This window comes from Pinus tabuliformis, chromosome 2_2 (genome assembly GCF_031772625.1).
Source record: "Pinus tabuliformis cultivar Carrire ecotype Pingquan chromosome 2_2, CPIR1, whole genome shotgun sequence".
NCBI classification, from domain to species: Eukaryota; Viridiplantae; Streptophyta; class Pinopsida; order Pinales; family Pinaceae; genus Pinus; species Pinus tabuliformis.
This window is the reverse complement of record NC_142300.1, coordinates 1,278,222,547-1,278,366,725: the sequence shown is the minus strand read 5'-3', so window position 1 is coordinate 1,278,366,725 and position 144,179 is coordinate 1,278,222,547. Positions and strand designations below refer to the sequence as shown.

Genomic DNA, 144,179 nt, shown 5'->3' with positions numbered 1-144,179 from the left:
ATGTTAGTCATGGTTGGGGATGCTCGAGTCTATTCATAAGGTTTATTTTTTATTTATCAGCATTATTATCATGTCTTTTATGGATTCTGAAGGTTGTAGCAAGTTCTTGGTAGATTTCAAGATTCTAGGCTAGAAAAGTGGCTCAAATCGCAGGGTCGCTTGCATAGGTCTGCTGAGAAAATTCCGCAATCTCTGGCACAGGTTTGCTGAGAAAAGTCCACAATCGCTAGCACAAAGGCCTGTGAGAGAAACTTTGAGTTGTTGATAGTTGTCTTTCCTATAGCATGAGAGCAAATTTTGGTTAAGAAGCTTAAAACATCAGTGGGACTTAGGGATAGAATGTTTGAGTGGCTAACATGTCTCCTGGGGGTGTAATTGTTGATGTGGATGGGTTTGTTTCATGAGTTCTGTTGATTCCATTTCCTTAAGGTCACCAAGGAGATTGAATCCCTTATAGTAACTTCTCTCATCACATTTTTTCCCGGCTGGTTGGCTGCTTATAGATTGGTATCAAAGCGTGTTTTCACTCTCCTTGGGTGAAGGTGCTTGGTCATGCATGCATGTTAGTTGCATGTGTGTCTCTTACACTTTCATTCCATGTGCTTGTGGCATTGCATCATGTTGATCATGATTGTAGTAAGGTTGTCATGAGGATCTTGATGTGATTTTGTGGGATGCATTGTCGGAAGTTTAAGATTGGTTGCATATGGTTATATGTCGCTTAAATGTTGATTTTATGTCGCTTGACTGCATCCTTGTATGTCAAGTGCATTCTTGAATGTTTTGATTACATGTATCAGTCTTGTAGGTTGATTACAAGAATTGATCACTTATGCTTGACTACATGCATTCATACACATGTGTAGTTGATTAGGTATTGCTTATGCATGTTGATAATTGCATGTGAAAATGTGTGCAATGGAGTAATGGTTGTTGTCATGCATGAGGTCACAACATACATTGTTGATATGGCCTTGCATTGATGACTGGACCCTAGCTAGAATGGTGTTTATGCATTGATACACTTATTTGATATATGTCTATATGTTGTTATGATTATGTTATACATATATCATGTTGATTTTATGATCTTGCAGAAAAGGTATCCTCCCTGAATTGTGCTAACGTACATTGGTTTGTTGTGATTTGGTCTAGCTAACATAGTATGCCTTACAAGAAAGAGATCAGATGGCTAGCAAGGTGGTAGACTACATAGAATCTACCTATGCATTAGATGGGTAGCATGGTGTGGGGCACTCCTCTGACCTATCAGACAAATTGAGAAGCCTAAAGGAAGAAATAAGGAGTTACAGAGAAGACAATGACAAAATCATGCAGGCACAAGAGAAACAAGCAGAGGTGAATGCGATACTGCATCAGAGTTTGTCATATTTTAGCGATAGGGACCACTTCGGATCAGCCATGGACATGAGGACATAACTAATGGGGCATATGGCAGTCGGTATCCTATTAGACACATGTCGAATAGATCTGACATGACCAGAGATGGCACGCTATTGGACACTTCGGATAGGAGAGGTGATCAACATAGGTACTATTGCAGTTCTGGTTCTGATAGACATCATGATGAGCATCATCATCATCCTTGCAGGAGCAGTGATAGGGGATAATTTCTGGACGAGTTTAAGAAGGAAAAGCCACCTACCTTTGATGGAGAGATGAGGAAATCATAGGATGCGGAAGCATAGTTTCTTGGTATGAAGAAATTCTTCCGATTGCATGATTATTCAGAAAACATGAAAGTAAACATAGTCACTTTCAGTCTCAAAGGTAAAGCGGATATTTGGTGGGAAGACATGAAGAATGTAAAAGGTATACATGAGGAGGATTTGACTTGGCATGCATTTGAAAGGCTCTTCAAGAAGAAGTACTTGTTGGAGAGGTACTATGATGACAGAGCTAAGGAATTTTATGAGTTGCGGATGGGTTCTATTACAGATGATGAGTATACTAGTAGATTTTTGGAGTTGTTGAGATACGTGCCTTACCTCTAGGAGGAGAAAGCTAAGGTTCAGAGGTTCATCAATGGATTTCCAGTTTCATACAAAGACTGGATTGATTTCATTGAGCCTAGATCGTTGGAGGAGTCCATTTGAAAGTTGAAGCATTGTTATGAGAAGTCGAAGCGCAAAGTTGATCCTAAGAATGACTTGAAAAGAAATGAGAAATCTAAAGGAAAATGGACAACAAAGAGAGGAAGACCTCAAGATGGAAGAGAGAAAGAATGTGTAGTTCCTTACAAGTGATTCAATACAAATGACCAAGGACGTGGAGAGAAGCAAGCTAGAGGTGGTGGGAGGGAACCACTGATGTGTTGGATATGTGGTAAGGGTCATCGTAAGAGGGATTGTCTATAGTATCAAAGTGGTGGTAGACCCTAGATCTATAGTGCTCTGAAGTTGTGTACAATTGGTGATGTTGGTCATAACATTCCTCAGATTTATGCAGTCGTGGACAATAGGTAGGCAGATCATCAGGCATTGATCATTAAGATGGATGGTAAGTTTTCTGATCAAGTTATTTCTATTTTGATTGATCTTGGGTCTAAATATAGCTATATTAATCCTGACCTCATGGATAAGCATGGTTTGAGAAAACAAGTTCATGCAAAATCTTTCTTGGTATAGTTGGCTATAGGTACACAGAAGAGAGTTCACCATTGGGTAGAGCTTGTGCATTTGAATCAAATGGTATGCCTACAACAACACATTTGAATGTATTGTCATTGGGTTCATATAGTATGCTTTTGGGTATGGATTGGCTATACCTTCGCAAAACCAAAGTGGATTGCTTCGACAAGGCCATTGAGTGTGTGGATGATAGTAGGGAAAAGAGGACTTTGCAAGGAAATAAGAAGCCTACATCAGTGAGGATGGTTACCGCTATGAAGGCTAGGCATAGTTGCAGAAAAAAGTTGTATGATGTTTGCAGTACAAATTTCTAGGGACAAGATTAAGGAGGTTGAGGATGAAGATGTGTTAAGAATATACCTTGTTTTGCAGCAGTTTTAGGATGTATTTCCTGAGTAAATTACAGAGTTTCCACCTCACAAGGAGGTAGATGTTTCTATTTAGTTAAGGCTAGGGGAAGACCCAACATCAAAATCACCTTACAGGATGTGCACACCTAAGTTGGTTGAGTTAAAGTTACAACTGAAGGGAATGTTGGACAAGGGGTACATTAGGCCGAGTGTATCGCCTTGGGGTGCACTAGTGTTGTTCATGAAGGAGAAAGATGGTACTCTTAGATTGTGCATTGTTCATTATTCTCTCTCTCTCACTCACTCTTGGTCACTTAGAGTTTTCTTGGAGCACTCTAGCTTTGGATCAAGGAAGGAAAATCAAGCAAAGGGAAAGAAAATGGAAAGGAAGGAAAACAAGGATCAAGGAAGAAGGGCAGGATCAAGCAGCTTCAACAGGAATACTTGCATGTAACCTTTTGCATGTGTGATTTCCTAGCTAGTTTGGACATGCATGGCTTTGCATGTTGGTGTATGCTTCTCTTACTATCAGTGGCAGTTTTTCTGGGTTATGATAGTGGTTTTCAACCTAGCCTTTCCTTTTTCCGGATGCTATGGTATTTTTTTACAAGATGGATTTCAGAACCTGGGGCGAAGGCAGTCTCAAGGTTCATTCCCAAAGGCCTAAGAATCCCTTGACTAGGTTTGGCAGGATACACAGTAAAGCTCGAGGGAGAAGTATCGGTTTAGGGCCTAGTGATCTGGGTTTGGATTGCGGTAAATCTTGAGAGACTGGTCTCAGTTTAGGGCCTAGTGATATGGGACTAGATTGTAGTAAAGCCTAAGAGACAAGGAGACGGAAAATTCCTCAAGGGTAGTGATGGATTCTAGATGACATTCCAAATTCAGTTCGGTGGTGATCGGAGCACCAGTTTTGATGTGATCACAGTTTGATGAGGGTGGAGGTGGTTTAACCTTTGGATCCCCTTGGTTGTTCTTGGATTGGTTGTTCTATGAGGTCCCACGTTCATGCTTGGAATATGGCACAGGGGTGACTAGCTGAAAGAGAGATTTGGTTCAACCATGTCTATGGTCGGGTGGTACGTGGAAGTCCCGAACCTGCTCAGATTTTCCTATGATTATTAAAAGCTAAGCTCTATTACATTTGTACTTGTATATGTGTGGATTTGATGGGTGTCATATCTATGATATTTATATGGTTTAATGTTGGTTATAAGTATGGTTATGTGACTAGTTCATGTCATGGTTATTTCATGTATATACTTGTAATTGTTAAATGAATGGATGCAAGACCTAATTGATGATATAATAGTCCAATGGAGAAGGAGGTGATCCTTCTGGTTATGTTTCATAAGTTCTTTCATTCATTTATGCTTTGTCTTGTATCCTAGACCTGTAGGTCGCATTGACGCCAAGTGTTTGATAGAATGTCAGTCCCAATTGGGATGCTCAGGCCTAGTTCTGAGGTTGATTTTTTATTTATCAACAATGTTATCATGTCTTTGATGGATTCAGAAGGTTGTAGCAAGTTCTGGGCAGAGGTCGGGATTTTGGGCTAGAAAAGTGGCTCAAATCCCGTGGTTGTTGGCATAGGTATGCTGAGAAAATTCCACGGTCGCTAGCATAGAGACCTATGAGAGTGACTTTGAGTTGCTAGTCGTTGTCTTTCCTATAGCATGAGAGAAAATTTGGGTTAGTAGGATTAAAACATCAGTGGGATCCAAGGATAGGATGTCTGAGTGGCTGACATCTCTCCTTGGTTGTAATTATTGATGTGGATGGGTTTGTTTGATGAGTTCTATTGATTCCATTTCCTTAAGGTCACAAAGATGATTGAATCCCTTACAGTAACCTCTCTCATCACATGTTTTCTCGGGTCGTTGGCTACTTGGGTGGACTTGGGAGGAGGGGATGTTATAGCTCCGAAGATGCAAAGGGGCTTTTGAAGGATCTGTGGGTGAAGGGTTGAGGGTTTTTTATTCTTCAGCAGTGGAAGGTGGGTTTTAACCCATTCCTTGAGATACCTTGATGAAAATTTGATTTGGAAAAAAAATTCTAGGGCTGCCCTTAGAATTATAAAATGTGAGTGTCGTCTTTGAGATTGTAGATAGAATTGGGAAATTTTAGTTTTAGGATGAGAGGTGTTTTGGACAGTTAGCTAAGAGGATGGCATGGGTGTTGGTGGAGGTTGAAATGGGAGGGGATTGATTGTTAAGTTAGAAGTTAAATGGAGTAGTTTCTCGGTCACATTGTCCATCGATTATTGGGGGGTGCCATATAGATGCCTTCATTGTCATAAAACCAGACACCTAATAGCAATTTGTTTGGGGAGAGTGAAACAATATCAAGGATTCAACTACCAGGGGTCACTCAGTTTTCAGCATGACCATCCTCACGAACTCTCAGCTAAGGGCCTGAATCATATTGAGGACTTGGTTTGAGGATCAACACTAAATGCTGACTTGGTTTTAGGCTCGACACCAACTAGTTGTGAATTTCCAGGTAATTCGCTACCCTTTATGGATAACTCATATGAAAATGGTGATGATGCTTTTGTTCCATATATGGATAACTCTCAAATTTTTTTGCAATGATTTTTTGAAGATTTCTAATGAGAAGCCCTCTTTTTCTCGCCCCTCTACCACTACACCTATGTCGGGGTGTGAACCATACCCTCTTCCTCTCTATCCAATTGGGAATTTGGGTCCACCGGTTTCAGTCGGACCTTATTCTAACTCTAAACCTTTTTCTTCATCTCCTAGTCCTGTTGCTAGCCTTACATCATCATTCATTCCTCTCAGAAATGAACTTCCATCATCCTCACTCTCGCCTGAAGGGAGCTTGAAGCTCTGATTAGCACAATTTATTCCCTTAAGTCATTTCCCATTAATAGGTCTGCTTTCCAGTATCCAAACTCCCCCTCTAGTCTTTCCTCCTAACAAAATGTCACTCACCGCAAAAAGAGGGCTCCCAGATTCAAAAAGGTTGCAAACTGCAACCATATAGAGTCATCACCATCCTTGGAACAGTATTTTTGTTGTGATCTTTTTAGCATTGATGCTGCATACACTATAGGGAAGATCTCTATTTCATACTTTCACAGTAGATAGGTACTTAGAGGGAATGAACCTGAGTCTGGTGTGCCCCCATAACCATTATATCCATGAATACATGGGGATTGAGAGCGCCCCATAAGATCTGCTCTCTTAGGGGATTTGTTCGAACATATAATCCCTCCATAATTCTATTTCAAGAAACCATGACTGAGCGTGAACAAAAATGGGAGGCTATGCTCTCTGTTTGTCCTCAATGGCTCGTTTATGCTTCCAATGTTATTGGGATATCAGGGGGACTGGGGGTGATGTGGAACCCCAAAAGTTTTGAACTGAAGGCATACAATTCATGTGCATGCATTATTATGTCCTGCTACAAGGTGGGGTCTTGTCTTCAGATCTAGATTATCAACACATATGAACCTTATTTTGGGCCAAAAATATTTTTGGGATCAAGTGACAAGAGCCAAACTCTTGGGACCGAGTTCTCTTATTTTAGCTGGAGATTTTAATTTTTCGTTGGGGTCGTCAGAGATATGGACTTTCACAGTGCGGTAAGATGTATTGGTATCATATTTTAAATATATGATGGGGGCTCAGGTGCTGGTTGGCATTGAACCAAATCCCGTGGGCCCAACCTAGAGGAATGGGTTGTAGGAATTTACAGGGTAAGTTCCTCAGAAAGAACACCAAAAGGACACCACTCACAACCAGATCACAGATCAATACACCAGTATTTTTGACGTGGTTAAAACCCTCAAAGAGGGAAACAGTCCACGGCCTGCGCCAACGTGGCTACTACAGGCAATTTATTAATCAAAGAATGAAAATTTACATAAGCTTCTCTCATGCACGGATTACCCGAACAATGACCCTCCATGCGCTTTAAATAGAACTCATGGACCAATCGGGTGTCAAGCCACGGATCAAGTGTCGGTAATACCGAGGAGAGAGTGAACCGTCGGATCACTACATATCGTGACCGTCGGATTGTAAGTTACAAAATGTACAACGGTAAAGAAACACACTTTACCTAACTCTACACTAGACCAAGTTGAACTTAACTATATCCTATGTGTTGGAATATCCTAACATCCCCCCTTAAGAACAACTTGGGATAGGATTGAAGGATTTACAAATATGACACAATAGGAGAAGGAAGGAGGCACTAGAGCCTATCCCCCCTTAGTGACAACTTCCTGAACTCCAAGTATATATCGAAGTTTAGTGAACTTCGCCTCTGTGAGAGCCTTTGTGAAGATATCTGCAACCTGGTCATCTGTTGAACAATATTGCACTTCAAGAACATGGTCATGAATGAGCTTTCTGATGAAGTGCATGTGTAGTTCAATGTGTTTGCTGCGCTGATGCTGGATTGGATCTTTGCATAGCTGAATGGCACTTTGATTATCACACCAAAGTGTGGTTGGATGCTGCTGCTCAAAGCCAAACTCTAATAGGATCTGACGAAGCCACAAGGCTTCCTTACTAGCTTCCACGACACCACGATACTCTGCTTCTGCTGACGAAAGAGAAATGCAGCCTGTTTCTTACAAGCCCATGTAATAGGTCATGAACCAAGATTGAAGACATAACCGGCAGTAGACTTCTGATCATCAGGGTCACCAGCCCAATCAGAATCAGTGAAACCAACTAATAGAGGAGCTGCTTTGGCACTGTAATGAATCCCAAACTGTACTGTATCTCGAACATAACGAAGTATTCTTTTAGCTGCTTTCCAATGACTTTCACGGGGGTTTTGCATAAAACAAGCAACAAGGCCAACAACAAAGGAAAGGTCAGGACGAGTATGGGTTAAATACAAGAGTTTTCCTACAAGTTGACGGTATAAGGTAGCATCAACTTCAGGAGAAGTACAAGAGACTGAAAGTTTGACTCCAGACTGAAAGGGAGAAGGGGCTGGCTTACAGTCTTCCATGTGAAAATGACGAAGAATATCACAAGCATACTTGGACTGGGAAAGGAAAATACCCTCCTCGGATTGCAAGACTTGAAGACCGAGAAAATAGTGTAAGTGTCCTAAGTCTGTCATTTCAAATTTCTTTTTAAGGCTGGACTTCACATGGTTTATAAGGTTGAGATCACTACCAGTAAGAATAAGATCATCAACATAAAGAACAAGGATGATAAGAGAGTTGCCCACTTTCTTGGTGTAGACAGTATTGTCAGAATAACACCTAGAAAAGCCAGATTCTAAAAGAAAGCTATCCATCTTGGCATACCAAGCCTGAGGAGCTTGCTTGAGACCATAAAGGGATTTCTTAAGTCGACAAACAAGGCTGGAGTCTGTTTGTATGAAGCCAATGGGTTGTTCCATATAGATTTCTTCCTGCAAGTCCCCATGCAAGAAGGCAGATTTAACATCCATCTGATGGACTTCCCATTTTAAAGAGGCAGCAAGGGAAAGAACAAGGCGGATAGAGTTCATTTTGGCAACAGGGGAGAAGGTTTCAGTGTAGTCAATGCCTTCAACCTGTGAAAAGCCCTTAGCAACAAGACGAGCTTTATGTTTATCAACTTTCCCATCTGGTCCATACTTGGTTCTGTAAACCCATTTACATCTAACAAGTTTGCGTCCCTTTGGTAGAGGAACAAGATCCCATGTATCATTTGCCAACAATGAATGATATTCTTCATTCATAGCTGCTTCCCAATGTGGATGGCCCGAAGCTTCTGCAGAAGTGTCAGGATCATGATTTGCTGGAGCTTGAGCCAGTAAAGAAGAGGCTCTTTCAAACTGAGAACGTGTACGTCACTGATCTGTAGGATCACCGGCAAGATCACCTGCTGCATCCCGAGTAGCACGGACCCATCTTGGAAGTTGAGGATCCTGAGAAGGTGGGGGAGGATTATCATCCTCACTTTCATCATCTGAAGAAGAAATGTTTTCAAAAGTAGAAGAGATAGGAAGAGGTGGCACATCCACCGGACTAGGCTCGCAGGCCGATTTATTTTCATCAAATTTTACATCTCTTCTAATGATAACATTTTTGGACTTAAATGGAATAAGTCTATAACCTTTTACATCTTCAAAATATCCAACAAAAGTACATTTCTCACTCTTAGGTTCTAAAGCTTTATGCTTTTCATCTGGAATATGGGCCCATGCTTCACTTCCAAAAACACGAAAGTGACTTACATCTGGTTTAATGGAACTCCAAGCTTCTTCTGGAGTGATATTCTCTAGAACCTTAGTAGGAGTGCGATTGATTATATAATTTGCACAATTAATTGCTTCAGCCCAAAAACTAAGACTGAGTCCTTTAGATTGCAGCATACAATTAGCCATTTCCTTTAAGGTGCGATTTTTTCTTTCAGCTACACCATTTTGTTGTGGAGTGTATGCAACAGTATGTTGCATTTGAATTCCATTTTCGGTGCAAAAGTTGATGAATGTGTTTTTAACATATTCTCCACCATTATCAGTTCTTAGCTTAAGAATTTGATGTCCAGATTGTTTTTCAACAAAGGCTTTGAAGGCCAAAAAAGTGTTAAATACTTCGCTCTTGAGTTTTAAGAAGTATACCCAAGTGCGTCTGGAGAAATCATCAATGAAAGTTAAGAAATACTTGTAGCCAGAGAATGAAGCAACAGGAAGTGGACCACATAAATCACTGTGCACAAGCTGTAAAGGGGCTGAGGCGTGCCAAGAGGCACGTTTGTCAAAACTGTCCCGATGATGTTTTCCGAGTACACATCCGGAACAAACACCATCTCTGCAATATACCATAGGAAGACCTGTCACCATATTTTCTTTACATAGATGCTGAAGGGAGCGATAGTTTAAGTGACCAAATCGCTCATGCCAAAGTTTGCTCACTTCATCATTATGAGCAACAAATACTGAGGGAAGATTTGATGACCCAAAGTTGTGAAACTTATACAACCTTGTGGAATCATCAGCAATACCAGTAGCTAGAATCTGTTTAGGATCTCTTAGATCCTTGATTACAACATCATGAGGTGAAAATTCAACAATTTTACCTTCACCTGAATGAGTTATCTGATATACAGATAGAAGGTTGCAGGATAAGGTTGGAACACATAATACATCATTAAACTGACCATTGTCTAGATGAACAGTTCCAGTCCCGACAACATTAAGAGATCCATCATCACCAACATATATATTTTTGGTGTTACAATCATTTAAAGAAGAAAACATGGCTTGGTTTTTGGCCATGTGATAAGAGGCTCCAGAATCAATGAGCCACTCATGAGAAGGAGAGGAAGAAGATACATTTAATGCATAACTAGACTGAGATGATTGACAACGACATGCAGAAAGTGCCATTCCGGAAGTTGAAGTTGAAGTATGCTCCACATGGATGTTATGTTTCTTCATTGCGGCTTCCAAGGCTTCCATCTTCTTAAAGCATTTAGATTCTAAGTGGCCATCTCGATTACAAAAGTTACAATGTCTATCAGTCTTCTTCCATTTGTTTTTATTGGTCTTATCATTTTGCTGAAATGATATTTCATTTTGAGGCTGAGTTGGTTTAGGACCATTCTTTTGAGGATATGACTTCTTAGGATTCTTTGAATTTGGTTGCTGCTGGGCGGCTAACGCTTTCGTGGAAGAGTTTCCAAGATTAAGAAGACCAAGGTGTAAGAGTTTTTCTTGTTCTCTTATTAAAGAATCCCAAAAAGAGTCAAAGGAAGGGGCCTTGTAGTCTTTTCCTTGACAAATGAAAGCTTCCCTTGTAGAATGGAAGGTGGAAACAAATACAGAGTAGGCTGGTCCCAACTTAGTAAGGATGGAATAAATAAGGTTACTATCTTCTTTCTTAACCTTAACACCTTCCAAAAGATATCTAAGGGTCTTAAATTTGGACAAGAAATCTTCAATGCAAGAAAAATTATTAGGATCCAATGTAAGCAACTCATTTTCAAGTTGATGGGCTCTAATTTAATTTTTAATCCCAAAAACTTTAGTGAGTTTTTCCAATGCTTCATGAGGAGTCTCAAGTTCTGCAATATGGAATCTAAGATCAGGAGAAATAGACATCCCTATCAAACCACGTGCTTGATCTTGTCTATTTTCCCATTTTGCAGCCTTGTCTTCATCTCTTGGTTTCTTCTCTTGGTCTGTGGCTATTCTGTAGAGACCTTTACTTCTAAGTAAATCTTCCATGTAGGCTATCCATTGGAAATAGTTAGTGCTGTCAAGAATGACTTGGCATGGACTTTCCATTTTTTTTTAAAAACTGAAGCTGAAGATGCTGAAAGTAAGTGTTCCAATGGATAGATCTCGAAAAATTAGGCTGTTTTTAAAAAAACGGCTCTGAAAAAGGCTTCCGGATGAAGAAGTTATGGCTTTTTGAAAAAAATTTGTTGAAGTTGCTGACAAAGTGCGCGAATGTGCGGGAATGAAAAAATCCACCCCCACAAAATGGAGACTTGAACCCAAGACCTCTACTCTCTTAAAATATCTTTGAACCAATTGATCTATACAAAAAATTTGAGAGAGAGAGAGAGAGGGGGGGGGGGCCCTTGGTTTGCGTGCTTGCCTTGAGAAAGCTCTTTTTCCCTACAAAACAAAAAACACAAAACCCAACACGAATATGCAAAGAAAAACGAACCTTGTGGCTTGAAGTTAGCTTTAGCCAAAAAACTAGATATTTTTAAAAAAAATCTCAAAGTTAGCTTTAGCCGAAAAACTAAATATTTTTCTCAATGTTTCTGATTTTCCGAGATCACACTAAGGTGCAGGGAAAAGAGCATACGCATGAGAAAAATCCTTCATTTCTATTTTTGATTTGCCCAAATCGCACAGAGTCGCAGGGCAAAGAGCATATGCAGAGATGAAAGGTATAGATCCGGTTAAAAAAAAAGGGCTAAATAAACCGAAACCGAAATAAGCAGAGAGAAAATAACAGTAAACTGCAAAAACACTGTATACCTCCCGATCTGAAAAATGACGCAGCTAGGGCTACCGAAAACCTTTTCGCGTGAAACGAAAGGGGTTCCTCACTAGAACAGATGCTCCGAACGCAACAGAGCAATCCTCTCGGCCCGAAAGCAGTCAAAAACAGTAGATCTAGGAAACGACAGCCGCATGCAGTTCTACCGGCTTCAGATTTGGATCACCAACGGACGCGGCCCTCAAATAGCTCTGATACCATGTAGGAATTTACAGGGTAAGTTCCTCAGAAATAACACCAAAAGGACACCACTCACAACCAGATCATAGATCAATACACCAGTATTTTTGACGTGGTTAAAACCCTCAAAGAGGGAAACAGTCCACGGCCTGCGCCAACGTGGCTACTATAGGCAATTTATTAATCAAAGAATGAAAATTTACATAAGCTTCTCTCATGCACGGATTACCTGAACAATGACCCTCCATGCGCTTTAAATAGAACTCATGGACCAATCGGGTGTCAAGCCACGGATCAAGTGTCGGTAATACTGAGGAGAGAGTGAACCGTCGGATCACTACATATCGTGACCGTCGGATTGTAAGTTACAAAATGTACAACGGTAAAGAAACACACTTTACCTAACTCTATACCTAACTCTACACTAGACCAAGTTGAACTTAACTATATCCTATGTGTCGGAATATCCTAACATGGGTGCACTAGAGGGGAAGGCATTTCTAAGAGAATCAATATATTTTTTATGAGCCAATCATTGTACAATAATTTGGAGGACATTAAATCATTGATCATTCTAGCCTTCATCTCAGATCATATGCCAATCATGTTATCCTGGGGCAGCAAGGAATCACAACGATATTATCCATTTAAATTTAATCCTATATGGCTTCAAATTAAATATTTCTTGGCATTGGTTAATGTTGTTTGGAAAAGGCACTTGATTCCTCCTCCACTAGATGGTTTGACTTCTAGATGAAAAAATTATCTGCGTTGAAGAAGGAGGCTCGAACATGGATTTTAGAAACGAGGAGGGAGGAATTAAGAACTCTACCAGAGATTGAGCCTTCAATGCAGATTTTTAATGATCCTTCAAATCCTCAATATTTTGCGGTTTCTTACAGGGACAAGATTATTGAGTTGGAATATTTAAGGAACTCGATTCTGCTAAATCAGGATGTAGACAATACTAATGAAAATTCGGGCATTATGGATACAAGCGGGTGACAAAAACACTAAGTAATTTCAACGGAAATTCAATATTATAAAGCATTGCAACTCTATTAGGAAGATCCGTGACTCTGATGGAAATGTCATTTCCTCACAATTTTCTTTGGAACGAGATGTTATCTCTCATTTCAAGAGCCATTATAAGGATCGGGAACATGCTTTCCACTCACAATCAGAATTTATTTCTCACATCCCAAATATGTTTTCAGTGGAGGATAAAATAAATTTGGGTCATCCTATCACTAAAGAAGAGTTGATCAAGACTTTGAAAGATTGCGCGAAGGATAAGAGCCAGGGTCCGGATCGATGGGGTTGAAATTTTTACTCACTTCATGGATTTGATGATTCCAGACCTTTTGGAGGAAATTGATGAATCAAGGATTAAAGGGTTTATTCTAGGGGTTATCAATGCCACATTTATAACTCTCATTCCTAAGAAGGAAAATCCCCTCTCTTTTGTGGATTACAAGTTGATTTCCCTTTGCAACTATAGATATAAAATTATCTCTAAGCATATCACTAAAGAACAATTTGGGTTTATTTAGGGCGGGTAGATTTACGATGCCATAGGTATTGCACAGGAGATTCTTCACTCTATTAAAACTCAGAAGAAGAATTCATGCCTTCTCAAGGTGGATTTAACCAAGGCATATGATTGCATTGATTGGGAATTTCTTAAACTGATATTGATCAAAGTAGGTATGTCCTCACTGAATATTTTCTAGATTATGGCCTACATCAAGACCACAAATTTTTCTATCATCATTAATGGGCTTCCATCCTAATTATTCTCTACTCATAAAAGTCTGAGACAAGGATGCACACTGTCACCCATGCTTTTTCTCTTGGTCATTGACAATTTGAGGAGAAAAGTGCGAGATTCTAGGATCCAAGGTTGTATTTCTCGGCTAAGAGTATCTAGACAGATAGATATTACTTACTTAATGTTTGTCGATGATCTAATATTTGGAGGATAGGCTACCATATCTAAATGGACATTTATTTATAATATCATAAAGTCCTTTGGACAAGATTTTGGTTTATGAATGAATGGTGCTAAACCTATCCTTATATATAATAGAAATATGGGGTCAGAGATAAAGGACAACCATAAGCTATTTTGGGTAGGTTACAGTCACATTGATGAAGGTATCATATACCTACCATTCAAACAAAAGACCAATGGATATTGTAACAGGGATTGGGACTAACTAATTGAAAGGTTCCACAAGAAGCTAGACTATTGGAAGCATAGATGGTTGACTATGGGAGGTAGAATGATTATGTTAAAAGTGGTACTTCAAAATATTGTGATACACTGGATGCACCTATTTCTTATTCCCTAGGAAGTAATCAAAATGATTCAAACTATCATGCGTTGCTTTATTTAGGCAGGGCCACTTCTTTCATGGAAGATTCATTTGGTTTATTGGTCCCTTATGGCTAGGCCTATAGAAGAAGGTGGATGCAAGATCATCGATCCAACTAGTTTCAACATGGTATTGATCATTAAAATATGTGGAGGGTTGTGTTTGGCACTGGTATATGGTCTCATTTATAAAGGACAAGTATATGTTTGGACGAATTTTCACTTCATGGATAAGCGGTGGGGTGAAGAAGAAATCAAATGCATCGTACATATGGAAAAGTATGATAAAAAAAATACAATGGATCTTGGGGTTTGTATGATCAGTGGTTAGGGATGGATCCAAGATCAACATTAGTTTAGATGAAATCAAAGGTATGGTGGGAAACCATTCATTATCTGTTCATATCCTTAATTTCCTTCATGAAAAAGATATAATCTTCCTTAAACATATTTTCCAACGAAATATATATTGCATTGACCAACAAGCATGGACGAGAGCTGGGGATTTACAGATTCCATATGAATATGTTTGTGAATTGGAAAACAATACCTCTAATCTCTGAAATGCAGGTATCAACCTTAATGATCAGGAGAACAACATGACATGCGGGGGGATTCTAAAGAAGGGTCTCCAGATGGTCAAAAACATATAATGCAGTAGGCCTAGGAAAGATAAGGGAAATCTTTTTCCAAGCTGACTCAGGTCATATGGAAATGAAATATTGCTAGCAACCTTCAACGAGAAGGATTCTTGGGTCCGAGCATTTGTCTATTGTGCAAGAGAGGTACAGAAGACGATGCTCATATGCTTCTCCACTTCCCTTTTGTGAGGAATCTTTGGGATGGGATCATGGAATTTCTTAACATAGCACCACTTTGACATTTTCAACCTTTGATTTTTTGCCTGCGCTACTGGTTAAAAACCCATAAAAGCTACAAAGTTCTCCCTTTATACCCAATATGGTCCATCTAGCACAACCGCAACACACTCATTTTTGGCATAAAGAACAAGTGGTTTGGGAGGATGTCATTAAGACAGTTACTTATTTCAGCAAAATTGGAACCCCCAAGAAGAATAACAACTACAAGGATTTCAAAATTAGAGACATATGGCAAGTATTTCCAGTGGGTTTTTTTGATGGTGCATGCTCCAGGAGAAAGTGTGGGTGTGGTGCTTATATTGTCATTGAAACAGGTTATTTTTTCCAATTTTGGTGGGAAGAAGGACATGGCACAAACAATAAAGCAAAGATCATAGCCCTGTGGGGAGTTCTGATTGCGGAAAAATGGCTAGGTATGGAACACATTCAGGTATATGGAGATGAAAAAGGAATCACAGATTGGGTGAAAGGTTTCAATAGTTTCAATCCTCCCATTCTAAACAACTGGATGAAACACATCAGGATGTTGGTAAGTACTTTTCATCATATCAATTTCGATCATATTTATAGGGAGTAGAACTGGACAAAAAATTTACTATCCAAGAGAGGAATTGACAAGGATACAGGTAAGTTTTACTTTTTGTATATGAACAAGGAGTCATGAAAATGCCGACAACATTAATTATTCATAGAAGTTTCATGTATTGATTAATAGTGACACATTTTGGAGAAAAAGTAAGGAAAAATCTGAAGAATTGTCAATAAATCCGGTGAAGGAGAACTCTCCTATATTTTTGTTGAAAAGACAATTTTCTTCTTGTCTGTAGGTGTAAGAAACATATGATGAATATGTTGTAAGGATGTTTATCCAAGATATAATAGGATATTATAACAGAAAGACTCGAATACCATGCAAATGTACTATCTTTTTTATTAATATAAATAAGAAGCGCTTTTTTCCACTGAAGAAAAAAAAAAAAAAAAAAAAAAAACCATGGCAGAGGTCCTGTCGAGCTTAAATGGAAAACCATTGCTGATATGAGTCTACAACTTCTACATATTTAGAAGAATTCACCGTTGCTACAAGTATAGTCTTCAAATCACTTTGATCACCAATTGAGCTAATAATAGATCTACGATTATTTCATGGCAGAGGTCCTGTCGAGCTTAAATGGAAAACCATTGCCGATATGAGTCTACAACTTCTACATATTTATAAGAATTCACCGTTGCTACAACTATAGTCTTCAAATCACTTTGATCACCAATTGAGCTAATAATAGATCTACGATTATTTCAAATTTAAAGGAAAATTACAATGGATTTTTCATGCATTTAAATAGGCCACTTTACATTACAACAACATGGGAAAAATCATGATTTATCAAAAACTCAAGCCCAAAAATTGTTAAGAATAATTTGGCTCTATGAAAAAGTCAAGTTTACCTAAAATACCCTAACAATTCTTCCCATGGTCCTAATCACTCTATTGAAGTTCATATAAAAAAGCTACAATCGACTAAGATAAATATGTAACTAGTTATTGTATGCATCACTTTTCTACGCTACTATTTTTTGTACATGGTTCATCAAATAATCCATGTTTTAATATTTTACATTCCCCCCTCAAGCTAGTGTATAGTACACCTGCACCCTCGTACCCATTCAAGTGTTCCATTTGACAATTTGACCATCAATATGCCACCAAACTCCACATGCATGCCTGAATAATAGGCCTTACAACAAGCTAACCTCAATATAATATATGAGTACACCTACCACCCTCATACCTATCTGAGTAGTTCATTCCTCAACAGTGAGACATCATGTGCTACTATGCTACAGATATTCCTGAACAACAAGTCATACGACCACCTTGGAGATTACAACTAGCCTACACTAAGGATTTAAAACTTGGAACAAAAAACTTTATGGTGTTCATATACAACTTCGACTCTCCATAACATATTGGTCCCTTCACCAAACCTCAACAACATTGAATTCATATACATTCAACTATTTTGATCCATACATTAACCTAGCCTTCCAGCAAGAATTTTACTTGCCAAATCCATGTGATCTCTCATCTTCCCATCTCTTTACATAGACCCATACATCATCCATTAGCCTATTCAATTCCAATATGACCCAAAAAATCATGCCCAATAAGGGTGTATTCTCCATTCAATTATCTTCTTCTCTATTCCAAAACCTTAGCCATTGATCGTAAGGCTACTAATGATATCATGCACCAATGGGCATGGTCAACTATGTCAATAGTTTTGAATGTTCCCAACAACCCTTGAGTGATGCTCCATTGATCTCTAGGTTCTATTGTGATATGAACCTTGTGCCTTAAAAAAAAATCTCTTATGTTAACCATAAAACCCCTTATAATATTTAGATATTGAGTGATTAAAATTATATTGTTAAGTAGGCTACAACCCCTGATGGTCTCATATTATTGTAATTGTACCCTTTGTATCCTATATATATCCTAATGTGACTTAGTATTAGGATCATAAAATATTGTCTTATACGTTGTATTCATTGTAAAAGTAGGTTTCCACCTCAAAGAGGACTAATATTATTCGTTTCTCATCACTTTTATGGTGCAAAGTTAATAATTCATTGTAAATATTTCTCACAATCCCATTCATTATTTTATTTAATTCAGTAATAATATATATGGAACTCCCTCTCTTGATAAATATGCTTAGAAATTTCTTCTTGATGCTTAATTTATTCCTAAATGTGTGTATTCAAGGCATCTTTGCTAATGATGATACCCACTTTAGCTGCTAAAAAAAATTGTTTTTCTCGTGCCTCTCCAATGTTGCTCTCCAATGGTTATACCTTTAGATATATGCCATTAATATAGTGATCTTTTTCAAAAAGTAGATCACCTTGGTAACACCATTTATCACTGGGATCTCAAATAAATTGCCAGGGTTCACATGCCCATCTCTAAGATAATCTCACTACTACTACGAACTCCCCATTTTGTGGTTCAAGAACCTACTCCATTTTTCTCTCCACTATGATCTTCTTCTCACCATAGCCACAACCAATACAAAAATTGATCACTACACAATTCCATTATTTTATCCTCAACCTGGCTTGAATATGCTATGTTGATATTTCATCAACTTCCGTCTCTCATCCTTGGCCCACTGATGCATGAAAGAACCGATTGCAACATTTCCATCATAATTTCTTCTCTGTGGAAACTCTTTCCAAAATGGAGTCTACCCTCTTCAGGTTTACTAAATGTGACTGGAGTGTCTCATTCCTTCTTATATCAAAGATATTTATTTAATTCTTCCCCGAGTGATTATTGCATGACCAACCTAGTAATTATAAAACACACTACAAATTGACTTCCATATGCTTTGCACACACTATTACAAAACCCATCACAAGGGCTGGTTCTTAATATGTAGATTTTCTTAGTTTATCATAGCACCAGGATGTGTGGGTGGAATAACCATCATGGTGTTAATCTTATTTCTTGCATTCACCCACAATTCATCCATAGGTATGGGTGCTTATGAATATCATTGCTTGGGTTCATGCTACCTCAATTGTTCTTATAGCCCAATTAAATTTTATATCCTAATTTCAATATCATATGGTCACTTCACTTATATCAAGGATTGCAATAAAAGACCTACCATTGAAAACCCTTGATCACTTCCATTCAAATCCATCCTTTTCTCAAATGTATTATATTTCATTTCTAGTGTAGGTTTTAACCTCGTACAACTCAATTACTGCAAACAAATTCTTAATTAAAATATAATATATATAATGGGAAACATATTAGAGAAACATAGAGATGCACAAGAATGAAAACATTTCTCATTGATCAAACTGCTTGGACAACTAGTACATTATATAGGCACACATAGACAGACTCTTTTATCTAGATCCAAATAATTTGGATCACCAACTCACAACACAAACTACGAAGACACAACTCATGACAAATAGAATCAAACACTAACTATGAGAACACAGCTCAACAAATCTATGTGGATTCACCATTTTGACATTATTCCAACATCCCCCCTTATTGGAGAAATGGATTTTCAACAATGCCTAGCAGTTGTCTACATATTTCAAAGTTCATCTTTCCAAGAGGCTTGGTAAATATGTGAGCTACATTCTCACTTGTATTACAATATACTAAATGAATCTCATTTGATTGTATCTTTTATCTTACAAAATGATGTTGCACTTCAATATGTTTAGTTCTAGCATGATAAATTGGATTATTTGCCAACTTAATAGAACTATGGTTGTCACATTTGATGCTTGTTGGTCCTCTTTGTTTTTCTCCAACATCTTCAAGAACCCTCCTTAACCAAATAACTTCACAAGTTGCACTGGTCAAGGCTTTTTATTCTTCTTCTATGGATGACAAAGAAATAGTTGGTTGTTTCTTGCTGCTCCATGATACGATCCCTGATCCTAAATTGAATGCATATCTAGAGGTTGATCTTCTATCATCAGGATTTCCAGCCCAATCTAAATCATAAAAACTTGCCAACTCAACATCAAATTCATCAGTATACAAAATACCAAAATAAAGTGTTCCCTTCAGATATCAAAGGACTTTCTTTGCTTCTTTCCAATGGATTTCACAAGGGTTAGCCATGAATTGACTAAGGATGCTGAAAAAATATGCTATATCTGGCCTAGTAGTGGTGAGGTAGTTCAAACTTCCCACCAATTGATGAGAAATAGTTCCATTCACTTATTTAGATCCATCATCACTGTACAACTTGGGATTCTGTTCCAAAGGAGTAGACATTGGTTTTCATTCAAACATATTAAATCTTTCAAGGATTTTTTTTTGTATATTTTCTTTGTGTGATGATTATCTTACCATATTCCCTCCAAATTTCAAGACCCAAACAATAATGCAATTCGCCAAGATTCTTAATTGCAAATACCTGTGACAACTAAACTTTAATATCTTCAATCATCCTGAAGGAACTTCCTATTATGATAAGATCATGAGCATATAAAGATATCAATGCAATATTCCCATCTTCATCTTTCTTGATGTACAAGTTAGGATCAATTTTGATTCTCACAAAACATTTATCATAAAAGAATGAATCAATTTTCACATACCAAGATCTTGGTGATTATTTCAAACCATACAAATCTTTCTTTAACCTGCAAACAAGATGCTCATGTCCCTTTTTACAAACCCATCAGGCTAAACCAAATAAACTTCTTCTTTTAATTCACCATTCAAGAAAGAGGATTTGACATCTAACTGATGCGTTTTCCAATTTTGTTTTGTAGCTAATGCAATCATGATTAAAAAAGTATTCAGTTTAGCTACAGGTGCAAAAGTATCTTCATAATAAATTCCTTTCACAAAGCTCTTCTTTTATCATCATTTAGATTGGTCCTGATGATGGATCCTTGTTGGGATTTGAAACGTTGACAGAAAAATGGTTTCTACTATGGTTACTCCAAGACTAAGTCCAAAATAAATTCCTTCTTTATGTGAATATCCTTTTGCAACCAATCTAGCTTTATACTTATCAATACTACCATCAACATTAAAATTTGGTTTGAACAACCGTTTGCATCCTATGGGAACTTTATCTTTAGGAAATTCTGTTAATTCCCACGTGTCATTCTTCATTATAGAGTTTCATTCATCATCCACTGCATCTCTCCATTATTTATATATTTTTCTTCTTCATAACTTTAAGGTTCTACAACATTCACTACATGAGACATCAATGCATAATCTTTATACCTTATAGGTGGATGAATTTGACGTGATGTCCTCCTTAGAGTTTTACTTCTTTCATCCTTTTTTCTATTTTGTGGAGTGATCTAGGTGGATATTGGTGGCCACCCAGCAATTCCACTTGGACCCACACCATTTTTACTTTCAGTTTTTTAGTTTCCTTAATTGTAGCACAATTTACTATTTTTACCGGTTTTTCAGGTCCTGAACTTCTCGCGCAGTTTTGAGGCCCTAAATGACGTTTTTTGGGAAAATTGGGAGCAACATGGGTCCATGGATTGATGTTGATCTTCCGAAAGTTATATTCCTTAGATAGATCTTACTAACGGGGTTTTGTGCGAGTCAAACGAAGATCGTATGCCAAAGCTACGACCCCAGGAAGTTGATGTACAATTTACCCAAAACAGGGCCCATAGTTTGGTGCTTCATCTCCTAGAGTTAGGTTTTTGGATGTTTAGGGTTTTCCATTGTTTCTCAACAATAAATAGGCCTTTGAGCCTCATTATAAGATAGTTCAGAGGCATGTAGTTGCCACATCTCTTCTCAGAGATAAGCTACCATCACCCGAGCTAGTTTATATCTATTTCTGTTTATAAGCATATTTCCGTATTTTACATTAATGAAATGAAGTATTATTTCTGCTGCATCTTTGTATTTATAGTTATCTCTGTAATTTGTTGCATTCTAGTTTAAATATGGATTAGTGGTATTAGAGGGGTCTACTCTTTCTCTGTTTTTCTTTGCATGTCCTCAACGAGGTCATGATATAAGGAGTTAGGGCTTGAACTGGTCGAACATTTACAAGGCTTGCCTCGCAAATCCCGATGGCCTCCCATGGCAGATAAAAGGAAAGACAAGGGGGTAGGAGATCCTATCAAAAATATTGCTCAAAGAAGCCCTCGAGCGACAAAGGAACGCAATGATGGACAACTTTTCCCAGATCCTTCAGCAGCTACCTAGGTGTGACACATCTACTTCTAGCAGCTACTCTGGAAGCGCCACACCCTTTAAGGTACAAGTTAACTTTGACATTCCCATATTTGACGGTTAGATAGATGCAGACGTTGTAGATAAATGGTTAAATATGCTAGAAGGGTATTTTTCTGTTCATGATTTTCTGGCCGGGAAAAGATTACTTTTGCTCTTCTCAAAGCCGCCCCCCACATCAAGGACTGGTGGGAAACCTACTGCGAGCAGAAAGATGAAAGTACAGCCTCACTTTCTTCAGCCACACTCACTTGGAATTCATTCTGGAATGCCATTAAGGAGCAATACTACCCTTTCAAAAGCTATGAGGATAAATACATAAAATGGACCACGCTACGGCAGGGAAGGGACCAAGATGTGCCGGAGTTTACCAATATTTTTCATACCCTTCGAACAAAGTTGGGTGTCAAGGATTCCGAGCTGCATTTGGTACTCAAATACCGCAACTACCTACACAGGTACATCTAGGACGAGATGGAGTTTCTGGACATCTCCTCGCTCGGCACGACATACCGATATGCTATCAAGATCGAGCAGAAGTTTAAACAGAAGAAGCGAGACTTTGGATCTGCAAATCCAAAGCAAGGGAAAGGTGCCCCCAAATCGCTGAACAAAGGACAAAGCCAAGGCGGGATGGCCCGGGACAACCCGCCAAAGCTGCAAGAAAAGGAAAACACTGCGAAGCCGAAGAAGGACACAGGAAAGTGGTGTGAGTTCCATAAGAGCTCCACTCACAACACAAGTGAGTGTCGGGCCAAGCAGACACTTGTGGCTTTGCTAAAGTTTTCAGAATTAGATGCATGTTCAGACTCTAAGTCAGAACCCAATAAGGGGAATGATAAAGGGAAGAAAATTATCGATGCGGAGCCCAACGTCACCATTGCCACCACGAAGATCCAGAGGAGGAGGAGCGCCTCTTCCACTCCTGGATATGGGTAAAGGGATCCCTGCTATAGTTCATTGTTGATAACGGGAGTCAAAATAACCTCATTTTGGTAGAGGTTGTGAAGCGGCTGGGCTTACCGACCACAACACATCCACAACCATGCACCATCGAGTGGCTTCACCAAGGATAAGATCTTCGCGTGAGCCAGCAGTTTCGCCTTCCATACAACATCAAGCCCTTAGTGTTATGCTCTTAACCTGCAAAAATAATACCCAGATACAGAATATGCGAAGAAAAGATACCCAGAACATAGAATAGCAATGATTTTATTATTCAAAGAGCAATGTTCACATGCCTCTTCGAGGGGGCAACCTCCAATAGAGCAGAGCTCAATTACAAAATAAGACACGATGCTCCTCGCAGGGAGTCTCTATCCTTTATATATGACTCATACATGCAATACCACGGGCCAATACCGTGGGTTTTATTAATACCATCTATCTAATACTACGGCCCATTTGCAACTAACTGTGGTCCCGTCATTAATTGCGGGTTAACCACTTACAAATATTAATATGGGCTTTATTGACTCTTGACTATGACGTGATCCCATGACATAAATAAGGGGGTTAGGGTGGGACCCTAACACTTAACGATGAGGTATTGTGTGACGTTGCTCCCCTTGATGTTTGTGATGTATTATTCGGCAAACCACACTTGGGGAAGCGACATGTTGTATATGAGTCAAGGCCTCGTGATGTTATTGTTACTTTGGGAAATAAGTTGTATAGGATATCGAAGGTAGCACCACCTACTACCATCTCTTTGGTTACTGCAAAACAATGTAGTAAGCTCATTTCCAAAATCGGGAAATTCGTTTTCTTGATGATACGCCCTTAAGGAAAGAAGAAGACGGTGGCCACGACGTCCAGACATGGCCCCTCTGCATGACAACTACAGATGGGCAAGGTCGTGGAGGAGTACGAGGACATCTTCACCTCCCTCGCAGGGGTTCCTCTGCACTGTCAGGTCAAGCACTCCATCGATATGACTCTAGGTGCACCGCTGCCCAATGGAACAATCTATCGGCGCTCCGTTCTAGAGAACGATGAAATGAAGAGGCAGATTTAGGAGCTGTTACATAAAGGTCACATATGACAGGGTTCATCTCCCTGTAGAAGCTCAATTATGTTGGTACAAAAGAAGGATGGGACTTGGAGACTCTGTATTGACTATCGGGCGCTGAACAAGATCACTGTTAGGAATAGGTACCCGATCCTTCAGATTAATGACCTTCTGGACCAATTGAACGGGGGAAAATATTTCAGCAAGATCGATTTGAAGTCAGGATATCACCAGGTACCAATCGAACCCTCTAATATGTGGAAGACTGCCTTCAAAGCCAAGGAAGGCCTTTTTGAATGGTTGGTTATGCCTTTCGGGTTAATGGATGCTCCTGCAACCATCATGAGGCTAATGGATGACATCTTGCGGTCATTCACCAACACATTTGTAGTGGTATACTTGGATGACATTCTGATATTCAGCCAAAGTTGGGAAGAACACCTCCACCACATCTGACATGTTCTCCAAACACTGTGGCAACATAAGATATGTGCCAACTTGGAGAAATGCACTTTTGGCATGACCCAAGTTCAGTATCTGGGATACATTATTAATGAAAAAGGGGTACATGTGGATCCAACCAAGATTTAAGTCATTCGGGATTGGCCATATCCAACCACTCTGACAAAGCTCCACAACTTTCTAGGTCTTGCCAACTTCTACCACAGGTTCGTGTTGGGATTTTCTCACATCACTTGGCCCTTGAGTCAAGTCACCAAGGGAGGAGTGAAAGAAAAATTCTTTTGGTCTGAATCTCAACTAAAGGCATTGACAGAGTTCAAACATCGCCTCTGCTTGGCACTTGTGCTCGCATTATAAGACTTGCAACAACCATTTGAAATCAAGACAGATGCCTATGATTATGCTATTGAGGCAGTCCTTACTCCACATGAGCATCCCGTGGCATATCATAGTGAGACACTTTTAGACATAGTCCGAAAGTATCCCACTTATGACAAAGATATGTATTCCATTGTACAAGCCTACTGACAATGGAAGCATTACATTTTGGGGAAGGAAACAGTCATCCACACAGACCACCATTCCCTGCAGTTCATAAAAACACAAGGGAAGTTGCAGAATGATCGTCATCAGAAGTGGTCCACATACCTTCAACAGTTCCATTTGAATATCAAGTATAAGAAGGGAAGCACCAATAATGTTGCAGATTGCCTCGTCGACCATTGATCATGGCGTTAACCACTGTGCTCAACTCCTGTGGGCACGAGACTTCTGATTGGCCACTTCTCTACAAAAGAAACCCAGAATTCGGCCACACATACCAGACACTCTTGGATGGTCAGCATGTTCCATATTTTCACCTCCAGGATGCCCTGTTATGCCACCTGGGTCACCTTTGTGTTCCTTCAAGCGAACGTGCCAAGATGATCTGGGAAGCACACTACAGTCAAGCTGTTGGGAATTTCGAGGTTGAGAAAATGGTGGCAGTACTGCAGAAGTATTTCTATTGGACGAATCTTCGACAGGATGTCGGGAAGTACATTAGATCCTACACTGTCTGCACCATTGCCAAACCAACCATCAAGAAGCAAGGCCTCTATACTTTGCTACCTACCCCTAGTTGAACTTGGGAATCCATCTCCATGGATTACATGTCGGGCCTTTCTTTTACTAAGGATGGAAACAACTGTGTTTTTGTGGTCGTCGACAGGTTCTCAAAGACGGCCATTATGACGACCTGCAAGAAGAATATCACAACAGAAGCCACTGCTAAACTCTTCTTTGAATGAGTGTGGGTAAACTTTGGTATCCCACAATCTATCATCTCAGATTGGGACAGTAGGCTCCTTAGTACATTTTGGTCCAGTCTCTCGTTGATGTTGGACACCAAACTCACCGAGTCCACAACATTCCATCCCCAAACTGATGGCCAGACAAAGGTTGTCAACAGGATGATCGTACACATTCTGCGGATGTACAACTCAAAGCATCCATGCACATGGGATGACAACCTCCCCTATGTTCATCATAGCTATGACCAAGCTCTCCACAACTCGACCGGCCACAACCCTTTTTTGGTGGGCTTGGGATTCCAGCCACTATGTCCCATTTATGTGGCCATTCCATTTGGAGCTCTCAAGCAGATTCGACTTATGTCTTGTCTGAAATAGATAAGGCAAAAAAATTCATTGATCACATCCAACATATACACCAGCAGGTCCACGAAATTATGGAGAAATAAAATGCCAAGTACAAGTAGTGACATCATCAATATCATGTGCCACACAAGTTTTAGGTGGGTGATAAAGTCTGGTTGCATTTTCAAAAGGAACGCCTTACCGGAGCCTATCAGAAACTCAGACCACTCCGATACGGTCCTTACACCATTACCAAGGCTGTGGGAGACAATGCATTTGAGCTCAACATTCCCCCATTCCTTGTCCTACACCCAATGTTCAATGTGGACCGCCTTCGACCATACTTTCCACCATTACTAGACACATCCGACATTGCAAAACAGCTCACACCAACAGAGTTAAATCCAGATTGCATGGAACAAGCTACAACTGATCGGATCATGGACACACATATCAAGCACACTCGCCAGCAGAAGATCCAATTGTATCGAGTTGTCAAAGCAGGACAATTCCTTCACCAGGGCAAGTGGCTCACTAGGGACCAAGTTCAGCAGAAGTTTCCTCATCTCATGGAGGAACTCAATGCAATGGGGACCATTGCTTCCTAAGGGGGGAGGAATGATCTAGGTGGATATTGGTGGCCACCCTCCAATTCCACTTAGACCCACACCATTGTTTCTTTCAGTTTTTCAGTTTCCTTAATTATAGCACAATTTACTATTTTTAGCAGTTTTTTGGGTCCTGAACTTCTGGAGCCATTTTGAGGCCATAAACAACGTTTTTTGGGAAAATTGGAAGCAACATGATATAGATCTTTCTAACAAGGTATTTTGCGTGTCAAATAGAGATTGTATGCCAAAGTTACGACCCCAGGAAGTTGATGTACCAATTTACCCAAAACGGAGCCCATAGTTTGGCACTTCATCTCCTAGGGTTAGGTTTTTGGATATTTAGGGTTTTCCATTGTTTCTCAACAATAAATAGGCCTTCGAGCCTCATTGTAAGACAATTCAGAGGCATGTAGCTGCCACATCTCTCCTTAGAGATAAGCCACCATCGCCCAAGCTAGTTTATTTCTATTTATGTTTGTAAGCATATTTCAATATTTTACTTTAATGAAATGAGGTATTATTTCTATTGCATCACTGTATTTATGGTTATCTCTGTAATTTTTTGCGTTCCCATTCAAATCCGGATCTGTATTTTTCTTCTTCATAAATTTAAGGTTCTACAACATTCATTACATGAGACATCAATGCATAATCTTTATACCTTATAGGTGGATAAATTTGACGTGATGTCCTCCTTAGAGTTTTACTGGTTTCATCCTTCTTTCTGTTTTGTGGAGTCTATTGTTCTCTTCTTGGAGTGTCATGACTGTTGGATGATTCCTACTATTGAACCTGTACCTGTTCCTCTACCTGTTGTTGTACCTATTGTTGTTCATGTTCAAAACTTGCTTCTATTTTGCAATAATCATCAATATCATGCCATACACCTCTGTTATTCATTTTATCACCTTCATCTGCATTTTCACGAAACACCACATCCCTACTTGCAAGAAATCTATGTGAAGTAGGATAAAACAACTTGTATGCCTTTTGATCATCACAATAACCAATGAATGTGCACTTAATTGATTTTTCATCAAGTTTTCCTCTGACACCTTTTGGAATATGAGCAAATTCCTTGCATCCAAAAACTCTAAAATGATTCACTTTTGGTTTATATCCATAAAATGCTTCAGAAGGTGTTTTTAGATCTAAAATTTTGGTTGGACTCATATTTTTCAAATAAAAAACAATATTAATGGCTTCTGCCCAAAAACCATTAAAGATATTTTTACATTGAAGCATGCTTCATGCACATTCCACTAATGTTTTGTTTTTCCTCTCAACAACTCAATTTTGTTGAGGTGTATGAGGCACTATAAATTGTTGCAAAATCCCATGACTTTTACAATATTGATTGAATTCTCTTGATTTGTATTCTCCCCCTGATAATATCTGAGAATTTTGATGTATTTTCCAGTTTTTTTTCCACCATGTTTTTGAATTCCTTAAAGTACTAAAAAACATTGCTTTTCTTTCTTATGAAACAGACTCGAGTGTATCTATATCTATCATCAACACGAATAACAAATTACAATTCTCCTCCAAGAGATCTAGTTTTCATAGGTCCACAAACATCAGTATGAATTAATTCAAGTATTTCTCTTTGTCTGTTTGCTTCATGTACATGAAATTCCTCTCTATGTTGCTTTCCAAGTGTACATGCTTCACATTCAATAGGATTATTCTTCATAACAAGACGACCTTCAACCATTGTTTTCCTTTGAAGTAAAATTAAATCATTATGATTTAAATGCCCATACCTTTGATACCATAACTCTTTTGTTGACATTGTTGTAGATTCCAATGCTTGATGCCCTGTCATGGTCACATCCATCTTATACAAGCCTCCAACTCTGGTACCTGTGGAAATAACCTTGTAGCAATCATGGATATCTTTAACAACACACTGTGATTTGACAAATTCCATCTTTAGATCTTGATCAGTGATAGTAGAAACAAATATTAGATTCTTTTTTATGTTAGGAACATACATCACATCATGGATCTGTCTCTCTTGTCCATTAGGCAACATCACACCTATTCTTCCATAACTTTGAACTTTAAGGGATCTGCTATCTCCTAGATAAACACATGTTCCATCAATGTTCTCATGATATTCATCAAACCAATCCTCATTATAAGATATATGGTGTGATGCACCAGAATCAATGAACCTAGCATTCACATCATCAATCTCATCAGATAGTGCGGCATCAGAAACAAAAAATTTGAGATTTTTAAATCCATCATTGATTAAGGTTTCTTTGTCCACAAAATTCCCATTATGCCTTTCGTTTCTATGCTTAGAATCTTTAGCATGATGTCCAGGTTTTCCACAATAATAACAATCATCATTTCTCTTATCATGAATTGGAAAATTAGATCGTGTCAAACCTTTCTGCTTTGCTTGAAACTTTCCTCCTTTTCTTTTGTCCCATGGCTTGCCTTTGCATGGTTTCTTACCCTTGGATACCAATGCCAAATCTAAACAGTTTGATCCCAATTGAATTTCTTCATCCTCTCTTCCTCTTGTGGAAGAATACATGTCAATTCATCAAATGTAGGAGGTGTTAGCTACCTATATCAATAGGTTTCATATTTCATGATTGGCAAAGAAAGTTCCAAATATGCTCTGCTTTGGTGATACAAAGATCCCATATTTCCATGAGAAAACAATGTGTGTATATAGCTTTATGTTGACTCAATTTTGATGGATGGTCCAACAGCCTAATCTGGATCATGCCATGTTTCAATTTTCTGTTGTAGAATAGAGAAAGAAGTCTGTCCAAACTGTTTAATCTTGGCAGACCAGTAGCTTAGGTAGAGAATTAAGGTTCCCAACTGCTTAATCTGGGACCTTGGAAGCAATAAGGGTAGTGCTAGATAGACAATCAAAAGAAAAAGCCAATGGAAAAGAAAAGGCACATATGGGTCTGCAAGTCCAAGTGCACCCTCCAAGAAGAAACAAAAAATGCTAGGCAAGCAGATGGGTAGGTAGATGGGGTTGCAGAAATGTCATTCCTTTCCAACTGAATCTTGCTGGTCAAAACAAGGAAAGCATCAATGGATAGAAAAGCTCTTCTTCTCTATCACTTTGCTGTAACACAATGGAGCATGTCTAACTTCCTTTTTTCCTTTCTCATATTCATTACTAACATCCCTACACCAGTGGTGTTCATGAAAGAATTCAAGGTTTCATGTTAGTTCTAGTTCCCTTTAGAGCCACATTTCTTGTCTAAGAATTCTTTTCATTTTGATCTACTTCCTATACTAAGTTCATTTCATACAAAAGCTTAGTGTTTCACCCCTTCCCCCACTCTTACTAACCCCTAACTTCTTATTATCTAAATCCCCTATGTTCCCCTTTTCCCTACTATTATAAACACTATGGTGTATAAATCCCAAGCATTGTATAGATATCCTCCCTTTTTAGCACTATAGCTAAATAAGTTTGTCTTGGGGGAACTTTAGTCCACCAAGGACTATGGTCAACCCTGTCATGGGATTGCTCTAACCTCTGGTTGGAGTGATAACCTCCCCCTAAGCCCTCACCTTCCCTCTGTTCAAAAATTTCCATAAAAAACCCCTTTTCCTCTGCTAAAACCCACTTTAAACCTCTTTTTCCTAAAGAAAAACCCAAAAAGCCCAAAAAACCCACTTTTTCCGACTTATCCAAAGTATGGGCGCAATATACATTTTCATTGGAAAAATACAATGAAAACTATATAACTCCGCCGAAACCCAAAGTCCCGCCGGGCGCGTTTTTCAAAGAAAATAATATTTTATTACCCCACCCGCTGCCGTATCGTCCGCACATTTTAGCGATCCGTCAACCGTCGGATCGGGCACCTTTGATCGGACGGCCTGTATGCATATCGGGTTGGGCCCGACGTCCGTAAGATAGCACCCGAGAAACTGTCAGAGGGTGACGTCAGGCCTCTGCCACGCGTCGCCCTCACAATTTCTCGGGTCACCCTCTGACAAAACAGCGACCGTATCTAAGGCGGTCCGAGAAAAACCATTACCGCTTCTGGTTTACCGCCGGTCCTGCTATGCCTACGTCATCACCACGTCAGGCCCACGTCAGTGCTACCTCGCCGCCGCGTCAGCACCCTTGTCCGCCACTGCTCTGATCTGTCTGCCACCTCACCATCCCCGTGGACCACTCACAGCTTGCCACATCACCCGGTGACGTCATGCTGACGTCATCCGACCTTGACCCCACCTGATGACGTCATGCTGATGTCATCCAAAAAACGCGCCAATATTCCAAAAAATCCATATTTTAGCCAAAAAATTGTGTTTTTCCCACCTTTTTCGAAAACGACTATTGTTCTCCTTGCAAGCATTTCACGACCAAACCAGCGCCAACCTGTACAACTCGACTCAGAAACCGTGGGCGCATCCGTCATACCTGCATTTGCAACTGTTACCGGCAATTCACAAGGTATTTTTCAAAATCATTCCCCGCACCTGGTTTTATCCATATTTGTACAAGAAAACCGGCTTAAGAGAGTTTAAAGCACTAAATTCACCAGCAAACATCCAGTGACCTGTATCCATTTCCAACTGGCGGGGAAAAAAACCTTCTGCAGAGCTTGCATTTAGCAAATTCACCTAAATTCACACGTAGTTCGCGCAGTCGTGAACTAAAAACCTCAACTGCATAAATTCACCGTAGAAACACTCTTATCAGTCCTGGTACTGACTTCATTAGTCCTCTGAGCAGTATTTCAATTGCTGCTTTCACAATTTATCCTCTGTTCCTTACAACTCACCTCTCTATTGCAAAGAAACCCCTCTGTGTTGCTCTGCTCACTCAAACCATTTCACATACAAGTCAGAAGCCTTATTAGCCATGGAAACACCCATAGCCCTGAATATTCAGCCTCTGAATGCCCCTCAAAGGGAGTTAGAATGGAAAGCCCTGGGAGATTTAGATTATCAGATGATAGACTGGTTCCCATTGAATTCTAAGTTTAATATTCATATGCTAAATGAATTGAAAGCCCAACACCTTAGTGGAGCTGATATTTTAGGGATTTGGGACTCAAATTTGCCCATTTACAACCTCCCTCAAGTCAATGCCCTTCCAGACTTGATCCATAGATGCCAGGAGTGCTATGATCCATGCCAGAGAGCTATTCTCAGTCCTACAGGCTCAGTCTTGTTCCATATCACCCCAGAAACCATAAATGAGATGCTGCATTTTCACACTGCAAGACCATTGACCCCTCTCTCCATGTTGGACTTAGTAAAGAAGGGGAGTAATTTGTCAAGTGCCCAGATCATGAAAATCAATCAGTTATTCATACAGCCAAGCTCTGAAACTACGAGAACTCCTCCTATTGGATATCAGTACCTGAATGACTTGGGCAAAATGCTGGTGGATTTGATCAGCTACGTCCTGGGGTACAGGGGAGTTGAGGATGTTGATGACACCATAATGGCAATGCTGTCCATATTTTCTCCTGGAAAGCCTCCTGCTGTACACTATGACTATGCCACATATATTGCAGAAAAGATTCATGAACAGCTAATGAATCTACAAAGGGAAAGGGTGTTTAGATACACCTCATACATCTACCATCTGTTCTTATTTTATCAACCAGACAGTTTCTCCATTCCCCTCAAGAAACTTAATGCCCAGGGAACTCCAAGGTCAGTTGTGTTTTGGACTTCAGTTTTTCATTATACTTCTGAATCACCATACACATACTGTGAATTCATAGACCTGTTCATTCACCCGGCTATGACATTGCTGTATGGTGTTCCTCCTCCAAGGTTGACTGATGACATGCAAAGAGTTCTCCATCTCTCCAAGGCCTACAGCATTGGTGATTGGTACTTTTACCAACACCACACAGTAATCAGAATATATGGCTGTGAGTTGAACCCTTATAGGCTGCCAAGATATGTACCTATGATACTTTTTGCCTTAGAATACTTCAGGCAGTTTGGAAATGCCGACTGCTTCCATTTCCAAAGTAAGAACAAGAAGGTGCAGCTGAAGGTAAGGAACCAGCTAGGCCCTTTCCTATACAACAAAAGAGAGGAAGGATGGAAGGAGGCAGATATGATCCTAGAGGGCTTCAAATTGCAAAACAGTTTCAAATGGACACCTTATGACCCTAATCATTTTATTTCCCTCAGGAGGATAAAATACAAATTGGGTAACTATGCGCATGTAAGGCTGCCTCATGTTGAAAAGTATGCCAATTCTTTGAGCTGGAAAGAGGGCACTCTAGAAGAGCCAATTACTAGAGAGAAAATGCTAGAAAGAGAGGCTAGGAATATTCAAAAAGAGGCTGACTTGGAAACTTGTGGACAGGTTCCCTTCTCATATCAAAGGCAACTTGGAGCAGCTGCCTCATCTTCAACAGCACATCAGCAAGTTGCCATGGACACTAAATAGACATCCAACAAAGGCAAACAAAAAGAGGTGGAACAGCAAGAAGAAGTGCAGCAGCAGGAAGTGCATCAACAACAACAACACCAACAGCAAGAAGAAGTGCAGCAACAGGAAGTGCATCAACAACAACAACACCAACAACAAGAAGAACAAAGACAGGAGCAGCCTGTGCAGCAAAAGCAAACAGTGGAAGCCCCAAAATCCACTGAGCAACAACCCCAACAAATTGTGCCTCCTAGGCAAGAGACAACAGTGGAGGCCTCAGTCCTCCAAACCCCACAAAAAGAAGATATAAGCAGGAAGAGGGACAGAGAGACTCCCCTCACAACATCGACAACTCATGGGGAGAAAAGACATAGAATGAATCCCTTCTCAGAGGAAGAAGTGCCTATAGGGCAATCTTTGGGCATGGGCCCATCTAGCAGGGAGGCATCTGGGAGTTCCTTCCAGCAAGAACAAGAGAGAATAGTGGGAGGAGAAGTCAGCTCCTCAAGCCAGCAGATAGAAGGTGAACTGAGCATCAAACAACAGTTCATTGACATAAAGAGGAGGAATGAGTCAATAAAGATACAGCTATATAACCATTTGTTGAAAATGGATCCCACTAACCAGCAAAGACTTATGTCTGCATATGATGTTAGTGAAGGCAAAATGATCATGAGTCACTTCATGCCAACTACATTACAACCACAGTCCCCTTCAAACTACTTGAAGACCAACCTTGAGGTCCTTGCCAAGGACATCCACCCAATGGACAAAATCGAATTGCATAAGCAAACGGGTGAGATGGTGTATGCCTCCTTGGCAGACAAGACATTGAATAATTATAGGCTAGAAAATAGCCTAAATAATACAGCTGCCCAACTTGAGTTGGAGAGAGCATCCTCTCAAGCAAAGGACAACAGGATCAGGTCCTTGGAAGATATAATCATAGAGATTGGGCATGATCCCAAGGACATCAAGGGCATACAAGAAATATTGAAATTGAGGGATGCGGACATGGCAGCTTTGAGGAGAAAGATCAAAATCCCAGCAACAATTCACCCTCAAACAGATGAAGTTGCCCAGCTGAGACATGATCAAGATGCCACAGCTTTGCTGGTGTCTTTATATAAACAGCTAATCCAGACTCAAGAAAAGCTGGGTGAATCAGAGGCTGCACAGGCAGCATTGCAAGCATCATTACAACAAAAGGAAGGAGGTCAAACTTCTCAGCCTCCTCCAGAAATAATCAATCTGGAAGAGCCTCCTCAGACTACTGCTCCTCCTGCTGAACAAACAGCACCATCTACATCAGCACCAACACCAACAACAAAGTAGGCTCAAAGTCTTGATATGCAGAAACTCAAGAATGAAATTCAGGCCTTGGAAGCCCAAATGACAGAGCTGAATCAAGCCAAAGAGAATTTGGCTAAACTCAATGAAAGATATGATAAATCAAAACAGACTCTGGCAGAAAAGGGAAGGGAAATAAAAGCCCTCAAAGACAGGATAAAGGAGCTGGAGAAGGAGCTCAAACTGGATAAAGTAGTGGCTGAGCTCAAGACAGTACTATGGGCCAATATTGGCCAATCCATCATTGACCAATGGCAGTATATTGAGACAATTCATGAGCAGTTGGAGCTCATTGCAAAAGCATAGAAGGAAATTCAGAGATCAAGGGCCTCTCTAGGCAATATGCCTGAAGTTGCCAACAGGATGATCAATGTGCTCAATAATAGAACAAGTGCTCAGTTAGCAACTATGGGAATTTCCAACAGGACTAAGACTATTTTGTTAGTAAAGAGGGTCCTAACACTAAGAAACCTAGTGCAGACATTAGAGAGAAGGACCTAGGACATGCAGACAGAGGTCAACAGATTCATGGACAAATTTGTGGCATTGCAAAACAGAGGTCTCCCTGGCTTACTGAACAGCGCAGGAAGACTACTTACACATGAGCAGTATGCCAAGAGGGTCAATACATTCGCCACAAATCAGATCACTGAAAGGCCCAGCACCTCAGAGGAAACAGGGCCAGCTACAGGACAAAGTCTCTACAACAGGGTAGAGAATTTATTCTTTATAATGAATGAAATTAAACACCTGTTTGAAGTGCCTCCCAATTTCTATAAATACACGGAGGCAGATGAGACTTTGGATGCAATTCTTAGACATCAACTGCCCACACAAGAATGGTGGACTAGCATGATACAGAAGATACTGTAAATCTAAAGGCTTCCAGCACAGTTTTCAGCAAAAAAACATAAGTCATCACCTTCAGAAAAAGTGATGCATACACGGTGGATGAGAGAGGAATGGGCTGAGCCAACTTAGCAGATCATACTCGGCCAACAAAAGCAAGATTGACAGCTAACAGGTAGCAGGGCCGAAAAGCTACAGCACAACAGCCATAAAGGCACATTTCCAGCATTAAAGCAGAACCTTCAGACCGACTAAGTGGCCTCCAAGGGTCAAAGTATCTCCTGACAGATATAAAGGGCATTCATTTTGTATTAATAGCAGCAGTAACTGCTTTTCTGATATTTTGTAAAAGTTGGTAACATATTTAATTATCAGATAACTCAGCGGTTCAGATATTTTGGAACCGATTGTATAAATTCCCCCTCGCATAAGCTTGCAGGGGTTGTTGATTTCCTCTTGAAGAGATCCTACGCTGTAATTTATTCAGAATTTAATAAAAGAAGTGATGGAATCTCTCAAGTTCTGCTGTTTGAATGCGTTCATGGTGTTTGTTAAAAGTTGCAGGATCCCTGTGCATCTCACAATACAATAAGTCTTCTGTAACTCTCTTTGTTATGTGTTTCAGTCTTTTACAATCCATACATGTTTCTAAGTTCTAGTATTTAGCAGCAAAGAAAAAGAATAGCTTCAGGATTTATTCATGAAATACCCTGAGCTCAATCTATGTTGTTAATGAATGTTTTCTTCAGTTATAATCTTGATAAGTGTAATTCTTAATTGCTGCACTTTCAGAATATATCTTTCACAGTGACCCTTGTTTCAGGAATTCAAGTTTGCTCCTGTGCAATATACTTCACTTTCACACCACTAGCTTAGTGGAAAATTCTTAATTGCTTTCCATTGGCTAATCATATATCATCACCACAGTTTTAAGTTTGTTTGTTGGAATACCCAATAGGCTCTGCAGTCTGAACACTCCCACTTAAGCATTTCAAACAATTCACAGCTCTAGACTCCATTGCCCAATGAATTACAACTGTCTGAACACTACATCTTAGGTATAGAAAGGTATCAATCAACCAAAATTCAAACCAAACCCTCACTTCATAACTAGCCTAAAATCCTCACAAAACAGAGATAAATCTTAAAGAGAGAGCCCTCTCTAATTACAGTTTGGCTAGAGACTGTAATCCAAAGCTTGGTTAGTGGTTACCCCGGCCGTATTCCCTTGGGAGTCATAGGGAACAACCTGGGTGTTAACAGGAGGCTTCTCTCTAGCTAAAAGACTTGAAACACAAATTTGATAATCTTGCACTAAGCCATTTAATGTGATGGTGACGAAGTCCGTATTGGACACCTTTTCACCAATGTCTCCTAGCTTATCACTTAGCTCTTTGACACATGAAATGAAATTTCTTATAATTTCATTGACATCCATTTTAATTGACAAAAACTTGGTCTTCAGGAACAAAACCTAGTTGGTATTAGATGTTTCATACAAGATTTTGAGAACATCCCATGTTTATTTAGATGTTTTCCAGTCCCTAAGATGAGGAATGATGTTGTCCTTAACTAAAATTCATAGCAATAACTTTTCTTTGGTTTCCCTTTTTCCCCAATCTAGAATAGTTGCAACAACAGTGGGTTTGAGCACCGCCCCACTCACTATGGGCCACAAATTATTTCCTTCTAAAACTATTAGCATCTTGAATTTCCAATTTGCATAATTTCCCCCATCAAGCCTTGTGGACTTATTCAATAAGTTTCAGTGAAAAAAATTGACACAATGACAAAAAAAGGTTGTCCCCAATTAACAAAATGCACCCAAATCCACCAGATCTACACCCAAATTCACCAAATCCAAAACCAAATACACTAGATCTAAAGCCAAATGCACCAAATCCAAAACTTATAAAAACCTTTTCCACATTTTCCAATTAGTAATAACAAAACAAAATTTTTAATATATTCACCATAAATAAAGTTTCATTTATGGAATTTTATTCTCAAAACACGACAATAACCATAATAATTTTATATACTACCACGCCTCCCTTATATCTCCATATAATAACAAACTTAGAACAGGAGATACAAACTCACTTAAACCAAAGAGGTTTTGACTTTATGGATTGGATTGCTTTGAAAATAAAATCAAACTTTTCACCTTGGCATCATGGGGAGAATGTCGATGAATGAAATATTCACTTTCACGTGAATTATAATGCGCATGATCCAGCAAGATAAATTACATTGCGAATTTAGCTGATATACTTCCACGGGCTACGACGGTTACATACTTCCACAGACTGTGACTCTGACCAATACACACCCACAGGTTGCAGCGTTATATACTTCCAAACGCTTCTCTGCTCATGGAAACTGAAGCTACATATCGACACAACGATTGCAAACAATAACACAACGATTGCAGACAATACCGTTCAGCGATATTCCTCAACCAAATAACATAAAAAATTTGGGAGCAACACGATAACAACAAAGATATCACAACCCTTGATTTCACAACCCTCACATATATGGGCCCTCTTGTTCTCAGATCTAAAGGTTCACTAGATCCCCCTCTTTGGCTCTCATACCATATTAGAGAAACAAAGAGATGTACAAGAATGAAAACATTTGTCATTGATCAAACTTTTTGGACAATCAATACATTATATAGGCACACATAGATAGACTCTAAGACAATCTAGATCCAAATAATTAGGATTACCAACTCACAACACAAACTACGAAGATACAACTCATGACAGATAGACTCAAACACTAAGTACGAGAATAAATCTCAATAACTCTATAGGACTCACCATTTTGACATTATTCCAACAAACAGACACAGTAACATAGAGATTTTATCGAGGAAACCCAAAATCAAGAAAACCAACAAGCTTCTCAACATTTGTCAACAATTACATAGCTAGAATCAATTACCTTTTAAAAGAGAATTTCCTTATCGAGAAAAATGATGAAACATCACTTCTACCATCATATATGAAACCAAATGATGAATGAAGAAAATTGATTATAAAATTAAAATATTTTACAATGCAAATTTTCCAAAAACAATTCTTTGGGGATGCTTCCCTTGAAACCCCCTACTAGGCAAGAAGGTTCCATAAAAGTGTTGACTCGAGACCACTGACAATGATAGTGATACCAAAGGGAAACCCCCTGGTTAGAAACTAGGGTCCAAACATAGCTAATCATGAAAAAATATGACATACCCAACATCTAGAGACTATGAGAATGATCATATATTCATACTCTCAATAAAATTAGGGATATATTTTCCATGGTGGGCACACTACGACACGTGAAGGAGGATAAGAAGTTTTCATATCCTTTGTATTCAACGGGTGGGTTATCAATGTAAATTACAGTGATTGGATCATTATCTTTAAGAATTTGATTTGATATTCATCACACGTAAGATGGAATTAGCCCTAGCTGAATTTATGAATTTTCCAACGTGAAAATTAGACTCGTTGTTGAATGATGACGTTATCAATGATTACTTGTTACCTATATTGAGTGATGATATTTAATAGGATAATATTTCAATTTATTTGCAAACCTAGAAAAATTAGGTATTCATCTATCCATGTTGATCAACTATTTATTCATTAATTTGTTCATCATTATGCTCTAGTTATCTCGTCATTAGAGATTAAATTTATCATTGAAGGGTTCATATGTCGTTATATTGTTTTCCCATTGATAATCAGTTGGAGAAAAACTTAAACACCTACCAAAGATGTGCTTGCGGAGACCATCCCTCTAAGATGACCCCTACCCAAAAGGTTATTCATGTATGATATTTTTTCCTTGCACTTCTGAGTAACTAAGCATTGAATTAACTATCAACTTTATGCCCTTCGGGCATTATCCCTTCTAACTCCTTTACATCCTAGCTGCACTATAATTCCATTTTGCAAATGGGTAATTAATTTCATGCAGTGTAACCCTCGTTCTATAATTTGTCCTAAATATATTATTGTGTTTGTAGTTACTTCATGAAATGGGTTGAAGCCATCTTAACATCCAATAACACCATAGATATTGCAATTTACTTCTTTTTTAGTCAATATATTGCTCAATTTGGTGTTCTAAAGCAATTTTTCCCTAACCATGGCTGAGATTTTCAACTATATATTTCACACGGTCTAGCTTCACTATTAGGTTTTAAAAATCAATATCCATATTCTTAATTTCCATCGGGAAATATCCAAATTGAGGTTGTCAATAAAATTCTTAAAATAACAATCCAATAGACTGTGAATATGAAAAAAGTCAAACCACATCAAATTCACTTCCACTAAATTAGGTTTGCATCTCTACATGACGATCAACTATATATTCATCAATGTGTTCATCATTATACCTCTATTTATCTCATCATGTGAGATTAAATTTATCATTGAAGAATTGATACCTTGTTGCATCATTCTCCCACTCATAATGTGTTGGAACAAATATTAAACACCTACCATAATGTGTTTGTGGTGACAATCCCTCTAAGATGGCTGCTACCCAAAAGTTTATTCATGTATGATATTTTTTTCCTTAATATTCTGAGTAATTAAGGATTATATTAACTATCAACTCTATGCCCTTTGAGCATTATCCCTTCTAGCCCCTTTACATCATACCAATACTATAATTCCAATTTGCAAATGGGTCATTAATTGCAATAAATGTAACCCTCCTTTTGTCAATTGTCACTAAATACATTACTTTTCTCATTGATTCCTTCATAAAATGAGTTGAAGTCATATTGAAATTCAACAAAACCATAGCTATTACAATTTAATTCTTTTTCAATCAAGTTATTGCTTATTTCAGTGTCCCAAAACAATTTGTTCCTAATCATGGTTGAGATTTTCAAGATGATATTTGGAATGAGCTTCCTTTACTATTAGGTTTTGAGCATCAATGTTCATATTCTTCATTTCAATAGGAAAATAACCAAATTGAGGTTGTTAATAAAATTCTTAAAATGATGCTCCAATAGACCATGAATAAGAAAAAAAACAATTGACATCAAATGCACTTTCTAGCCTCATGGGTATTGGTAAAACTTCAATTTGGTTGATTTTCAAATCCCATCCTTTCATTTAGTTGTTGAAGCCCTGCCTAATACAACTCTCCAAAAGAAAACACAAGTAAATCCTTATCATTTCTCACTTAGGGTAATCCTTTTGCTTCCTTACTACCTTATGTCATTTAGGGGAACCCCTTTTCATCTTCTAAAAAGAAAAATGAGACATTGTTATTCATACAATTTACCTTGAGATTTGATATAGTATCTTGTATACTAAGATATTTTAAAATTTTAAATCAAAAATTGTAAATAACTATAATTTACTAAATTTTGACATAAATACAAAAGACAATGTACCTTCCAGTAAAAGAGGTGTTCCACCAAATAAATTTATTACTTACTAATCCACCTGTTGATTGTGTGAGAACCCAAAGCTTTATGCATACATAGGAAAACCATGTGAGGTTAAATCAATTAAAAGAGGAAGTTCATAAGAATGTTAAAAATAAATTGCACAAGAATGTTACAAAGAAATAATGTGTGTGAGACATAACATGCACATGTAAAAGAAATTTATAAAAACACATGATTTTTGGACCACAACGATAAAGCAGAATTTTGAAATGCTAAAAATGCACATGAAGCAAGTTAATGGGACAAATGAAAACAAAATGCATTTTTATGAGGATAAGTCGCAAAATTATGTAGAAACATTTAAAATAAAATAAAAAGTCTTATAAAATAAAATAAAATAACAACATGAGTATGATCACAAAAATTAGTGTAGAAAAAGACTACGTGGAAGGGAAGTGGACCAAAAATAAAAGATGGAAAGACAATAAAGAAGATAGAAGATGCAACTAATAATGTACATTTAAAATGTAATAAATAATGAAATAAATACCTAAAATAAGTAAGAGGGGAGTCAATCACTCAAAAAAATAGACTCAACCTAGAGGAGCATAAGACTTAGAAATCTAAATATTGTAATTTATAACTATGTACTTCATTATTTGATATAAACATTGTCCATCACATCACATATTGATTTCTAATCAACATATGTATATCATTAATTTACAAATCATCTTGCATAAAAATCGGTGAAATAAAAAACATTTCAGTCATATGCTAACTAAGCCGTCATTAAAAATCTTGTAACAAGAAACCAAATCAATTTTTATGATATTCTATATAAAAAAATACACAATGATTGTACCAATGATCATATGGTGAAGTGACCTTATACTTTTCAAGTGTCTTAGATAACAATATTGTTATTATAAATTTTGATTATCACATATTTCATTTCTATTATTTTCATAAAGGTAAACTAAAAATTTCATTTTGATGATATATTTATAAATTGGCAATAATCAAAGTTTAAATTTTGTATAAATCTTTATGTTTCACTTAATTAAAATTAATTAATATATGTTTACTGAGTTATCTAATTGATATGAATAAAGTTATATTTTCATTTTTTACTAAAGAAGTTGGTTTGTAGGGGCATTTTTATTGATGATCACTGTCATATGAAATTTTTGTAAAGTTTAAGGTTAGAAATTCAAATCTCTTATGTGAATTATTTTTATATAGAAGTGTGTATAGTTCATCTAGAAATTATATTCATAGTATTCAGAATCAATCTTGTATCACATAAATATGATCCCAACTGAGTTATCGATTTATCTAGATATAAAAAAATATAGTGGGTTGCAAATTCCTAGTGGCATACACTAATTTATGGAGCCTTCCATATCTTAAAAATGGATGCCATGTCTAGACAGGATGCCTATGCATGCTCTTGAAATGGAAATGTGAGGGGAGGCTCTATAATGTTTTCCATGTGATGTCGGATTCCCCGTACTAGGTAGAGTATTAATGATCTGAAATGAGATCTAAGATAATTAATAAGGTATTACAGACTTATGTGCAGGGATTAGTCTATGTCATTATATGAAAGGGATCGATAAGATTGCGAAATGCACATACAATGAAGCAGTAAACAAACATAATAGATAACACATGACACAATAAATTTAATAAGGAGTTCACCCAATACTCTTGGGCTACATCTCCTGGTCCAGTCTTCAGTGGTGGCCTCTCTATTATGTCTTCAAGCAGAGTTTTGTTTACAACAGTGAGCTCAATTTGAGCCTCACACACAAACATATTATAATAACAAGAGCTTCACTTGAATCCCTCAAGCTTCCTCTGAGTACACAGACTCCCACACAGCTCTCAATCTGCCCTAAACTCTGTCTCACATTTGCTCTTCAATACTGCCTCCCTAATGCTCTCTGTCTATGGATTTTTTTTTAAGCCAACGCTGCCTATTCGTTTCATCTCTTCGGCTCTTTAGTTTCCCGGGCCTCTGTCCGTTCGAATCCCTCTTCCAACATTTCCCCAAGTATGGCATAACGCCTAAAGGGGAGGTGGCCACTGATTTCGTAACGTAAGAATGCCTGGGTCCCCTTGAAATCCATCGGATTCCCAAATGCGGCCGTTTTTAGAAACACAGAGAAATATGCATAAAATAGGAAAATCCGCCAAAACTCATATATCGGACTTGAAAAGTCCTTAAATATGCTTCACTACCCTATCGGGTCCATTCACAAGTCGCAATCGCATCCCTGAAGGGCTCCATCTCTGTGTATTTCATTTAATACGAAAATACACTAAAAGCACTGTAAATCCCCGCGTTCCGGACTTCAAATTACATGCAGTGCTGCCTATTTTATGATCGGGTCCGCAATATCATTGCCTTTATGGTTATCGGCCATGCTCCACTGCATAGTTCCGATGCAATGCGGCGATGCGATATATCGCAATCACTCATCGCAATAACCCTTTCGCTGTGGTAAGCGCTTCTGCAATCCCCCAATAGCGATCCTGCGAGTTAATATGGGCCGTCGATCTGCGCACTTGATCGACAGTCCATATTAACTCTGCCAATCGCCGTCGCCATATATGTATACAAAGCATCGATATCGTTGTTCGCAATCGATACTCTTGAGTTTATCCCGCCGTTCTCTACCGAAGGTAACCACCGATTGCAATTGCCGATCCGATCTGGACTGTTGATCAGCCAAATCGGACAGCTACTGTGCATCACTGGTTCCGCCTCCAATTACTCTGTTTTTTCATTGATTTCACGGGTTTTGGGCTGCCCGATAGTGTTTTTCCGCTCTGTTAAGGGTGTCCCTCTTTCAATGTTTTCGATCCTTTAAAGGATTTTTGGCTTTGGCATGATTTTTAATAGTTTTAAGAAGACTTAGAGGGCATTCCTGGATCCATTTGGATCACGCCTTCCCACTGAAAAAGGCTTTTGGACCACCAAAAGTTGGGCTTCATGCATCAATCAAGTGAGGATATTGCTGCCTCACTTGTCCAATCTCTATCCATTTTGCACTGTTGGGTTTTGAACCTTTGAGTCCAATTCTTAGGTACTCCACATCTCCTTTTTGCATTGTCCTCACCTTCCTGTCCAGAATTGTATCTTCCTATAACTCATTGATGTATTTAGGCAATAGATCATAAATGGAAGGAAATGCACTTTGCTCTTTAGGATCTTCAATTAATGAAGGTTCAAACAGTCTTAAATTTTCTACATTTACTACTCAATAGATGTGCATGTATGCTGGCAGATCAAGGCAGAAAGCATTCTCACCAATTTTCTCAAGTACCTTAAAAGGCCTATACCTTATTGGCTTCAGTTTCTTTCCTTCACCTTGGATTCTGTCCTTGCTGATATACAGCCAGACTTGATCGCCAACTTGGACATCGTGCTCCACCAGGTGTTTATCATGCCTTGCCTTGTATTTGGCTTGGCTCTTTTCCAGCTGTTCCTGCACTGCCTGGTGAATCTCTTGGATCTGTTCAATGAATCTAATTGCTTTATCCACATCACTGTGTCCAGCAACTGCTATGTCTTTTTCAAAGACAAAATCTAAAGGAGACCTTGGTATAAAACCAAAAACAGGTCTCAAAAGGATATCTCTATGTAGAAGAATGTTTAGCATGCTTGTAAGCATGTTGCACATAACATAAATGTTCATCCCAAAGCTTGGGATGCTTGCTGCAATAACCCCTGAGCAACTAGATCACTGTCCTGTTGATTATCTCTGTTTGGCCATCTGTCTGTGCATGAAAGGTTGTGCTTTTCTTCAGTCTGGTATCAAACAGGAGTCTTGATCAGATACTATGGAAGTGGGTAACCCAAAATGCACCTAGACATGCTGAAAGAACAATTTCGTTGTTTGTTCAGCTATAATCTGCTTATTACAAGGTATTAAAATACACATTTTACTGAACCTATCCACACTAACATATAAATAGTCATGTCCCTTTCTAGATTTTAGCAATCCCCCAACAAAGTCCATGGAAATACTTTCCCAAGGATGGGAAGGGACTGGCACTGGAGTGTACAAACCTAGTTTTCTATTGCTGGGCTTGCTTTTTGCGCACATGGTACACCCTCTTACATATCTAGAAATTGTTTCATGCATTTTTGGCCAATAGCAGCGTCTTTGTAGTTGTGCAATTTTTTTTCTTACACCAAAATGACCTGATATTAAAGAAGTATGTGCCTCCCTAAATATGTTAATTCTCTCTATTTGTGGAATTTATAGCTTTCCCAAATGATACAAGAGTTGGTCCTTAATGTAGTAATCCAATTCTTCTACCTTTTTTCCATTACTTAAAGCTGCATATACATCTTTGAAGTCTATATCTTAGGCATATTGTTCAATGTAGCTTTCATGCATTACTGAGTTATGCTTAAGTATAGTAGATGCATTTATAATTGGTCTAGACAACATATCTGCAACTTTATTGTTTATGCCCTTTTTATATTTGATGACTAAATGAAACTGCTGCAGGAAACCCATCCACCTATAGTGTCTTGATTGTTGCAACTTAGTTTGTGAGTGCAAGTACTGAAGTGGCTGATGATCAGTATGTATAACTGTTTCTTTGCCCATTAAGTAATGTTTCCACTTTTTCACACTCTGGACTAATGCATACAATTCTTTATCATATGTAGGATAATTAACTACTGTAGAATTAAAAGTCTCAGAATGGTAGCATATGGGTTTACCATGTTGCATCAATACTACTCCCATGGCATCATCATTGGCATCTGTTTCGATCTCAAATGGTTGTTGAAGATTTGGCAATGCTAGTGCTGGTGTTGTACTAATTTTTTCTTTCAAGGCGTCGAAGGCTTTCTGTTGTTTTCCTCCCCACTAAAACACCTTGTTCAATCCTATCAAAGCATGTAAGGGAGCTGAAATTAAGGAAAAGTTAGCAATAAACTTTATCCAATATTGTGCTGCCCCTAGGAAGCTTCTAATTTCAGTAGCAGACTTGGGTTTTGGCCAGTTTACAATGACTACAACCTTAGAGGGATCTATCTTCAGTTCACCACCCCCTACTATATGACCCAAATAATTCAAAGATGTTTTTCCAAATTCACATTTTGATAATTTAACATAGAGATTTTCCTTTTTCAAAATATCTAAAGTCTTTTTCAGAGACCGGAGAATCCACAGTATGAACATTTTTATACCAACGTTTCAAATCCCAAGTGGGATCCATCATGAGGATTGAAGAATGATGATAAGAGAAGAGCAAATAAGGGAAATAAATACTAATGAGGAAGAATTTTTCAAGGAAGAACACACTGTCGGCTAGAATCTTTTAATTTTTAATTTTATATAATTTTATTTAATCTAATAAATTGCTTATATTTATTTTTCTTAATATTATTAAAAATTTTAAGAGAAAGAAACTTAGTTCATATCCTAATTATAAAACTAGGGACAATAGGAAATAAATTAATATATTAAACTAATTTAATATATTTAAATCATATTAATAATTATAAATAATTAATATTTATAATTAATTAATATAATAATTAATATATTAATTAATATAATATAACAATTAATATAATAAAATTAATTATTATAAAATAATTAAATAACTATTATTATAATAATAATTAATTATTGGGGCGATCAGGATGGCTAGGGCAAACGCTTTCCTCAGCGCCGCCGACACAAAGCACATCACCGAGGACGCAGCAAACGCAGGGAGTATCTGCACGATACCACGCTCCAGATCAACCGAATCGTTTTCATCGCCATGGATCTGGCTCCCCTCCACGGCGGATCGGTCCTTGGCGGCAGCTCAATCATCCTCCAGGTCACGGACGAGCCCCCTTTGCCTGCACAAGGGTTTCTCATACAGTGCGCAGTCTGCTTTTCATTCAACAGGGCAGGGCATGGACGCTGCAGACTACCATCGCCCAGATCTGCTAACCAAAACACATAATCAATTTGGTTTTGAGCTATCAAGTGAGCACAAAGGCAAGGAAGCAGCGATCTGGCCGTTAGTGACCGCGGGTGCACCAGATCTATTACGGATGCATCTGGATCCACTACGGCTGCATCTGGAAAAAGAAAGAAAGCTCATTAGCGAGGAGGGTAGGCATTCAAACCCTAGAACCACCATCGATCCGCCAGATCCGGAGCTCAAACAGATAAATCAGGGTTTGGTTAAGGCTGATCCGTCAGATCTGAAACAAATATTTATCAGATCGGTAGAAGGCAAACACTACTGTATACAAATCAAGGAAGGGATGGGTGTTCTGGAATTAAAAAAGCAGATCCAGATAAAACTGGGCACTCCGACAACATACCAAAATCTTTTATTTTCAGGACTCTGCATGCAGGACCAACACACTCTCCAGCACTATGGAATAGCTAAAGATTCAACCATCATCCTTAATCTGAGACTTTGTGGCGGATGCCAAGGAACTAACTCAAAGAATACAGGCTCTTTCCGCGATGCAGTCAAAGGAAAGGAACCACTACAACACAGACCAGCACCCACATCAGAGATTCCAGGGCCCTACATTGTGGAACAGAGGCCAGAATCACCTGTGCTTACTGTAACAATGCCAGAGGTAACAGATCTATACACAGATTTAATTCACAATGCTGTTATATGCAGATTTAATGGTTATTGGCCCAAAGCTGATGCACTGCATCAATGGGTTTTCACTTCATGGACACCCAAATGTGAAATATATCTATGCCCTAAAGGGTTCTTCATAGTCAGATTTAGCACAGAACTGGAAAGAGACAATATCATCAATCAGGGGCCTTGGTTTTGGGGCAATGCTGGTCTCTTTATCACCCCCTGGTTCCCGGACTTTGATGCCAATACCATGGTAGTTTCGACGATGCCAGTTTGGGTAAGGCTACATAACCTCCCACTGCATTTCTGGCATCGAAAAGCATTAACAGCCATTGGGAACTCCTTAGGAAAACATCTTAAAATAGATGAGGACAGAGTTAACCAAGGCATCTTCACATATGCCAGAATATGTGTAGAGGTGGATCTAAGTCAAGGACTCCCAGATCACATCACATTGAATTTTAATAATTCACTGTGGTCGCAACAACTTGATTATGAGAACACGACATTCAGATGTCGCAGCTTCTTGCAGACAGGGCACCTTCAAAATGCATGTCCACTGTCTAGTAGGGAGCCTAAAGGCAACAAGAAACAACAGAAAAAACCAAAAGGTTGGCAGCACACCGAACCACTGGAGGAGGAAGCTCTGAACACGGAACCCACAGACGCACAGAGAAGACAGGAAAAAACGATGGAGGAGAACATCGAAGAGCCCAAATTGGAGTCAAATAGCTTGGTACGGCAGCAAGAATTACAGCTGGAAATAAGCGGAGCCAAACGAGCACATAGCTCTGAAGGATCAGACTCGGATAAAGAACAACCAGTGTACACAGAGGAAAACCAACTTGCCTTAATCGTCCCCACTCCCAACGCTGGAGTCTGGCGTAAAGTAGAGAAGAAAAAAGGAAGGAAAATATAGGCTTGTAGACAAAACTTTTTCTATTATTTTTGTTGTATTCCTGTCTTTACAGGAACAGTTTTTGCCCCTGTGTGTTTTATTTCTGTTTGCTGCCTGTCATTACAGGAACAGCCATATGCATATGCTTCAAGCATCTACAAAATGTAATTTTATCAATCATGAATAAAATTACGATTTTTTCTTACGGGAAAAAAATAATAATTAATTATTATAATAATAATTAATTAATATAATAATTAATATAATGATTATTATATAAATTAAATTAATATATATAAATCATATTAATATTAATAATCATAAATAATTAATATTTATAGAATTTAGATAATAATTAATATATTAATTAATATAATAATTATTATATAAATTAAATTAATATATATAACTCATGTTAATATTAATAATCATAAATAATTAATATTTATAGTAATTAATATAATAATTAATATATTAAATAATAGCTATATATAGAAATCAATATATTATAGTATTTTAATGATATAAAACTGGACCAAAAAATGGAAAAGGAGAGGGGAGATAACTTACCTGAGGGGTGCATTACCTGGGGATGGGATGGCGACTTTTAATTTTCTTGATCAAGGGAAGCCAGCTTCCGCTAATTTCCATACCATTGTCTCTGTTCAGATTCTGAGGATGCTTAATAATTTCAAGTGCTTCTCTGATCTTTCGTCTTTGATGTTGCTCTTCTCTTGCGATAATTGATGCGTTTTCCAGGCAGATATGGTGCTTAGTCTTCAAGGAGTGTTCTGCCAATGCACCATATCTGCCTGGAAAACGCATCAATTATCGCAAGAGAAGAGCAGCATCAAAAACGAAAGATCAGAGAAGCACTTGAAATTATTAAGCATCCTCAGAATCTGAACAGAGACAATGGTATGAAAATTAGCGGAAGCTGGCTTCCCTTGATCAAGAAAATTAAAAGTCACCATCACATCCCCAGGTAATGCACCCCTTAGGTAAGTTATCTCCCCTCTCCTTTTCCATTTTTTGGTCCATTTTTATATCATTAAAATACTATAATATATTGATTTTATTTAATATATTAATTATTATATTAATTAATTATTATTATAATAATTAATTATTATTATTATAATAATAGTTAATTAATTATTTTATAATAATTAATTTTATTATATTAATTATTATATTATATTAATTTATATATTAATTAATATATGAATTATTATATTAATTAATTATAAATATTAATTATTTATAATTATTAATATGATTTAAATATATTAAATTAGTTTAATATATTAATTTATTTCTTATTGTCCCTAGTTTTATAATTAGGATATGAACTAAGTTTCTTTCTCTTAAAAATTTTAATAATATTAAGAAAAATAAATATAAGCAATTTATTAGATTAAATAAAATTATATAAAATTAAAAATTAAAAGATTCTAGCCGACAGTGTGTTCTTCCTTGAAAAATTCTTCCTCGTTAGTATTTATTTCCCTTATTTGCTCTTCTTTTATCATCATTCTTCAATCCTCATGATGGATCCCACTTGGGATTTGAAACGTTGGTATAAAAATGTTCATACTGTGGATTCTCCGGTCTCTGAAAAAGATACAAACCACAGATCTCTTAAATCGAATATCTAGAGTCTATTTTACATGTTGTAAATGTTCTTCCCATGTTTTACTAAATACAAGAATGTCATCCAAATATACAATTACAAAGTCATCAATAAAAGGCTTCAGTATATCATTCATTACTCTCATGAAAGTGGCAAGAGCATTAGTTAAACCAAAAGGCATAACTAGCCATTCATACAGCCCTTGCTTTGTTTTGAGAGCAGTCTTCCATGCATCTTGCTTTGCTACTTTGACCTGATGGTAACCACTACGTAGGTCCAAGTTGGAAAAGTAAACAGCCTCTTTGAGCTGATCCAATAGATCATCTATGCGAGGAAGGGGATAACGATTCTTGATCGTTATTTTATTTAGTGCTCGGTAATCAATGCACATCCTCCACGAACCGTCCTTCTTTCTCACCAACACTATTGGGGATCCGCATGGCGATGTGCTTGGTCTTATGAACCCTTTCTCGAGCAGCTCTTGTACCTACTTCTTGATTTCTGCATTCTCTAAAGTGGATAACCTGTACATTCCGATGTTAGGCAATGGAGCATCTTGCTACAAATTAATATCATGTACAATTTCCCTTTTTGGTGGCAGACCTTTAGGCTCTTGAAATAAGATATCATATTCTGAAACAACTTTTTCTAAATCAGCTTGCTATTTAGCATCATAGCCTTCAAATATATTGGTCTTATCAGGTTTATTTTCCTTTACAACCATCAATAAAAATTTCTTGCATGAATTTACAATTCTTTTCATCTGCCCTGAGTTTATGAGAGTATAATTATTCTCGAGTTTGTGAGCTCTTACAATATATTCTATCCCATCTTTCACAAGTTGATACTTATTTTCAGCGCTATAGAATATGGCTTTTCTATCATAAAAGTAAGGACTTCCTAAAACAATTCCACATATATCCAAGGGTACAATATCTAACTCAACCTCATCCACAAATGCTGACCCAAAAGAGAACCTAAGTTTACATTGTCTAGTCACTTGTAGTTTTGCTTTATCACATACCCAACCTAATGGATATGGCTTCTTGTGAGGTGTGGTTAGTAGTCCCAATTTCTTTACAATTTCTTCAGAAATTAAGTTTACCTGTGAGCCACTATCAAACAAAGTATCAATCTTTTGATGCTTGGAAATAACTCTAATATGAAAAAGCTCATGTCTTCTTCTCTCATTTTCTTCACTATCAATAGTTTGGGCAGAATTACTAGTAGATGCTTCAGAATTTTTACCTTTTATACCTGTGGCTGAAATTGTTGTTTCATCACCTAAGTCTGACCCCAAATCTTTTTGTATAGTAGCAACAGTCTTCTTCTTCTTGCCATCGAACTTCTTGGGTTTCAGCTTCGGATGCAAAGACCAACAATGTTCATCATCATGTCCATCCTTCTTGCAATGAGTGCATGAAGGTTTGGCCTTTTGTACAGTATTGGCCTTCCTCTCTTTCCATTTCTGCTTCCCCTTTTCCTTATTTATGCTTGCAGTGGGTTTTGATGATCCCCCAATCTTTGGGTTCGCATTCTTGCCTCTTGCCTCTAGATGGGTAGCTTGAACAGATACCTCATCTATGCTAGTAGGGTTAAACGTGAGAATGGTATGTCTTAAATAACTATGTAGAACACCTATATACTTCAGCAAAGTTTGAGGTGAGTCTAAAGAAATGCCTAGAATCAAAGTTGTTTTTCTACTTGGGTGTAACTTTGTACACTTTGCCCCTTTAATTGGTGAAGAGTTTTCCAACTCATCATAGCTTACTGCATATAAGATAGTGGATAGAATTGTTTTTTAATTGCAGAAACAAATTCACTCCAGACAGAAAGAATTTTACCATGCTTCTTCAAGTCAGTGTGTGTCCTGCCTTCCCACCATACCAAGGCAGTTCCTCCAAGGCGTAGGCTGGCCAGCTGAATCTTACTTCTGTCTGAGTTAATATTTTTCACCCTGCAATACACATCAATCTGCCTAATCTAGTTATCTAGCTTCTCTGCATTCAACTCTCCATCATAAACAGGAAAATCAAATTTAACATCTAATTTAATCAAAGATGCTTTCTTCTTTTTATTTTCAGGGCTATCAGGAGGTGTGGGAAGCTTTTCTTCTTTCCCTTTGCCTTTAGAATGGCCATCTATATGAGATTCTTCTGCTCCTTTGTCTTGTTTGGAAGTAGAAGAATATTCACTTTGACCCTTCTTAAATTCTCTATACATTTCTTCTACCATGGCTCTCATGGTCATGAAACTATCCATGAACTGAGAGTCTGATTCCAAAGGGTTTTCTTCTTCCATTTTCCTCCTAGTATATATTCTACCAATTTCTGGGTTATATTCAATCAACTTTCCTTCTCCTAATTTAAGCTTTGATCTAGTTAACATTCACTAATCAGTCCAGCACAAGCTTGTATAACCTTAGCAAACTAAATCTCTGATACCACTTGATCTGAAATGAGATCTAAGATAATTAATAAGCTATTACAGACTTATGTGCATGGATTAGTATATGCCATTATATGAAATGGATCGATAAGATTGAGAAATGCACAGACAATGAAGTAGTAAACAAACATAATAGATAACACATGACACAACAAATTTAATAAGGAGTTGACCCAATACTCCTGGGATACATCTCCTGGTCTAGCCTTCAGTGGTGGCCTCTCTCTTATCTCTTCAAGCAGAGTTTTGTTTACAATAGTGAGCTTAATTTGAGCCTCTGATCCGGATTTAAACAGGAACGCAACAAATTACAGAGATAACCATATACACAAAGATGCAGCGGAAATAACACTTCATTTCATTAATGGAAAATACTGAAATATGCTTACAAACAGAAATGGAAATAAACTAGCTAGGGCAATGGTTGCTTATCTCTGAGAAGAGATGTGATGGCTACATGCCTCTGAACTGTGTTACAATGAGGCTCGAAGGCCTATTTATTGTTGAGAAACAATGGAAAAACCCTTAACATTCCAAAACCTAACTCTAGGAGATGAAACGCCAAACTGTGGGCCCCGTTTGGGGGTAAGTTGGTACATCAACTTCCCGGGGTCGTAACTTTGGCATATGATCTCCGTTTGACGCGTACAATAGCTCATTAGAAAGATCTATCTGAGCACTATCATTGTTGGAACGGGCAACACCAGTCCATTCCATGGAATCGTGTTGCCCCTGGATTCCCCAAAAAACGTCGTTTAGGGCCTCAAAACGGCTCCGGAAGTTCAGGACCCGAAAAACTGCTAAAAATAGTAAGTTGTGCTACAATTAAGGAAACTGAAAATGCTGAGAAAGACAATGGTGGGGGTCCAGGTGGACTTGGCAGGTGGCCACCAATATCCACCTGGATCATTCCTCCCCCCTTAGGAAGCAATGGTCCCCATTGCGTTGAGCTCCTCCATGAGATGAGGAAACTTCTGCTGAACTTGTTCCCTGGTGAGCCACTTGCCCTGCTGAAGGAGTTGGCCCGCTTTGACAACTCGATACAGTTGGATATTCTGTTGGCGAGTGTTCTTGATCTGTGTGTCCATGATCCGATCAGTTGCAGCTTGTTCCATGCAATCTGGATTTAATTCTGTGGGTTTGAGCTGTTCTGCAATGTCGGATGTGTCTAGCAATGGTGGAAAGTATGGCCGAAGGCGGTCCACATTGAATACTGGGTGCAGGCCAAGGAATGGGGGAATGCTGAGCTCAAATGCATTGTCTCCCATAGCCTTAGTAATGGTGTAAGGACCATATCGGAGTGGTCTCAATTTCCGATAGGCTCCAGTAAGGCGTTCCTTTTGCAAATGCAACCAGACTTTGTCGCCCACCTGAAACTTGTGTGGCACCCGATGTTGATCATGTCGCTGCTTGTACTTGGCATTTGATTTCTCAAGAATGTCATGGACCTGCTGGCGAATATGTTGGATGCGCTCAATGAAGCTGGTGGCCTTATCTGTTTCGGACTGGACATGAGCTGAATTCATGTGAGTAGCTGCAAGTGGCATGGCCACATCAATGGGGCATAGTGGCTGGAATCCCAAACCCACCTGAAAAGGGCTATGGCCAGTGGAGCTGTGAAGAGCTCGGTTGTAGCTGTGCTGAACGTAGGGGAGGCTCTCGTCCCATGTGCGTGGATGCTTTGAGTTATACATGCGCAGAATGTGCACAATCATCCTATTGACAACCTCTGTCTGGCCATCAGTTTGAGGATGGAAGGCTGTGGACTTCGTGAGTTTGGTGTCCAGCATTGACCAGAGACTGGACCAAAAGGTGCTGAGAAACCGACTGTCCCGATCTGAGATGATAGACTGTGGGATCCCAAAGTGCACCCACACTCGTTCAAAGAAGAGTTTAGCAGTGGCTTCTGCTGTGATATTCTTCTTGCAGGCCATCATAATGGCCATCTTTGAGAACCTGTCGACGACCACAAAAACACAGTCATTTCCATGCTTAGTGGAAGGAAGGCCTGACATGTAATCCATGGAGATGGATTCCCAAGGTCGACTAGGGGTAGGCAACGGGGTATAGAGGCCTTGCTTCTTAATGGTCGGTTTGGCAATGGCACAGGCAGTACATGATCGGATGTACTTCCCAACATCCTGTCGAAGATTCGGCCAATAGAAATAGTTTTGCAGTACTGCCACTGTTTTCTCGACCCCGAAATGCCCAGCAGCCCGACTGTAGTGTGCTTCCCAAATCATCTTGGCACGCTCGCTTGAAGGAACACAAAGGTGACCGAGGTGGCATAATAGGGCATCCTGGAGGTGAAAATCTGCAACCTGCCGACCCTCCAAGAGTGTCTGGTATGTGTGGCCGAATTCTGGGTCGCTTTTGTAGAGAAGTGGCCAATCAGAAGTCTCGTGCCCGCAAGAGTTGAGCACGGTGGTTAGCGCCATGATCGGTGGTCGACTGAGGCAATCTGCAACATTATTGGTGCTGCCCTTTTTATACTTGATATTCAAGTGAAACTGTTGCAGGTATGTAGACCACTTCTGATGGCGATCATTCTGCAATTTCCCTTGGGTCTGTATGAACTGCAGAGGTCGGTGGTCTGTGTGGATGACCGTTTCCTTCCCCAAAATGTAATGCTTCCATTGTCGGCAGGCCTGTACAATGGAATACATCTCTTTATCATAAGTGGGGTACTTCCGGACTGTGTCTGAAAGTGTTTCACTGTGATATGCCACTGGATGTCCATGTTGAGTAAGGACTGCCCCAATAGCATAGTCAGAGGCATCTGTCTCGACCTCAAATGGTTGTTGTAAATCTGGTAACGCGAGCACTGGTGCCGTGCAGAGGCGATCCTTCAACTCCCTGAATGCCTTCTGTTGAGATTCAGACCAAAAGAATTTTGCTTTCGCCCCGCCCTTGGTGACTTGACTCAAGGGCCAAGAAATATGAGAAAATCCCAACACAAACCTGCGGTAGAAGTTGGCAAGACCTAGAAAGCTGCGGAGCTCTGTTAGAGTGGTTGGAGAGGGCCAATCCCGAATGACTTGGACCTTGGCTGGATCGACATGCACCCCCTGTTCATCAATGATGTATCCCAGATACTGAACCTCGGTCATGCCAAAAGTGCATTTCTCCAAATTGGCACATAGCTTGTGTTGCCGCAGTGTTTGGAGAACCTGTCGGATGTGGTGGAGGTGCTCTTCCCAACTCTGGCTGAAGATCAGAATGTCATCCAAGTATACTACTACAAAGGAGTTGGTGAATGGCCGCAAGATGTCATCCATTAGCCTCATAAAGGTTGCAGGAGCATTCGTCAATCCGAAAGGCATGACCAACCATTCGAAGAGGCCCTCCTTGGATTTGAAGGCAGTCTTCCACACATCTGAGGGTTCAATTGGTACCTGGTGATATCCTGACTTCAGATCGATCTTGCTGAAATATTTCGCCCCCTTTAGTTGGTCTAGGAGGTCATCAATCCGCGGGATCGGGTACCTATTACGGACAGTGATCTTGTTCAGCGCCCGATAGTCAATACAGAGTCTCCACGTCCCATCCTTCTTCTGTACCAACACTATCGGGCTCCCACAGGGCGAAGAACTCGGACGGATGTGACCTTTCTGCAGGAGCTCCTGAATCTGCCTCTTGATTTCATTGTTCTCCAGAACGGAGCGCCGATAAATTGGTCCATTGGGTAGCGGCGCACCTGGGGTCAGATCGATGGAGTGCTTGACTTGACAGTGCAGAGGAACCCCTGCCGGGGAGGTGAAGATGTCTTCGTACTCCTCCACAATCTTGTCCATCTGTAGCTGCCGTGCAGAGGGACCCCGTTTGGAGGCCGCGGCCACTGTCTTCTTCTTCCCTTGAGGGCGTATCATCAGGAAAACAAATTTCCTGGTTTTGGAAATGATCTTACTGCATTGTTTTGCAGTAATCAAAGAGATGGCGGCAGGTGGTGCTACCTCTGGTATCCTGAACAACTTATTTCCCAATGTAATAATAACAGCACGGGGCCTTGATTCATACACAGCATGTCGCTTCCACAAGTATGGTTGTCCTAGTAATACATCACAAACTTCAAGGGGAGCAATGTCACACAATACCTCATCCGTGAAGGGCTTGATGTTGTATGGAAGGCGACACTGCTGGCTCACGCGAAGATCTCGCCCTTGGTGAAGCCACCCAATGGTGTATGGTTGTGGATGTGCTGTGGTCGGTAAGCCCAACCGCTTCACGACCTCTGCCGAAATGAGGTTCTTTTGACTCCCGCTATCAACAATGAACTGTATCGGGGAGCCCTTTACCCACATCTGGGAGTGGAAGAGACGCTCCTCCTCCTCTGGATCTTCGGGTTCATTTTTCTGGATCTTTGCGGTAGCAACAGTGGCGCTGGGATCCGCATCAATGATCTGCTTCCCTTTTTCATACCCCTTATCGGGTTCTGACTCAGAGTCGGAACATGCATCTGATTCTGAAACCTTTAGCTCAGCCACCAGTGACTGCTTGGCCCGACACTCACTTGTGTTGTGAGTGGAGCTCTTATGGAACTCGCACCATTTTCCAGTGTCCTTTCTCGGCTTCGCGGCGTTGCTCTTTGCTTGCAGCTTCGGCTGGTTGTCTTGGGCTGTCCCGCCTTGGCTTTGTCCTTTGTTCTGTGGTTTAGGGGCACCTTTCCCCTGCTTTGGATTCGCAGATCCAAAGTCTCGCTTCTTTTGTTTAAACTTCTGCTCGACCTTGACGGCATACCGGTATGCTGCGCCGAGCGAGGGGATGTTTAGGAACTGTATTTCTTCCTGGATGTACTTGTGCAGGCAGCCACGGTATTTGAGTATCAAATGTTGCTCCGAATCCTTGATACCCAACTTTGTGCGAAGGGTATGGAAAAGATTGGTGAACTCCGGCACGTCTTGGTCCCTTCCCTGCCGCAGCGTGGTCCACTTTATGTATTCATCCTCATAGCTTCCGACAGGGTAGTACTGCTCCTTGATGGCATCCCGGAACGAATCCCAGGTGGGTGCGGCTGAAAATAGTGAGCCAGTACTTTCATCCTTCTGCTCGCAGTAGGTTTCCCACCAGTCCTTGACGTGGGGGGCTGCTTTGAGAAGAGCAAAAACAATCTTTTCCCGACTCGAAAATTCATGAACAGAAAAATAACCCTCTAGCAGATTTAACCATTTATCTACGGCATCGGCGTCTATCTGACCCTCGAATATGGGGATTTCAAAATTAACTTGTACCTTAAAGGGTGTGGCGTTTCCAGAGGAGCTGCTGGAAGCCGATGCGCCGCTTCTGGGTAGCCGCTGAAGGATCTGCGCAAAGCTGTCCATCATCGCGTTCCGTTGTCGCTCGAGCGCTTCTTCGAGCAAGATTTTGATGGGATCTCCTGCCCCCTCGTCTTTCTTCTCGTCCGCCATGGGAGGCCGTCGGGATTTGCGAGGCTGGTCTTGCAAAGGTTCAACCAGTTCAAGCCCTAACTCCTTATATCCCGACCTTGTTGGGGACATGCAAAGAAAAACAGAGAAAAAGCAGACCGCTCTGATACCACTGATCCGGATTTAAACAGGAACGCAACAAATTACAGAGATAACCATATACACAAAGATGCAGCGGAAATAATACTTCATTTCATTAATGGAAAATACTGAAATATGCTTACAAACAGAAATGGAAATAAACTAGCTAGGGCGATGGTAGCTTATCTCTGAGAAGAGATGTGATGGCTACATGCCTCTGAACTGTGTTACAATGAGGCTCAAAGGCCTATTTATTGTTGAGAAACAATGGAAAAACCCTTAACATTCCAAAACCTAACCCTAGGAGATGAAACGCCAAACTGTGGGCCCCGTTTGGGGGTAAGTTGGTACATCAACTTCCCGGGGTCGTAACTTTGGCATATGATCTCCGTTTGACGTGTACAATAGCTCATTAGAAAGATCTATCCGAGCACTATCATTGTTGGAACAGGCAACACCAGTCCATTCCATGGACTCGTGTTGCCCCTGGATTCCCCAAAAAACGTCGTTTAGGGCCTCAAAACGGCTCCGGAAGTTCAGGACCCGAAAAACTGCTAAAAATAGTAAGTTGTGCTACAATTAAGGAAACTGAAAATGCTGAGAAAGACAATGGTGGGGGTCCAGGTGGACTTGGCAGGTGGCCACCAATATCCACCTGGATCAGCCTCACACACAAACAGATTATAATAACAAGAGCTTCACTTGAATCCCTCAAGCTTCCTCTGAGTACACAAACTCCCACATAGCTCTCAATTTTCCCTAAACTCTATCTCCCATTTGCTCTTCAATACTACCTCCCTAATGCTCTTTGTCTGTGGTTTTTTTTAAAGCCAACCCTGCCTGTTCGTTTCATCTCTTCGACTCTTCAGTTTCCCAGGAATTTGTCCATTTTAATCCCTCTTCCATCGTTTCCCCAAGTATGGCATAACGCCTGAAGGGGAGGTGGCCACCGATTTCGTAACATAAGAATGCCTGGGTCCCCTTGAAATCCATCGGATTCCCAAACGTGGCCGTTTTCAGAAACATAGAGAAATATGCATAAAATAGGAAAATCTATCAAAACTCATATATTGGACTTGAAAAGTCCTTAAATATGCTTCAATACCCTATCGGGTCCTTTCACAAGTCGTAATCGCATCCCTGAAGGGCTCTGTAACGACCTGCGTTCTACCGATTGAAGTGTGACCGTGGGTGAGGCTTGAACGAGCGCAGTTGAGGCTTGAACAAGCTGTGGTTGGACAAAGTGCGAGCTCCTTGTTATGCGATGGAGATAATGCGCATAAGTGAGAAGGGGGTGAGCTTGTATATACACATGGGAGTATGTGTTAACATATATGGAGGCCGACCTACATGAATGAAGGGGTCGACTTGAAGTTAAAGAGTTTTGCGATGAAGTGAAGGCGTGGAGAGGTCAATTGGGCAAGCCACGACCCTCCCCCCCTACAACGTGTATATATGGAAGAGCGTTGGCTCTCATTTGGACATCGATCACTCATTCGCTCAACATCTTCGCTCAAGGAGTTAAAGCGCAGTTCTAGTGCGCAGAACTAAGGAGAGGAAGCCGCAGATTTGGATGCGCCCATTCTTGGGCTTGGTTGCACGGTGAAGGAATGCTTAACTTGGTTGTGGGTGAAGGGTGCGGGCAGGAGCGCCTGGCGGTTGGTTGAGGGTGTGCACGGGTGTGTGGTGCCCGGGTTGATGTGTAGAGCGCCCAACGGTGAAACGTTGGTGAGCACCCGGTTTGTGCGACGACTTGGTGCGGGTGTCTTGGTGACTCGGGTGAGCGCCCGCCCAGCGTGCAAGTGTGCACGATGATTTGGTGAAGTGTTGAGATTGTGAACGAAGGTGTGTCTCGGGTAGAGGCACCCGTGTGTGGCGACTTGGAGGCATGCCCAAGTTGGGAAAACAACACGATCGTACGACGAGGTGAACAAAGGGTTGGTGAGTCGTGCGGCGACCGTGCGGAGGCGCCGACGAGCTGGGCAACCGAGTTTGCCGAAGATTGTAAATTTGGCTGAGTATCAAACTTGGAGTTTCCCAAGTATACTTGTAAAGCTTTTAACATTGAAGATTTATAATATATTATTCGGGCAGACTCATTGTTCAGGGAGTTTCCCCTCCCTTTATACTGTGCAATTGTGTTCTCGTTTATAATTGCTGATGTTAATGAATGTGTATGGGTGTTCATTGGTATAAAGGATAACATAATAATACTTGGTTGCGAAACACAAACTAAGTAGGAGTAAGTGGTTAGGCGTAGTCCTCAAACATAAGTATTGGTAAAAAGAAAGTGTTCGGTGGTGCTGCACCTCGCTAAGAGCGGTTGAAAGACTACCGCCGGCTTGGGGGCGTGACAGGCTCCATCTCTATGTATTTTGTTTAATATGAAAATACACTAAAAGCACTGTAAATCCCCGCATTCTAGACTTCAAATTACATGCAATGCTGCCTATTTTATGATCGGGTCTACAATATCGGTGCCTTTACAGTTATCAGCCATGCTCAACTGTATAGTTCCGATGCGATGCGACGATGCGATATATCATAATCACTCATCGCAATAACCCTTTCGCCGTGGTAAGCACTTTTGCAATCCCCCGATAGCGATCCTACGAGTGAATATGGGTCGTTGATCTGTGCGCTTGATCGACGGTCCATATTAACTCCGCCAATCGCCGTCACCATATATGTATACAAAGTGCCGATATCGTTGTTCGCGATCGCTACTCTTGAGTTTATCCCGCCGATCTCTGTCGAAGGTAACCGCCGATTGCGATCACCAATCCGATCTGGACCATTGATCGGCCAGATCGGACGGCTACTATGCATCACTGGTTCCGCCTCCAATTACTCTATTTTTTCATTGATTTCACAGGTTTTGGGCTGCCCAATAGTGTTTTTCCGCTCTGTTAAGGGTGTCCCTCTTTCAATGTTTTCGATCCTTTAAAGGATTTTTGGCTTTGGCATGATTTTTAATAGTTTTAAGAAGACTTAGAGGGCATTCCTAGATCCATTTGGATTAATTAATGCCACCAAACAAATTCAATTCATTGGACTGTTAATGCCACCAAACAAATTCAATTCACTATTCCTATAAATCTTTGTTCCTGTAATGGTTGACAAGAAACAAAACTTCAAGATTTCTCAGGTCTACACTTTTGTTCCACTCAAAATATTATCCAGGGAAAACTCTCATGACCATGTACCCATTAATACTTACAGATCATAAACTCCTTCATCACTAGAAAATATCCCGGAGAAATCATGTTACAAGTTTTAACAAAGATTGCAGGATTCTTGTCTTCAATAGAAAAAAAACATGGGTCTGAAAAATGTTCTGTTATGTGAGTAGGAATTATTCATGCAGAGCAAGAACTGAACTATAGTCACAGGAATACCTTAACGGAACCGAAATATTTGAAAAGTATGATTTAATTGGTTTAATGATTTAATTCCACGTTGAATGATGCTCTGCGTCACACCCCATTAGACTGGTCCAACAAGATAGGCATCACACTTCCTTGCAGTGTAGATGCACATTCATGTTGTGGTCACGTGAATCCTATGAAAGACGTTTTTGGCGCAGGTGAATTTATTCCACTCAATCCTCAAATGGAGTTAGTCCATTCTCCGTACAAATGTCGTCCTCTCAATACACTCAATCTTGTATCTCCCTCGGGTTGATTCCACACAAACCAATTTTCCACATTTACTTACACCAAATTGGTTTCTACTATGTCTTACATGGAGATCTCACCATCTATTTATGTGTATATTTCAGATTGCAAATCCTCGTCTCAGTCCTTTGATACACAGGGCCTAGTTATTCCTAGAATTGCTTGATGTGTATATTTCAAATTGCAAATCCTCGTCTCAGTCCTCTGATACACAGGGCCTAATTATTCCTGGAATTTCTTGTTTCATTATCTCCAGGGTTTTATTTTGTATAAAACCCTCTTCAAAAGAGCATCTTGAGTTTGTTTTTCATTGTCTTTACATAGTATTCTTCTATTTTTCATGCAAGTAAATAAACACATACAAAACTCCTTTCTTTCACTTTATTGCCTCAAACTCTCCAGGATCAATCTCACTCAAATAATAGATTCATTTTAACCCATCATTGATCCCAAATGGACTCATAAATGCAATACTCACAAAGACACTTAACATAATGGAAACTACTATTCATTAATGAAATTATACATATATATACCCAGAAAGAACTTGTTATGATGTACCCTCGGAGGCCTGATCCTCCAACTGATTCCTACTCTTTGTAAATAATTACACAACATTATTCATTATTCTTTTGTTTCATACTTATTTCGCTAATAAATAAAAATTTAGGAAAAACAATCTTTATCTATCTAATGACTTCATCTTTCTAATTACAATTTAAGAAAATGTATTAAATTCATTAAAGGAACCCACTATCTTTAGTAACTTCAAGACTTTTTTAGGTCTTGTACAAAATAGTTGATTTATGATTGGAAATGGTCTTGCTTCACCATGTGCTTAGAATCTCTATGAAGGAAGGGTTGGAGAGGCGATTAATGATCTCCCCTTGTAGTGGATAGATGATGGTTTCTCATTTAGACGAAATTAATTTACATAAAATTTTTTCCTTGTCATGATATCATGTTGTTAAAAATCATATCATCATGGATAATACAAACATATAGCAGTTTAAGCCCAATGTCATGTTGAGGATTTGTAAGTTCTAGCTATGAAGGAACATCAGGAATGGGATGAAAGTGGTGGCTCTAATTCAGGTCATAAGACACACTGTTTGTTTCAAACATGTTTGGTTAATATCTCAAGATATCCTTTCTAGTATTACCTCTATGATTGTCATCTGATTGTATTTGGTTTCCTATGTTTCACATAATCTACTATCACCTGAACGAGGGAAATTGATTATGAATTGGGTAGTCAACAAATTTCAATGGTGAAGGAACCTCTTTACTTTAGTATACTTGTTGGATTAAGCTTGACATACACTCTATAAATCAACTTTTTAAAATTCAAATAGTATTCCTTAAAAACCTTGTCCTTAGGGTTTAATGCTATTTAGGTCTGGGGTGAATTTTGTTTATATTCCTTGGATGCTCTCTCCTTGGCCTCTCTCTATAATTATAAATATTTCTTGGTTCATCATTCGCTCTTAGCCTTACAAGAAAACTCCTTGCACAACTGGAAGTTATACTAATGAATTGGTTTGGAACTCCTTGCAACTTAGTTAATGGTTCCCTCACCTACAAAGTGGCCACCAATCATGTAGCCTAGAAATAATGTCTCTACTCCTAAGAATAACAAGAGAAGGTTTGTTATAAGAAATACAACCCTTGGTAAGAATCCTTGTCACACTTGGACCCATCATTGAATGACTTAGTCCCTCATCAATGCAATGAAGGTAGCAAAAGACTTGATTACTAATTCTTAACTTGCACCAAAGAGAAATGGAAAAAAGATGAAATTAACCATCAACAACAAATATCAAAATTTATCCTAGGCCTAGTTAGAAGTAGAGTTTTGAAGATTGCATACCTAATCCTATGTATTCTTAAACTCAAGATACTAAATTATTTAAGTTTATAGAGTTATATTGGCTCAACATATTCTTCATTATTTATAAAATAGATGGAGGGAGTCAATGCTAAGATATCATGTACAAGTTATATGTAATGGAATGAAAATTTGATACTCTGCCCAAAAAAATTCAATATTAAGATTACTATGCATGTTGTGTAGAAAATTGGAATTGGAATGAGGAGGAGAATAACAAAGCTTTGAATTTTGTAAGAACACTGTCATACCTCATTTTCCTAGATGAAAACATTAACAACTAAATTGTCTAACTATTAAGAAAGTCTCAAAGACATGGATTATTTAATTAATTCCTAATTTTTTTTAAAACTAATGAAAAGGAGGGTGACCAAATCCTTCAATAATATGCTATATAATTCTCTCTTTCATTTTCAATAATATAAAAAAGCACAAAATAAATGTTTAATTTTCATATTTTATTATTACACCTAGATTAAAATAAAACTACTCACTTTTTATCTATAATAAATCAAATTTACTATATAATAAACCATTAATTTCCTAAGTAACTAACCATTAATAAATATAATTCCCTGGTATTGTTTTTTATACTATGTTAATATAAATAACATCTCTATATGTTTCCTGAAATAATAACAAAAAAAATTAATTATTTTATAATCCTAAAATAATTATTTTATTTTAATTAAATTTATTATAAATTAATTTATAAAATTAGTTACAATATCATTTTAATGCTTCTATATTTTGTAATTACAATCCTTTACATTATTGCTTACTTTTTCATGTTTCCTGAAATAATAACAAAAAAAAATAATTATTTTATAATCCTAAAATAATTATTTTATTTTAATTAAATTTATTATAAATTAATTTATAAAATTAGTTACAATATCATTTTAATGCTTCTATATTTTGTAATTACAATCCTTTACATTATTGCTTACTTTTTCATATTCCATCCCCACCTGTGATTTTTAACCTCTCCACTATTTTTACGTTAATCGAACTTTTTTTGGAGGTCCATTGAAAGATTAACCTAGTATATTATGAGAGACGATTGCACTCAGTGATGCTTTTCTATATACCATGTGATATAGCTAAATTCTATTTGTACACTTTAATAATAATAATAATCGAATTTACGATTTCTTAATTTTTTTGTTAATGAATTTAAGTATGATTTATGTTTGTTCAAATTGTGTAAGGGTAAGAAATAGAAATTAAATCATTCCAGAACTGTGTAAGGATACACTAATTTTTAATATATTTGATTTTTTTTTGGTACCCATAAGATTTTGAACCAATATTTTGGAACTTCAATTAAACACCTTATCAACAACATTCTAATTCTTATACGTATGATATCATTTAATTATAAGATAAGAACATTTTTCTTTTATTTTTAGTTTTATTATATAATTTTTTATAATATGTATTCCATAATTAATTATTATATTTTTAGTTTTATTATATAATTTTTTATAATCTGTATTCCATAATTAATTATTATGTTTTTATTTTATTAATAGTTAAAAATTAAAATAAAATATGTCTATTTTAATATAAGACTTTATAAATTTTAATTTAATTATCAATTATTATTAAGTGGATGGTATGGATTTAACCTCCATAGAATATTACATAATATTCATAGTAGTATACACTAAACAATATAATATTCATACTAATATATATTAAACAATGGTTGTGATTTATCTCGAAAGTAGTTTCAATCTTTATGCCTTTTTAATTAAATTGATTAATTTAAAAAAATATCATATAAATGTGGTGGCATATGAATTGAGTTATAACTTTTTGGGCATGTAGTATTGATGAGATTTATTTCCAAAGTAGTTATTCCCCTTATGCCCTTTTAATGAAAGGGTTTATTAATTAAAAATTACACTGTCATATATGAACAAGTGGAATATGAAGTGATTTATGGTTTTTTTGGCATGTGATATTGATACATGGCATTGTAACAAATCTTATTAGTCTCTACAAAGGCAAGACTATAACAGGATTCGCTTCTTGACCACGAATAGTTCAGCATTAACCCTCACAACTTCTAATGTTTAATTTTATAAATCATTAAAGTATTTATGTTTAATTAAAATTAATAATTTGTTAGCATGTGATTGGCTTAATAGTTTCTATGTCTTATTTCAACTTTTTTGACATGTGTCCATGTCATCCGTGAAATTTGGTCACCCTAAGAATTTTCCAATATTCATGGCCATAATGGTTGGCATCTTGTGATCAAAATAATGCTAAAACAAAAACTATATTTAAGTAAATTATAATCATATTACCTAAAACTAAATGAAATTAATAATACAACTAAAGTAAAAATAAAGTTAAAAAAACTACAATTCAAACTAAACTACAAACTAAAAAATAATAATAGAAAATTATATTAACTAAGAATCAAAATAAAATTATGAAATTAAGTTAAACAAAATTATTATAAAAATTAAAGTAACAAAACAAAAATATAATAATCTAAAAGTTGATTAATTAAGTATTAAAATAACTAATTAAACTAAAATGAATTATTATAAAAATTAAAGTAAAAAAATAAATTAAAAAATTTAAGTAATTAAAATAAAACTAAGTAAACTACATTTAAAACTAAATTAAAACTATATTTTAGTAAATTATAATCATACTACTTAAAACTAAATGAAATTACAACCAAAGTAAAAAAATCAATAATTCAAATTCAATTAAGAATTAAAATAAAATTTTGAAATTAAACAAAACCAACTTATTATAAAAATTGAAGTAAAAAAAATAAACTAAAAATTAAAAGTAATTAAAATAAAATTAAAGTAATAAGTAAACCACATTTAAAATTAAACTAAAACTACACTTAAGTAAATTAAAATCACATGACTTTAAAATGGTGAAATTAATAATACAATTCCATTAGCAAGGTATCCAGATTCATTAATGTAATTGTTTTTCAGTTCTTTGTGTTAGTTCGTATGGGTAGTTATCATTTTGTAGTGTTGGACTTTTCTGTAGACCTTTAATCGGGTTCTAGCACTAGCATAGTTTAAAAATCAAGCTTGCTCAACCTATTTTTTTTAGTACATAAATGCATGTAAAATTTACCATAAGGTAATAGAATTCCACAAGGCTTCCATCTCGAACATATAACTTGTAAATTTGAAAGTTTCGTAAACTTTTGGTTATGGGGTTATTGATCTTGAAACTCTATTGTAGTTGATGCAGAAGCATCTGGTTAACAGGGCGGAGATAGAAAGAAGGTTGACATGGTTTCTGAGAAGGACAGAGAACACAGCTCACTGGACGGACAACATGTCTGTTTTTATTTTATTTATCTGTTGTTTTTTTAATTTTACTTTTCTGATTAAAATGCCTAAAATAATGTAATGAGTTCTAATTAGGAACAATAGTGTTAGTTAGAATCATTCGTTGTCGAACAGTTATATACTGTTGTAAATACAAGCAAAGGAAAACATGCTAGTTATGAATAAGTTTCAAATATGAAATAACTGATGTAACTAACAACATAACAACTAACAACAGTTGTCCAACTGTTTGGAAACAGTGATACAAAAAGGAGAAAAACAAGCCCAATAAGGGTTCGACCGTGAAAAGATAAATAACAGAAAGAAATATATTCATTTGTTTTCAGTGCACAAACAGTTCCTACGTGCGTCCTCAAAAACTGTACAATTCAACGCTGTGTTTTTATTTTATTTTATGTTGCAAACACTGTTACATTGTCATGACAGATTTCAAACCCGAGCGGGAAGACAATTAAACAAACGAAAGGTGACACCAACCGGTACAGGACACGCAGTTACAGTGTCTCAGGCAAATACATATTCAACAGGTATGCAAACGAAACCATAAGGGCGATTCAAGATTTCTTTTCGTATAAATTCACGGGGTAAACATAACTATTAAAAGTCTGTCTCAGCATTACAAATTATTGTTCAACGTAACTTCAAACCCTACCCAGTTCGCAGGCATGGGGATTGACAGGGTTATGAACAAAAGCCCGCAGTAAGAAGTTACCCAACCTAGTACCCAACAAACAAACCAACAGTCCATACAAGAATCCAACCTAGTACAGCCGAAGTAAAGAACAATTCTACCCGTATACTATCCAGATTGGCCGGAAGCCCAAAGCGTTCAGCCCCACGAACGGCTCCACCTGCATAGGGACGAATAGAGAAAGGGTCAGTTACCATTCACCGAAGAAAATCAAGAAGCGGAGAAATTGAAAGGGATTATTGAGAAAGTTAACATTACCTGAAGGTGAACCGTAGCTGTATAACAAACCCCTCAAACAGACGAACCCCTGCTCACAGAGGAGCCGGGCCATTAGTCCCAAAACAAACAGCGGAGACAAAGTCCAGCAAAGAACAGGAGCTTACCGGCTAAGATAGTAGAGGGACGAACAGAGTAAGCCGCACAACCCATCGATCTTGGAAGCTGACAGACCGGGACTGTAACCAATGTTCCATTAACTTTACAGTTCTCGAATAACCGTGGACTCTTGAGAGAAACGAGCAGACAGTGAACTAAAAGCACCGTGACAAACATCAAAGCCGGAAAATACACCACAACGACAGAGGAAACATATATATAAATAGTACCATAGCTTGAACCTTACCAAAGCGACACCAGACAGTCGAAAACATACAGGCCTAGACTTGGAACAACAGAAACCACGACCGCAACCAAACGCTTGCTACACAATCGACCGGGCAGGCCAGGTTCACATATTTCACCGCGGACATCACAGTAGTCACAAAAAAAATCGCCAGAGGCTGCAGAGCTAAACGACTAGGGTAACAATGGCTACCCAAAGGGTGCGAACAGGGTAAAACCCAAACCGAGGCAACTTTCCAAGATCTCAAGGAGGGACAGTTGTCCGCCTGATAGACCATCACAGTACCCATGCCGTAACCCAAGGTGATTGTAAATCAAACCATATTTATTACCAAATCAATTGTAATATTGTCCGGTTCATAAGAGTGTTACACGTCCGCTTTGGAACAGCGGGACAACGTGGGCTGGCCCCATCAAGTGGTATCAGAGCAGCATTTTTGAGGAAGTAGAGGAAGATGGAACTACAAAGACGAGGACGTGGGAGAGGTGCATGCAGAGGAGCAGACGAAGGACTGAGAGAACAGCTGAGAATCCTTACAGCTCGCTTGGAAGCAGTAGAGGCGGGTAGGCGAAGAGACCCGGAACTTGGGGATGACAGTGAAGATGAGGCAGCAACTGTTACAGATGGGTCAGAGGAAGAAGCCCCAGAGTTGAGGCTGTTGCGATCAGTTCTGTTAGCCAGCAGCAAACCCAAACCGGAGATCCCTAACTATGATGGTAGTCTGTCCTCAGATGTCTTGCTAGATTGGGTAAGTGAATTAGACAAATATTTTGAAAATGAGGAGATCAGTGAGGACAAAAGAGTTAGATTTGCTGTGACCAAGCTAAAAGGACACGCTGCCCTATGGTGGGATAGTGTCCAAGCGGACAGAAGGCGAATGAACAAACTGTCGATAAGAAAGTGGCCAAGGATGGTGGCAAAACTGAAGGGTAGATTTTTTTCTAAAGACTACCAGGTTGAACTTTATCGGCGAGTACAAAATTTAAGGCAGAAAGGTATGACTGTAAAAGAGTACACAGAAAAGTTTTATCGTGTAAATTTACATGCTAGTTATACAGATGATACTCCCGAAAAAACAACGAGGTACGTGAATGGCTTAAGGATGGAAATATTGGACGAGATCAGCATTCTCTCTCCCCGAAGTGTTGAAGAAGCCTTTCAGAGTGCTGTAAAGGCGGATGAAAAAATCAACAGGAAACAGAACAACAGGAGAGGGGGAGGAAATGGCAGAGGACGAGGATAGTCCTACGGCAGAGGGAGAACTGCTGCAAACAGTGAAGAAGGCAGCAGTTCCAGAGCTTCAGGGACAACAGAGAAGGGAGAAAGCACAAGAGGAGGTCGGCCATATCAGCGGGGACGAGGAAATGGCCGTGGAAGAGGGACCAATGTCCAGTGCTACAGGTGCCATAAGTGGGGGCATAGATCCTTCGAATGCCCGGAAGCTAAGTATGCTGGCCAGAGGGGAACATTTGTTGCGCAGCCTAAGGAAGCTGAAGCACAACCCCGGGAGGTAGAAAACATGGCAGAAACAGGGGAAGCTTTAATTTTGAACAAAGTGTTGTTGAAACCAGCCAAGGAGGTGGCTGAACAGACCCAGCGAAAGGCGTTGTTCCGAACAATTTGCAAATCACTTGGGAAGTGTTGTAAATTGATAATAGACAGCGGAAGTACAGACAATTTGGTTGCCACCGAAATGGTGGAAAAGCTAGGACTGAAGCGGCTTAAACACCCCATGCCTTACAAGGTGTCGTGGCTACAGAAAGGCCACCAGCTACTAGTTGATGAACAGTGTGAGGTTGAATTTCACATTGGCAAATATCACGACACGGTGGTCTGCGATATTATGCCAATGGACGTGTGCCATATACTGCTTGGAAGACCGTGGCAGTATGATCGGAAGGTGACACACGATGGGAAGACAAATTGTTATAAATTTGTGAAAGATGGGATCAAACATACGCTTGTACCCATCAAGGAAGAGGATGCAGCGGAACCGAGTGGAACAAAGGCACTGTTAATTGGAGGGAAACAGTTCATGAAGCAGATTGAGGAAAATGAGGTCAATTATGTAATTATAAGGAGGACAAGACCGATGTTGCTGAACACAGAAAAATCAGAACTGCCTATAGAAATTTAGGAGTTGTTGAATGAATTCCAAGACATTGTAGTCGACGATCTGCCAGATAATTTCCCTCCCAAGAGGAGTATCAGCCATCATATTGATTTTATACCTGGAGCAAGCTTGCCAAACAAGGCAGCATATAGGATGAGTCCGAAAGACAATGAAGAAATTCGTAAACAAGTGCAGGAGTTGCTGGATAAGGGACTGGTCAGAGAAAGTTTGAGCCCTTGTGCAGTACCAACAGTACTTGCACCTAAGAAGGGTGGAGAATGGCGAATGTGTACAGATTCGCGGGCTATTAATAAAATAACGATTCGATATAGATTTCCCTTACCCAGTATGGACGACATGATGGACTGTCTTAGTGGGGCAGCTTATTTTAAAAAAATAGATCTGAAGAGTGGTTATCACCAGATCAGGATTAGGGAAGGAGATGAGTGGAGGACAACGTTTAAAACCAATGAAGGACTATACGAATGGCTGGTCATGCCATTTGGATTAAGCAACGCTCCTAGTACCTTCATGAGATTGATGAACGAGATGTTAAAGGAATTTATTGGCAAGTTCGTGATAGTTTATCTTGATGATGTCTTGATTTTCAGCAGAACGAAGGGAGAACATCTTCAACATGTTCGAAAGGTGTTAGAGAAGTTACAGCAGAACAAACTGCTGATAAAATTAAAGAAATGCACTTTCCTGTAGAAGGAGCTGGTCTATTTGGGGTTTGTAGTTGCAGAAAATGAATTGAAGATGGACCCAGAAAAGATTGCAGCAATTATAAATTGGCCGTCACCGAAGAGCTTATTTGAGGTACGTAGTTTTCACGGACTGGCTAGTTTTTATCGGAAATTTGTTAGAAATTTCAGTGAAATCTGCGCACCAATGTTAGAGACCATCAAAAAGGCTAGTCAACCTTTTTGTTGGACCAAGGCGACAGAAGACAGTTTTCAGCTTTTGAAGTAGAAGATCACAGAGAGGCCAATCTTGAGGCTGCCCTATTTTAATAAACTTTTTCAGGTTCGATGTGACGCAAGTGGAACAACTATTGGCGCTATGCTCAGTCAGGAAGACAGACCAGTGGCATTTTTTAGTGAAAAGCTAAATGAGAGTCGGCAGAAATATTCCTCATATGACAAGGAATTTTATGCAGTGGTCCAAGCTTTAAAACATTGGAGACACTACCTGCTGGGCAATGAGTTCGTTTTGTTTTCTGATAATTCGGCATTACAATATGTAATGCAGCAGCACAGGTTAAACCATAAGCACGCCAAGTGGGTAGAATACTTGTAGAGTTTTACTTTTGTGTTAAAACACATAAGTGGGCAACCCAACAAAGTGGTAGATGCTTTGAGCAGAAGAGCCTTGCTCTTACAGGAAAGTAGCATACAGGTGATGGGATTCGAACATCTAAAGGATTTGTATCAGACGGACACAGATTCAAGGAAGCTTTTGAAGCTTGCCAAAATCCCGTATTGAGGAATGCAAGCCCATGGTTAGACTATAATTTACAGGAAGGATTATTGTTCCGAGGTGGGCAGTTATGTATCCCGGACTGTTCAATGAGGGAGAATATAGTATGGGAGAAGCATAGTGGTCGATTAGTGGGACATTTTGGCATCAACAAAACTTTGGAGCAACTCAAACATTTTTATTATTGGCCTAAAATGAGCAGGGATGTACAAAGATTTGTAAACAGGTGTAAAGTCTGCCAACTGTCAAAAGGACACAGTCAGAATACTGGACTTTACACACCACTACCTGTTCCAAGCAGGCCATGGGACTCGGTCAGCATTGACTTTGTTCTCGGACTGCCTAGAACACAGCGGGGGTATGATTCGGTAATGGTGGTGGTAGACAGACTTTCGAAAATGGCTCATTTTATACCTTGCCGAAAAACTAGTGACGCCACGTATGTGGCACACCTGTTTTTCACAGAGGTTGTTAGATTACATGGCCTACCCAGAACTATCATTTCAGACAGGGATGTAAAGTTCACGGGACACTTTTGGCGCACCCTGTGGAAAAAGTTGGGCACGCAATTGAATTTCAGCTCTGCGTATCATCCGCAGACTGATGGACAAACGGAAGTGGTGAACAGGAGCTTGGGGAATTTATTACGGAGTTTGACTGGAGAAAATTCACGATTATGGGATCGAGCTCTTGCCCAAGCAGAATTCGCTTATAACGATTCACCCAATCGTAGCACCGGACTTAGCCCATTTCAGATTTTCTATGGCATGCATCCTCGAGGAATACATGAACTGCGAGATTTGGGAAAGCTGGAACGGAGAAGCGCGGATGGGGAAGATTTTGCAGAAGCAATGAGCGAGCTTCATGAAAAAGTCAAACTAAGGTTGCAAGACAATGTACAGAAATACAAGCAACAAGCAGACTCAAAGTGACAAGAGGTGCATTTTAATGTTGGAGATGAGGTCCTTGTGCATCTGCGCCGGGAACGGTTTCCTAAGGGCACAGATAATAAGTAAAATATAAGAAAATTGGTCCATGCAAGATCCTACGAAAATTTTCAGCCAACGCTTACGAGATTCAGCTGCCACCGGACATAGGCATATCACCTATTTTTAATGTGGCGGATCTGTTCCCATATAATGCTCAAGAAGAGGATGATAGTGCGGTACAGCCAAAACGGGACACCAAATTTGGAGGCAGTTCTTGGAAGAAACAGTTATCTTCGGCCCGGACCCATGAGATTGAAGAGATCCTCAGCACCCAGATAGCCAAGAAGACGCGCAGGAAGGAATATCTGCGTTACCTCATCAAGTGGAGAGACCGTCCAATGGAGGACAGCTCATGGCTCGACGCGGAACAGATACAGAAGGCTGGTTATTCGGTGGAGGAACTCATGGAACGGAGCCATAAAATTCTTTTACCCCGGGAGCCTGATGCAGGAGCATCTGGTTAACAGGGCGGAGATAGAAAGAAGATTGACATGGTTTCTGAGAAGGCCAGAGAACACAGCTCACTGGACGGACAGCATGTCTGTTTTTATTTTATTTATCTGTTGTTTTTTTTTTCCAAGGAAAAAAGCGAACTTTTTTATAAGAGGTAAAAAAGTTACAAAGCATATGAGTTAACATTCTGAAAAGGACTACCTGGCAAGGCTCGTCTCCTCTAAAGAGGATCGTCAGCACCCCTACACAGTGCTGGTCAAAAAACACCAGAACTCGGCCTGTATAGCCGTAACCAGTAAAGACATAAACTGATGTCCGAGTAACAACTAGGCCTCCTTTCAAGAGGAAAACAACCCAGCGAAACCCATACAAAGAGATAAATCCACAGTCCGCTCCATCAAAACAGAGCATCAACATATATAGGAAAATATCAAAGTCAAAAGAGATATACATATGCCACCTGTTATCATATGGAACACAGATAAACTAGTGCATATAGATAAAAGCAAGTATCACTATACATATGGAGGTTGATCCGACACACGGATGTGATCCTGAATCTGTTCGGTTACTCTCCACGCGCCCACAGCTTGTTGCAGACCAGCTTTAGAAAGCCCATCTGCTTCTTCGTTGAATTCCCTGTATATGTGATCAATGGAAAAAACATTAAACTGCTGTTTTAGTGAATGTATTTCTTCTAATAGAGGCATCAACATATAGTGCTGGCATCTGAATTTCCCAATAACCCAGTTTACAACATTCATAGAGTCTCCAAAAATCTGAACTGTAAGGATATTTTTGTGAATGAGCCAACAGAGCAGAAGCTTTAATGCAGAGAGTTCAGCAAAATTATTTGAGCCCATTCCAATTCCTACTGAAGCCTTGAGAGAGTGTGAATTACTAAGGTGAATGCATAACCCAGCACCCGTGTAATTGTTTTGGGCAGCACCGTCAAAAAAGGCCCACGGAATCCCGTCTCTAATACGAAACTCTTTTCGCTGATTATGATTTGCAGGTTCCTCCTGTAAAGGGATGCTGTCTAGAATAGCATTACTTTGAATGGCAACAGCAGCCACGGGGGTCGACTTTTCTCTGAAGATGCTACGATTTCTTGCAAGCCAGATACCCCAACATATGATGGGAGGCAAATTCCTCAGGTTCCTCTCTTGAAAGTGGTTCCACCAATATTCCCAGGCTGCGGTCAAACTAACCCCTTCCCATCTTAATTTTATATTTAAGATCCTTTCCGCTTCAGTCCATACCTGTTTTGTAAACGGACATGATAAAAAAAGATGGGAAATGGTTTCAGAATCCGCAAAACACAGAGGGCATCTTCCGGGTCCCTGCTTAAAACGGGCTTGTAGTACTTCCCATGTAGGAATCTTATGATTTAAGGCACACCAGAAGAAAATTCTAGATTTTTTAGGGCACTTTAATTTGAACAATGGTTTTGACCACCAAACAGGAGGATTCCATCCTTTATTCTTCATCAAGAAATTGTAACCTGCCTTTGGAGAATAGTGCCCTGTCTCAGCATGTGCCCACACCAGCGAATCCGGCCTATCCTTTAATCTGACATTTGATCTTCTCAACTCCTGAATAAAACGCTGCCAATCATTTCTCCAGGTGGGATTTATTCCTAGCTCAGCTTCAGACTTCCAAGCCTGCCCCCAAATAGATGACTGCTCCATACTAGCAATCTGCCTTAGGCTTCTAATTCCTATATCATCCAAATGAGTAAGCAGTCCTGGGGGGAGAGCAAAACCTTCGCTGCATCCAACCCACGGGTCCCTGCCAATTTATCTGTTGTTTTTTTATTTTACTTTTCTATTTAAAATGCCTAGAATAATGTAATGAGTTCTAATTAGGAACAGTAGTGTTAGTTAGAATCATTCGTTTCCAAACAGTTATATACTGTTGTAAATACAAGCAAAGGAAAACATGCTAGTTATGAATAAGTTTCAAATATGAAATAACTAATGTAACTGACAATGGAACAACTAACAGCAGTTGTCCAACTGTTTGGAAACGGTGATACAAAAAAGAGAAAAACAAGCCCAATAGGGGTTCGACTGTGAAAAGATAAATAACAGAAAGAAATATATTCATTTGTTTTCAGTGCACAAACAGTTCCTACCTGCGTCCTCAAAAACTGTACAATTCAACGCTGTGTTTTTATTTTATTTTATGTTGCAAACACTGTTACATTGTCATGACAAATTTCGAACCCGAGCGGGAAGACAATTAAACAAACGAAAGGTGACACCAACCGGTACAGGACACGCAGTTACAGTGTCTCAGGCAAATACATATTCAACAGGTATGCAAACGAAACCATAAGGGCGATTCAAGATTTCTTTTCGTATAAATTCATGGAGTAAACATAACTATTAAAAGTCTGTCTCAGCATTACAAATTATTGTTCAACGTAACTTCAAACCCTACCCAGTTCGCAGGCATGGGGATTGACAGGGTTATGAACAAAAGCCCGCAGTAAGAAGTTACCCAACCTAGTACCCAACAAACAAACCAACAGTCCATACAAGAATCCAACCTAGTACAGCCGAAGTAAAGAACAATTCTACCCGTATACTATCCAGATTGGCCGGAAGCCCAAAGCGTTCAGCCCCACGAACGGCTCCACCTGCATAGGGACGAATAGAGAAAGGGTCAGTTACCATCCACCGAAGAAAACCAAGAAGCGGAGAAATTGAAAGGGATTATTGAGAAAGTTAACATTACCTGAAGGTGAACCGTAGCTGTAGAACAAACCCCTCAAACGGACGAACCCCTACTCACAGAGGAGCCGGGCCATTAGTCCCAAAACAAACAGCGGAGACAAAGTCCAGCAAAGAACGGGAGCTTACTGACTAAGATAGTAGAGGGACGAACAGAGTAAGCCGCACAACCCATCGATCTTGGAAGCTGACAGACCGGGACTGTAACCAATGTTCCATTAACTTTACAGTTCTCGAATAACCGTGGACTCTTGAGAGAAACGAGCAGACAGTGAACTAAAAGCACCGTGACAAACATCAAAGCCGGAAAATACACCACAACGACAGAGGAAACATATATATAAACAGTACCATAGCTCGAACCTTACCAAAGCAACACCAGACAGTCGAAAACATACAGGCCTAGACTTGGAACAACAGAAACCATGACCGCAACCAAACGCTTGCTACACAGTCGACCGGGCAGGCCAGGTTCACATATTTCACCGCGGACATCACAGTAGTCACAAAAAAAATCGCCAGAGGCTGCAGAGCTAAACGACTAGGGTAACAATGACTACCCAAAGGGCACGAACAGGGTAAAACCCAAACCGAGGCAACTTTCCAAGATCTCGAGGAGGGACAGTTGTCCGCCCGATAGACCATCACAGTACCCATGCCGTAACCCAAGGTGATTGTAAATCAAACCATATTTATTACCAAATCAATTGTAATACTGTCTGGTTCATAAGAGTGTTACACGTCCGCTTTGGAACGGCGGGACCACGTGGGCTGGCCCCATCAGTAGTCTTCCACCCATAACTCTTAGACGTAATATTCCTTTTACTTTTTTTTTTTTTTTTGATATGGAATATAATCTGGAAAATCTAGTTTGTGACACATTTCAAACTATAAGATATTTGGTTGTATACTATGTATCAATATGTTGTCAAATCAATCTTGTCATGATCTCTAAAAAAAATATTATTTGTTTGAAATATAAATGTACATGTAATTTAATTTTTGCACTTACTAATCAATGATCCCAACGTTGTTGCATGATAAAGTTATGGATATTAGACTCTTGCCTTGATATTTGGATTAATCTCATGGACTTTTTTTTTTTTAAATAAAATTTTAAATGAAATTTAATTTTATTTATACAAAGAATGAAATTGAGAAGTAGACATTGTGCACAAAAAATTGTTTGTATATTACATTCAAAGCCAAATTACAAGCCACATAAATAGTGCCAATGAGATCCAACATTCCAAACAAGGAGAATATTGTTGAGAAAATCTCTCAACAAAACTCCAAAAACCAACAAACCAATCCTACCTATATACTATTGTAAGCATTATTCCAAGTCCCCCCTTTAATGCTTACATTACATCATTACAAATATTATTAGAAGAATCATAAATTACATATAGTCACATTTGTCTAGTTGGTCTTCATCAACACTCACATCCACTCTGGAATCATGCAAACACCGCTCTTTCTTCACCACCTCATCTTCGAGTTGTCACTTGAACTCCATTTAAAACATAAACGCCTCTAACCATCTTTGACGATCATTGTATAATTGATGCTTCTCGATCTTCTGAAGCGCAATCTCAATACTGGACCACCCTATGGACAAACTCCCATATATCAAAATGCAACGAACTACACTTTTGATAGTTGTATAGGTGAGTTGTCTAAGTACTAGGCATATTTAGCAGTCAATTATACAACTGACCTTTCTACATACAAGGATCTCATAAATTGACCTGTAATTGATGCTCTTGAAGCCCAAAACACAACAGGGCCCATCAACATATAACATATTCACACAATCAGATTAGCAATACATTCTGTCGGCACCGAAAAACATCGAGAACCACTAATTTAATTATATTATTTTATTCATTTAACTTATTTTAAACTTTTTATAAACTCACATAAAAGCACACCAAAAACAAAAACAATGAAACCAATTAAGCACCAAAATGAAACAAAGCACTAAACCGGACGAGGAAAAAACCAATGGTCATTCTTCGATATCATAATCATTGGGGCCCTCCAATTGATCTTTCCAAATTTGGATCGAAAACAGTTCTGGTTGTGAAAGTTTCATAAGGAACAATACATCTTCACAACAAATCACGAACAACAGTCCAATTGGTGTTCAACTCTTCTTTATGAGATTGTGATCTAGATGGTACAATCATAGCCGTCATCTCTTTCGCCTTATGCAGTAATCAGAGGTTGAGATTCCCACACTCTTCTTAGGATTGCATTCTTGTAAGGTTAATTTTTCGGAAATGAAATAAAGAGAATTGACTACAACCATTGCAGAGAAGTAAATGCCCATGAGGTGGCCATTGGATCATGAAGTCCCAACATTGTCTCCTCATTGGATCACTATTTTGTTTGCCCCCGCGCCTTGAAATGCTATGAGCGCCTTCCTTGGTGGCATGTCCACTTTCTTCGTGTATACACCTGGATTGATGACAATAACTACATGGAGAAATTTTATCAGAGGCGAGGCATTGACTGTCTTTCGCATAGATGTGTAATCCCCCACGCCTGGTTTATTGTTGATAACATAGAGAATGGGAAGAAACTTGTTATTAGCTATCCTAAATATGGAATGCTTCACACTGCCCATTTTCCTCACCCATGTCATGAATTCCTTCTCGATAATACAATGCTTCACACTGCCCATTTTCCTCACCCATATCATGAATTCCTTCTCGATAATACAAAATTTTTGGCACTCGACATAATTTTTCTTCAATAATGAATTGCAAGAGAAATACTCCAGAAATACTACCTTTGATGCCTTTGAGAGGAGAACACCCTAGGCACTTATTGATAGACAACCCAAAGATGTAAATATCGCACCGTACCCATGAAACTTTCACGCCATAGCGCATCATTTGAAGGCAACAACCGAGCATTACACGAAATCCATCAACGCCACTCTGCTTTAACTAAAGAAGTCCTTTAATCAAATAATAATATCTATACATGCCTCCTCCGTGAATAGTCCAACCAGGTGGGGACATGGCTTCAGGTAAGGGAATTTAAACTAGCACTACAAGATTTCAGCACAATAAGCTTCAGGTTGATTCTAGAAATCTCATGTCTCTCTACAAGAAAGGTTTGTGGGTTTAAGGGAGATCAAAGTGACCGTAAACGATCGCTATAGAGGGATCTATGCTACCTATAAAAAAAGGGAAAATAGATCTACAAATCCACAAAGCACACAGAAACACATCTATACTAATCTCTATGTACAAAATAGGTATTTAATCATCAAATTCCCATCTTCCCTAGCCCTCCTTTAAGGGAGTCAGAACCATATGGGCTCTGATACAAAGTAAGAAATAAGAGAAGCATACATGGTGCACACAAAACTATTTCTATATTACATTGAAAGCCAAATTACAAGCCACATAAATAGTGCTCATGACATCTAATAGATTCTAAATAAGGAAAATATTTTTGAGAAAATCAATCAACAACACTCCAATAGCCAATAAACTAATCCTACATATACACTATTGTAAGCATTATTCCAAGTTTCCACAAGGTTGTCATCTCGAACACATAACTTCTTGTAAATTTTAAAATTAACGAGTTTCCTAAACTTTGGATTATGTTATGAGAACACTGATCTTGAAACTTTGTTATAGTCTTCTACGAGTTACTCTTAAATGTAATATTCCTTGTACTTAATTTTTTTTCCTTTTATATGGAATGCAATATGGAAAATCTAGTTTATAGCACATTTCAAAGTATAAGATATTTGGTTGTATACAATGTATCAATATGTTGTCAAATCGATATTGTCATGATCTCTGAAAAATATTATTTGTTCAAAATATAATTATAAGTGTAAAATAATTTTTGCACTTACCAATCAATGATCCTAGCATTGTTACATGATAAAGTTATGGATATTGTTCTCTTGCGTTGATATTTGGATTAATGTCATGGAGTTATAAAAAAATTTAAATAAATTTTTAAATGGAGTTTAATTTTATTTATAAAAAATGAAATAATTAATTATTAATAATATTTTTTATATAAATTATTTTATATATAATAATGTTAAAAGTTTTTAGTTTTTGTGGTTTGGTAAATAATTAGTTTTTTTAGGGATGGAGGTTAAAGTTTTTGGAAACATGATGTAATTGCTGTTTTCTTATATTTATGAAATAAGTGTATTTAATCTAATAATAGTACCCAATATTTTGTTGATGTTTATTTTTATGTAAAATGTTAGGATAATGGAAGAGGTGTCGATATGATTTATATAGGTAGGTGGGTTTCATTTCATTATCACATTAAACACTAGTTCCATTAGTTCCATCTTTTTTAAGATATTTTGCAATTTTTTAAATAAATCCAATTCCAAATTATTATTTTTCTAAAATTAAATCAATTTTGGTGATGTTTTGGTTGAAAATGAGAAGCAATGGTTTCAAATATGGTCATAAAAAAGAGAATATATACATTTATGACACTAAAATTATTTGAAATGTGTTATTAGAAGTCATTCTTTGAATACAAATATTGAACAATTTAAACTTCAAAAACATATCTCATTTTATATAGCTTCAATTCTAACCTGCTTAATTATAGATTTTATTTTTTCATTACATTATATACTTATTAAAATTGTTTTTTTTCTTTTCAATCAAACTTATATGGACAATGATTTGTATTTTGAGTATCTTATGATTATTATTATTTTTTTTTTATTATTTGGAATATTGTATGAAATAGTATATAAATTGGTAATTTTTTTTATAGATATTTAAATGCTTAAAAATAATAAAAGATTACAAATTTTAATATTTAAATATGTTGGAATGATATTATATATATATATATATATATATAAATTTGGGCATTTAAATTAACTTACCATTTTATATACAAAATAAAGATTTATCTTCATTATTACATATTAATTTTTTTTTAATATGAAATAGTATATGATCTTTTTAAATTTTATTTTTAAAATAAGAAGGAAAAAATTAGAAATTTTAAAAATGGAACAATTTTTAAATGGATTTTAATTTATGCCTACAAAGAATGAAATAATTAATAATTAATGTTCATTTTAAGTATAAATTATTATAAAATATTTAATATATAATAATGTTAAAATATTTTAGTTATAGTGGTTCGGTAAACAATTTGTTTTCGTAGGGAAGAAAGTTGAAGTTTATGAAAACATGTTGTAACTTTTCTTTTCTCATATTTATGAAATATTTGTATTTAATGTAATAATACTAACCAAGGTTTTGTTGTTGTTGTTCATTTTTATCTAAATTAACATGAAAATGAAAATGTTGTTAATTTACTTGTTTTATATAGGGTGGGTAGGTTTCATTTCCTTATCACATTAAACACTAATTCCATTAGTTCCATCATTTTTAAGATATTTTGTAACTCTATAAATAAATCCAATTCCAAAAAAAATAATTCTAAAATTAAATTAGTTTTGGTGATGGTGTGCTTGAAAATAAGAAGCATTAGATTCAAATATGGTCATACAAAATAGGATATATACATTTCTGCCACCAAAATTATGTGAACTACTTTATTAGAATTTACTCCTTAATACAACATTGAACAAAAATAATTAAGTCCCAAAACATAAATGTCAAAACTTTCATTTTTGCACGTCTCATTTTATATAAATTTAATTTAAAGCATATTAACTATAGATTTTATCTTTTCATTACATTGTATGCTCATTAGAATTGATATTATTATTATTTTCAATCAAATTTGTATGGAGAAAAAATTCTAAATTAATTTGTACTTTGAATCCCTAATAGTTATGTTATCCCTAATAATTATGTTTTTTTTGGAATAACATATAGAATAGTATATGAATTTGTTATTTTTTTTAAATAATTGAATACTTATAAATAATAAAATTAAAAAAAAATTATCATTTTTAATATTTAAATATGTTGCAATGATATTGTTTAAATTTTTAAAATTATTATTATTATTATATATATATATATATATATATATAGATATAGGAAAATCTGAGCAGATCAGCCACAAATGAAATCAAATCTCGTCGGCTAGACTATCAGGGCCTAACCCCAAGGGCGTTGAGGATAATTGACCCTGTGACCTCTCGATCACCGAGGCACTTAACAATAAGGACTCAACTAATTAAACTAACCCTTGAGACTGAGATTATATATATAATAGTATATAAACTTTTTATATCTATATATATGAAATAGTATATAATATTTTTTTAATTTTATTTTTAAAATAAAAAGAAATAAATTAGAAATTTTAGAAATAGCTTAACAATTTTAAATCATGTTTTTGGGAATAATTTTTTGAAGATTTCTTTATAAAATTAATGTATATCTGTTTTTTAGTAGGAACATTTCATAATAATAAATATTTATTTTGTTGTTTTTTATCTTTTTTGTTTATTTGAGTTGTCTTGTTATGCTTTTGTATTTAAATATTGCAGTTAGAGAATGGAAAATAAATTCAACTATCAGGCTATCAAAAGAAGCACTATAAAAATGAGGATGAAGAAGGGTGTTTGAATAAGAGTACTTTAGCAACAATGTCTCATAGACATTTTAATCCATATTTACTTTATGTGCAAAATGCATCAAATAAGATTATGGAGTGCCACAAACATTATATACTCTATGAATATATAGAATAAATTTATGTGGGATTGAGAACAAAAAAAATGTTTATATTCATTAAGTATTTTCATTTTATTTTTTTATCCGTACATGTTTGGTTATATGTACTCAGTTCTCAATTTTTTTTTTTGGTAAAGTACATATTTTTATGTATATAAATTTTCCTTAGATATATTATTAGTTGATGTCCAAACATTCTATGTGAGACAAATGACCTTTGTTTAACTTATGTTTGCATAAGTTCTTTTTTAATTGTATTTATTTATATTTTTAAGATTAAATTTGATAATATAAATAATAAATTAATGTTTCTTCAACCAATTTGTATTTTAATACATAATTGTTTTACTAAACACATTTTGTCAATCTTTTGAACCTTCTTCTATGATTTTTCAACTAATTCTATAACTCATACAACAACTATATAAAATTGTTGTTATTATTTTTTTTTTTCATTTACTATTTATAGAATAGATAATGTTCTTTCAGGATTCTTTAACTAACTTTGTAGCTCAAATAACAACCATATAAGATAGTTGTTGCTACTAAGAAAATGCCACTATTATATGAAATGATGATATTTGTATCATAAGTATCTTTACGATTTGTTAACAACAAAACTTCATCCATGTAAATTAACAATAACAAAGCACGACTTCTTATATGTGTACTTCCTTTATTGTTATAATTGGATTTTCTAAGTAATTTATATATAAGTCAGATAGTGGATGCATTCTTATTTCGTTTCTATTTTACTCTTAATTTTGAATAGCCCTAATTTTATCATTTATTGAAATCCTTATTTTACAATGAACTTTTCATATAATTAGAAATTAAGTCTTCTCCACTCTACTTGAATTCCTACATTCTCCATTATTTTTCAAAGTTATTAGGCATAATATGAATTCTTTTTAGAAAAAACAAAGAAACATTAATAAATATTGTTTCTTCTTCTCCTTTTCAAACATCAACGACAAGTTATGAGATCGTGAATGGGTCAATGCTTAGTCCAAAAGAAACCCAACAAAAATCCCCCACAATTGTGACATTATTAGTCTCAGGAAAACTCTAGCATTATGTTAAGCGTCATTGTTCATTGTACTAAACAATTTGTAATTCAGACCAATGTGACATCCATTTAGTTGTATATGTACATAACGTAAATATAATTTGAACAAGTTCTACCAAAATTGCTATTTCGTAATTGAATTAAAAGATTTTTTTGAGAGGAATATAAATTGTCAAACTTTATCATACATTATTTTAATCTATATAGATTTTTAAATACGAGCATATTTAATATGTATGTATATATATTCCATTTAATCTATATAATTAAACTAATCTCATAAATAATAATAATTAAAAATATAATTGATTCTTTAAAATATTATTTTATCCCTGTCATTTAATTTATTATACTTTAACTCCCAAAATTACGTTTCTTGAACGTGATTGCATTATTACTCACTTTGTTAGATTCCATCTCCACCATCTTAAGGTTACAGCATTTTTAACAGTGCAATCATTCCATGAATGAACATAGTACACCATGTCAGCGTGTTTGAAAGAGTACTTTTTTGTAGCTAATCAAATAAAAATTTAAAACGCATATTCAATTAAACAATATTCTGTAACTTCTTATACCTCGTTATATTCACAAGTTCTAAAGATACCTAATCTGATTTTTATACACAAAACATCGAATCATCTCACTAAAGCCATTAATTAATCATTATGAATTTTTTTTTAATTATTTAATAAATATTATTATAAATAAATAGTATTTAATTTTTTTTAATTAAAGGAAAAAAATATCATTATATAAACAAAATATATGATTCAATTCTTTTTTAAAGTTGAGTGAAACCGATAGTAATGTTTAATTATATATAAAGGGTTTTAATGAAACCTTACTTTACTAAATATCATTTTGTATAATTAAAATATATAATATTTTTTTTTAAATTGAATAATTCTTTTTTAAAAGGTTAATGAAATCTTACTTTAATGATTTTGAAATTAATGTTTAATTATTTATAAAATGTTTTAATGAAACTTTACTTTAATAAATATCATTTTATATACTTTTGAACTTAGTCTCGGAGTATCCACAATAGAAACCATATTTCTGTCAATGTTTCAAATCTCAATAGGGATCCCTGTTGGGATTTGAAACGTTGACAGAAATATGGTTTCTATTGTGGATACTCCGAGACTAAGTTAAAAAGAAATGAACCACAGATGCCTAAAATCCAGAATCATTTTATATAGTTAAAATATATAATGCAATTTTTTTTTTAAAATGAATGAAATCAGCCACTAATGATTTTGAAGGTAATGTTTAATTATATAATATTTTTTCTGGTTAACTAGCATTTGCACTACATGTTGCAAAGGAAATGTTGTAAGGCAGTGACAGAAGAAACAATAGCATAGAAGAAAGAAGTCAGAATTTTATGCAATTTTGTTTCTTTACCGGTGTTTATTTTTTATCATCAACAAATGCCTAGATCAGCTATCCAGATTACCAAGAACCTTCACGTTTGAGGGCACTACCACAATGCCATAAAGCTCATTCTGATGATCACCAGGAAGGGAATTGTTGTGAGAGATGCAAATTCTTTCCATTGTTTCTCGAATGGATTTTGTTCTTGCACTGATTATTGTAACGCTAATTTCAAATCGTCTCATACAAAACAGTGTGACTACAAGCATAAGCAATTACTTTCCTTTTGTGACAAGCATAAGAGAAAAATGGACAAATGCAAAAGTAGAGGGGATTAGTAAAATATTTGATGTGTATCAGTTTTTGTTTGGTGTATTCTAGGGTGCATACATAGCAAAAACACACCTCGATAGTTAGTGACATTTTCATAAGACACATTGAATTTCTACCTGACTCATTTCTTCATATCGGCCATAATTTTACAAAAAATGTCGAATAGGGGTTACATTGAGTATAGTATTGCTAGCAATTTTCATAATGCAGTGTTGTTGGGTGGTATGCCAATGGTGACACATCATGTGATCATATTTCATTGATATAGACGGTATTTTGAGAAAAGTTATTTAAGGTTGCATGTAGAAGATTTCAAAGAAGCTATGCATGGTAGATTCTACCTGCCCCAACATAATTCACCCAAAAGATACAAAATTTATCTGACAAACTAATTTATCTTGGACAATGTGATTGTTATATGAGAAGGCGTGCATTGGGCTTAAGATTGTAAAATATCTCATAACCTTTTCCAATATACTATAAATCAAGGCCAAGGAACACTAACGCAAAGAATAATAAACATGCGTAGAATCTAGGACATTCATATAAATTTGATGTCTAAAGACTGAGAACATATACTTCATAATCCATTTTGTCACATTTTGCTCATTTCATTGAATTAGAACTTGCCACAACTCTTTTGTCGAGGCCTAAAAAGAAAGGGATACCTAGAAATTTAAAGATCTACCTAAATTGAATCTACAACCAACTTACATTAATTAATTTAGAAGCTCATTAGCATTGTTTATATGACATAGTTTTGGTCCATGGAATGTTCAGACCCTAAGGATATATGAAAGATATCTAGGAATTTCATCACATTTTTTAAACACTCAATCTCCTTTTTCTTGTGAGGAAGGGGGATCATTTGCAAAGTGAGCATGACTTAGGTCTTTGACATTTGACCCAAGAAATAGATATTTGTTCACCTTACCTAGTGAACTTTCCAATCTAACAAGTATCCAAGAGCCTTTATTGAGAAAGGCCATGACCTGGAAAATTGGAACAAAACAACCCAATATTAAATAAAATAGTTCATTATTATTTTTTCAAAATGACCATAATGAGAATTGTTGATTTTTAAAATGACAAATTGTTAAAAACCAACAAGAAGCACAATTGATATGCAAAGATTATATGACTTCTAGACATGCTTGAAATCTTTATGCCACTTAATAAAACATTTAATACCATTTAGTAAGTTCTATATCAAATTTCTTAAATAAACTATTATAGGCATAATATATAAAAAGGGTAATCCATTTTTATCTAAATTAGTAGGGGAGGAGCTTTTACTAATTACGTAAGAATAAACTTGGGCCCTAAAGATAAATCTCTTGAGACATAATGTGGAGCTTCAACATATGAAGCAAAACACTAAAATAAGAAGACAACATTGTTTGATAGAAATTTGAAGATAAACATTATTAGTAACTTGTCATTAACTTCCAAATGAGTAGAAATATCTTTGAACAAAACACTAATCATTCATATAAAATTTCTTCATATCTTAAATCTTATATTTTAGATTCAATAAAGTCTATCCTTAAAGTAAATATGATCACCCTAAATTTTTGTCCAAATATTAAGTATATTGTATCCTAGCATTTAAAAAAAAAACTTATTTAATCCTATCAATACTAAAACAGCTCTGTAATCAAAATTCTTCATCCAATACATTTCCTCTTAACTAGGAAGGAGAGTTCCTAAAAGAATAATCTCATAAAGACAAAGACACTTTCACAGAATAAACCACACGTAGACTCTATCATAACAAATGAATAATTTCAATACTCTGGATTGGGAAATGAATTTGATGGCAGTATGGCAAGTCACCACATATACAAAGGTTCTTGATGATTCTAATTTGAGTCATAGGAGATAAGCTGATTAGCCCAAATGCAATTGCCTGCTTCTCACTATGATGAGTAAGAGTGTACTCTTGCTGCTTTAACTCCATATCATGGAGCACAAAGTTTGTCTAATGCAAATATCCCATTTTTTTATTTGTTTGATCAATTCATTCAACTTGGTGTATATCTCAGTCGTTTGTGGATGTGATGTGTCTCCTACCCCAAATGCATGCACTGCGTTTTTTACCTCAATCCAACTATATCCTCATTCCTTTTTCACCCCCATATTTTCCATCATTTTCCTCACCTTAGTTCTATCATCCCACCTACCAGCTGCAGCATATAAATTCGATAGCAGAACATATGTTGCAGAGTCTTGGGGTTCCAACTCTAATAAATGATCTGCCACACATTTTCCCATCTCTGTGTTACCATGGATTTTGCATGCACCAAGTAAAGTTTGCCAAACTAAAGCACTGGGTTCAAATGGCATGTTGTTTATGCAAGCCTCAGCCTTGTCCAAGTGTCCTGCACGTCCAAGAAGATCAACAATGCAGGCATAATGCTCCATTGTTGGTGAGATGCCATACTCTCTTATCATTGAATCGAAGTAAACACAACCTTCGTTCAATAAGCCTACATGGCTACATGCGAAGAGCACACCAACAAATGTAATGTCGTCTGGCTTCACACCTACCTGTTGAAGATGTTCAAAGAGCTCCAGTGTATCTTTGTCATGACCATGTTGAGCATAACCCACAATCATTGAATTCCATGTGACTAAATCCCTTGTAACCATTTTATCAAACACTTTCCGTGAATCTTTAACATTGGTTTTCCCCGGAACCTGACATTCCGCAATGTCGTTTTTCCAGTGTATTACAATTTTTATTTAACTGAGATTCCACATCCCCAGACCCACCAAATTTGTATATTGCCTTTGTTTGGCAATTGATGTTAGATCCAGAACCACCGAATCACAGAGTTTCACCTCAAAATGCTGAAGGAATAATCCAATTTGATGACGCAATCACTGGTCTTGAAGGCCTTTGACTGCCGACAAGGTTGTTGTATAAATGATGTCAGAAAGACCAATTCTATTTAAAAAAACAATACTTTGCACTTAGTATAGTAGAGATCTTAAGAGTTTTGAATAATATAGTTCTTAAAAAATTGTATCAAATTGTTCTATACATTGATAAAAAATTGAATTAGTAAGTTACAAGTGATTGCACTATGTCACCATAATATATCTTGGATGCATTAAGCAACGAAGGATTAAAATCTCACCTGTAATTTGTGTTTTTCTTGAGTTTTGACTTTAAAAAATTAAAAATTGGTGAGAAATGATGCGTCATAAATTAACAAATTTACAGGAGCTCTCATTTTATCATTAAGAAGGAGAATCTAAAGTTATCATCTTTATCGCACATCAATATCAACAGAAATCATACTGCACTAAGAATAAATCAATATAATTATACATTTGGTCAGTGGAATTTTACAGAAATCATATTGCACTAAGAATAAATCAATATAATTACACATTTGGTCAGTGGAATTTTACAGAACTCATCTCCGACCTCTGGAAATTTCTTCGAAACTGGAGGAGCACCTCTAAATTTAGTCACCTCTGTGGGAGTATTTTCTGTAACTCTGTTGGTAGCATCGCGACTAGTTATTCCCCCTTGGCCATTGGGAATGTATAGATTAGACAAACCCATCCAACCATCTCCCTTTGAAACATGGTCGACACAATATACTTAGTCGTAGAACTTTCTTGTATTTTTCATTGTGCAGACATGGATCTGCTTTCCCTGCTCTAGAGATGTAAGGTCAGCACAAGCTCTCATAACACTGGCGAAAACGAACGTGTCCAGCTTCATGCTAGTGTGTCGAATCTGGCAGAAGCACTTCAGGGCTTCTTCACCATAGCCACATTAGGCATATCCTGAAATAATCATTGTCCATGAGATCACATCTTGTTCTAGCATTTCTTCAAAGACTTGACACGCATCTTATATACTCCCACATTTGACATACATGTCAACCAGGGTATTTCTGACACAGACATTGGACTTGCAGGCCAAATTGATCACAAAGACATGGACCTGCTTTCCTAATTCCAAAAATTGCGCATCATCCAAGAATACTAGTCAAGGTGAACTCATTTGGCTTAATACCTTCCTGTTGCATTTGCCTGAAGGATCGCAAAGCCTCCTCGTCATTCTTAGTCTGACCATATCCCTTTACAAGATTAGTCCATGACACCACATCTCTTTCAAGCATTCTATCGAATAATTGTTGTGCACTCTCAACGAACCTGCATCTGACATACATAGTAAGAAGAGCATTCCCTACAGGGTCCTTTAGGTCAAACCCATTTCTAATTACATGGCCATGCACCTCATTTCCCTGCTGCAGAGCTTCTGGGCCAGCACACGCACCAAGTACACTGGCAAAGGTAACATGATCCGCCTCTATAGCTGTCCATTGCATCCGGCCATAAAGCCTTAATGCCTCCTGAAAATACCCATTTTTAGTATATCCAACAAACATAGTATTCCATGACACCACATCCCGTTCAGGGATTTTGTCAAACACTGTCCATGCATCCACTACATATCAATATTGACTTGTTCGACTTACTCCGAACTAGTAGTTGAAGTTGATCATATAGTGCAAGAACTCCATCCCAGCTGTTACTCCTATGAAGAGGGCACGGATGCCCTGGTGTGCAATCTATTGAAAAGCATGGACGTTGTTGCTATAACTTGTTTCCAGAAAAACAGCTTGACAGAAAATTTAATGTGAGATCCATCATAGTTGCTAGTAGTAACATCACAAGCTCAGAACATGAGCAAGAATGTAGATTTTATGTCATATTTCTTACTTGTATAATGTCTTCGGCATGTCGTGCATAAGACAAAGAAAGAAAGTCAATGTTTTTGTGAACTCCGCAAGATGCAATAAACTTCAAAGTACAAACAACAGAAATAAATCAAATTACAAACCTTGTGAGAATCAAATCACATGGCGCACAATAAACTTTAGCACAAAAATAGACTAGTGCCCTACAATTTGTAAGGTTACATTAATTCCATTAGATCAAAGCTTGCACTATCTAATATTTGAAGAGCGAGGGTTACCACAATTAGCAAATGCACAAATTAATTTATTTGACACTTTCATTTCATGTTAGTTACAGACTGCATGCTTTTAGTTTATAAGGTTTATCCTAAGGTCCTTGATGGAGGCCAATATTGTCTTCTGACATTGTTGGATGAACATTTGACGAAGGATGAGAACAATGAAGTAATTGAAATTCAAAGATTATGAATAAATAAGGAAGACCCTTATATAATGGAAATTAACTCAATATGTTCATTTTAAAGATATGTTGTCACCAATATTAATATTCACTAGGTTGGGCACAAATAGAAAATTAGCATTAGGTTTCTAACATCTAGATGGCCTCACCATTGTTTGAATTGAGCACTCCTAGTGATAAAAAGAGTGAAAATATGTTAAAAATTGGATTCTATGAGCTCAAAACATGAGCAAGAATGTAGATTTGATGTCATATTTCTTACTTGTATAATGTCTTCAGCATGTCGTGTATAAAACAAATAAAGAAAGTCAATGTTGTTGCGAACTCCCCAAGATGCAATAACCTTCAAAGTACAAACAACAAAAATAAATCAAATTACAAACCTCGTCAGAATCAAATCACATGACGCATAATAAACTTTAGCACAAAAATAGACTAGTGCCCTGCAATATGTAAAGTTACAATAATTTCATCAGATCAAAGCTTGCACTATCTAATATTTGAAGAGTGAGGGTTACCACAATTAGAAAATGCACAAATTAATTTATTTGACACTTTCATTTCATGTTAGTTACAGACTGCATGCTTTGAATTTATAAGGTTTATCCTAAGGTCCTTAACATTGCTTGATGAACATTTGACAAAGGATGAGAACAATGAAGTAATTGAAATTCAAAGATTATGAATAAATAAGGAAGACCCTTATATAAGGGAAATTAACTCAATCTGTTCATTTTAAAGATATGTTGTCACCAATATTAATATTCATTAGGTTGGGGACAATAGAAAATTAGCATTAGGTTTCTAACATCCAGATGGTCTCACCATTGTTTGAATTGAGCACTCCTAGTGATAAAAAGGGTGAAAATATGTTAAAAATTGGATTCTATGAGCTTAGAACATGAGAAAGAATTTAGATTTTATGTCATATTTCTTGTATAATGTCTTTAGCATGTCGTGTATAAGACACAGAAAGAAAGTCAATGTTGTTGCGAACTCCCCAAGATGCAATAACCTTCAAAGTACAAACAACAGAAATAAATCAAATTACAAACCTTGTCAGAATCAAATCACATGACGCACAATAAAATTTATCACAAAAATAGACTAGTGCCCTGCAATTTGTAAAGTTACATTAATTCCATCAGATCAAAGCTTGCAATATCTAATATTTGAAGAGCAAGGGTTACCACAATTAGCAAATGCACAAATTAATTTATTTGACACTTTGATTTCATGTTAGTTACAGACTGCATGCTTTCAGTTTATAAGGTTTATCCTAAGGTCCTTGATGGAAGCCAATACTGTCTTCTAACATTGCTTGATGAACATTTGACAAAGGATGAGAACAATGAAGTAATTGAAATTCAAAGATTATGAATAAATAAGGAAGACCCTTATATAAGGGAAATTAACTCAATATGTTCATTTTAAAGATATGCTGTCACCAATATTAATATTCATTAGGTTGGGGACAAATAGAAAATTAGCATTAGGTTTCTAACATCCAAATGGTCTCACCATTGTTTGAATTGAGCACTCCTAGTGATAAAAAGAGTGAAAATATGTTAAAAATTGGATTCTATGAGCTTCTAGAGGGCATTATGTTGTCAAAGATTGCCCTGGGTGAGAATTAATCAAGTGGCTGATACCCAAAAAATCAGCCATTGGATTTAATAAACTACAAGTAAAGCATGTTCAAGGTGTAAGATCCAATTTACCATAATGAGCATAGACAAACTAACTAGTGGACAGGTAGTCAAACAAACTATGTGCTTCTAAAGGCATTATGTCATCAAAGATTGCAGATGCCCCAAGGTGAGAATTAACCAGGTGGATGATACTAGAATTTGAATGTGTAACATCAAAGTTCCAAATGGCTAGTTTATAAAGAGAAAATTAGTAAGAAAGGAGCAGGGTAATCTTATATAATCTCATTGGCTTCACATTTGAACATTATGCTGTTTTGAACCATGATACCCTAAATTCATATATTAATTCAATGGATTTCATTAGGGATATTCTCTGAAACAATGCCCTATCCTTGAAGCAAAGTAATAGAAGAGCACTGCCATTTCTGTGGAAACTGTGTATGTTCTAAACCTTCTTTCTTGATAAGTTAATGCCAGATATATGATCTGTTGGCTATTTATTTCTGTGAATGTTGTCACAGTTTGCCTCTGATATTTTTTCCAGTTGATAGACAACTTTCAAGACTTTTGCTGACTGCAAAACAGAATTTCATGACCAACACACAACTAAACAAAGCAAAGAAAATTATGTGAATGGAAAATAATGCCAAAGGGAAAAGAATAGAATAATCTCTGAAATGAGTGACAATCTATGCCCATGCAACCTACAAAATTTCTACGTGCTTAATATTGGCATAAATTCTATACCAATTGGGCTTAACACAGACCAGTTTTCTCAACCCATATTTAGGTAACTCGTACATTTATGAAATCTTCATTGATGACTCTTCCCTGACCAGTGTTCATTAATATCCTATGTTGCATGAATTTTTCGAACCTGGGAACATTGAGAACTTGGGTACGGGTGTCGGGAATGGCTAGAGGTTTCCCCAAAATTTACAGGAAATGGCTAATCGAGAACAGTGATATTATATATATATATATATATATATATATATATATATATATATATATATATATATATATATATAATCAAAATTAATATTAAATCAAAATATTAAAATATTAAAATCAATTTAAATATATAATCTCTCTTATATATAAATATATTCTCTAGGTGTCTCTCTTCCTGAGTCTCTCTCTTTTATATATATAAAATATTAAAATGTCAAGTTCATTATTAGTTCTCTGACACATGACCAGTGTTTGAAACAAGCTACCTTAAAAATACAAAGGAACAATTTTACCTATGTTTCTCTAGTTATTCTTATGAGAAAAAGTAAAGCGACTCTAATGGTTAAGCATTGACTGCCACATACAATATGCACACAATCTTCTGCGATACATATACATAAACAAAAAAATAAATACTCATCAACATGACATCCCAGATATCGCCCTTACATTAAGGTGTCACACGCTTCCTTAATCCATCAAGAGATTGCTCTAGTTTCTCAATTAAGGATATCGGTGTTAAGGATGCCTTTGGCCTTTCTTCCTACTAAGGTTTCAACAAAGCCTCATGTTTTGTGGGAAGTTCATCATATTTCTCTACATGCTTTGTATTCCCCAACCCCAGGGAACGCAGGAACTTAAAAAAAACAGCGCTCAAAGCTCCCGGAACTTTCCCAAGCTCCCATTGTAGCTCCCACAGAAAAGGGAACGTTTTCATACAGTTCCAAAACTTCAGGGAGCTCAAGAATCACTAGAATGGGTTTCCCACCTCTAGAGAGCGGTTCCCCTATAACAAAGTTAATATCTGACTTGAAAGCCTACAAAAAATAGTGAATTTTGACCCATCAACCGCAAAAAAAAAATGAACCATTCGACATTACCCAATTGTAACATTTCATGAATGAACATAGTACACCATGTGAGCGTCTTCGAAAGACTACTGAGCGTCTTCGAAAGACTACTTTTTTGTAGCTAATCAAATAAAAATTAAAAACGCATATTCAATTAAACAATATTCTGTAACTTCTTATACCTCGTTAGAGTCGTTACATTCACAAGTCCTAAAGATACCTAATCTGATTTTTATACACAAAACAACGAATCATCTCAGTAAAGCCATCATTATGAATTTTTAAAAATTATTTAATAAATATTATTATAAATAAATAGTTTTTAATTTTTATTAATTAAAGAAAAAAATATCATTATATAAACAAAATATATGATTCAATTTTTTTTAAAGTTGAATGAAACTGAAAGTAATGTTTAATTATATATAAAGGGTTTTAATGAAATCTTACTTTACTAAATATCATTTTATATAATTAAACTATATAACAATTTTTTTTTTTAAATTGAATAAAACCTTTTTAAAAAGTTAATGAAATCTTACTTTAATGATTTTGAAAGTAATGTTTAATTATTTATAAAAAGTTTTAATGAAACCTTACTTTAATAAATATCATTTTATATAGTTAAAATATATAATGCAAATCTTTTTAAAAAAATAATGAAATCTGCCACTAATGATTTTGAATGTAATGTTTAATTATATAATATTTTTTCTGGTTAAAAAAATCTATGTTGCGAGTATGGGCCGTTTTTCTTTCAACGGTGCCAGAATATGTTTTATAACATATTAAGTCATTTTTTATAACAATTTATCTAATTGTGCTTGGCCATATTTAAATATGTTAAGGTTTCTTTTATAATAATTTATCTAATAAGGGTTTATTTTTAAGAATTTAAGATATATTTTTTTTCATTACATTTTTTAATAAGATATTACTCTAATAAATATTGCTAGTGTTTTGGTCACACATGAATCACTTTATGATAATACTATTATGTTTATCTATCTTAAATTGTATATGTTATTCAAGGTACTAATTATTTAAGTAACTGTTGTGGGTCTTAAAACATCCCAATGTGAAGTGACAATTGATTAACTAAAAGGAAAAGTTGATATGTGAAGTGACAATTGATTAACTAAAAGGAAAAGTTAGATTTAGTTATGATCAATCAAACTAAACATGGCTCCATGACCTTCTCACTTTGTGCTATAGTGGTAATACAATCTAGGATTTCCTTTTAATCGATCATGTTTTCTTGCACCTTAGAATGAATTGATTGCAACTTTCCCCTCTATGAATGGTAGATTAGTGCATATACGTCTTGTACATGGATGGGATATGTTGTTTCCAACTAGAAAGCATTTCTTTGTATCTAGATAATGAAGAACTTTCTACACTTCAATACCTCCCTAATAGTGCCAAACATTGGAAGGTTAGGTAGCTTGGTGAAGGTGGACACTTACAGTAGCTCGATAACAAGATTTCAAACAATTACAATTTCCTCAAATTCCAGTAGAATGTGACCCATGTATATTGATGGCTTCATATCAAGGAATGTTAGGATATTCCGACACATAGGATATAGTTAAGTTCAACTTGGTCTAGTATAGAGTTAGGTTAGAGTTAGGTAAAGTGTGTTTCTTTACCGTTGTACATTTTGTAACTTACAATCCGACGGTCACGATATGTAGTGATCCGACGGTTCACTCTCACCTCAGTATTACCGACACTTGATCCGTGGCTTGACACCCGATTGGTCCATGAGTTCTATTTAAAGCGCATGGAGGGTCATTGTTCGGGTAATCCGTGCATGAGAGAAGCTTATGTAAATTTTCATTCTTTGATTAATAAATTGCCTGTAGTACCCACGTTGGGACAGGCCGTGGACTGTTTCCCTCCTTGCACTCTGAGGGTTTTAACCACGTCAAAAATACTGGTGTATTGATTTGAGATCTGGTTGTGAGCGGTGTCCTTTTGGTATTATTTCTGTGGAACTTACCCTGTAAATTCCTACATGGTATCAGAGCTATTTGAGGGCCGCGTCCGTTGGTGATCCAAATCTGAAGCCGGTAGAACTACATGCGGCTGTCGTTTCCTAGATCTGCTGTTTCTGACTGCTTTCGGGCCGAGAGGACTGCTCTGTTGCGTTCAGAGCATCTGTTCTAGTGAGGAACCCCTTTCGTTTCACGCGAAAAGGTTTCCGGTAGCCCTAGCTGCGTCATTTTTCAGATCGGGAGGTATACAGTGTTTTTTTTTGCAGTTTACTGTTATTTTCTCTCTGCTTATTTCGGTCTCAGTTTATTTAGCCTTTTTTTTTTTAACCAGATCTATACCTTTCATTTCTGCGTATGCTCTTTGCCCTGCGACTCTGTGCGATCTGGGCAAATCAGAAACAGAAAGGAAGGATTTTTCTCATGCGTATGCTCTTTTCCCTGCACCTTAGTGTGATCTCGGAAAATCAGAAACATTGAGAAAAATATTTAGTTTTTCGGCTAAAGCTAACTTTGAGATTTTTTTTTTAAATTTCTAGTTTTTTGGCTAAAGCTAACTTCGAGCCGTAAGGTTGGTTTTTCTTTGCATATTCGTGTTGGGTTTTGTGTTTTGTGTTTTGTAGGGAAAAAAAGCTTTCTCAAGGCAAGCACGCAAACCAAGGCCCCCCCCCCCCTCTCTCTCTCTCTCTCTCTCTCTCTCTCAAATTTTTTGTATAGATCAATTGGTTCAAAGCTATTTTAAGAGAGTAGAGGTCTTGGGTTCAAGTCTCCATTTTGTGGGGGCGGATTTTTTCATTCCCGCACATTCGCGCACTTTGCCGGCAACGTCAACAATTTTTTTTCAAAAAGCCATAACTTCTTCATCCGGAAGCCTTTTTCAGAGCCGTTTTTTTTAAAACCGCCTATTTTTTCGAGATCTATCCATTGGAACACTTACTTTCAGCATCTTCAGCTTCAGTTTTTTTAAAAAAATGGAAAGTCCATGCCAAGTCATTCTTGACAGCACTAACTACTTCCAATGGGTAGCCTACATGGGAGATTTACTTAGAAGTAAAGGTCTCTACAGAATAGCCACAGACCAAGAGAAGAAACCAAAAGATGAAGACAAGGCGGCAAAATGGGAAAATAGACAAGATCAAGCACGTGGTTTGATAGGGATGTCTGTTTCTCCTGATCTTAGATTCCACATTGCAGAACTTGAGACTCCTCATGAAGCATTAGAAAAACTTGCTAAAGTTTTTGGAATTAAAAATGAAATTAGAGCCCATCAACTTGAAAATGAGCTGCTTACTTTGGATCCTAATAATTTTTCTTGCATTGAAGATTTCTTGTCCAAATTCAAGACCCTTAGATATCTCTTGGAAGGTGTTAAAGTTAAGAAAGAAGATGGTAACCTTATTTATTCCATCCTTACTAAGTTGGGACCAGCCTACTCTGTATTTGTTTCCACTTTCCATTCTACAAGGGAAGCTTTCATTTGTCAAGGACAAGACTACAAGGCCCCTTCCTTTGACTCCTTTTGTGATTCCTTAATAAGAGAACAAGAAAAACTCTTACACCTTGGTCTTCTTAATCTTGGAAACTCTTCCACGAAAGCGTTAGCCGCCCAGCAGCAACCAAATTCAAAGAATCCTAAGAAGTCATATCCTCAAAAGAATGGTCCTAAACCATCTCAGCCTCAAAATGAAAGATCATTTCAGCAAAATGATAAGACCAATAAAAACAAATGGAAGAAGACTGATAGACATTGTAACTTTTGTAATCGAGATGGCCACTTAGAATCTAAATGCTTTAAGAAGATGGAAGCCTTGGAAGCCGCAATGAAGAAACATAACATCCATGTGGAGCCTACTTCAACTTCAACTTCCGGAATGGCACTTTCTGCATGTCATTGTCAATCATCTCAGTCTGGTTATGCATTAAATGTATCTTCTTCTTCTTCTCATTCTCATGAGTGGCTCATTGATTCTGGAGCCTCTTGTCACATGGCCAAAAACCAAGCCATGTTTTCTTCTTTAAATGATTGTAACACCAAAAATATATATATTGGTGATGATAGATCTCTTAATGTTGTAGGGACTGGAACTGTTCATCTAGACAATGGTCAGTTTAATGATGTATTATGTGTTCCAACCTTATCCTGCAACCTTCTATCTGTCTATCAGATAACTCATTCAGGTGAAGGTAAAATTGTTGAATTTTCACCTCATGATGTTGTAATCAAGGATCTAAAAGATCCTAAACAGATTCTAGCTACTGGTCTTGCTGATGATTCCAAAAGGTTGTATAAGTTTCACAACTTTGGGTCATCAAATCTTCCCTCAGTATTTGTTGCTCATAATGATGAAGTGAGCAAACTTTGGCATGAGCGATTTGGTCACTTAAACTATCGCTCCCTTCAGCATCTATGTAAAGAAAATATGGTGACAGGTCTTCCTATGGTATCTTGCAGAGATGGTGTTTGTTCCGGATGTGTACTCGGAAAACATCATCGGGACAGTTTTGACAAACGTGCCTCTTGGCACGCCTCAGCCCCTTTACAGCTTGTGCACAGTGATTTATGTGGTCCTCTTCCTGTTGCTTCATTCTCTGGCTGCAAGTACTTCTTAACTTTCATTGATGATTTCTCCAGACGCACTTGGGTATACTTCTTAAAACTCAAGAGCGAAGTATTTAACACTTTTTTGGCCTTCAAAGCCTTTGTTGAAAAACAATCTGGACATCAAATTCTTAAGCTAAGAACTGATAATGGTGGAGAATATGTTAAAAACACATTCATCAACTTTTGCACCGAAAATGGAATTCAAATGCAACATACTGTTCCATACACTCCACAACAAAATGGTGTAGCTGAAAGGAAAAATCGCACCTTAAAGGAAATGGCTAATTGTATGCTGCAATCTAAAGGACTCAGTCTTAGTTTTTGGGCCGAAGCAATTAATTGTGCAAATTATATAATCAATCGCACTCCTACTAAGGTTCTAGAGAATATCACTCCAGAAGAAGCTTGGAGTTCCATTAAACCAGATGTAAGTCACTTTCGTGTGTTTGGAAGTGAAGCATGGGCCCATATTCCAGATGAAAAGCATAAAGCTTTAGAACCTAAGAGTGAGAAATGTACTTTTGTTGGATATTCTGAAGATGTAAAAGGTTATAGACTTATTCCATTTAAGTCCAAAAATGTTATCATTAGAAGAGATGTAAAATTTGATGAAAATAAATCGGCCTGCGAGCCTAGTCCGGCGGATGTGCCACCTCTTCCTATCTCTTCTACTTTTGAAAACATTTCTTCTTCAGATGATGAAAGCGAGGATGATAATCCTCCCCCACCTTCTCAGGATCCTCAACTTCCAAGATGGGTCCGTGCTACTCGGGATGCAGCAGGTGATCTTGCCGGTGATCCTACAGATCAGCGACGTACACGTTCTCAGTTTGAAAGAGCCTCTTCTTTACTGGCTCAAGCTCCAGTAAATCATGATCCTGACACTTTTGCAGAAGCTTCAGGCCATCCACATTGGGAAGCAGCTATGAATGAAGAATATCATTCATTGATGACAAATGATACATGGGATCTTGTTCCTCTACCAAAGGGACGCAAACTTGTTAGATGTAAATGGGTTTACAGAACCAAGTATGGACCAGATGGGAAAGTTGATAAACATAAAGCTCGTCTCGTTGCTAAGGGCTTTTCACAGGTTGAAGGCATTGACTACACTGAAACCTTCTCCCCTGTTGCCAAAATGAACTCTATCCGCCTTGTTCTTTCCCTTGCTGCCTCTTTAAAATGGGAAGTCCATCAGATGGATGTTAAATCTGCCTTCTTGCATGGGGACTTGCAGGAAGAAATCTATATGGAACAACCCATTGGCTTCATACAAACAGACTCCAGCCTTGTTTGTCGACTTAAGAAATCCCTTTATGGCCTCAAGCAAGCTCCTCGGGCTTGGTATGCCAAAATGGATAGCTTTCTTTTAGAATCTGGCTTTTCTAGGTGTCATTCTGACAATACTGTCTACACCAAGAAAGTGGGCAACTCTCTTATCATCCTTGTTCTTTATGTTGATGATCTTATTCTTACTGGTAGTGATCCCAACCTTATAAACCATGTGAAGTCCAGCCTTAAAAAGAAATTTGAAATGACAGACTTAGGACACTTACACTATTTTCTCGGTCTTCAAGTCTTGCAATCCCAAGAGGGTATTTTCCTTTCCCAGTCCAAGTATGCTTGTGATATTCTTCGTCATTTTCACATGGAAGACTGTAAGCCAGCCCCTTCTCCCTTTCAGTCTGGAGTCAAACTTTCAGTCTCTTGTACTTCTCCTGAAGTTGATGCTACCTTATACCGTCAACTTGTCGGAAAACTCTTGTATTTAACCCATACTCGTCCTGATCTTTCCTTTGCTGTTGGCCTTGTTGCTCGTTTTATGCAAAACCCCCGTGAAAGTCATTGGAAAGCAGCTAAAAGAATACTTCGTTATGTTCGAGGTACAGTACAGTTTGGGATTCATTACAGTGCCAAAGCAGCTCCTCTGTTAGTTGGTTTCACTGATTCTGATTGGGCTGGTGACCCTGATGATCGGAAGTCTACTGCCGGTTATGTCTTCACTCTTGGTTCAGGACCTATTACATGGGCTTGTAAGAAACAGGCTGCCATTTCTCTTTCGTCAGCAGAAGCAGAGTATCGTGGTGCCGTGGAAGCTAGTAAGGAAGCCTTGTGGCTTCGTCAGATCCTATCAGAGTTTGGCTTTGAGCAGCAGCATCCAACCACACTTTGGTGTGATAATCAAAGTGCCATTCAGCTATGCAAAGATCCAGTCCAGCATCAGCGCAGCAAACACATTGAACTACACATGCACTTCATCAGAAAGCTCATTCATGACCATGTTCTTGAAGTGCAATATTGTCCAACAGATGATCAGGTTGCAGACATCTTCACAAAGGCTCTCACAGAGGCGAAGTTCACTAAACTTCGATATATGCTTGGAGTTCAGGAAGTTGTCACTAAGGGGGGATAGGCTCTAGTGCCTCCTTCCTTCTCCTATTGTGTCATATTTGTAAATCCTTCAATCCTATCCCAAGTTGTTCTTAAGGGGGGATGTTAGGATATTCCGACACATAGGATATAGTTAAGTTCAACTTGGTCTAGTATAGAGTTAGGTTAGAGTTAGGTAAAGTGTGTTTCTTTACCGTTGTACATTTTGTAACTTACAATCCGACGGTCACGATATGTAGTGATCCGACGGTTCACTCTCACCTCGGTATTACCGACACTTGATCCGTGGCTTGACACCCGATTGGTCCATGAGTTCTATTTAAAGCGCATGGAGGGTCATTGTTCGGGTAATCCGTGCATGAGAGAAGCTTATGTAAATTTTCATTCTTTGATTAATAAATTGCCTGTAGTACCCACGTTGGGACAGGCCGTGGACTGTTTCCCTCCTTGCACTCTGAGGGTTTTAACCACGTCAAAAATACTGGTGTATTGATTTGAGATCTGGTTGTGAGCGGTGTCCTTTTGGTATTCTTTCTATGGAACTTACCCTGTAAATTCCTACAAGGAAGAGGTCCCCATATATGAAATATTTGCTTAATAACCTAGTATTCTCAACCTTTCAATTCATATCTCCTATGATATCTAATAGGGGTTTATGAAACTCAATCAAAATGACTTTGTTTAGCCTTGTAGCTACTACTTTAGCATGGGATACTTTTTCCATTATCATCAACTATAATTGGTATAAAAATTGAATTGGATGTTGCACATGGTAGAAATTGTATATAATAATGCAACCCTCCAATTGTTGTAGCCTCGGGTCAGTGTAGATGATAATTATTCACATGAAAAAAAGTAAGAAAGTGATTGAAGGTTGCTATACTTAGAACTCTTGTTACATTTAAGACTATGATTGAGGATGAAATTCAACTAAGCTTTTAATAGATCACTCAACGGGTCATTCATAACTTTAACTTCCCAATATTAAATTGAACTCAATGATTTGGTTGTGTCTAAGTACTTCCTAAGGATTCTTAGTAACAATTTATCTTTAACCATTGAATATTTTAACTAAAAACAAGACACAATGACTTTTAATCCCTCATAGCTTAGGTATAAGCAAGACTGATCGCTAATAGTTAAATGGTATTTTTGTAATCCATAATGAATTAAACAAAGTCTTTCGGTAGAAATCACATGAGAGATTTTTTGGCGAAAAAATTCTCTCATGTGATTTCTACCGAAAGACTTTGTTTAATATTTTTGTAATCACTAATTTACAAATATTTGTCCATGGGAGTTGTTGAATTTAGGAATATCATTGAGGTAGAGACAATGTCTCTCCAATACACATTAAGTCCTCATTAAAAAATATGTAACAAAAAATCATATCAATTTTTAAGGCGTAGCTAACTCTTCTACATTTTTGGTTTTTTTAGTTGGAATCTAGTAATGCAATTCTTAGTGAAATCATGGTTTTTTCTTATTAAAAGTGAAGTTATGAATGCATAAATGATTAAATTTCATGGAAAAATTGGATCTCAAACTTTTATTTTCATTAATTACCTGCGAAATTTTAGTCAAAATTGACTAGAAAATATGACAAAAAAAGAGTCGAATCATATAAGAGTTAGACTAGAGCATTTTTTTTTTGGTGGGGGGGGGGGGGGTGGGGGGTGGGGGTGGGCTATGAAGTGCTCTAAAGGCCAGTATGGGGAGATGTTGTATTGGTATGTTAAATGGTGCATTATATAAAAAGCTAATAATAATAGAATATAATGTTGGCTCAATTGAAAAAGTAAGAAAAATAAAAAATAGATTCAATTTAGCTTGTTATATTGTAGTTTTGTTTTTATTAACAAAATTACAAACATTTTATTTTCTAGAAAAAATTATAATATGAATGCTTCATATTCATAACATGATATTTCATAACATTTAATTTCAAGGAAACCCATTATTCAAATAAGTGTGAAAGATATGTTGTAATGACACTTAGATGAAGTATTAAATAATAATTAAAGCAAGTATCCCTGATCAGGGTGCAAGGTGGTGATAATAAGACCTATATATGAATGAGGTTTATAATCCCAAGGTGCCTCCTCGCCACCCTCCACATGCACAAAGAACAAGTACCGATGGCTCTTTGCACGCGAGTTAGTGTCATCCTCGAAGGTGGCAGGGGCATAAGTGTGGATGGGATAACCAGTGTTTTCCACAACAAATTTGGTAAGTTTCTTGATAGTGAAATATGTTTCCCTCGGCTCTGGTTCGTGTGGAAAGTTGGCTTGGAGAATGCTCTTCCGGTTTGTTTTCCTTAGATGCATGTTCACTCATGGCAATTTAAATATCTAGTTCATGGGTATGTTTACAGTTCCTCTATTTGTCCCTAAACCCTCACCAATTTCATCATTTCACAAGGAAACTTCTCCAAGCATTTTGAGTAAATCCATCCATCTCCCAACTTTGTTTTTGAGTTCTGAAGTGGTCCTAGGCACTCCCTTGCCTCATTTCATCCACCAACCACCTTTCCTAACCTTTCCATCACCTTAAACATCGATCATTTTTCTCTCGACTGTATCATGTACGTTTTGAGGGGATCCTGTAGGTTTTTAGTACATCCTGTAGGTTTTCTTGTAGTGGCCTATTTTGACACTAAATTGAGGGAAAACCTCCAAGAAGCCACACAAGGTCACCTAAGGGTCTCCAAAGCCTTCAAACCATCCACCATAATCTCCAAGCCACTTGCCACATCACCAAAAGAGATTAGATTTCACACTTGTTTTTCCATAAAAAGAATAAAAAGAAAAAAAACATATTTATTTCAGTCCTTTACATGCACAGTAGTGATGTTTGATGTTTTGAATCTGCATGCTTAGGACAATAGGATTGCATACATGTTAACTTAGCATTCTTTTGAAGCAAAGCCTCTTAGCAATTAGTTAGAAAATGGTGTGTTTTATCATTTGATTTCAGTCTCTTTCCTAGTACTTTCTTTCTTGAAATAGGTTAAGGTTCCATTTTGAACATTTCATTTTCTGCAATTAGTTTAGGATTTGACTTCAGTACATGCACTCCATTACATCATGAAAACAAAGGAACAACACATTGTGTGCTGCACATATAGTGTCGATACCTCTTAAGTTTGCACGAACCTCACGTTGATAATTAAAGTTGGTAGCCTTGGGAGTTACAACATTCTTGTTGCAATATCGAGGCTTATCACTTTTTGGCGCCATTGTCGGGGAGGTGTCAAAGTAAGCATTGTTTTATTCCCTAGTTGATTCATTTCTTTTTAGTTTCTCCAAAAACAAAAAATATTTTCATTAGGCATATTTAATTTCAAAAGTAGAAAATTTCATTGCATTATAGTTTTCATTCAATCATAAAAACAAAAACAGAAACATTCTCCAACACCAACCCATGGCCCCATTTGATCACATGGTGCAGTAAGAGCCATATCACCGTTCACTTTTATAGGTAGAAGAAGAGGATGACAAAGAATGTAGAAGAAATGGATGGAGATGATGACAATGAGGAATATCCTCTTGGGTTTCCCATTCAATATACTGATATTAATGTGCACATGAAGAACATCCCTCCATATTTTCTTCCAAAATTTCATGGTCTAAGGTTAGAGGATCCAGAAATCTTTCTCTTTGAATTTGAGATTGTTTGTAGATCTTATGGTTACTTATTAAAAACTAAAAAACTGAGATTGTTTCCGGCAACATTGAAGGATAGAGCTCTTAAATGGTTCATGAGTTTAGGGACTAATTCAATAAGATCATGGAATGATATGCAAAAGATATTTATAGAAAAATATAATGATCATGATCTTAAAGAAGAAATCTTTAGAATGAATAAAAGAGAATATGAGTGTCTAGAGGATCTAATAGAGAGGTTCATGTATAATGTTATGGAATTATGGCACAAATTGCAGAACTCCAATGATTGAGAAAATCTAGGAATGTGTTCCACTAATCAATGGACCAGATCCACTAGACATGGGATTTTGGTGGGGAAAGCTTCCTCCATTCATGGGGAATGATTCCTAATCATTTTGTATAAGCACCAAGTCGAATTTTCCTCTAGGGAGAGATTTTCATTAGTGTTCTTGTAGAGAGAACTCGTATTTTTGCAACTCCATTGTATTTTCTTGCAGGGATGTAATTGTATTGATGGAATACTGCACATTGGTTTTATGTTCAACTTCTAAATCTTGTTCCCCTCCAGATGTCTCTGAGTTTCCTTGGGCTTGGCCATCTCAGGAACCTCAGAGCCCTTTTGTATCATTTTCTTTCCTTCATTTCACTTCTTATTCACATGTATCTCTAGTTTTTATTTCTTTCTACTTTTTCATTTAGTATTAATTATTTCTTGTTGTAGGATTGAGTTAAATGGTTTATGTAAGTTCTTTTGCAGGATCACGAACATTATTTCATCATTGGAAAATATTTGGAAGTTCATAGTAATCATTGAGCTACTTGGATTAGTCTTCTTATTCCCAAATCTAGATTGCTGGACCTCCTTTTTAGCAAAGAACAGTAAATTTCTGCTATTTTTTAGAGCATTCTACCAAGCTTCAATCCAGTTGTTTCTACTTTCATTAGATCAAAAAAACATTATAGTTCATAAACAAAATTACCCCATTTCATTTTCACTTGATTTGGTTAGGCAATTTTTAGATTTACTAACTCACTAGTTCTCGAATTTCTAGATTTTCGACTAGTATTGTTTATTTATTTAGTTTGCATGGGTTAACATAGGTCTTTTTGAGTGATTACACTTGGAATAGGGACCTAAGTCATCCTAGTTAATAACAAAATTTTTCTCATCCAATTTGGATTTTATTTTCTTGGTCATTAAACCCTCACCAATTTCATCATTTCACAAGGAAACTTCTTCAAGCGTTTTGAGCAAATCCATCCATCTCCCAACTTTGGTTTTGAGTTCTAAAGTGGTTATAGGCACTCCCTTGCCTCATTAAATCCACCAAACACCTTCCCTAAGCTTTCCATCACCTTCAACATCCATCCTTTTGCTCTTGGCTGTATCCTGTAGGTTTTCAGGGGATCTTGTAGGTTTTTAGTACATCCTGTAGGTTTTCCTGTAGTGGCTTGTTTTGAGGCCGAATTGAGGAAAAACCTCCAAGAAGCCACACAAGGTCACCTAAGGGTCTCCCAAGCCTTCCAAACATCCACCATAATCCCCAAGCCACCTGCCACATCATCAAAAGAGATTAGATTTCACACTTGTTTTTCCATAAAAAGAACAAAAAGAAAAAAACAGATTTATTTCAGTCCTTTACATGCACAATAGTGATTTTTGATGTTTTGAGTCTACATGCTTAGGAAAATAGGATTTCATACATGTTAACTTGGAATTATTTTGAAGCAAAACCTCTTAGCATTTAGTTAGAAAATGGTGTGTTTTATCATTTGATTTCAGTCTCTTTCCTAGTGCTTTCTTTCTTGAAATAGGTTAAGGTTCCATTTCAAACATTTCATTTTCTCCAATTAGTTTAGGATTTGACTTTAGTACATGCACTCCATTACATCATGACAAAAAAGGAAGGACACATTGTGCGCTACACATATAGTGTTGATACCTCTTAAGTTTGTACAAACTCTGGGTTGATAATTAAAGTCAGTAGCCTTGGGAGGTGCAGCATTCTTGTTGCAATACTGAGGCTCATAAAAAATATTACTTTTGCAGTTCTCAAAGTTGCCCCCCATGTGAAGGACTGGTGGGAAACCTACTGTGAGAAGAAGGACGAAAGTAAACCCTAACTATTTTCAGCCGCACCCACTTGGAATTCATTCTTGGATGCCATCAAGGAGCATTACTACTATGTCAGGATCTATGAGAGTAAATACATAAAGTGGACTACACTGTGCAGGGAAGGGATCAAGACGTGCCAGAGTTTACTAGTGTTTTTGACACCCTTCACACGAAGTTTGGTATCAATGATTCTGAGAGACATTTGGTACTCAAGTATCGCCACTATATATACAAATACATCCAGGACGAGATGGAGTTCCTGGAAATCTCCTTACTCGCCATGATGTACCGATACACTATAAATATTACGTAGAGGTTTAAACATAAGAAGTGATACTTTGGATCTGTGAATCTGAATAAAGGGAAAGGTGCCCCCAAGCCATAGAGAAAATGACAAATCCAAGGAGGGGAGACCCAAGGCAACTTGTCGAAGCTGCAAGAAAAGAACAACACCCGAAAGAAAAATAAGGACATGGGAAAATGGTGTGAGTTCCATAAGAGCTCCACTCACAACACAAGTGAGTCTCAGGCCAAGCAGTCACTTGTGGCCGAGCTGACGGATTTTGAATCAGATGCATGTTCTGACTCTAACTCAGAACAAGACAAGGGGAATGACAAAGAGAGGCAGATCATTGAGGTAGAGCCAAGTGCTACCGTGGCCACCACTAAGATCCAGAAGAATGAGACTAAATATCCAGAGGAGGGGAAACAACTCTTCCACTCATAAATGTCGGTGAAGGGTTCTCCGTTACAGTTCATTATCGACAGCAGGAGCCAAAAGAACCTCATTTCAGTAGAAGTCGTGAAGCGGTTGGGACTACTGACTACAACACATCCGTAGTCGTACACCATTAGGTGTCTTCACCAAGGATGAGATCTCCACATCAACCAGTAGTGTCGTCTTCCCTACAACATTAAGCCCTTCATGGATGAGGTACTCTGTGATGTTTCTCCTCTTGAAGTTTGTGATGTATTATTAGGACAACCATGCTTATGGAAGCAACATGTTGTATATCGGTATATACCTTGCTCTGTAATTATTAATTTGGGAAATAATTTGTACAAGATACTGGAGGTCGCCCCACCTACCACCATCTCTTTTATCTTTGCAAATCAATGCAGTAAGATCATTTCACAAACCAAGAAATTTGTTTTCGTTATGATTTTCACCTAGGGAAAGAAGAATATTGTGGCCACGACTTCCAAACAAGGCTCCTCCGCATAGTAGCAGTATATGGATATGGTCGTGGAGGAGTGTAGAGAAATTTTCACCTCACCTACGGGGGTACTTCTTCGCTGTCAGGTCAAACACTCCATCGATCTGACCTCGGGTCGCTACCCAATAGACCAATCTATAAATGCTCTGTTCTGAAGAACGCTGAGATCAAGAGAAATATTCATGAACTGTTGTAGAAAGGGCACATCAAGCCAAGCTCATCACCCTGTGGGAGCCTGATTGTATTGGTATAGAAGAAGGATGAGACCTGGAGACTTTTTATTGACTATCAGGCACTCAACAAGATCACTTTCTAGAATAGGTACCAAATCCCATGGATCAATGACCATTTAGACCAAATATTTCGGCAAGGTTGACTTGAAGTACGGTTATCACCAAGTTCCTATCAAACCCTCCGATGTGTGGAAGACTGCCTTCAAATCCAAGGAGGACCTTTTCGAATGCTTGGTCGTGCCTTTCAGGTTGACAAATGCCCCCGAAACCTTCATGAGATTGATGGAAGACATCTTGCAACCCTTCACCAACAAATTCATGGTGGTGTATTTAGATGACATCTTGATATTCAACCAGAGTTGGAAGGAGCACCTCCACCATATTCGACAGGTCCTCTAAACCTGGTGACAACACAAAGTGTGTGCTAATATGGAGAAATACATTTTTTGCATGACGTAGGTTAAATATAGAGGGTACATCATTGATGAGCAAGGCGTGCATGTGGACCCAGCCAAGATATAAGTGATTCGGGATTGGCTAGCCCAAACCATTCTAATAGAGATCCGCAACTTTCTGGGCCCTGCTAATTTCTACCACAGGTTCGTGTTGAGGTTCTCTCATATCACTTGGCCCTTAACTGAAGTCACCAAGGGTGGAGCGAAAGCAAATTTCTTTTGGTCCAAAAACCAACATAAGGCATTTGTCGAGTTGAAGCAATGCCTCTGCTCTACACTAGTGCTCACATTACCAGACCTGCAACAACCATTTGAGATTGAGTCATATGCCTTCGAATATGCTATTGGTGTAGTTCTTACTCAGCAGGGGCATCTAGAGGCTTACCACAGTGAGACACTTTCATACATAGTTTGAAAGTATACCTATGATGAGGAAATGTATTCCATTGTGTAGGTCTGTCGTCAATGGAAGCATTACATTGTGGGGAAGGAAATGGTCATCCACATAGACCACCGACCTGTGTAGTTCATATAGATACAAGGGAAGTTGTTGAATGATCGCCACAAGAAATGGTCCACATACCTGCAACAATTCCATTTGAACATTAAGTAAAAGAAGGGAAACACCAATAATGTTGCAAACTACCTCAACCAACCACAAGTCATGGCATTGATCATCATTCTTGACTCCTGTGGGCACGAGACTTTGGGGTGACCGCATCTTTATGAGAGTGATCCAGAATTCAGTAGCACATACCGGACACTGCTGGAAGGTAAAAAAGTTCCAAATTTTCACCTCTAGGATGCACTATTATGCAACCTAGGACACATTTTTGTTCCTTTAAGCGAGTGTGCCAAGATGATTTGGGAGGCGCACTACAGTCGGTTCATTGGACCTTTAGGAGTAGAGAAAACAGTGGCAGTACTGCGGAAGTATTTTTATTGACCGAACCATTATCAGGGTGTTGGGAAGTACATTAAATCCTGAATTGCCTGTGCCATTTCCAACCAACCATCAAGAATCAAGGCCTATATACTCCTCTGCCTACTCCTATTCAACCTTGGGAATCCATCTCCATGGATTACATATCGGGCCTTCCTTATACTAAGCATGAAAATGACTGCGTTTTCATGGCCATTGACATATTCTTTAAGATGGCCATTATGGCGGCCTGCAAGAAGAGTATCACAACAGAGGCCACTGCTGAGCTGTTCTTTGAGTGGGTGTGGGTAAACTTTGGGATCCCACAATCCATTGTCTTAAATCGGGACAACAAATTCCTAAGGGAATTTCAGTCACATCTATGGTCGATGTTGGATACCAAACTTATTAAGTCGATGACTTTCCATCCCCAAACTAATGAATAAACATAGGTCATCAACAAGATGATCATAGACATGCTACGCATGTAAAACTCGAAGCATCCACACACATGGGATGAAATCCTACCCTATGTCCAACACAACTACTACAGATCTCTCCACAATTCAACGAGCCACATCCCCTTTTAGGCAGGGTTGGGATTTTAGCCATTATGTCCTATTGATGTGGCCATACCATTTGGAGCTACTCAACCAGCTTCGGCTCATGTCTAGTACGAAGCCAATAGGGCTAACAACTTCATCAAGTGCATTCAACACATCTGCCAACAGGTTTATGATATATTTGACAAATCCAATGCTAAGTACAAGCAGTGCCATGGTCAACATCGGGTGTTGCACAAGTTCCAGGTGGGTGACAAAGTTTGGTTACATTTGCAGAAGGAGTGCCTCACTGGACCCCACCACAAGATTCACCTGCTTCAATATGAACCATAGACAATAACCAAGGTTGTATGGGACAATTCCTTTGAGATCAACATTTCACCATTCCTTGGTTTGCACCTAGTTTTCAATGTAGACCATCTTCGGCCATACTTTCCCCCATTGTTGGACACATCTGACATTGCAAAACAACTCACACCAATAGAGCTAAACCTAGATTGCATGTAATATGCCACAACTGATTGGATCATTGACACACAAATCAAGAAACCTTTCCAATAGAAGATCCAACTATATCGGGTTGTCAAAGCTGGCCAACTCCTGCACCAAGGCAAGTGGCTCACCAGGGACCAAGTTCAGCAATAGTTTCCTCATCTCATGGAGGCACTCAACACAAAGTAGACCATTGCTTCCTATTGGGGGAGGACTGATCGAGTTTTATATCGGTGGCCATCTTCCTATTCCACTTGGACCCCCATCATTATCTCTTTCAGTTTTTTAGTTTCCTTAATTGTAGCACAATCAACTACTTTTGGCAATTTTCAGGTCATGAAATTTCGAAGATGTTTTAAGGCCCTAAACAAAGTTTTATGGGAAAACTGAGAAAAAAATGTCTTTCACTTTGTCTTTCCCTTTGTCATTCATTTTATTATATGCAACGATCCTATAATGTCCAGTATATTTATAGTTACGTTTATAGTTATTTAGATTCTAGGCAGTACAAATACAATTAGACTTACTTGGCATGGATGATTAGACTTATCAAATTTTGTTACTAGATGACTTATCATGCCATTAGGTGGCCAACAGATCTCATTTCGCTCTGGGAAAGTTGAGACCACCTAACTATATGGATATGGATGTAACTCCCCTATTTTTATGTTAATGAAAAAGAAAGGCCCTACCAAGCTTACAAAAAAGAAAAAAAAAATATTAAAAGAAAGTATCACCAATCTGGGTGTGAATCAGTAGTAATAAGACCTGCAAATGAATGAGGTTGATAATCCCAAGGTGCCTACTTGCCACCCTCCACATGCACGAAGCACATGGAACAGTTGCTCTTTGCATGTGAGGAGTTAATGCCATCCTCGAAGGTGGCATGGCCATAAGTGTGGATGGGATAACCAGTGTTTTCCATGGTAAGCTTGATAAGTTTCTTGATAGTGAAATTTTTTTCCCTCGGCTCTGGTAAGCGCATAAAGGTGGCTTAGAGAAGGCTCTTCTAGTGCGTTTTCCCTATACACGGGTTCAGTCACACTATTTCAAGCTCTGGTTCACGGGTATTTTTACATTTACTCTAATTGTGCCCCTATGATTCATTATATCTGTCTATTGGCCTTTGTGTTGAAAGGTTCTGATGCAACTTGGTTACTGCAGAAGGTGGCATATGTGGATTTCTATGTGGAGGATACAAAAGTGGAAGCGGTTTCTTTTGTTTCTTGTCTTCCTGTGTCTGTGGTGGTTGGTATTATACTGTCTCCTATGGGATTATAATGGTTGTGTTTCTCTCTGCTTCTAGGTATTTTTTTTTCTCTATCCATGCCTCAGGGGCCTCTTTTCTTGTATGTATGTCAATAGTTTTGAGTCGTAACCTCCAAGACTTTGTTATGAGGATGGTTTAGCTTACAATTTCGTCTTCTGGTTCCTTGAAAGGAAGTAGATGCATGTTGGGTTCAAGAGGTTTCTTTCTTGTTGGTTGTCTATTTGTGCCAGGCGATTGAATTGGGGTTTGGTTCAGTTTCTGGCCTCTCATCTGTTTCCTCTAGCAGGTCCCCAACTCTGTGGCGACCCCTAGAATCTTTATGTTTCTAGGTTAAAGCTACAATCTGGGTGGTTTACAGGGTCTCTTTTTGTTAGTCAAATTAATTGTAGGTACTGAATTCTCATCACTCGTTCTACCTCTGGAAAGGGCAAGCCTGCCTAGAGCTCACGCGACCGAAGGGAAATATCCAAGGAATCCTCGAGAGGTAACCATCCAAGCTCCTCTGGGACAAATCTTGGGGCCGAAAGTGAGTTTCAAGCATCATCAATGAAGCAGAAACAACGTATCATGAGGGAACCTACGCCTAGGTTTGTCAGTTGATCGAGGAATGGGAAGAAGATCTTAGTCAGAAAGCATGGATTATGGACATCAATTTGGATGACTGGAAAACATTAGTGCTTGATCTGAGTCATACCAGAGGCATGACAACTCATTTCAAGAAAATGCTACACTTGTATTGGTTGATGAAGAGCCTACTGGCCAAAGCATTAGATCAGATTTCATCTGGTGCGGCCATGACCACTCATGGGTTTCCATATTATAGTAAGGAATTTAAAAAAAAACAGTTTCAGTTACAGAAGCGGAATGGGCACCTCATACATATTGAGATGCACATACCATGAATCCCCTCCTTGGCTCCACCGCGAAGGATCCTGCTCCTAGCGAGTCTATAGAAGATGATTATCTTCGTGTCTGCTCCTCTGTATTTATTTTTATTGTATGCAACAGTCCTATAATGTCGAGTATGTTTATAGTTGTGTTTACAATTATTAAGGTTCTAGGAAGTACAAAGACAATCAGACTTACTTGTCATGGATGATTAGACTTATCACATTTTGTTACTAAATGGCTTATCATGTCGTTATGTGGCCAACATATCTCTATTTTCCCTCTCGGTAGGTTGAGACCACCTAACCATATGGAAATATATATAACTTGCTCTATTTTGATGTTAATGAAAAAGAAAGGTCCTACCAAGCTTACAAAATAATAATAATTAAAAGCAAGTATAAGTTTGGCTAAATTAAAAAAGTTATAAGCATAATAAATCTATTCAATTATAATTATAATATTGTAATTCTATTTTCATTAATACAAAGCATAGATCAATCTTAAATCTTACTCTACTAAGTGTTAAAAGGGATAGAATCTCTCATGAACTTCTTTTTGATTGCTAAATTTGAGAGAAAATTACCATTTTATTTGAGTGCAAAGGCAGAAGGGAGCTTGACTGCAAGACCCACCCGTCGAGCAGGGACGAAAGTCGGCCTTAGTGATTCGACAGTGCCGAGTGGAAGGGCATCTCAATATTTAATTGATCTAAAGTTAAAATATATTTACGATAATCATTTTCAAATCCGCATAAATCTTACAATTATAAATATTAGAAATGAAACCACTTTATAGATTAAATTTAAATATCAACCATTTAATTATATTATGCGATAAATTGTTTTATATTTTATATTTATTCTTTCGTTATTCTAACTATTAACTTTTTACCTTTTCTAACATAATTAAATGATATTTTGTAATGATGCAGGGTCATCTTTACCATTAAATTAATAATAAATAAATTTAACTAACAATTTTTATTTTTTATTTTTAATTTATACTCAAATATTAATGCATTTATTTTTATTTAATTTTTTTAAAATTTAACAATAATCAAAAGTTAGATTGATGATGATGATGATGATTAACGTCCACTTAGACCAATGTGGTCTACTGGATCTCAAGAAATGAGAGTCTAATTTTCATTCTTCAAAATCGTGTTTCTGTGATCAAAGAGCAAGGAAAGAAGCGTTCCAAGATCGCTATAGTTGGGTTGGATTAATAAGTCAAGAATATTGGAGGTGTGGCTAATGATGGAGAATTGAGATCGGATGTTGGCAAGAGCCAGGCAATCTAAAAGGAAGTTATTTTCATCTTCCACCTTCTTACTATCACAAATCTGATAAATTCTATTGTTCGAGGGAGTCTTGGGAGTAGACCACCACCCGAACTCATTCTGAAGCTCACGAGAGTTAGTTTTGATGTTCATTTTCTTTTTAGTGCTAGTCAACATAGAGAAATAATTCTGGTTATCGAGAGTGGTGTTGATCACCTCCTTATAGTACCTTAGCTTCCTTTTACCCACCAGCTCCTTAGAATCCCACATATTTTCCTTAAAAATGGAGGTAATAGTATCTTTGATACTGTCCTTGCTTCCCATGATGATCTCCTCCTTAATCCCCCAAAGGTTGAACCAAGACTGAGCATCCTTATGCCACCCACGCTTGATGCACAAGTGGGGGTTTTGACTAACTTTAGAAGCAATTAATATATAATGTCTAGTTTGATGATTTTTGACATTTTTTCTAGTTTCTTTTGTCAAAACGTATAGAGATTTTTAAGAATCATAAGTTTAAACTATTTAATTTGCAAAGATCGAGTGCTCTAGGAGTTTTCATGCTCAATTAGTTTATGTGTTCAATAATGCATTTTAAGGTGATAAATTCATATATGCATTCAATAATGCATTTTAAACAAGAAATCACAATCTCCTCTAAAATTATATTATTAAATTGTAAAGAAAATTCCATTTTATCTATCAATTAGATAAAATAAATTAAATAAATAACTTAATGAAATACTAAATTAATTAGATCAATAACCTAATTGCGATTGTGATAAGTTAATTAGATAAAATTAAATAATTTAATTATGATTGTTTACTTAGCAAGTGATTTTGTTGAAAGAAAATTTATTTTATGCATAATTTCATTGAGTAAACAACTTAAAGAGATTTTTTTTTATTTTTTTTTTTAAATGAATCTTGGATGTTATACCTTGTCTTTTATTTCTTCCATTGCACCCAAGTTGGCCCAGTGTGCACAAGAATATTGTGGTGAATCCATTTCTTCCAAAGAAAACCTAGTATTTGACTAACAAATAGCTAAAAGATGATTTCAAAACCATTTCACCTCACAATTATATCTTTATTGGAACCCTCCTTCCTTTTTCACCCTAGTTGGATTGGAGTTGCACCTTACCTCTCATATAACCTCCTTTTCATTTTTTATATATTTTTGAAATAACATTATTTTTAATCCAACAAACCGAGAAAATGGCTTGCTATAGCCAAGAATTCTCAATCATAAATATTCATCTCAGTATTTAAGGTTTTTGTTGGTATATGTAGGGTTTCTATTATGGTGTTATTTTCTATATCTCTAATTTTGTGATTTGTTGCAATATTGAACCAATTATTTCTCTAAAAGATGTACGAATGTTTTTTTTTTAACCTAAGAAGTCTAGCACTTCACCTAGGATCCTATTTTCTATGGAGAAACATGCAATTGTCATGGTCAAGATTATGAAACATTAATGAAACTCACTAATATCTTTCATCTCAAATACTTGTGACATCTACATATTAATTTCTTATATTAACTTGACTGAATTTCTTGTAATAATTAAGTCATCAACATACAAAGAAATCATCAACACATACCCCTTTGCATCAAATTTGGTATACAGACTCAGATCACTTTGACTTCTCATAAAACCATGCTGGAACAAGAAAGAATCTATATTTTCATAGCATGACCTAGGTGCGTGTTTTAGCCCATACAAATATTTCTTTAATATAAAAACTAAATCTTCCTGCCCTTTTTTCACAAACCCTTCAGGTTGTGTCAAATACACCTCCTCCTTTAAGTCACCATTCATAAAATACGATTTTACATCTAGTTGGTGCAAATTCCAATGAAACTTTGTAGCTAATTCAATTAACAATTTAATAGTGTTCAATTTAGCTACAGGTGCAAATGTTTCTTCATAATCAATACCCTCTTTTTGAGAGCACCCCTTTTCCACCAGTCTAGCTTTCTATTTATCTATGTTTTCATATGTTTTAAACTTGGAATTATATAACCATTTGCATCCTATGGGATCTTTTCCTTTAGGCAATTCAGTGGATTCCCATGTTTTATTTTTAATTACAGATTCATAATCTTCCTCCATATATTTTCTCCACTCTTCATATTCATTAGCTTCTTTAAAGTTCATGGGTTCTATTACATTAAAAGCACTAGTCATGAGAGCATAGTCCTTGTACCTTTTAGGTAGTCGAATTTGCCGAGTAGATATCCTTAGTGCTTCATTGATTTCACCTCTATTCTCTGAAAGTACTTCTCCACTTCTGATTGGGCTTTGACTGCTAATGATGTCCACATCACTGAATTCTTCCATTTTTTGTTGCTCACTGTCTTTTGCTTTTACTTCTGCTTTATTGTCTTCAATTTCAGGAAGAATGTGCCATTTTTCATAACTATTATCCTTGTTTCCTTCATATGTCTTTCCATGGAATTTTTAAGTCTCTACTTGCAAATACTCTATGTTTATGTCTAGATTCATCATTTTTCTTCTTATAACAATCTTTGGAAATATGCGGACTTCTACCAAAGTAAAAGCATTTTACTCTAGATGACATACCGTTATTTGATTTCAGAAATGGTGTTTTCTCAGATGAGCTTCCACCTTTGTTTGTTCCTCCTTGTTTCCCTATGAATAAATTCTTCTTTGCCACAAGTGCCAAATATGGATTTTGAGGCTTCAAATTCTTATGCCTTTCTTCTTACTGAATTAGTGTACATATCAATTCCTCAAAATTTGGCGCTTTCTCCCTACCTGCAAGACCTGTAATAAACATCTGATAGTCTTTTGACATTCCATTCAATGTGCTTGTTACCAGATCAATACTAGGTATTGACTCTCCTATGTCTCCCAAATTATCTTTCAATTATTTAATTATGGAAATAAATACATTAATAAATTCGTTCTCTTCCATTTTAATGTACATGAGCTTACTTTTTAGGAAGAGAACTCGATTTTTGTTTTTAGTCTCATATAATGCCTTCAATTTATTCCAAGTTTGAGTAGAAATCTTACAATCATGGATATGAGGAATTATGCTATCTTTGAAAAACATTTTAACAGTACTTTTGCTTTGTTTTCTCGCTTCTCCCCATCATGAATAGTCTACGTAGTTTGTGTCATCTAATTTATTGGCTTCGTTCATGTATCTCTCTGCAAGATTTATTCACCATCTTCTCCCAATGTCTTTCGGAAGTACTTCCACCAAATTCAAATGGAAGCTAAAAAAATTGATAAACCTAAGTTACTTCTTGAAAAAATAAATCCACCTTTTCCACTTTTAAAAAAACAAGGCCCTTTTACACACATATATATCCCTTTTAAAATATGAGTAACCTACCCTTTTTGTTTTAAAAAAGAAAATGCACGCCCTATTATATATCAAAGACCCCCACGGTCAACTCTCCAAATCTTATTTCAATAGAGGGATGCGTTGTATCTCTGAATTTGATGATTTTGTAAGTTTCTTGTTATCAACACACCTCTGCACAGGATTCAAATGCGTTTCACCTCTCCACCTTTACAGATTACCCTTTCGCAACAACCCATGCCACCATGATCACTCAACCAATTTGACTACACGGATTTTCGCAGCTTTAGGGCTCGATCAATGTAGGAGCTCTGGATTTCACTCTGTTCAATAGATCAACTCACTTCACCTTTCTCAGCGTTTCAGTGATCAAGAACTCTGCTCAACGTTCCATAACTCCCCCACCTCCTCCGGATACGATGACTTTCCTGGAGGTAGACAGTACCAGCGGAGCGCGTGGGATTCGATCCAAGGCTTCAGCTGTAAAGAAAAACGCAGGTCGATTCGATCCAAAATTCTTGAGACTCAATCTGCTTCGTTGAAGCATTCACCAAAATTGACAAGTCCTCAAACCTTAAACAAATTTTGCGCCAACACTTTTATAGGCTTATAGGTATTATATGACCACGTGGCACTTCTGTCGAATTTCACCCATGCAAATAGCTAAGTGTAGTTCGAGGGCCTGTAAATTGACGGGATGTGCTGCTCAGGTACAAGCGACGACACCTCAACGCCAGTTAAAAAAAAACTGATCAAGCGCAAGTCAACACGACATCCAACAAACAATCACGCTCGGTCAACATCCAGAACCACCTCATCACAACACATAGGTTCATAACCTACTGCGGTACTAAGTATACATATAGGAAGACAAAAGAGGAATGAAAACAAGAGTCCTCATGTGAGGAGTCCTTGAGGCTTCCCACAATGTTGAATAATACATTAAATTAACAACAATCAATTACAAATTTATAAAGATGTATAGGATTAGGATAGTTAGAACACATTCCAAAAAAATAGGAACTAATTTTTAATTACAACACTCAACCAAACAACTATTCATCTCTCCATTATTTTCAAGTCTAAACTCTTCCTATTTGTTTATAAAACTCTCAGTAGAAGAGGTTCCCATTTTTACAATTTTTGTTATGACTTCTAGAATCTAGGTGGAGGACTTGTGATCTTTTATTGATTTCATTGGAAATGAGAGATATTGGTACTTATATGTACTTGCTATTGTAATATTAAAAAAAATGAAAGGTCATTGTTAGAACTATATGATTACATACATCTTCTTCTTATTTCTAACTATTCTTGAATAACCAATGTATGTGTGTGATTTGTGGGATGTATACTTCTATGTTATGGACTATTCCATAAATTAGATGGTTTCTCTCACATACTTGTTGTTTTAGTTTATTTACTTTTATTTATAAGAAATTGTTAGATCTAAATGTTAAATATTCTTCATTTTTTTAATAAGTTGAGCATCTATCATTGTCTTTGATTATAGATAATTGTTTTTTTCTTTCCTGTGTAATTATGTGTTTATTGTTCATATGCTTCCTGATTCACTTAAATTATTCATTGATAATTAGCTTTTCCATTTTTCTATCTTAGTCCACTAGATATCTTAGGTTAGAATTTCCATACCCTTCTTGTCACAATCGTTGACATCTCACAACATTATCAAAACTAAGAATGGTTACTTGACTAGAATATTGATGGTTAGTTTATTCCAAATAGTCTGAATTCTAATTGAGACCTTATATTGGAAAAACCCTTTCACTATTGTTTGGATGTTTTTCCCTATCAAAATATGGATCTTGATTCTTAGATATTTGTATGAATGAACTTCCTCCAAGAATCTATGGTCGTAATTGAATGTATCATACACAATATTTTTGGATTATTTATCATGATATTAATTTTGTTGATATTAATAGCCATTCCCATCTTGGAGCATAAATATTGGAGAATTCACATGTGCTTGCTAAGATCGTAATGGCCCCTTGAAAAAAGAACAATATCATCAACATAAAGAAGAAGAGTTATGACCATATGAGTGAGGGTGTGGCCAACACAACTTGCATATTCCAAACACTATTTTATCTTATCCATGGATATGGAAAAAAGGGTAGGGGATAAGGGACAATCTTTCTAGATTTTAATATTGTATTTAACTTCTTATGACCAACCTTGAATGGTCTTAATATTCATAAAAACGTTTTCGTAGATCCTTGTCACAACAACCTTCACATTGTGAGGAACCATTATTTCTTGTAGCTGCATCCATAACTTATCTCTTAGGAATTGTGTCAAAAGATTTTATTATGTAGAGCCGAGAGGAAAAAAACAAACATACAATTCATTAAATTATTTTCTCTCAAAACTTGGTTTTACAAATGAATTACATGGCTATTTATTCTGGAGAAGGAAAACTCTCGAATTCCACAAAGAGAGAACTCCTTCCTAGATATTTGGAGGAACTTGAGAGAAATCCTATCAATTCTAGGAATTTATCCTAACTACTTAATCTCCAGCAACTTATAGGAGTCTCCATAAAATCTAGAATTTTCTAAGATTCTCCAAATTAAATAAATACAAAATAGGAGATGCTCATGCATCATATAGTCAAGAAAATAACATAATAGATCAATTTTATTATTGCAAAATTCCTCTACAATAATCCTAAGAATAAAAATATGGTCCATGCTTTAATGATATCTCCTAAACCCAATTTCCTTTAGCACTTTTACCATAAATGTTAAGCCAATGGATAATCTTCTTTTCCAAAACAAGCCCATATAACATGGATCAAAAGTGGATAATCATAATGGTCATATAATTAAAAGGAATGATTTTAACCCTACTCTTAAAAATAGGTGCAATAAGCATATGCATCCAATGCTTAGGGAATCCTTGCTTCGCTGTCAAATTAGAAAGATTGTGTATGTGCGAGATGAGGATAGGTTCTCGCATTTAAAAAAAAATTCAACTTGGTAGTCTTAAATGTCCTCAAATTTCCCATTAGTGAGATGCTTAACCCCAAAATCAATGTATTCCAATGAAAATATATCATCCTCTATAGGGAATGAAAAATGTTGTCTATGGAATTAGGGAATTCATAAAGGTTTTTAAGGTAAAGATTCTACTTCTTTAAGGGAATCAAATTATTATTTTTAGTCCTGTGAATTATAATTTTCCTCCAAAACTTTCTAGGTTTAGACTTAGAGAGGTCAAATAATTACTCTTGGTTTACTATTTAGTATATTCTCTTCCTTTTAATAAAAGAATTGTACATATTTACCTTATCAAGTTTTAAGGTTTCGTTAGGAGTACCTCTAATTTCATTCCTAGCAATTTAACAATCATTATCATACCAAGGGTTGATAGTTATATTATTATTTTATACGCCACCTTCATAGAGAATTTTCTAATGGTAGTAGAGAGGGTTGTATTAAAATTTGATAGAAGTTTTCAATGTAATTCCAATAAGTTAAGAGGTGTAAATCCCTATTTAAATCCTTTAAGAAGAGATTCATTTCACTCTTGTCAAAAAGTAGGTAGCTTTGACTCTCACAATTCCCATGCATGTGTTTCAGCATGTATGGAAAATTTTAGAGATAAAGTTAAAGGTCTATGATCAGAGTTAGGTTCATTTTCATTTAAGAGGTCTAAGTTTATAATTTGGTTCAAAATAGGGATATCACATACCACATAATCCATGTCACTACTGCCAATCCCATGAGTACAAGTCATATAGTTGGATTTTAGCCACTTGATTATGCCATTACAAATTATAAGCTCTTAAGAACTATACAATTTAATTGGATTTGGTACCAAATAAATTCTTGGTTAAGCATTCAGAGTTTCTTTTTAATTTTATATCTAAATCAACGTCTTTTTCTAGCTAAAGATGAACGTGATTTCAATCACTACTTATAATAATAGTTTGGTTATATGTGATTCTAGCATTAAAGTCTTCCAACAAGAGGATATTACCTTCATTCATCATAATATGGATATCTTGTTCTAAGGTAGTATAAGGTACATTCTTATCTAGATTGTTTTTCTTATAAAAGGTAGAACTGATAGGTGCAAAATAACATACTGCAATATAAATCTCGTTAGTGTTAATTTCAAAGATTTTGATCCAAATTCATTAATTGAGGATGTCAATCTTATCAAACCGAGTGTGAGAAGAGATATTGTTTTTAATATAACAAGTTATTCTTTTAATTTCCCTGTGAAAGGATTTCTTCTTCCAAGTTGACCACAAAATCAATCCATGTATATGAGGGACCTTACACTCATCATGCTCCCAAATTTTGATGAAGAAAATAATATCAATTTTACTTTGTATTGAACTTAAAATTTTCTCTTTTAATTTATAAAATAATTTATTTAAAGTAAGGTATTTTAATTTAAACATTAAATATCCCCCAATAGGGGTGTTGGTCAATGGGACGTTAGAGGTTGATCTAGGGCTCGGGGGTATGGCCAAACCTCACCTTGCAACACAAATGTGAACCACATACACTATCCCCATTCTAATGTAAAGCCTTTGTTCATTCGATTAATTTATGAGGAATATCTTATTCATTGGATTTTCTGGTATGCCTAAACCTTTCCCCCACAGTAGGTAGGATAATTATCTTGGGCATCTAACAAAGGAAGCCCCATGTGCGGTGAAAAATTCTTAGAGTCATGGAATAATCTATAGGATTTTAACCAGGCATGGACATTGGTCTCTTATGCTAGACTATATTTAACATGTTCTTGCATGCAACATATATTGGTTTCTAGGTGTGGAGGTCCATGACACAAACTTTGGCAGCTGAATAATGGTTAAGAATAAGGCCTTAGGAAGAAACATATTTCAAATTCTAAGACTTCACTCGCTGCATTGGAGTTGGAGGATGTAGGATCCTATGACATCTACTTTCCTTCAGATGGCATGACCTCATTAGTCAAAGCTTGGTGAGTTATAAAATTTATGGCATTGTCTTATCCCTTTGGTACATTAATAATATTCTCTAGTTTTTTTCCTCACCGGTGGATGATTTTTTGTTTGGTTTCAAGTTCATCTAGGTCCAGTCGTGGTTAGAATTTCAACGTCTCTTGTCATTTTCTAAGCCCTGCCAAAATAATTTCATCTTTCAGTTCTTTTTAGTCGCTCTTTTCAGGATATTGGTATTGCCTGCCCTGGTTTCATAGACTCCCTTTGTTTTTGCATCTTGTGAATTTTCCCATTATTATTCCTCTAAGTCGTAGGTTGTAGTGGTTAAGATATCTAGCCTGGATATTCTTTTTCAATTTCATTATTCTCTGGCAGTGAATGCACAACCACAATGAGATTGGGGGAAGAGACTCTCAAGGTAGGCCCCATGCCCAAGTCCATGCCAAGGAATTTGTAGCCATATTCCATTTGACCTCATCCCATGAAATTCATGAAGAAATTTGTCAACTTGACTCTCTCACAAAAAATTAATGAGAAGTTTACCCAGATTCATAAATACAAGAGGAAGTAGCTAATTGGGTTCTTGACCATGGTCGTACCAAGGGAAGAGAGAGTCATTACTTGAACTCCATTGCATGCCATTAGCAGATGAAAATTCTTCTAGGCGGGATCTTGAAGGAAAAGCATGAATACCACAGTGATATCATCTCCTCTTTGAATGAAATCAATGGATGCAATAATATCAACACTTGTTTCTTTCTATTTTAGATGCTCAACTACTAATGTGGAAATCCACCTTTAGTGTGACAGAAAACCTCATGCTCCAGTTGATACCAATGTTGAAGACCTTGCTTGAGTTACCTTTTCAGACTGTTAATATCATTACATGTCTTTTGGAAACTTCTTTATTTATTTTTGTAGTCTAGTATATGATAGATTTTGTAGTTTCTAAGTATCAGAGATTTTGACTTGACACTACTTGAACTTTAGTTAACAGTTAATAGATCGAGTTTTCCTAGTGGTAGATTGAGACCAAGCTTTTTCCCTGAGAAGCGCTCTACAACCCACAATGAGGGAGATATTGGCATGTAAAGTTACATTTAAAAATAATAAAATAATACTTACACCAAAAAATTAAAAAAATTATAATAATAACAAAAATTAATGTGAGCCATAAATAAAATACTTCAATTTCCAATTTAATTTTACACCAACTTTATTAGAAAGATAAAATAATTGAAAGTAAAAAATAATAATCTACATTTTAAAATGAGAGATTTATTTAATTTCTTCACTATTAAAGTATTTCCTTTGTTAAAATATGTAATTATAACATGTCATTTAAGAACCAGAAATAATAAATTATTTAACTTGAATGGTAATGAAGTTATAACATGTTTGTCTTTCCATTTATAGGTCATCGATATGTATTAAATAATAATGTATTTAATACTAATGTACTGAATGTTTGTTTTATATATAGATATATATATATATCTATTGAAAAGTGTTTTAAATTAGACTAGCATAGATCCATTTTAATTACGGATCTAACATGAGCCTAGAGGGATCAAATTTTTTTCACGTGCAACATTTTTAGAGTGCAAAACACAATGTTATTTTTCATTGTTTAAATTGTGTTTTTGAATGTTAAATAGAGTATATATAACACCAAATAAAGGTTTTAACCATAAATATTATTTTTTGCATGATATATACATATTTGTCTTTAAATGATATGTCATATATACATACTTGACATTAAAATATTTTACATAACATGTACATAGAGACATTTTATCACACAAATACTCTCAAGATGACTCCATCAAATTCACAATGGAGGTTGAGGTTGATGGGGGATTTCCCTTCCTCGATGTTCTTCTATGCAGGTTGGATGATGACTCCTTGTCACACCGGGTTTTTGGTAAAATAACTAGCACAGAGAAATATCTTCATGCGAGCTCCCACCACTTTCCAGCCCAGAATATTGGAGTTCTTAACACGCTAGCCACTCGTGCCTTAAGAATTTCAGATGTTAGTCACCCAGAGGAGGAGAAATCTCATGTATTGAAAGTTTTTAGAAAGAATGGTTACAACAATTTTCAAGGTCTTCACGATTTTCAAAGAGTTAGTAAGGCTCCCAGGTTTTAAAAAGGTATGGATGATCCAGTTCACATGGTTAAACTTCCTTTTATCCAGGGAACCACAGACAAGATTTCTCACATCCTTAAAAAGCATAAAGTCTTGGCTACCTTTAACCCCCTTAATACCATGAGGAGCTCCCTTAGATCTGTTAAGGACCTAGTTAACCCTAAAGACATGAAAGGGGTTTATTCAATCCCTTGCTCTTGTGGGATTCCCTACATTGGGGAAATGGGTCGCTCCATTAATCTTCGTATTCAGGAACATGTTGCTGACATCAGACATAGGCGTTCTTGTTCCTCAGCTATTGCTGAGTATGCAAAGAAAATTATGCATCATGTCTGCATTGAGAACTCTCAAGTCATCATTAGGATTGATCACTTTCATCATAGGAAGTTACATCAGGCCATTGAAATTGAAAAGCATCCAAGGAATCTCAATAGGGATGATGGTTGGAAATTACGTAGGAATTAGGTTTCTGCTCTTTCATCTTGAATAATATGTTTTTTAATTTGTTTTACTCCTTATTGTGTTTGTTTTTATTTTCATTTTATTTTTCATATATATATATATATATATATATATATATATATATATATATATATATATATAATACTAATATTTAATTGTTTTTATTGGCTATCTATGTTTAATATTAATAGTTATTTTATATTAGTATTTAATACCTTTCCCAACTAATTTACTTCTTTAATATTATTTTGACCTAACTAATCTCTAATGTTCTTCTTATAACTAAAATTATTTAATTTACTCAACGAAATTCTGACGGTGCAAATGGGGCATCTCGGCTATTTATACCTAATTTCAGATTTGGTTTTTCATCCTTCTCCTCAGGATGAACCATAATAGATGGTTCGAAACTTCGACTTTTTCATCCTTCTCTTGAGGATGAACCACAATAGATGGTTTGAAACTTCGACTCCAAAACAACGATGTGATTATTCTGAAATTTATTTGATAATAAAATGGCTTTTTTATTATTAATTTATTTTAAAGATATGTCAATATTAATTCGTATTAAAATATTTTAATTATAACCCACATTGAATATATTTTTATATACCACATTCAAATATTTTATTTTAACAATTTATTTCTATATATAAATATATTTGAAATTAATATCGACATAAGTTAGTTTACATACATTTTCAAATAGTTTATTTAAATCTTTGGTTGAAATATTATTGAAAAGTATAAGATTTGAACATCTTACTAAAACATTTTTTTTTACTTCTAATTATTTTACAACATGTTCATTTTTTTATTTTACAACATGTTCATTTTTTTTAAATTATAGCCGACATTATTTTTCTATTTAGAACATAACTTTTATTTTTATTTTAAAAGGGACACACGAAGAGACTTACAAATCCCTTCATACTAAGGTGTAGAACGAACTTTTTAGCTCAATAATATAATAATAAATCTGAGATACTGGAAATTTCACTGTAGTTATTTTTGAGACTTACACGTCCCTTCATACTAAGGTGTAGAATGAACTTTTCAACTCAATAATATAATAATAAATCTGAGATACTGGAAATTCCACTATAGTTATTTTTCAGAATTACACATCCCTTTATACTAAGGCATAGAATGAACTTTTCAGCTCAATAATATTAATAAATCTGAGATACTGGAAATTCCACTGTAGTTATTTTTGAATATCAACATTTCAACTCTATACCAATCCTATTAAAAAAAAAAAAAAACCTAATTAAAAATTTGGCAAATAATAATATCTTTTTTACACTTTAAAATGTGTTAATAGTCAAGAAATCATTATTGAAAAACTGTAACACCTAAATATTATAACCATACAACATCATACCATAAAAGAAAAACTTTACTTACCATGAATAAATATCAAAATGATATAACGAGCATTAATATGAAATACATTACAGTGTGCACATTATTACATGGTACAATACAGTTCATTGGCTCAGATTACAACCATGCTGATTAATGTTATAATACCCACTTAAATTAATGACCTGACAGGGTTGTACATGAAAATATTTTATGGTTAATAATCCAGATCTCACACCGTATTGTGTTGACATTCCTTGGCCTTATCCGGTCGGTCCATGGTTGGATGGCTGCCAGCTGTCGGAGCTCACTCTTATCATGTGCCACCTGTTGTCTGGAGTACCACTCAATGAAGGCAATGAGTTTGATGTTTAGCCGGATCTCAAGGGTAAACCCTTATGAGTTGGTGCTTGTCTAGTTTCTGAGTTCATTTTGCTTGGTGTGGCTCTGGGAGCTGTGACTTGGAAGAACCTCTGATCTCTTCGATGAAACCCTTCTGCAATCTGTCTTTTCCCATCTACTAAGCATCGTGGAGAGCTTGCCAGGAGTCCCCATTTGCAAACAGGTTTGCATTTGGGCTGCACACTGCCGTTTCAGAATTATTCGCTCTCATCAGGTATACCTCAATCTGAAATTTGCATTGGTGGTTTTTCCCTCATTCTAAATCATTTGTTGTCTCAATGGTTTAACATGTTCACAATAGTAAGGGTTTTAATACTAGCTTTGTTCCTGCAGGCGTTACATCCACAATGGTTCCCGAAACCTATGTCAGAGAAAGCCTCTGTTACGCATGCCCTTCCTCGAGCAAGTGAATAAGTGGTCACCTCTTTCTTTTATGGTACAAGTCTAGTTTATGCATCTGCATTACCCTTTTTCCTTGGTTTATTAATTATGCTAATTTTTTTAACCGCCATGCTATGTTGTAGGGTTTGATCGAATGGAGGATGGGTGCGGGTACCAGACCTTTACAAGACCTGGGTTCCTCCATCGCAAAGCCCCCAGGTATGCAGGCCTTTCCTTTGACGAATGTTACCAGACTTACTTGCCCATTGTATGAGGGTTTCTTCCTTTGAGGATTTCCCTCGTTTCAGTTACTGTTAATGTTATATTTAAGTTTTTGGACATGGATTATGTTGCTTCTTATTACGGCTCCCTGAGCCACTTCCAAATGGGAAATTTTGGCATAATGATGTCTATAAATTTTGGGTTCTCATTTTGTAAGATTATCAGTGTGAATTAATCAATAGTAAGACTGTTGAACAGTTCTTCTTTTGATATAATGATTGATATGTTATTTAAAATTGCTCCTAATCTTTCTATGAACAATTATAGTCTATGTTATTGGAATATCAGTTTGATCTCCCAAGCCTAGGCTATTCAACCTTCATAACGACGTTCTTGGCATCCTTCCGAGGACTTCCATCTAAACAAATATGAAGGTTACCTAATTGTTAAAAATATTATTCTGTCTTTAAACAATACTTTTCTCATTGGGTTTTTTGTATCTGCGTTATAATTATTGTACCTATTTAATTTATGTTCCATAAGAGAGTTATAGTTGTTAATCTACCTTAAGTTTTTTCGATTAACCATTGAAATTTCTTTCCCAACTAACTCTGCGGAATATAATTATATATACCTTCTAATGTTTAATGTGTTGGTCTTTATATGCACTCCATTCTCATGGTTATTGGTATGCCTAGGTTATTTTCATAATAAAAAGAACCATACCTTGAATTTATCATTAATATAATTAATCTGGTTCACTTAACGACATTAATCCTGTATAAGCTTTAAATTCTCATATGTTTGTATTTTTTTCCGAATCATGTACAGTAATGAATATTCTATCTCGTATTTGACAGCTTTCATTCTTCTCCATAATCGCTTGTCTAATTATTTTTCATGTACTGTTATATATTCTGGGTTAGATTTTTTTTTAAAAGACTCTATCCTAGGGAATGGATGCACAGTCCAGCCCTTGCCCAGATTCTTGAATCTAGGAAAACAGACTATTGTGTTCAGGTAGCATGGTACAAGATCTGTACATTTAGCCTGCACATGCTGTAATATGTATACTTTCCTAACAACATATTACCTGTGGTGTAGTCAAGTAGCAATACAAGGTCTGCATAATTGATCTGCACATAAAGTATTTTATACTTCGCCTAATAGCATGTTACCTGCATATCTAGATTAATTTATTCCTACACATTTACATTCTCAGCGAAATCTGAGTTCCCAGATTTACTTCTTCTCTACATTCTCTTTCTAACTAGAATAAAGTTAGAGAACATGCAAATCCAATACCATAAAGTTTATTATCTACTTGCACAATATTAACAGATTAGCATTTCATCAAAAGTAATCATAACACAGTTAACCACTTTCACTTATCTTCCATTGCAATTCTAAATTGAGATCAATGAACCTCTCCACCCTTCCAATGAGAATCCAGCAACCACGTCCAAGTATTCTCCCCCGAAGCTCATCTTTTCCCAACAAACCAGTTATCTGTAATATAACAGTTTCTGTTGCTTTAGCCTCAAGACTCCATCTCTAGCCAGCAATGGATATTACTTCCTCCATGGAAGTCTCTTTCAAGAATTGTTCCCACTGAAACTCCCTTTAGCTCAAGGAATTCCCATATTTTCTTTTTCCCAACCACTTCCCTCCTTCTCCCCTCTCTTATGTAAGAGAAAGCAAGAGAAGGAGTAACTGCTTCTTAACTAATAACTGAGAATTGATAACTGATAACTGATAACTTTTGGGTAAAAGAGAGTTACTGATGTTCATTAGTAATTCTTTAGAATTTCCATGGAACCGTATCATATCTGTTATAATTTTTGTTTTATTAAATTAAACTATTGTTACCACTGAATCAATTTATTATCCATTTCTTAAAAGTAACAACAAGAATTTGTTTCTCAATGTAAAAGTAAAAATAACTTAAAGTCCTTGAGGTGTCACATCTTCCCCCTCTTAGCGGAACATTGTCCCCTGTGTTCATTCTTCCATTTGTTCCCATAATAATTATGAATACGCCTCCTACATAAATTATTTATCTTCCAAAGTGGCTTCCTTCGGGCTGAAGTGCTTCCATTTCACTTTAACCTGGATGATAGATCGTTTCCGCAATGTTACTTCTCTCTGATCGATTATGCATGGGTGTTCGACCAGGGATTCTCCTTCCTGTTTGACCTCCCAAAAATACCATTGTTATATAATTGATATGTACATAGCCACTATATCCTTAAATAAGTAAATTCTGTGTTATGCACATCTATCTATATATATATATATATATATATATATATATATATATATATATATATATATATATATATATATATATATATATATATATTCACAAAATCGGCTGCTGTTTATCATTCAAAAAAAGTATAGGAGGCAAAGCTCCAGAAGTACAGGCTTGGAGCTCGAATGAAAAGCTTGCTCTTTGACTACATTGCCACAATCTGCTATTTTCCGGTGTTTTTTAACATGAGGAAGACTGATACAAGAATAAATTCGGACGAATTGGAAGAGAAGAATACAAGCTTTACAAAGCATCTTAATCTGTATTTAAATGACTGATCTGCCGCGCGGAAGAATCCTCTGGCTTGCAATCTTGGTCAGCGATGATGAGGTTGTAGCAGTTGGCACTTGAATCATTAAGGTTGTCCAACATATAATTTTCCATGGAATCTTGAATATGAGAGCAGCAGCAACGACAGGATGAGATAGGGAGAAATAACTGAAGGGTGACAGAATAGAACGCAACAATGATGGTCAACACCCGTGTCCAGGCCAATAAAGCCAGTAGACTGGAAGGGATAAGGGACAGAGGCACGCGGTGGGAGGAGAAGGCCTCACGGGTTTCACTTGAGAGAGCAGAAATTGATAAGAATGTGGTGTCGAAAAGAATGGGAGACAAGACATTCGGCGGCAGAAGGAAAACCAAATCAGGATTGCAGAAGATTTGGACAGAGGGCGCCTTATAAGTTCGATCAGATGTCGGCCTTAAACGATTTGTCATTAGTCAAGAAGGAGATCAGGGGAGATAATGAAAGGAATCTTTGTTATTGCAAAAAAGATTTCCTTTGGTTCTGGTACAAGCTTGACTGGCGAGCTTGTCTGCTTCTCGGTTTAAAATGCGGAGGACATGGAAAAATTTTATCTCCCAAGTTTGGTTGATCATGCTTTGACATCTGCTGATGATTTGCTATATATGGATATTTGAGGGCTTTCTCTTGCTCTTCATGAGACTAATGATAATAGCAGAGTCCCCAAAAATCCAAGCTTTCTTAATTTCGAGGATTTGAAGCCAGAGTAAGCTTTGATAGAGAGCCAAGGCCTCTACTCTGTTGTTGGAGAGATTTCCCAGACCCCACTCAAAAGAGATAAGGGGGTATCCTTTGGGCGTATAGATGATTCCCCCTGCTCCCGCAAGATGATATGAGTGTTGCTGTTGTAGATCCAGTCAATGAATTCACCCTGCTTTAATCTTATTTTCCAGTTATGACCGAAGGTGTTAGAAGAGCTATTGAAGTTGACTGTTGGAGAGAGGATGCTACACTTGTCTATCAGATTTCTGATGAAGTCTCTCTCTTCGTTACAGAAGCTGGCCATGTCGATTTTCTTTAGATTCTTGGCAGCTATGGTTTCTATTGCCAGACTTTTGGCTTTACTACAAAGACGTCTGGTTAAAGTCTCCTGGTCCCTGAAAACCTTGCGGTTTCTTGCAATCCATATTTTCCATAAGAGTGCGTAAGGGAGGGCGTCCCAGACCCTCTTGACAATGCTATTTTTCTTATTTTGCCAGGGATAACTTTTCTTCCAGATGCTTAAGGCTTCGCCAATGGACTGATGTGAATTCCAGGTGAATGAGTCAAAGGGGGCTATGCCTTTCCAACAGGAGATGGCGAAGGGACATGAAATGAATAGATGCTGCATGGTCTCTTCAGCTTCATGACAATTCGGGCATCGGGAGGGACCCATGATGCCTTTCTTTTGCAGATTTTCTGAGGTGAGTGTCTTCCCTTTTAAAAGGGTCCACATGAAGAATTTAACCTTGGGGATAGCTTCAGCTTTCCATGTTGCTTTCCAATACGTCCATGGAGAAGTGGGGAGATCCCTGTTGCACAAATAATTGTAACCTGCCTGAATTGAGTAGCTTGAACCCGTAGGATCCCATCGAAAGCTGTCAGCACCATTTTTAGATATAGGCGCGATGTTATGGAGATGATTCTGGAAATTATTAAAGGATTCTTTGAGATGAACAGGGATGGGAGGGAAGCTCCAGCCCTTCCACGCCTGCGTATCTATATCCCAATGTGATATTTGATTTAAGTGATATAATCCCTTGCTTTGGAAATAGAGGATGATTGGTTCCATACCTGGGAAGCTGCTGATGGCTTTATTTCCCATTATCTTATCGCTTCCAATGCTGACTTTGTTCCCACCTTTGGGAACCATTGAAACATTTTGTGCCATAAAAGAGATGGCTTTTTTGCAGAGTTTCCAAATACCTGTGCTGCTCCTTACAGGTATTTCACTAGCTAGCAATTGTTGCCTTGGACTGTTAAGGTATTTGACCTCGATGACTCTTTTCCACCAAGCTTGCTGCTCCTCTAACAGTCTCCAAATAAGCTTGCCACCAAAAGCTAAGTTAGTGAACAATGGAGATCTGATTCCAAGCCCGCCTTTTTCCTGGCTATGGATAACTTGTTTCCAACTAACCAGGTTATATTTTTTCTTATCATTTTTTCCACCCTGCCATAAGAAATGTCTAAGAATACTTTCCATTTTGTGATGAAAAGAGGTTGGCGCCTGAGCTAAGGAGAACTGATATAAAGGAAGCGAAGACAGGCCTGATTTTAGGAGCACCATTCGGCCAGCTGGGTTGAGCCAGAAGGATCCCCAGTTGTGGACTTTTTTTTTCAATTTATCAAGCATTTTGTCCCAGATTTCAGCTCTAGCACGACCCATGCTCACTGGCATTCCCAAGTAGCTAAAGTGGTCCCATTTTAACTTGCACGACACCCCAAAGATGTTGGATAGGTTTTGGAGAGTTTGGGCTGAAGTATTCCAACCGTAAATGTAGCTTTTGAGATGGTTTATCATTCCCCCAGAGTATCTCATAAACTTATCTAATAGGAGCTTGAACCTTCGGGCAATTATTGCAAATGCTCCTCCTATCAGTAGGGTATCATCAACAAATTGGGAGTGATTGATGTTTTTAACTCCATCTTCAAATTTGATTCCGGTGATGAGGCCTGCTTGTCTCTTATGATCAAGGACACAGCTGAAAGATTCAGCCATTAAAATGAATAAGTAGGGAGAGAGAGGACAACCTTGCCTCAATCCTCTTGAAGATTGGAAAGCAGGGCCGGGCCTTCCATTGATGAGTGGGGCAATCCAAGGTCCAGAAATGCAGGTTCTTATGAGATTAATGAAGGGGGAAGAGAAGCCCATTTTTTGAAGAGTAGCAAAAAGAAAGGAGTGTCGGACTCTGTCAAAGGCGTTTGCCAAGTCTAATTTCAGAATGAAGCCCTTTTCCTTTCTAGAGAGGCTTGAGTGGATGGCTTCCTGAACAAGTAATATGGAGTCGGATATTTGTCTGTTGGCCATAAAACCGCCTTGATTTTCATAAATAAGGCTTGGCAAGAGAGGCTTGAGTTGGGAGGCAAGGATTTTTGTGAAAATTTTATATGAAGAGTTGCATAGGGATATAGGTCGGAAGCGGGAAAAGGAAGAGGGGCGGTTCTCTTTGGGAATGAGTACAAGATGGGTTGAGTTTGTGAAGCCTCCCATTTTATTTTTCCTTTGTATCCATTTGTAATACTTGATGAGGTCCTTTTTGATGGTTTCCCAGTACTCCCTGTAGAAACAAATTGGGAAACCATCCGGGCCTAGAGCTTTGTCAGGCTGGAGGCTCCAGATTGCTCCCAAGATTTCTTCCTCTTTTATCTCTTCAGTTAGTCTTTCATTGGCTTCTGCTGTTATTTTATTTGGCAAATGCTGTAAGAAGTCAGCGTAATTCTCCTCTTCCCCTTTTTCTGATAGGAGCTCTTTAAAATGTGTTGTAGCCGCATTTTTAATGGAAGCTTGATCATTGTGCTGATTACCTGTGCTGTCTATAATAGTTGTTATGTTGCTCCTAATTTGTCTAACAGTTGCTTGCTTGTGGAAGAAGGATGTATTCCTATCCCCACTTTTCAGCCAAACCTGTCTTGATTTTATGCGCCATTTTTCTTCCTCTTCTCTTCTGATACTATAAAGTTGACTGTAGAGGTCCTCTTCTTGGCTTTTCCTTGCTTGAATGTATTCTTGGTTTTCCATTGCATGGTGTAAATTTTCAATTTTAGCTTTCACATCTAGCTTCTTTGCTTCTGGTTCTTTATATTGGGATTTTGCCCAGTTCTTGAGAGTGTTCCTGACATTTCTCAATTTTCTTTCCCATATGTAGCTTGGTGAGCCTTCTACATGCTGGTGCCAAGTTTGCTGGACTAGAATTTTGGCAGCTGAAATATGATTCCATAAAGGACTGTATTTAAAAGGGATTGGGCCCAGGGGACGATGGGATTCAAGAGATAAGGCAGTGGGATAATGATCTGAAATAGCGAAGGGGAGAATAGAAGCATGGACAGCTGCAAAAGAGGAGAGAAAAGACACATTTACCAATATTCGATCCAGCCGTTCCATTATATTGCTTTTTCCAAGCCTGCGGTTGCTCCAGGTAAACTTGCGATTCTTTGGAACAATATCGACAAGATCTGCAAGCTGCATAACATTCTCCAACTGATTTCTGAAGGGGTCAGGAGTGAAGCTACCACCATGCTTTTCATTAGCATGCAGGATAAGATTTAAGTCGCCGCCTAGAATTATATTGTCATTCTCTTCCTCTGCTATGTTGTTGCTGAGAGAGTTCCAGCAAGCTTCCTTATCTCTGTAATGATTCGGAACATAAACATTGTAAATGATAAGCTGATAGCTGCTCATGTTGTTCTTCAACGTAATCTTTATCCAGTGCTATTCTACTGTCTCTGCTATCTTGTTCCAGTTGTCTTGAAGCCAAAGTGTGGCGATTCCTCCTGAAGCCCCTCTGGATTCGCACACACATCCTTTGTAAAACTTATTCTTCTCAATAATTTTATTCATCTCTACCTATCCCAGTTTTGTTTCTTGAAGTAGAACTATCTCTGGTCTTTCTTGGATTAAGAGATCTTTTAAGGTGTTTGTTTTGGTGGGGTGCCCCAATCCCCTGCTATTCCAAGAAAGCATTTTCATCATTTCAATGGAATGCGGGGAGTTGCTCTTCCTCCCAGATCTTTATTTATTGAATCCTTGTTTATCTGCCCTTGTATATAAGATTCTATAGGGTTCTAAATACCCAATGCTATGTCTTTTTGTGCATTTTCGTCTCTTTGTTGTTTGGTAGATTTTCGTCCAGGCTTCTTTTGGTTTTCAGGAATGGATCCATGCTCCTTGGAATTGCTTCTTGTGGTTCTGGGAGGGGGGGGATCAGAAGGGAGGGAAGAGGAAATGGACAAGGGAAGGGAAGGTTCAGAAGGAGATTGAATCTTTGGAGAAGGGGGATCCTCGGGTTGGGAAAGAATGTGAAAGGGATTGGAGGAAGGAGAGGAGGAGAGGGGATCAGGCCGGCTAAGAAGGGGAGGAAGGGAGGAGGAGGGGGGTGGAGATGGGGGAGAGGGATTGGGAGGGGGAATGGGAAGGGGACGAGGGGAAGGCCCAGCTTCATGAGGAGGGATGGAATTAGGGGTTGTCTTTTTTTTTTTTTTTACTGCTTCCCATTGTTCTTCCTGTGGAGAACTGTCTACATTAAGAAGTTTAGAGCATCGATTTGCAAAGTGGCCATATTCGTGACATACCTTACACTTGAAGGGAATCTATTCATAGTCAAGCTGCTGAATGTGTGTCCAGTCATCCACCTTTAGCTTGATGGCTTCTGGCAAGCCATTCCCGAAATCAACTTCAAAACAAATGCGAGCACAGGCTTGCATGTTGTCTTTAGGTTCGCTCCAGTCAATATATTTCCCTACAGCATTCCCTATAGAGCGCACTGACTCATCTCCCCAGCAATGCAAGGGGAGGTGTGGAAGGCGAACCCAAACAGGCACAGCACTAGGGATATCCAGCTCCAGATCAAAATCTGGAGTCCACTTATTGAGGTACAGTCCGCTGGAATCCATAAAGTAGGGCCCATTTCAAAAAATCAAATCCTTATCTTCCTTGGTTTCAAAATGGAATGTAAAATATCCTTTTCCACAAAATCTGATAGAGATTTTCCCTAGAGTTTTGTCTGACCAGTTCCTTTCCACCCACCTTTGTACTGTTTTTGGAGAGGGCTAGAGACCTGTAAACTGCCCAATAAGGCCTCTTTCAGCTAAGGCAAGCGCAACCATACGGGGCAAGGTTGGAGGCAGAGAGACTTCCTGCAACCCTTCCAGTTTTTTAACAAACTTCGTAACTGAGGGACGATTTCGCTGAGGTGGAAGAGAATGAACCAGGTCGGAGAACGCTTGCTGGAAGGCCTCCTCTGATGGTGCCTCCGGAGGGGCCATAACGGGCCAAGAGCTTACTGAAAATCACACGCAGTCGAGACGGGGTAGCCAGGAGCAAGGACGGAAGCCCAGCAGCAGGGGCTGCCAAGCGGGGGCCTACTAAGAGCCGCAGGGCTGAAGGAGAGCAGGACGCGGGAGCTCCGGAAGCCCAGCAATAGGGGCTACCAGGCGAGGGCCCACTGAGAACCGCAGGGCCGAAGGAGAGCAAGGCGCGAAAGCTTCAGAACTAGTCCAATTTTGATTGTTAATGAATGATTTTGACAATGATAATAACGTTCAGCAAGATGCACACATTAATACACCCTATATATGCATATATATATATATATATATATATATATATATATATATATATATATATATATATATATATATATATATATATAGAGAGAGAGAGAGAGAGAGAGAGAGAGATTACCTGAAGTTCTTGCTATTTTATGATATGTCTGGTGTCATACACATATTTCTTCAAAAGGGCAACATGGAATACATTATGAACCTAAATGTGGCTGGGCAGGGCTAGTTGGTAGGCCATTGGCCCGATTCTATCCAGAATTTGGAATGGGCCACAGAACCGGGGGGCCAACTTGGCACACTTTCCCCACCTCAACGTACTCCTCTTTGGTTTAATCCGCACATACACATGATCCCCTACCTGAAATTCTTAATAAGTTCTCTTTTTATCAGCGTATAATTTCTGCTTATCTTGAGCAGCCTTCAAATTTTGTCGAACCTCTTTCAAGGTTTTATCTATTTCTTCCAACATATTTGGTCCTAATATCATCTTATTCTCTGGACTATTCCAGTTTGCAGGAATGGTACATTTCCTTCTATAGAGTGCTTCAAAAGGACTCATTTTAAGCGATTCATGATAACCATTTTTGTATGTGAATTCTACCAGATGTAGATACTCTTCCCATTTCCCAGGTTGTTGCATCACATACATGCGCAACATGTCCTCTACCACTTGATTCACTTGCTCGGTTTTCCCATCAGTCTGGGGGTGATAAGCGGTGCTAAAGTGGATTTGTGTACCTAACCCGGTAAACAATGCTTTCCAAAAAGCAGAGGTGAACTTAACATCCCGATCAGATATTATGACTCTTGGCATACCATGTAGCCGGAAAATTTCCTTCATGAATATATCTGCTATTTGAGCCGTTTGGTATGTGGATTTGACAGGTATGAAATGAGTTGTCTTTCTCAATTTATCTACCACAACCATAATTGAATCATTTTGTCTTTTAGATCGCGGTAATCCCATTATAAAATCCAAGGTTATAGTATCCCATTTCCATTCAAGAATGGGTAGCAGCTGCAGTAATCCAGCAGGGTGCTGGTGCTCCGCCTTGACTTGCTGACACTCTAGACATTTAGCTAAATATTTGGCAATGTCCTTTCTCATACTAGGCCAATAGTAGGCTTTCTTGATAGCCGTTAAGAGCTTTTGATAGCCTGGGTGAGCAGCATAGGGGATTCTGTGAAATTCATCTAACATACTTTGCTTTAAAGACAATTGATTAGGTACGTAAATACGATTTTGAACAGAAATAAATTTCCAGAATTAATACTATACACCCTTTGCTTTGCTGAACCTTCCACAGATTTTATTTGCTACCATAGGTAGTTGTATTCAGGATCCTTCTGGGTTGCCTCCTTTAGTTGATCCACAAAATTAAGTTCAATTTGACTAAAAGAAATCTCATAAATGTGGTGTAGCTTTCTACTTAACGCATCTGCCACCCTATTTTCTTTTCCTTTCAAATGCTTGATTTCAAAATCAAATTCGCTTAAGAATGCAGTCCATCGAGCTTGGTGTGCATTTAAGGTAGATGATTGAAGAAACTGGTTAAGCTACTGTGGTGTGTTTTGAGCAGAAATATTTTTCCCAACAAATAATGCCACCATACTTTTAAGGCATACACCACAGCAGTTAGCTGCAAACCGTAAGCAAAATATTTATGTTCATGTTCTTTGAGTTTACGAGATTCATAAGCGATGACCTTGTCATTCTACATTAAAACGCCACCCACACCCTCTTTGCATGTGTATGTGCAAACTATAAAATCCTCTTTAGGATCTGCAATCTTTAATACCAGAGCTATGGTAAGCAATTGCTTGAACCTTTCAAAACTTTATTGACAGGATCCTGACCATTTGAAAGTTATTCCTTTCTCTTATAAGGAAGTAATTGGGTAAGCGACCTTGGAAAACCCCCTTATAAATATCCTATAATAACTTGCAAGTCACATAAAAGAACATATGTCCGCCACATTGGCTAGAACAGGACAATTCATGATGGTCTTTATTTTCTTCGGATCAATAGCTATACCCTCAGAGGATATAACATGTCCTAGGTACTGGATCTGATCTTTAAAGAAGTCACACTTGCTGAATTTAGAAAAGAGCTGATTTTCTCTTAAGGCTTGTAGCACTAAGAGAAAGTGTTATTTATGCTCTTCAATACTTCTAGAATACACAAGAATGTAATCAATAAATATAAGGATGAATTTATCTAGATAGGGATGAAAAACTCCATTCATCATGCTCATGAAGGTTGCTGGGGAATTATTATGTCCAAATGGCAAGACTACAAACTCGTAGTGGCCATAGCAGGTTCTAAAAGCAGTCTTGAATATATCTTCGTCCTTAATTCGAATTTGGTGATATCCAGATCTTAAATCAATTTTTGAAAATACCACTACTCCTTTAACCTGACAAAAGAGGTCATCGATTTGGGGTAAGGGATACTAATTCTTTATGGTCAGCTTGTTTAGTTGTCTGAAATCTATGCACAACCGCAAAGTACCATCCTTTTTTCTTCCAAACAAAACTAGGGCTCCCCAAGGGGATACACTGGGTCGGATATACCCTTTATCTAGCAACTCTTGTAGCTAGATTTTTAATTCAATTAACTCCAGAACACTCATTCTGTAGGGAGCCTTTGATACTGGAGCTGCTCCAGGGACCAGTTCTATGGTAAAGTCGAGGTTTCTCTTGGGTGGTAGTCTATGAATATCTTCTGGAAACACGTCTTTAAATTCTTGAATTACGGGTATTTTCTCTAAGGATGACACTTTATCTTTGGAGTTTGTATATCCCACTTGAACCGCATAGATTTGACAACCCTTATGCATACATATCGCTAGCTGGTGGGCTGTAACAGATCGTAACTTGGCTTCTCTTTTGATTCCCTGAATATCTATTCTAGTACCATCATTAGACAAAAAATCAATGGTCTTATCTTTATAGTTTACTAAGGCCCACTTCCTCTCCAACCAATCCATGCCTATCAAGACATCATAGGAACCTAATGGTAATATATTTAAATCTATCCTAATTTGTTGTTCTGCTAATTTTATTTCACAACCCTCTACTTTTGCACAAACTCTTCTTTTTGCACCGGTAGCTAATTGAACCAGCCAGGGGTTCTTAAATTTTGAACTTTTTAGATGGCATTCATCAACTATTCTAGCACTGATATAGCTCATGCTAACACTTGGATCTATTAAAATGGAAACACGATGATATGATATTTTACCTTCAAGTTCAACCATCGAAGGTTGATAATATTCTTGGCGATCTTCCAACACTGCATTGATGTAGGGTACGTTCTGTGCCACATCACCCATAATAGAATATTCATGAATATTTTCAACAAGTTCTGTTCTCCCACTATGAGGACAGTTCTTGTAGTAATGGAGTTCCCCGCAACCCCAGCATTGCAAAGGCGATCGGGGAACCCAACTGGTTTCCAAATTACTTGATGCTTCATTTTGTTTTATATCGTTCTGAGGTCTGTACTTCTGTTGATTTCGATTAACAGGTCCATTTGGTCCTTTTCGTCCTGGGAATCTAGTTCCTGAACTCTTCATGTTCTTATTATTTGTAAAAAAATTCTGCCCCTTCTTACTTGGCCAATTCTTATTCACTTCGCCTTTCTGTTTCATTTGTTGGTAGCAGATCCGAGCTTTCCAGACTACTTCATCCATCATTTTTGGGTTATCAAATTCTAGTTTCTCTTTCATGAAGGTAGGCAGGCTGCTGATAAAGCATTGGACTTTAGCTTTTTCTTCACGAATATAAGGAACGTATCTTAGCAGTGACGTGAATTTAGTTATAAATTCATCCATAGTCTGTTGTCCTAGTTTCAAGTCATGAAACTCTTTTGCTTTATCATCATAAAATCACTCAGTCAGATATCTATCCTTAAAATGCCTTTGAAATTGTTCCTAGGTAATCTCCTGCTCATTAATTTCTTTGATTGTTTTGATTTCTTCCCACCACAGGGTGGCCTTGCCTTGTAACTGATAGATTGCTAGCCTTGCTCTCAAATTTTCATCATATTCATATATTTGGAAATATTTATTCATATTAATAAGCCAGGCCTCCGCCACTTCTTCTACCTCGCCATTATAGTTTGGTGGTTTGATCTTTTTGAACTCTCCCTGAAGTTCTGTTTTCTGTCTTTTTAATCCCTTTTTACTGGAAACATTATCTGACTCTTCCTCATTACCCGTTTGTCCCCCTTCTGATTCCTGATGTTGTTCTTGCTGTCTGTGGGTTTCCGTCTTGTTCTCTTCTCCTTGACTAGGGTCTGGATTCCTCTGATTCTGTCTATCTGATAAACTTTTCATAATTTTCTCTTGCTCCAAACGTAGTCTTTCATTATCCGAACGTAGGTTCTGCATTTTTTTCTTAACTACTGGACAGTCTCTGGTAAAGCAGCATTGGTTCCAGGATTTGTTTCTCCCAATTGTACCCATACTTCTGGGTTACGTTCGGTGCTCCTCTGTGCATCAGAACTATTTTGTTATTTCTAAAATATTCAACCCGTCCTCAGTGTAGCAACCTGAGGCTCTCATACCAATTGTAACACCTAAATATTATAACCATACAACATCATACCATAAAAAAAAAACTTTACTTGCCATGAAAAAATATCAAAACGATATAACGAGCATTAATATGAAATACATTATAGTGTGAACATTATTACATGGTACAATACAGTTCATGAACTCGGATTACAACCATTTTGATTAATGCTATAATACCCGCTTAAATTAATGACCTGACAGGGTTGTACATGAAAATATTTTATGGTTAATTATTCAGATCTCACACTGTATTGTGTTGACATTCCTTGGCCTTATCTGGTCGGTCCATGGATGGATGGCCACCAGCTTCCAGAGCTCACTCTTATCGTGTGCCACCTGTTGTCCGGAGTACTGCTCGATGAAGGTGATGAGTTCGATGTTTCGCTGGATCTCGAGGGTAAACCCTTACGACTTGGTGCTTGTCTGGTTTCTGAGTTCATTTTGCTTGGTGTGGCTCTGGGAGCTGCGACTTGGAAGAACCTCTGATCTCTTCGATGAAACCCTTCTGCAATCCGTCTTTTCCCATCTGCTAAGCATCGTGAAGAGCTTTCTAGGAGTCCCCATTTGCAGACAGGTTTGCATTTGGGCTGGACAATGCCATTTCAAACTTATTTTCTCTCATCAGGTATACCTCAATCCGAAATTTGCATTGGTGGTTTTGCCCTCATTCTAAATCATTCCCTATCTCAATGGTTTAACATGTTCACAACAGTAAGGGTGTTAATACTAGCTTTGTTCCTGCAGGCATTACATCCACAATGGTGCCCGAAACCTATGTCGCAGAAAACCTCTATTACGCCTGCCCTTCCTCGAGTAAGTGAATAAGTGGTCACCTCTTTCTTTTACGGTATAGGTCTGGTTTATGCATCTGCGTTACCCTTTTTCCTTGGTTTATTAATTATGCCAAGCTTTTTAACCACCATGCTATGTTGTAGGGTTTGATCGAATGGAGGATGGGCGTCGGTACCAGACCTTTACAAGACTTTGATTCCTCCATCACAAAGCCCCTCGGTATGCAAGCCTTTCCTCTGATGAATGTTGCCGAACTTACTTGCCCACCATATGAGGGTTTCTTCCTTTGAGGATTTCCCTCGTTTCGGTTACTGTCAATGTTATATTTAAGTTTTTGGACATGGATTATGTTGCTTCTTATTACGACTCCCTGAGCCACTTCCAAATGGGAAATTTTGGCATAGTGATGCGTATAAATTTTGGGTTCTTGCTTTGGAAGATTATCAGTGTGAATTAATCAATAGTAAGATTGTTGAATAGTTCTTCTTTCGATATAATGATTCATATGTTATTTAAAATTGCTCTTAATATTTCTATGAACAATTATAGTCTACGTTATTGGAATATCGGTTTGATCTCCCAAACTTGGGTTATTCGACCTTCAGAACGACGTTCTTGGTGTCCTTCCCAGGACTGCCATCTGAACAAATCTGAAGGTTACTTAACTGTTAAAAGTGTTATTCTGTCTTTAAACAATAGCTTTCTCATTGGGTTTTCTGTATCTGCATTATAATTATTGTACCTATTTAATTTATGTTCCAGAAGAGAGTTATAGTTGTTAATCTACCTTAAGTTTTTCCGATTAACCACTGAAAGTTCTTTCCCAACTAACTCCAGGTGAATATAATTATATATACCTTCAGATGTTTAATGTGTTGGTCTTTATATGCACTCCATTGTCATGGTTATTGGTATCGCTAGGTTATTGTCATAATAAAAAGAACCATACCTTGAATTTATCATTAATATAATTAATCTGGTTCACCTATATAAGCTTTAAATTCACATTTGTTTCTTTTTTTTTTCCGAATCATGTACAGTAATGAAAATTCTATCTCGTATTTGACAACTTTCCTTCTTCTCCATAATCACTTGTCTAATCGTAGGGAATGGATGCACAGTTCGGCCCTTGCCCAGATTATTGAATCTAGGAAAACGGACTATTGTGTTCAGGTAACATGGTACATGGTTTGTACATTTAGCCTGCACATGCTGTAATATGTATACTTCCCTAACAACATATTACCTGTGGTGTAGTCAAGTAGCAATACAAGGTCTGCATAATTGATATCCACATAAAGTATTTTATACTTCGCCTAATAGCATGTTACCTCCATATCTAGATTAATTTATTCCTACACATTTACATTCTCAGCGAAATCTGAGTTCCGTGATTTACTTCTTCTCTACATTCTCTTTCTAACTAGAATAAAGTTAGAGAACATACAAATCCAATACCATAAAGTTTATTGTCTACTTGCAAAATATTAACATATTAGCATTTCATCAAAAGTAGTCATAACACAGTTAAACATTTTCACTTATCTTCCATTGCAAGTCTAAATTGAGATCAATGAACCTCTCCACCCTTCCAATGAGATTCTGGCAATTACGTGTATCCTCCCCCCAAGCTCCTCTTTTCCCAACAAATCAGTTATCTGTAATATAGCAATTTCTATTGCTTTGGCAGCCAACAATGGATATTACTTCCTCCATGGAAGTCTTTTTCAAGAATTGTTCCCACTGAAACTCCCTTTAGCTCAAGGAATTCCCATCTTTTCTTTTTCTAGAAAAACCGACCACTTCTCTGCTTCGCCTTTCTCTTATGTAAGAGAAAGGCAGAGAAGGAGTAATTGCTTCTTACGTGAGAAGGAGTAATTGCTTCTTACGTGAGAACTAGAACTAATAACCGATAACTAATAATTGTTGAGTAAAAGAGAGTTACTGAGGTTCATCACTAATACTTAAGAATTTCCATGGAACCGTATCATATTTGTTATATTTTTTCTTTTATTAAATTAAACTATTGTTACTAGTGAATCAATTTATTATCTATTTCTCAAAAATAAAAACAAAAATTCGTTTCTCACTGTAAAAGTAAAAACATAAAAGTAAAAATAACTTAAAATTTTGGAGGTGTCAAAAACATTTTATAACAAAATTTATAATTGATTGTGATAAGAGCCTACGAAATTTATAATTATTTGTGATAAGATATACGAAGTAATATTAGAGGAGCATTGATGGCTGGTTTTTTCGGGCGAAAAGAGTGACGTCGTAAATTTTGAATTTAACGACACGAAAACTTAACAAAAGAAGAGTAGTGTCCTCGGCTACGAACACTTTCATTCATCTGTTTTAGCCCTTCCTGATTTGAAAACCAAAGTCCCTG

At 37.2% G+C, this 144,179-nt stretch overlaps 1 protein-coding gene across 1 annotated transcript; it reads right to left on the bottom strand.

Annotated features, from left to right (window-relative positions):
* Positions 1-136,005: 136,005 nt before the first annotated feature.
* On the bottom strand, positions 136,006-140,248 carry LOC149198147 (uncharacterized). Its single transcript, XM_089408935.1, has 2 exons — positions 139,032-140,248; positions 136,006-136,333 (listed from the first exon to the last, which is right to left on the bottom strand). The coding sequence occupies exons 1-2, from the start codon at positions 140,246-140,248 to the stop codon at positions 136,006-136,008; spliced, it is 1,545 nt and encodes a 514-aa protein (XP_089265061.1).
* Between the last annotated feature and the right edge of the window lie 3,931 nt (positions 140,249-144,179).

Coding starts and splice junctions, on each gene's coding strand:
- LOC149198147 (XM_089408935.1), bottom strand. CDS start 140,248: ATGGATGAATTTATAACTAAATTCACGTCACTGCTAAGATACGTTCCT. Junction 136,334..139,031: donor TACAGAATGAGTGTTCTGGA/GTTAATTGAATT, acceptor CTAGTTCTGAAG/CTTTCGCGCCTTGCTCTCCT.